Source organism: Amborella trichopoda, chromosome 3 (assembly GCF_054954075.1).
Source record: "Amborella trichopoda isolate Santa Cruz 75 chromosome 3, AtrichopodaSantaCruz75HAP2 v2.0, whole genome shotgun sequence".
Lineage (NCBI taxonomy): Eukaryota > Viridiplantae > Streptophyta > Magnoliopsida > Amborellales > Amborellaceae > Amborella > Amborella trichopoda.
In genome coordinates, this window is record NC_142338.1 from 46,744,486 (window position 1) to 46,886,311 (window position 141,826).

At 34.7% G+C, this 141,826-nt stretch overlaps 3 protein-coding genes and 1 long non-coding RNA gene across 11 annotated transcripts in view; 2 read left to right on the forward strand and 2 right to left on the reverse strand.

The window, feature by feature from the left end:
- LOC18443884 (protein TOPLESS-RELATED PROTEIN 2) overlaps positions 1-11,651 on the reverse strand; it is an 18,562-nt gene extending 6,911 nt beyond the window's left edge. For 2 of the 3 annotated variants that reach the window (XM_020673285.2, XM_020673284.2), the window contains exons 1-15: positions 11,191-11,651; positions 10,242-10,778; positions 9,914-10,093; positions 9,625-9,738; positions 9,360-9,518; positions 9,000-9,177; positions 8,720-8,843; positions 8,368-8,477; positions 8,048-8,186; positions 7,599-7,708; positions 7,018-7,087; positions 6,808-6,881; positions 6,622-6,717; positions 6,268-6,363; positions 5,941-6,068 (exon numbers count right to left, since the gene is read on the reverse strand). In XM_020673285.2, coding sequence (XP_020528944.1) covers positions 5,941-6,068; positions 6,268-6,363; positions 6,622-6,717; positions 6,808-6,881; positions 7,018-7,087; positions 7,599-7,708; positions 8,048-8,186; positions 8,368-8,477; positions 8,720-8,843; positions 9,000-9,177; positions 9,360-9,518; positions 9,625-9,738; positions 9,914-10,093; positions 10,242-10,321 — 1,658 coding nt within the window. In that variant the 5' untranslated portion in view covers positions 10,322-10,778; positions 11,191-11,651. The remainder of the gene's footprint in view (positions 1-5,940; positions 6,069-6,267; positions 6,364-6,621; positions 6,718-6,807; positions 6,882-7,017; positions 7,088-7,598; positions 7,709-8,047; positions 8,187-8,367; positions 8,478-8,719; positions 8,844-8,999; positions 9,178-9,359; positions 9,519-9,624; positions 9,739-9,913; positions 10,094-10,241; positions 10,779-11,190) is intronic. The other variant, XM_011628644.3, reaches the window with a different exon arrangement.
- A 27,717-nt stretch (positions 11,652-39,368) lies between these two features.
- LOC148782910 (uncharacterized) lies at positions 39,369-46,328 on the forward strand. Its single transcript, XR_016051349.1, has 2 exons — positions 39,369-39,801; positions 45,980-46,328. It is a non-coding gene; the product is annotated as an uncharacterized LOC148782910 (long non-coding RNA).
- A 2,849-nt stretch (positions 46,329-49,177) lies between these two features.
- Positions 49,178-96,790, reverse strand: LOC18443882 (uncharacterized). Of its 6 annotated transcripts, none has more exons than XR_016051351.1 (18): positions 96,070-96,789; positions 92,465-92,523; positions 92,195-92,326; positions 91,849-91,989; positions 91,125-91,181; positions 90,588-90,682; positions 89,516-89,648; positions 87,908-88,090; positions 77,902-78,095; positions 77,706-77,772; positions 74,493-74,626; positions 68,680-68,699; positions 67,295-67,357; positions 66,927-67,171; positions 66,709-66,838; positions 52,192-52,284; positions 51,608-51,808; positions 49,178-49,894 (listed from the first exon to the last, which is right to left on the reverse strand). XR_016051351.1 is itself a non-coding variant. In XM_006854063.4 (18 exons), exons 1-18 carry the CDS (start codon positions 96,398-96,400, stop codon positions 49,601-49,603), a joined length of 2,619 nt encoding a protein of 872 aa, XP_006854125.2. In that variant the 5' UTR covers positions 96,401-96,790; the 3' UTR covers positions 49,178-49,600. The 6 variants fall into 6 exon arrangements, 1 of the variants encoding a protein (XP_006854125.2); XR_016051352.1 differs by having other exon boundaries at positions 67,275-67,357; XR_016051350.1 differs by having other exon boundaries at positions 67,275-67,357; positions 68,633-68,699.
- Positions 96,791-103,998: 7,208 nt separating this feature from the next.
- LOC18443881 (uncharacterized) lies at positions 103,999-116,663 on the forward strand. Its single transcript, XM_006854062.4, has 7 exons — positions 103,999-104,422; positions 108,458-108,548; positions 109,853-109,968; positions 113,458-113,517; positions 114,440-114,505; positions 115,256-115,457; positions 116,337-116,663. Exons 1-6 carry the CDS (start codon positions 104,366-104,368, stop codon positions 115,448-115,450), a joined length of 585 nt encoding a protein of 194 aa, XP_006854124.1. The 5' UTR covers positions 103,999-104,365; the 3' UTR covers positions 115,451-115,457; positions 116,337-116,663.
- The last annotated feature ends 25,163 nt before the right edge of the window (positions 116,664-141,826 follow it).

Genomic DNA, 141,826 nt, shown 5'->3' on the forward strand with positions numbered 1-141,826 from the left:
TCTCTTGGAACTTCTTGGAGTGTGGAGTGGAGATCTAGATCACAGATATGGTTTTCGCTTGGAAAAAAAATTGATGGAAACAAAGTTTATTGCATTATGGTGATCAAGAACAGTGTTATTAAATGTGCTTTGGTCAGCCAAAACCTTCAGATTTTAAACTCAAACTGAAGTGAAATCTGAGAACACTTGCTTCAAGTTTATTCGGGTGTTTACGTCCTCTTCCGCTTGCTTCAGACGAAGAAAGGGCATCTTCAGCTTAAGCAAAGGTGTCTTTGGCTGAAGAAAATGTGTCTTCAGCTGAAGTACAATATATCAATTCAATATTTTTTTATATAAGGATAGAAATCTATTCATTCTGAATGCACATGAGGGAACTTAGGGGTAGCTCCAATAGGCAATAAGATGAGGGAAAGTAAACTTCTGTGGACTGGCCATATGCAATGTAAACCTAATACAACACTGGTTAGGAGGGTGATTTGGTTCAAGTGGAAAGCTCTAGAAGGGCAAGGAGAAGGTCCAAAGGATATGGATAAAAGTATTGAGAAAAGATATGGTGACTGATGGTCTGACTAAGGATATGGCCCTTGATAGAGCAGAATAGCAGAGATGATGACATAAAAGGAATAGCAAAGATGATGGCATAAAAGGCAATCTTAATAAAAAAAATAAGGGGAGAACATTGTCCCAAAGAATATAAAAAACATAAAATGGCCACTTTTTCCTAAAACTTAAAAAGTCCCAAAAAGATACAGTCCTTCTCAAAATTTATTTATCATTCTTACATCTAAGAACTTCAAATTCCCAGCCTAAAATAATGGATAGTTGTAAATTTAGCTTTTCATGGTTATGGTGAACATAAAATGATTAATGTGGGATATGATTATGGATTGTGAATGTAACACCTTGATCATAAACATTTCATAGCAATATTTTTATGAAAATTTCAAGTTAGATATCATGCATGTCTTGAAAAAATTCTTTATTTCTATGTTTTTATTTTTAAAAAATCGTTCTTAATTTATTTGGCATATTTTTTATTTAAAGATTAATAAAAAGAATGAAGTCCTCCCCCGAGTCGGCCACAGCACAAAACTCTCCCTGCCAAATAGAAGAAGCCCCTAAGCAAATCTAATTACATTGATCAAGATAATATGGGGATTTTAATAGATTCCAAAAAACAATGCTGGAATCAGGGGGGTGTTACCCTATGTGAAAAGTTCAGCAGATGTTACTGACATCGGGATTCTGGAAAAAGGTAAAAGGCAAAAAGAGGCAACCATGGTGGGGTCGAAAGTCAGGGTTTATATGTTTGATGATGATGAAAAAGGGAGATTGAAGCCGGTTCTTCTTGAGGTAGTAAGAGAGGAACAATTAGGTTTGAGAAAGCACCATATGAAGGGGACTAGTGTCTGTTTTTTTTTTGCCCCAGCCCGGAGCACATGACAAAGAGAAAGGAGAGGAGCAAACTACTATTGAAGACAAGTTTAAGATATAAGATAGGTTGGGTATGTCAATATATTGCTCAATGATGTATCAAGTGGGTATTGCTTTCAATACTGCTCTCCTAAAATGCACTCATACAATATTTGAGGTTATTTGCCAATATGGGCCATGGTTGGGGGGCCAACCACTCATGAGCTTACAAAGCCACAACTAAAAAGGAGCTATAACTCACAAAGGAGTACCTCAAGACCCACAAGATGCATGGGTGCAATATGGGGCTTCAATCATGACAGATTGATGGAGTTTTAAGAGCCGCAGACGTGTAATGAATTTGATGGCTGATTGTCCTTTAAGAGTGTTCTAGAGGTCTGTTGATGCTTGTGCTAGTGTTCACAATGCACAACATGTTTGTTCCTTGTTCACTAGAAGTTTGGAGCAGGTTGGAGAGAAGCATGTTATACAGGTGGTCACAACATGGCACAACCAATAAGATCTACTGCTAATTTATTGTGCCAAAAGCGACCTCGTATTTTTCGGGCATTATAAGCAAGACATTGTGTAGAACTCATGGCTCATGCTTGAGGATATTATTAACAACATGCCAAGGTTAAAGGGGACACTCGATAAAGCTAAGGCCATAAATGTATTCATCTACAGCCACACCCTTCCCCTTAGCACGATGTGAAATGCCACCAATAAGAGAGACACTATTAGGCCAGTTGTTATGAGACTTTCCACCTCTTACTTAGCTTGACATGCAAGTGGTCCAAGCACAAGGGAAGAGGGTATCTGATATTGTTTTCTCAAAGTCGTTTGAGTGTAGGAGAGTGCACTCACTAAAGGTATTTGGCCCTTGGTCAAAGCATTGCGATTAGTGAATAGTGAAGTGGTATAAGCTATATGTATGATGTGCCTTAGAGGGAACCAAAGGAGAGATAGTCAAGGCATTGGGAATGAGAAGAGAATGTGGAAACCAATATGGGAGATTGTAGACACAAAGTGTGATAAGCAGCTTTATGGTCCCTTGAATTCAGCTCAGTACTATTTGATCCCAAAATCCTTTTAGGAAGACTCAGATAGAAAGATGCAATTATGGATGAGTTTAATACAAGTATTGAAATGCTCAATCCTAAAAAGGATATCCACATTATCTTCTGAGAAGTTGACCTTACACGAGTGTGCATGAGATGCTTGGGATGGAAATTGCCATGAGACAAAGGGCTAAATTTTATCCAGTCTTTCTAATGTATTAATTAGCTATGAGGTTTTATAGCTTCAGAAACTCATACATTATAATGCTTTATGTTATATTAATATGTGATTACAATATTTATAGTTCCATATGCTGCATACAGCATACTTGACTTTTATTATTAATATGTGATTACAATATTTATAGTTCCAAATGCTGCATACAGCATACTTAACTTTTATTAGTCATAACTTATACTATGCAATTTTAACATTTAAATAATGCAGGCCAATAGAGGAACCAACATAGGAGTAGTGCCCCCAACTTACAAAAGATGGCCCTCCACATCATGAACTTGAGATGTAGCTCATCTAGTTGAGAGTGCAATTGGGGTTCAGTTGAGATAATAATTTGCAAAGATCACAATACATATTAATAACACTGATAAAAATTTTATTTTCCAATTTATAAGATACAAATATAAGTAAAGATACAAATATAAGTAATAAATTATGATTATAACTTATAAAACTTGTGCTTTAATTTTAACTTTATCGTATATCCATAGTACTCTGAACTGCACACAAAGATAAGGAACAACTTCAGCAAAAGAAACTGCGTGATTTGTCCAGTATAATTAGAGGTTAAAGGAACACTTTAATCAGCCTGACAAAAATGATCACATTGAAGCGAAGGACCTAGATAATGATAGTGAGCGGTTGGTGGCTTGGAGCACAAGAGTCTTCACTAGAGGTTTGATTTGGGATATGGTTGCCTTGGGGCCTGCCTACAACCCTAGGAGGACCACTAGATCGACTACTGCGTCAGGTGCACAGAGGAGAGAGATAATAAAGGCAGAGGCCAATTTTGGAAGAAACGAAGGATGGAGGACCATTATGTTGAAAAGAGTCATGATTTTGATGATAACTTGCAATCGGATGGTGTTGGGGTTGAAGGCGAGGGACTAAACAAAGATTAAAAGTTATACACTTCATTTTGCATTTTGTTTATTACTTGTTTTGGATCATTTTCTCTATAGCGTGAACTTGTGCTTATGTAGTTGATTAAATTGACTTCATGGTCTTGGTCTCTTGGACAAGGAGCCATCAGCCATATGGCATTGAGAATGCTACTGTCATTGACTCTTTGCAGTTGTGTGACATGCGTTAAATGTGATCTAAAATTTTCTAGTTAAGTTTAATGTATAATCAATTGATTATACATATACCCTATGTAAAAAATATGATTTATTAGTATATTACATGCACTGTATGTACAATACGCGCATATATGTGTCACACACACACACACACACACACATTTCTATGGTTAACACCCATAGGAAACCTACGTATTCCATTTAGCAATGGTGTGAACTACTAATTTATTATCCCCTTTCATTATTAAAAGTCTAAATATTGATAAGAGGGTATTTTTGTCTTTTAACCAAATTTGAGTTTGGAGCCAAAAATGTGAGTTCACGATATGGGATGAGGTGTTCTCTCTCCACTCTAGGTATTTGATCCAAACCCCCTTCATTCTCCTTTCTCTCCTCTCCCCCCTTCTCTCTCCCCTCTCTCATCCATTCCATCTTCTACATGTTCAACACACATCTCTCACAATATTTCACTGTCAAAGCAAAAGTATTTTGTTGAAGCCTACTCTCTCTCTCTCTCTCTCTCTCTCTCTCTCTCTCTCTCTCTCTCTCTCTCTCTCTCTCTCTCTCTCTCTCTCTCTCTCTCTCTCTCTCTCTCTCTCTCTCTCTCTCTCTCTCTCTCTCTCTCTCTCTCTCTCTCTCTCTCTCTCTCTCTCTCTCTCTCTCTCTCTCTCTCTCTCTCTCTCTCTCTCTCTCTCTCTCTAGGTTCTAGCACATGATCAAATTGTAACATGAAGTAGCCCCAAGGGGGGAGAAAATACAAGGGTGTTCGGCTGCTCAGTGGTGTCTCTCTTGTCCTCTTCAAGAAGATGAATAGGATAAAGATTCACATAGGCCTTCTTGTAATCAGGCTTAGCATACACTATTCCACCCCTTTGCTTTTTCAGTTGTCCTACCTACCATAACATTGGAGACTTCAAAGCCATATAGTACTTCCAAACCTCTTAATCTCAATCCACATAATAAAATGAAAAAGAACTCCATTTAATGACAAACACTAATTAAGTCCAATAGTATTAATCATAGTATTATATGTGAGGATAATAGGTGCAGTTTATGCATTAATCAAATTTTATGCAAAAGAAACTGGAATAAGCGCATCCAGATAAAACCCATCTTACAGTTAAGAAGTGAGGAGAGAGCTAAATAGAAATTTTGATATCCACTTGATAGGCAGAGAGAGAACATTGAAAGCAATGACTTCCATAGTGAAACACGACATCAAGTTTGAGAATTTTTTTGTGGTGTGGTGGGGAGGGGTTATAAATGTATAAAGAGTACATTTAAAGCAGAAAGAATGTTTTTTTATGACAATCTCTTTGATGGTTTGGAGAGAGGAAGGCATCAAAAGTTTGATGGGAAGGTTCTCAAAGTGTATAACACTTCCCCAATCTCCCGCTCATCTCTTCTTCTCTGACATTTTGTTTATCTCCTCCCTCTACCGATAGCCAAGAAGTAAAACCACACTAACCTCTTCCAACCTATGAGACCAGAATGTGCCTCAATAAACCCTGAGAGATCAAACCTGGGGGGGAATAGGCTTTTGCTTTGACGTGAGAAAGCATGAGAAATGTGGATTGAGCATGGTAGAGCATGGGATGTATGCGAGAGAGAGAGAGAGAGAGAGAGAGAGAGAGAGAGAGAAGTAAGAAGGGAGGGGAGACAAGTGAGAAGGAAGGGGAAGGAGGATTGGAAGAAATGCCTAGGATGAGAGAACATTTCACCCCATACCGTGAATTCAAATTTTTGGCTCCAATCCCAAATTCGGTTAAAAGACAAAACCTCAAAACCAAGGCACTGGTCTAGGGTGCAAGCCCAAGTGCCCGCCTAGCACTTTTTGTTAAATCTGAAATAATATATACTCTTCCATTGTCTTACTACCATATTTTAGGTTATAATGTTCATTCATCTTTAATTCCATAGGATGTAGAGTGGTCTAGGAAAGCCAATGAAGTGCTAAACAATTCCTGATTCCTTCGAATTGCCTCTATAGTTAGAAATCTGTGGGTGATTAATCAATAATTGATGCATCAGAAACAATGATGACTTGATAAAAAAATTGGTGTCAAACCACTTTACGATAAAAGAAGGGAAAAAATTGGTATCAAGACATTGCAGATTATAAGCAAATATTCTCTGTGATGTTCACCTCGTTCCATCAGCACTATATGCCATTGTGGTACACCAAAGCCCAGGAGCATCATAATCAACCCGAGATCCCAAGTAGTCATACAACCAAGCTTTTATTTTCCCATCGATAGCAGTAGAGAAAATAAACTGCATGTGTTCGAAGCATAACGTCAGTACTCTTCTCAAAAACAAAAAATGTCAGGACCATCAATAGGATAAAAATGTTCACTACATTTAGATAGCCTACTTAAAAGGAAGGGTTGGCAATTTCAGGAAAATCTGAACTCATTCCAAAACAAGGAAATATATCACATCTCCAGGTAATGATCAGTGAAATGGGAATCACCTGAATAGCTTCCTTATGGTGAGGACATACAGAATAAACTGGGGCTTCATGGCCCTCAAATATGTATTGCCTGCGTCCAGCTACAGCGTCCCAGACCTGCCATTTTCATGATTGGGAAATACTAATCAAAACCACAGATGCATGCCCTGAGGTAAGTGCAAGCACACAATTGTACATGCACACACACACATGATGTTTCTACAACTTGATAGTACTAAGTGCATGCATGTGCACACATAGACAAGATAAAATGTGCAACATGCAAACAGATCTGAAGGCAAGAGACACCGCATGGTGCTGGGAAGCAAGACATAAAAAGGTCTAGTGCGCATCATGAGGTTATAGAATCATCACCTTGATTGTTTTGTCATCTCCACAAGTAATTATGCTGAGCTGCTTATTGGGGTGAGAAAAAGCAATATCATTTACACCACCCACATGTGCATCAATCTGGAACATAGAATAATCAGTATGCAAATCATGCTATTGTCACAAACAGGTTGTAGGCAAATAAAAAAAAGTTGTTGGGTCTGGTCTAACCTCCAAATGCTGCCTCAGCTCACCAGTCGAGGAGTATGTATATGTTTGAACAATATGCTTGGAAAATGCAACACCTACATGATAAGTGGTTCCAAAGGACAACTATGAGGAACACCATGGTATTTGTTAAGATAGGGATCTATCTAGCACTTAATGAAGGCAAGTTCTTAGTCAGTAGAATCAATTGCATTGAGGATTTATTATCCATACCAAGGATAGATCCATCAGGACCCCATACGCAGCGATTAACAGATATTGTAGCATCTTTCATCAATGCTGTCTGGAATGACAACAAACATCATCAGAACCAAAGTTATCAGGCTCAGAATGGTCACTGAACAGGCGAAGGGACTGCTCTAGTCAAAACCGGTCCGACTGCTAATCGAACCGATTTGACTAGATTTTAAACTATAATAAATTATGAATAAAATTTTAAAAGTATGCAATATATTAAAAAAGGCGCAGCCCAAATTTGTTTGGCCAGTCGAACAGGTCAAAACCGGTTGGTCACATCGGCCAAAACCGGCCAAGCACCAATCTTGACCGATTTTTTACTTAAAGCGGGTTTTTACTTTGGACTAGACTAGCCAAACCACTAGTCGGCGGTCTGACCAATAGGACAACCTATTTGGTCCTGTCGTGATAATTAGGATGAGGACTTAACAAGACTAATATCAGAAAAGAAGTTTAAATTCCTTGCTCTAAAAATTTCTTAAGTGCATTCATAATCCTACACTTATCGTATGAATATCACTACAATGACAGTACATTTATCATCTAGTAGGTAATACCTGTAATGGCATCGAACAAGCTGAGACCTCCCAGACCTTAAATGGCTTATGAGCCAGCCTATCACGTGATCCAACTTCCCATATTGCAATGTCACCAACATTTGTACCAACTAGATATATATACAATGATAGATGTCAACAGGTATTGATCGAACAGGAAACAAGGGGTATATAACTTATAGCAAAAGACTTTGTGCGACAAAATAAAACAAAGGAAATTTAACAAAATGAACCTAACAGAAGAACTAGTTAACATTTTACTAGTTAAAGACTTTACCCATTTTCATATTAATTTCAGAAACCCCAACAAAATATACATGATCATGGGTTGGAATAGTTGAAAATGGATAGAATGTTAAATAGTCGATAATTTAGGTGTATTTTTATAATTTCCCATAAAAACAAAACCACATTGAGAACAATCAGAAAAAAAAAATGTCTGCAACCACCTAGAAGAATAGTTTGTTGTGAAGGGTGGAAGTCCATGCTCATGACATTTGAGCCTTGGTTGAGGGTCCTCACAACAGTTTTTGGAAGATCATCTTGTGAATAGGCATTTGGAGGGTGTGTTGACCCAGAGTATGAAACCTTCATGAAAATAATGGAATAAAGAAATGACCACAAATTAGAAGACTGCATCTCCATTAAAAAACATAAGCTTCTAGAAAGCACCTATCAAGAATTGAGAAAAAACAATCCAAGTACAGTCTATTTGCCAACAAGCTAGAAGACTCTATTTGCTTGAAATTCCACCATGAAATATTTCTACCTCATCAGATGGGCCAGCACGAATTCTCTTCATCAAATGCTCCGAATCAGCTGATTGATAGTCAATCCCTGGGGCGCTAGTAGGAGTCCTCGGGTGCTTCAAAAATGCAGCTGAAGCAATCCAAATGGTGAAATCCCAAGTTCAATAGGTTTCCAAGCAATACAACATCAAAATTGTGTCACAAACACTTAATGTGAACATTCTTAGTTTTATATAATTCAATCAGTAGAAGTGTCCAAACTCATTAAATAATAATAACAATAAATAGACTCATAATTAATCGATAAAATTCAAGCACAAATCATGCTGACATGCACCCCCGACACATAGTCTAAGATATAGATAGGATCACCTGCATTAGGCTGCACAAGACCAGGGGGAGCAGCCGCAACAGCACCATGTGCTAAAGAAGGATTAGGACCTGACATCCACCCTGCAATAGCACTAGGAGAAGGAGAAACCACTGGCTGGAAAGGCTGCATATTGAGAGATGAGAAAATATCAATAATATCAATAAATGAATTTTAACATCACACAACTGAATTGTTTTAACACACATGGCAACACGAATAAAAATGATAACAATTAAATATGTTTCTTTCTATGTGAAGGTTCATGTGCAATTCACTTACACTATGCACACCAATGGGAGGAAAAGCACCAGTTTTTGGCATTGCTCCCACAAGGGGACTATTTGCAGGAGGGGGAGCACGGGCTCCATTAGTAGGAGCACAAGTGTGATCAACAAATAGAGTTTTTATATCTGGGTTGGGGCGTGGATTCTTGCAAAGCTGATGTTGCCAATTAAGGCTGAAAAGAAGAAAATTCATATTTACATCAAAATCCCTTTATAAGTATAGGCAAGATTAAGTCAAAAATCAAGAGGGAGAAGGAATCTATTATGACTAAGTAAACTGCTTTCATATCTCTATATGTTATGTTTACAAAAATGAGTTCCTCTAAAGTCCTAGATAGTAAAAACATCAAACCACCTTTGATTAATCAGAGTGCGAAGCCGAGAGGCTTTAAAGTTTGGGAAGACAAGCTTGTCCCGAAATAGTGGATTAGCCTCTATAAGCTTCTTGAGCTCCAAAAGCATTATAGTACGAGCCGACTTTGTGTCCCCATACTTGGAAAGTTGCTCATTTTGCCTGCTTCCAACAAGTTCAAAACGCTTCTCATTCCACGGTAAGGGTATACAAAAAGAAACACAAGTCAGTATTCAAGTTCAAAAATTCTGGCAGGTATGGCTTGTACCTGAAGTTATCAAGAGTAAGGAGTTGGGTGATCTCCTTGAAAAGCTCCTCATTGAATGAAGCAAAAACTTTCAGATCCTTTACCAGAATCTCAACAGCTTTAGCCCTATCTTGCCTGGACAACCGCAGGAGAGTTGTTTAATAGAAAGACAGACCACGCATTCTTTTCCACCAGAAGTAACCAATGCATTTATATCGATGGAATTAATGGAAACAACAAGATGAATGATGAATCTTAGAATAACAGTTTACCCTACAATACAACCAACAATAATAGAAAGACATACTACCTGTCAAGGGCTTCAAGATATTTCTGCTTTCTGATTTCAAAGAATATTTTCATGGAATAGCGGTTATCTTCAACCTTTGTAAATCCACACAAATAGCGTTCAACTTCTTCCCATTCGCCTGCTTGGACTTGATCCTCAAAGTGTTTCATATTGAAGAAAAACCCTGACTCTTGTTCCAACCTAACCCCATGCACACACCCACAATTTTCATAACCATAAAGAACAAATAAAAAAAAGAATCAACAAAATCCAAACCATACTATTTAACAGGCATGTATAATCTAGCAAATAAAAGCTAAATAAGCAGAAGCATGATTAATTGGATTACTTGTGCACTGTTTCCTTAAATTTCTCCTCATCCAAGAACTGTAAGATAAGAAAAACAAGCTCCCTGCTCAAGGAAGACATAGTTCCAGGTATCCCTAACCGCTCCAGTGCAAAGATAAGACAAGAAACGGCCAAGAAAGCCCACAATAACAAACAAAAGGAACCCAAAATCGAGCGTCCTTGCTCTTATTTGCTCGCTGAACCTCTTCTATATGGTTCTTGACCTTCGTAAAACAATTCCAAACGCTTCAAGTGCTACAGATAAACGCCCTGGCTCCTTTCTTTACTAATATTAGCGTACATAAACATGGTAGGTAAGTTTGTCCTCTGTGCCCTTTTCGATAATTATTCTCCTTATCATGTATTATACTTCTGTCAAACTTAACAAAACACAAAGGAACACTAAGACTAGATAAAAAGCTCCCAACAATCCAACACCATAACGTCAGAGGTGTACAAACAGTAAGAAGCAAACACCCTATGTCTTCCTCTCACTATCAATGCTCTTTCTAGCTTTTCCACCACAATTGCCTCAAACCTGCAATAGCAAAGCAAGGAGAAGCACTCAGAAACTCAAAAAAAGAAAAATAAATGCAATGTCCTCTTCATCTCTTTCTAGTTTAATCCAAAAATTTCCACTTAATATTCATCAAAACCCTTCAAGAATCTAAATCTACAACGCCTAAAGGCATCAAATAAAAGCTCCTTGGACTCTGTTCTTTTGTTCATTCAAGCCCTAATTTCCACTTTATTTCCATCAAATAACTCGAAGATCTATTGCTGAAAATAAGATGAAGTTCTAAAATGCTAACACATAAAGCAAATAAACTCATGTTTCCTTCCAACTCCTTCAATCCAAATATCATTCCCAGTAACTCAAGTCAAAAACAAAGCATAAACAGAGAAGAAACCAGAAAAGAAAAAGGAAAATCAGTCTTCGAAGCTCCTACCTAAGCTTTCTCCATTAAATGCTCCAGAAAACCCTAATTTCCAGGCAAACGGCACGGCCAAAGCAAAGATCTACAAGAAATATCACGATTTATCGCCCTTTTCAATCCATAAACAAACCAAAAACAAGCTTTGTTCATGACAAGTCTCAGAGTTCAAAAACACTTCCTGCGTGCAGGACGCAGAAACAGAGTCACGCGCAGGAGCCCTTACTGTATATGCTCTGTGTCCATGTAAGAGAGGGAGAAAAAATACAGAGGGGCACGAAGAAGCTCTTGTAGGGTTTCTTCCTCCTCTCTCTAGCCGTGTACGACTCGGTGTCTCTCCCTTCTCTGTGTGCCTCTCCTGCAAATGCCTTTCTCTCTCCTCTCTGTCCCTTTCTCTCTCTAGACTCTGCAGGTACTTTCTATTCTAGACTCCCTGCTCCTTTCTCTCTCTAGACTCTCTTCACTGCTCCTTTCTCTCTCTAATTTGGGTTTGCTTCTGCAATATCCTCATGCTTTTATAACCCTATCAATCCTCACCTCTACAAGGACAGTATTTATAGGGGAACCACGATTAGGTCGTCTCCCAAACTTTAGCGTTCACTAACCTGCCCTTAGGGTTAATTTTGAAAACAAATTCGAAAATGCCCTTTCCCACTTTTGGGGTTCCTCAAATGACCACAATGACCTTTGAGGTTCGTTCTCTGAGGCGGTCGTCCGTGTGTTTTCTTGAATGATCGTTGTGCCCTCAATTTCATGTGAATGACCAAAATACCCCTTGGCAGAGTAGGTCGTAAATTGCGAGACGGAGAAATAATTAAAGGTTAGAAATGGATTTTATCGTTGGTTGAAATAACGGTCCAGATTCTGTTTCAAAGGCATGGCGGGTTGTATTGACCGTAGATGTGACAGGAGAAATTTAAGGTTTTTACCCCTTGTTTTTTTTTTTCTGAGAGAAGAGCCTCTTGTTCCAAAAATGCCCCAGTAAGTGCATCCAAATGACCCAAAAGTATTTTTCTTTCGCTCAAGTGGAAGTACTGTTGAAGGCCGGCTTTATCAAAGTGCGGAAAAGGGGCCTGCCATTTCCTTCTTTACGGAAACCAGGAAATGCTTCTAGCTTTCTCCTTATTGCCCAAAAGCACCTCATCCTTTCATTGAATTGTCAATTTTGCCCTTGAGCCATTGGCCCCATATACTTTTCCCATTGACATATGAAAGTTTGGACATTATTTTACTTCAAAAGCGACATACCATGAACTTTATTGATGAAGGATCTTTCGTAATTTCACTAAAGTTCCATCTCTAGATGAATTATGTTGTTCAATACTTCCGATATGGACATACTTCTCTCTTTCCAAAGTTAAAACAAATGCACCATCTCGAAAAAGAATTTTTTTATAGTTATGTATATTATTCAAAAAAATCATGAAAATAGTCGAATACTATCAAGAAAACATAAAATAAGAAACTCTACTCCCCCAAGATATGCATGCATAGGCACATTTGTAATTCTGCGTACTGGGAAGGCTCAACACTTTCCCATTTAGGGGTATTTTCGTCATTTTCAATAGAATCCCGGCCCTCGGACCAATGCGACCTTACAGGGGTAGAACCGTCATTTCATGACTTAAGCGGCGCCCCGTTCGCCTAAAGGCATGCAAAGAAGCAAGGGCATTACAGTCATTTCTCCCACCCAACTGATTCCACGCCGCCACGTCATTCTTCCTCGTACATAATTACTCCCCCCACGAAGAAAAGCTTTTCCCGGTGTTATTATTTCCCCAAAATTAAAAAAATTTCGAATTTGATTTCCAATTTTTTTTTCCAGAATTTAACTTCGCGTTTTTTTACTGCGGATCTTATGGACCAATCAAAGGGTCGCTTTCGTGGGTTAGTGCGCGGTAGCTGTCCAGTCATTGGATAAGTAGCTCTGCGTATCAAAGCTTGGGTCTTATCACCAGTCGAAACGCCAATCTACTTTTTGAGATAAGTACAACGGCCTATCTGACATCGCTGTCCCGGTCCTAATTTTGTATTGGGAGATGGAATAAAAGACGTACGGTACGATCGGGACAGTCTGACTATAAATGCCGGTGAGTGCGACCGCCACGTGGCGGTCTTTGAGCCGTCGCTTTCGGCCAGATGCCTTCCCGCGACGAGGAAGTGGCGGTTGCACCGGTGGCAGTGTCGGCACGTGCGGTGGATGGATTCTCTCTGGCTTTTTTGGGCTCCTTTGCTTTGGCTTTTTTTTGGAGAATGACTAAAAGACATATCGTTACACCAGAAATTACAGTGATGCCCATTAAGGAAATCAAAAGGAATCGAAGACGTGTGCGGAAAGGCATGAAGGTATTTTGACTACTTGTAGTTTCTTTTTTTTTAGCCACTGTAAAGCATTTTTAAGTTGGGCTTTCTAACCTTAATCCGTTAGTCGTTTCGGTTCGATTTTACAAACATTGAATTCGTTCTTTATATGTAACAAATTCATGGTAATAAAGCTTCAAAAATAACTCCTTCCGTGTTTCTTTATACTTTTAGTCTATCACTTAAATAAACATTTTTTAAAAGAATAATAACACGAGATGTATATCTCTAAACTTATGGGGTGGGGCCCTAAAGTGAGAAATTGTTAGGTACTCTCCCAATTATTGTACTTTCTAAAAAAAAAGGTTTTGAACTAGAAGATAAAAAATAACCCTAAATAAGGAAAGCGTGAAGGCAAAGAAAAAACATATCAAAGGAACCTATGTGCATGTGTACAGCACACATACACACACTTTACTTATGAAATCGTGCCTCTTTTCTCTCTCTACGCTTTCGTTTCTCCCTCTACTCCGTACCCGTGTGTATACATTTTTTTATCTTTACATACATCTGCGTATATTACAATATACCCACATTTTTTATCTTTACATACATCTGTGTATATTACAATATACCCACATTTTTTTATCTTTACATACATCTGTGTATATTACAATATACCCACATTTTTTTGTCTTTACATACATCTGTGTATATTGCAATATCTCCAAATGTCACGTTGCCCAAATAAATCGGAAACAGGTATCTTAAACGAAACTAAAGATGTACATAGCCCCCTAAAATCTCTCCCATATCCCTTTTTTTTCTCTTTCCTCTATTGACATGCAACGCTCTCACCATAATTAGTGCATTGAATTGGGATAAGGTTGAGATGATCATGATGGTACTATATATGGGTCATACTATTTTGTGATTATCAATGCATATTTGAATACAGTGTTATAATTAGTGCAGTGAATTGGGATAAGGTTCAGATAATGATGATGATAATATATATGGATCATACTATTTTGTGATTATCAATACATATTTGAATACAGTGTGGTAAAAATTTTTGATAAAGAAGCCAGTGTTATTCCTCACTTAGGGATGTGTGTTAAGGTGTTTTAGTCATTTTACATGCATTATTTTCATGTTTTTTTTTAAAGATTGTATAAAATCAAACTAGTTATCTTTGAAACAAGATGGTAACAATTCCTTACAATCATTTGATGTGAAAATTTGATAGCTTGGATGTATCATAAACTTTCTGTAGTTTGAGCTTGGTCAATGAAATAATTGTGGCTACCTAATTTCACATATAATGATCAAGATTAATGTGAACAACTTGTCTAATTCTATACTTTCCATATATTTGTTATCTTGCAGTATTCGGTTTACTACAAAAACGAATACCTTTTTATATTTGCGCTTTTTCTTTAGAGGAAAAAGGTTGGAGAAAGAAATGTAAAATGACGGTATTGCCAATAATCGTTTGGACACACGAATCCATATCCATACGCTGCCTTTTCCTGCATGGGCTAAAGAGGAAGAAAAGATAGAAAATGACCATATTGCCCCGCTTATTCGCGGGCGTCCATCTCACTTTCACCAAAACACGTGGACTTTGCTGATTGGCAAGAACCACGACTGCAAACATCTGTATGGAGAAGGGCATTGACGAAAATGCCTGTACGAAAGGGGCATTTGACAAATGTCATTCGAGTAAGGGCAATCCTGAAATTCGTACGGTGTGTAGGAGGACTTTTGCAGGGCGTACTGTACGAGCGCCGCAGAGACCCATTAAATGGCTAAAAATGGGTTACTCAAAACCCTAGAAATTTTTTATCTTTTGCTAACCCTTTGGGATCTCCAAATTTTCACGAGAAGCTTGCTAATAAAATAAATGGGTACGAAAAAGCGATGTTAAGGAATTGAATATTGCACGGATCCTGAGGCATTTAATATTCCCCACAAGTAGAAAAAAAATCAGGAGAATTCCTCATCGTGCTCACGAGGAGCCCAATCTTTGTGAACTGGATTTTCAATACCATTCCTTAATGTGGGTTGCCTCTCTCTCTCTCTCTCTCTCTCTAAAAATCTCTCTTCTCTCTCTCTCTAAAAACCTAGTATAGTATATGTATAAATTGTGTATTAACTCTCTATTCACCTAGTGGTAGTTATGTTCCCTATGGGGGAAGTTACCATTAAGAGGGTTATCTAATTTATAAACTCATAAATGATGTATTTTTTGCAAATAACTGACACGATTTTGGTGCATTAATGTTTGATACCCCATATATATCCTACTTTTGAATTTGGTCATCACAAAAGCTTTTTACTAATATGACCAAATTGAGGGATTTGGACTTATTTCATAATAAACCCTAAATGTACGAGGGCGTATATCCAGATTTTCACAATCGAGGGGAAGAAAAAAGTTAACATTTGATCCAAAAAGAGGTTTAAGATTTCCTTGGGTTAGAACCTTCTACTTGTATTTTGGGCTGGATTGAAATTTGGTCTTAGGAAAAATGCTTATTGAAATAAAAAGCAGTCCAAAACATATATATGCCCACAAACTTGCATTGATAAAATCCAAAAACACGTGTACCACAAATAATTTTCACGAGTGGGGTAAAACAGCATTTTAAAGGAGAATCTTGTCTTTTCAAGAAGGCATTACTTTTAAAGGAAAATAGTTTGATAAAGGGAAATAGTTTGATAGGGCTGCAACTCTATCAAAATAAGTAAAGCCTCACCTCATAACTAATCAAAAATTGCAATTCATGCATTGGAAAACCTATACATCGATCATTTTGGCTTGAACGCCATGATTGCTTAACAAAAAAAAAAAAAAGATTTCAAGCTCAAAAAATAGAGTATATTAATTATCTAGACCGTTAAATTTTCCCTAGAAGTAAGTATTCATAGATCCGCAAGATCTATACCGTGTTTTGAATTTTGAATTTCATTGTCGGTATTAAAAATAGATTTTAGAGCCATAATAGAGATGTCCGTTGCCAAAAGTGCTTTCCAAATGAGGATTTTAGGGTAGGCTTTATTTTGTTTTCATAAAGCCTAGGCCATATAGAAACCTCATCCTTCTTTAAAATACCACATTGCCCTCATGAACAAGAGTGCCTACATGTTTTTTTGGGGTAAATACAAGAGTGCCTACATGTCCACTTAACCATATGCATTTTAATTTTTACTTTAGGTGTTAGTCTAAGGAATTGGTGTGGTTTCTTTCCATTATTCCTCTTCTAGGTAAGTAAGCTTGGATACAAATTATTTTACTTTATTTTTTTCAGTACCACAAATGAAAAGATCTTTTTTTTTTTTTTTTTTTTTTTTTTTTTTTTTTGGGAGTTTACCCTCTTGGCTTGATGGGTAGTGGATTAAAGGACTCAGAACATGGTCCAAGGTCCTAATCTTAGCCAACCATGTCAAATAAAAAAAAGGAAAAAAGAAAAGACCCTGGTGCAGCATCCCTTGTGCCAAGAGGCCCAACCCTTTGTTAAAAATTTTTTTAAGGAAAACAATCACATTACATTTTGTCCATGCCAAGCACAGGCAAAAGACAGTTTCACAAATATCTATGGGGTTGGGGGAGTGGCCCATTGCCATCAATAAGGAGAGTCATGTGTCAGAAGAAGAAGTTTATGACTCAAATGTTGCCACAAAGCAAAAAACTAGACACCCCTAAAAGAATATAACTTTCTTTGCAAGGGAACCACTGTGTGTGGTCCTTGTGCTTTCAAGTAGGCCAGGAGGCAATAGAGGCCAAAGGAAATAACCCTAGCAATAAACCCAAAGTATTCAATCAAAGAAGCTTACGAGCATTTTTGTAATTATCTCAATCATTTTGGATGGACAAACCAAAGAGACATGGTCCTTAAATGCTTCCTCTTCTTAGAATGGAAATCCATCTTTATTACCATGTCTTGAGCCGAGTGTTTCCCATTTATGAATGCAATTCTTGCCATCAATTGAATTAGAAAAAGAGGAATGACTTAAGTGGCAAGTATTTTCCATTTTTTGTAAATTTAGAGAAAAATGAAGGGGTTTTTTGGTAAGATTTTTTTCAATGAAATTTTTTTTTTTTTTCCCCTTAGTGGTATTGAGATTTTACTTTCATACCATGGTTGCAAACTACTTGAGCTGGCCCATCATTTCAAAGGCCCCAACCACATGTTATAATGGTACTTGAGCATTTTTCCATCTCTCACTTAACCAACAAATTAGGCCACCAGTTAAATCATACAATGCCCCTTCATAAGATTGGACTCGATCTCAAATCAGCTCTTTACATCAGTACTCTAGTTTTTTGGATTTTTCTGGTTCAAACAAGCTAGGTCTTAATGTAGAGAATTTTCAGGCATCAATTCCTCCATCAATCAATCTAGATAAGTTCTTTCCAAGAGTTCTTTCAATTGTGCATGTAGCCATTCTTTTTTCTTTTCTTTTCTTTTTGGGTGGGGGGTCGCAGTACAGTTTTAGGTTTCAAATTTAGGACAGTGTAGCAATTGTCAACACCTTAACCACTCAAGCCAAACCCAAATACTAATTTAGCCATCGTCCTTAATTGCTCTGCTCATGGACCAAAATTCTGCTTTTGCTGTTCTTGTTGGCTTGATTTAGAATTTCCCTTACCAATTTCTTCCATATAATGGAAACAACTGTTTGGTTTAATTTAGAATTTCCCCAACCAATCTCCTCTTATATAATGAAAATGCATTTCAAGATTCTAGCATGGTATTAGAGCAGCCAACAGTAACCGATATTTTTAGCTTGAATATGTTGTATTTTTTGTTTTAAAAAATACTTTGGTGTATTTCAAAATAACATAATATTTTGTGTGGTTTTTTAAAGTTTTAAATAATGTTGAGAGAGAAATGAGTGGGTTTAGTTTCACATTGAAAAAAAGAGTACGGATTGAGTGGTATTTAAGTGTAAGTATTCTCATACTTTGTGCTCTTAGAACAAAGATGAGAGCATGGATGCTTGTGCAAAGCATCGAGGTGTATAACGGGTTCTATATAATGAATAGTTAATCCGCCACTTGGAGCTCCATATAATGGGCTCTTTTTACATTCCTCTCTTTATCTACTCGATTTTTCTCTAAATTTCTAAATTTGAACTTTCTCTCTCTAGATAACAATACTGTGGAGCTTTACAATAGACTTCTGGTTCAGGTGCATGTAACTTTGGAGCGCAATAAAGAGACCTTCTATTTTCCTGTATCCCAATAATGAATTGGGCTTCTTAGGCACAATATTTATAATATTAAAGGGGTTAAATATCATCTTAAGAAAATACTCCTAAGTACCCAAAAACAAGAAGGAAATTCAATTAATTTTGCCCCTTTTCACCCATATTTGTTCAAGTTCTCTTGCAGTGGCTTAAAACAATACTAGCAAATCAAGAGATCTCAATGATATTAAGATCTCATAACTTTTTCAGTGGCATTTGACCTTAGGTTGTGCTGAAGTTATAGACACCCAAACCATCTAGCTGTGTACTTAAATTCCTGTAAGCCTGTCATGATTGTTTAATTCTCCTGAATATGCACGCTAGTTGCAATATCAAGGGAAAAGCTTATATAAGGTTGCAACTTTAAGATGTAGAATCACAGATGCACCTCAAAAATCTATCAGAAATGTTAATTGAATGTTGAAAAAGTCCTCTAATCAATAATCTCAACATTGAGATATATGAATATGGAAAATAAATAAATTTGGATCTCGGAAATAGTGCATCTTGAACCATATTATCTTAGACCGTTCATTTTCAAGATTTTCATATATTTATAGATCTACTTGATTTTAACCATTTTTGGAAACTAAAATTTTCTAATTAGGTATGAAAATAGATTTTAGGATAATAGTAAGAATTTTTTACAACAAAATTACATGCTATGATAAAAGTTTAAGGTGCGCCTTAATTGGATTGTTTAAGGTTGCAACCTTATAGAAACAACACCCTTTAGAAAAACAATATATGTTTTTATTTTGATGAGTGTTGATGCACTGAGTGATGCACTCAAATAAATGGAGTTGCCTTCAAAGATCCATCTTAGAAATGGATCATTGACCTAAATTTTACAGGTTTATAATCTCGACCACTACAATCATGAATTGACAAAAGAAATGGATTTTGAACCTTAAAAATATACTATTTCAAACTCGTTTTTAGATTGTTCCTTAATATTCATTTTGATTCTTTGTAAATCTTCAAATCATTACAATTTTTTTTTTTTTTTTTGCTATACTTGAACCTAGACTAGAAACACACCTAGAGTGACTTAAGATGTGTTTTACATTCCAAATCCATCATTAAAATGGAATGTTATAAGATAACTGCAGTCAATACGACCTCATAAACTTTTCTCACTTTTAATTTCTTTGCTGGGATGAGTTTTGAAAAGATTAAAAATAATTTACTTACACAAATATTGAACCCGCACTGACCTGGAATGATCTGGAGACAGACATACCTAGATTCAGTCCAGGTTGGATACAGGTCAAAAGGATCAGGATCCAACTAATCTAGTCTAGACCCAGACTGGAGTTAGGTCGACAGGTCAACCTGACTCATTTACCTACCATATTGATTGACATTGGTACCTTCGGTCCCAAAAAGGAAAAAATATCCCTAGTTTTAAATGGCGGATCCCAACGGCTCTATCATTCATTATACTCAAAGTCCAAGAAAAAATTTCTTCGAACACTGTGTCGATCCAACATACCAGATCATACAAGATCCTTTTTAATTTTTTTCAAAATTGCTCATGATAATACATAATGAAAGAGACTATTGACGGCTACAAGCTTAGGATAGATGTCAACTTGATCCTCAGGACTGGCAACAAGCCCGGCCTTGGCCGACTAAGCCTTAGTTCAAGACCGGTCCAGGTACCTATAGGGCTAGCCCAAGTCTTTCATGGTCCAAACTATGCCTAACAAGTCCTAACCGAGGCGTTGGCCCTAGCCCTGTGGACACGCCTAGAAGAGAAAAAACAAGAAAAGAAACATAAGTAAAAACACATGTTTGGAGCACATTAGGTGCTAGTTTTTTTAAATTGAGCCGACCGGGATACGCCGAGCACCCGGCCCATCGCTAGCCTAGTGATCCAATAGTTTGTAGTTAAATACTGCGCAGATGTTGACACATGGATATTGAGACATTTAGTGAAATCGGGTTGAGGGTGTAAGTATAAATTAGAAATGATTATCATTATATTTTTTTGATTTTTATACCATATAAGGACAAGCTCACCCATTAAAATCTAAAGTTAATCTTGAACTATGAAATAACGGAAGACAGAAAAAACCTACTAAAAATAATAATAATAATCTAAAGTTCATTTTATTTGCCTTGTTGTAGTACTATATCGAGTTACTTTCACCTATAATGAGCCCAATTGGAGGTAATTAGAGTTCTATATAAGCGTTTGGATACTTGAAAACCTAAAAATCAACTTATATTTTAAGTTTGGGAATATTGTTTTTTTTTTTTTGGTAATTCAGTGCAAAAGACAAGCCCCTACTCGTCCGCTTCAAATATTTTAGGAATTTAATTTTTTTGTCGGTGTTAGTGGAGTGGTGTTAGTAGGAATGAAAAACACAACATGGTGACTAGGGTGTGGGCGTACTACAACCACCACCCTAGCCAATTTCCCATGGTCAAAACTTCCTAGTCATGGCCAAAACTATATAGCAGGGGTCAAAATGAATAACAGTGGACAAATAATTAACCAAGTCCTAAAAAGCATTCGTAGGGTCTAAAATTACATAACTAAGGTCAAAATAGTCATGACCATCAGAAACAATTGTAGATTTTGAAATAGAGCTCAATACACCACTTCTAGAGTCATCATCAACATCATCCTTAGAGCTTTTTCTCAACTATGTGGGATCTGCCGTATGGATCCTGGTCCGTCATTTTGCTCTATCAAGGGTTATACCCTTATTGAAGCCAGAAGACCCTATATCATTTCTCACTACTTCCAACCATGTCATTTTGGGTCTATATCTTGCCATGTCATACTCTTTCACTTGAACTACCTTATATAAAAATACACTACTAATTTACAAATTTAAGAACCTGAAAACTATGTAAATCTTTTTTGGATCGTTGTTCATAATTACCAAAAAACAATAATAAAACAGTTTATTTACATTACATGATCCACCAATAAAATAAAACAGTTTCTTGTTCAGATCTCTGAATGGGTGGATTGGCCTTCACATCTTTTCTCCTCCAAGCTTATTGGGAAACTTCCTTATGGAGAATGAGTAAGAGATGAGACCATCACCTTATATTTTTTTCTTATTGTGTTTCTTTCCTTTATCCTTACCCATCATAGGTAGTTATCTTTAAGGGAGGTGGGGGAGATAATTATCACTAATTCTTATCTTAATATTGGATAATCAACTCACTTAAATTGTGGATAATATTACCCTTATATAATATCATTAGACAATAACTTGAGGATATTTTCTAACAACATATACATCTTAACAGGTGTTATAATGCGTCTATGTTGTATATGGCTAGCCCACTTATCTATTTTCTCTCATTTTATCGTCTATTGGTGTCATACCTAAGTTCTTTCTGATGTACTCATTTTTAATTTTATCCATTCTTGTCTTGCCACTCATCCATCTCAACATCATCATCTCAGCTACGCTTATTCTATAAGTATATTGCTTCTTGACTGCCCAACATTTGGCCTTATAAAGCAAAGCTGGTCTCACAACTGTCTTATAAAACTTGTCATTTTGCTTCATTGGTATGTAGCAATCACATAAAATTCCAGTTGCACATCTTCACTTTACCCACCCAGCTCTAAGTCTATATGCGACATCTTCTTAGATCTCTTCATTTTTCTAGACTATCAAACCAATATATTGAAAGAAAGTTGGCCACCAAGTTCTCGGTTTTAGAAAAGAAAACTCAAGCTTCACCTAGACAAAATCAACGCTTGTGTTTCGACTATTGGAGATGATCTTCATTGTCTTCGAGGTACTTAATACCCCGGAGATAAAGAACAATCAGGTTATGATAAGAATCCCACTAGGGTATAACCAAGCCTCGTGGATTACTATGTAGATTTGCCCACTCATGATAAGTATTTGAAAAGCAAAAGTCCTTGTGATGGCTTTCCCTTGAACAAACTAGGCATTGATCAAGCTTCATTTGGGTTAGGTTTGAAGAAATTTTATTGGAAAATTTTCATGATACGAGGGTTTTATATTTGGGAAACGTTTTTATATTTCCCTTGTTGTATGGAAGATATATAGTTCGGTCCCCATCCAACCATCCAATTTTGATCAACAGAGTCATTGATCGTTTGATTTAGATCCAACACTTCAAAGAATTTTATTTTTAATTTTATGTACAAATTATATTATATAAAATTTGGAATGTGTCATCATCTCCTTGAGATGCACCTAAAAAACATATTAAAATAATGATTTTGACAAAGTAAAATGATCAAAATACCCCTGAAACTGTTAAAGGCATTTTGGTCATTTTATTTTATTGAGAATATTTGTTTTATATTTTTTACAGGTACGAGTTTAAGATAGGAGTGGACGCCTAATTTTTAGTATCAAAATTTTTTTGTAAAAAAAAATAAAAATAAATAGTGTAAGCACGTGACATTGTGATTACAACAATCTCAGCCGTCTATTCATAATAAACAATTGGATAAGGAGAAGTATATAAATTTTATACATTAGGGAAAGTACACCAAGCTTGCACTTTATATTTAGTCACGAGAAAAAGTCGTTGCTTGTAGCTAAATACAGTAAAAAAATAAAACACTGAGAAGATTTAAAAAATAAAATATTTTCAATAAATATTTATTAAAATATCAAATAAACATGATAAAATAAATTATTATGAAATGATAGAAGACACATGACAATCATGTCACTACACATGGCAAGGCACTTGAGCACAAGGACATATGGTGACATGTCGTGACATAACAAAATTGAGCCTTCACTCAAAAAAGATAAACTCTAGCCTCAACCATAGCCCTAGGTTGGCTAGCTAGCACAAGTATAGGTGTTTTACTCATGCACATAAATTGAAAGGAGTGGTTTCTACAAGGTTGGAACTTTAAACAATCCAATTAAAGTGCACTTTCAAATTTGATCATAATATGTAATTTTGGTGTAAATTTTTTTTAGGATTATTTTAAAATCTATTTTAATCTTTAATTATAAAATTTGAAACTTTAAAAATGGATAAAATCAAGTAGATCTATAAACACATGAAAATATTGAAATGAACGATCTAGATAATGTATTACAAGATGCACTATATTTGGGACTCAAAATCCTTTGTTTTTCATATTCCTACATCTTGATGCCGAGATGATCAATTAAAGATTTTTCAACATTAAAACAATATTTTCCGATGGATTTTTTGAGGTGCATATTCTACATTTTAAGGTTGCAACCTTATATAAACTTTTTCCTTAATTGAAAGCACCAAAAATCCAAAATCTCTCTCTCTCTCTCTCAAGCCCCTTAGGATCAAGAAAATTCTCACTCAAAAAAAAAAGGGGGACCTCTAGGTAACATGGGACGAAACTTTCACTGGTTAAATTTTTTACTTAAGTTTGAAAAATGCACTAACAAATATTTGCGATGTTTTGTTTTGAAGTACCCTTTAAGACACTAACATCATCTGCAGTCCTTTAACTTTTTATTTACAAAAAATATAGTATTTGGATTGTGTTTTATGTAGTTTGATCCCCCAGTTGACATGATCAGGTGCCTATGGACGTGCAGTTCTACATTTTCTAACACTGTTTTTTTTTAATTTGTGAGGAAGAGGAATTAGAATGTGGCCAGGGTGATGAAAAGTCATCCCTAAGTCACTAGTCAACTCAATTTGCAATGGCATCCACACACTAGAAGAGACATGCATTGGTCAAACTAACAAATAAATGCATGAAATGGTCAAATATAATTTGTAGACAAATTTAAAAATAAAATACTTTGAAGTGTTGTTAGATCAAACGGTAAGTAACTCACTTGATTAAAATTTGACGGCTAAATTTGGGGGGACATGGAAGTATATATCTTCCATACAATAAGGGAAGTATAAAAACCTTACCCATTAGTTAAATTCTTTGTCATGAATCATTTTGACTTGAAATTTTAGGGAGGTGTGTGCCTCTGTCGGGAGATATTAGTCATCCTGTGGTTCAATTCGGTTACAGGGCTCACAATGTGATATATAAACACACACACACACAAAAAATGTTGTATGCCCATGATCTAGAAAAATTTTTAATTTTAATATTTTCAAAAATCAAATTAATTTGAAAATTGGGGTGCTCATTCTTCTCAACCGGGCTCAACAAAAAAACGACAACTTTAGTTTAACGAATTGAACAAAACGCATATGATGTTCTTAATGGTATTTTGGTTAATTTAATTTATTCAAATTACTTTTTATATCTTCTCAATGATAAGTGAGGCACACACATCCTCAAATTGTAATATGCTAAATTAAAAAAACTTTCACTCAATCATGGCATCCATTTTCTTCCCTTCTAATCTGAGCCATGAAATGAACACAAGAGAGAGAGAGAGAGAGAGAGAGAGATTTTCAAATAGAAACTAATGTCTTCCTTAATGATTTGGCTTTCTAATGCTCATGCACGCATATATGCACATAGAACTACGATAAGACAAAATACAGAATAAGAGCATTTACCTTTGGTACAAGGTAGTCATATTAAGCATGATCATTGGATGTGAAATTGGGTGGCTGTAATTATTACATCGACCAAGTTCATACTTCAAAAAAAAAAAATTCAAACTTTGCAACACATCCAAGCTATTAAATTTCATATCGGATGATTATAAGTAATTGTGACCAGCTTATATCAAATATAAATGGTCTCATTTTCTACAATCCTCTAATATAATCCTAAATTCACTTATACTATCCAAATTATGACAACATTTAATTGAGGGAAAAATAAGTATTTTCGTGGCTTACATGTGCAAACATGTCCCCTTATCACAATATCATAAGAAAGGGAGATAGGGGGGGCCCAAGGGCCGGCCTTTTTGTAGTGCTTTGTACCTTATATTCCTATCAAGTGGCATAGGACTTTCAATACAGTGAGGTTCACTAGGTTTTGCTTTTGAATTCATTTATGCTGTGTGAGCCTAGTTTTTGTCCATAAAAGGAAACGTACCACCATTTTTAAACACTAGATACTCCATATTTTCTTACAATAAAATATTTTATTTGGTAAATACAATAAAACATTTTTTAATAAGGGTAGTTTTTGTCTTTTATTGGGGAGAAGTCTTATCAATAAAGTGATGAACTATATTTATTCCTTACCCAAGTACTAAGAAAATAACAATGAATACTTAATTTTACCATAAAAGAAATTAGGAAATTTCAAAAGAGTATTAATTAATTTGAAAAAATTTGATACATAATGCCTCCCCTATGCTATGTGGGGTTTGAAATTACGTGGCACGTTACAAATAAAAATGGACAAACCTTGACCATTTGATATTTTCATGGCATACATGTGATGTTCTATGAAATAGGTCGTTGTCCACACAATAAATAACAGCATTTTGTATCGATATTTCATCCAACAATTATTTGCACGAGAAAGTTCTCTGGTAGGGAATACAAGAGTACGGACCAAAATAAATCTTGGCCTTGACGTATCAAAAAATAATGTAGACTTTATAATTTGTACTATCTAGTGTAATTAAATGGTGCAAATTGCATTAAAAAATTAAGATACGTAATTTTCGAAGGTATAAATTTCATTGATATTCCCAATGATATTAAACTGGTAAGAGATTTGGCCTAGTTAAATTTGGTCCAATCACTGGTTGAACTTATCAGATTAGATTTTAAATTTTTTTTAAAATAAAGTATTGATAAAAATCGATTAAAACTCATTGGTCCGACTGGTCAAAATGCCCAAGTTAACCTAATTTTTAACTTGGGTCAGACTCGTGAAGGCACCTACAACAATTTGACTGGTCCAAGTCTATCTGGTTTTAAAAACTATGATGTATATCATTCCTGGTAATTGGATGATGCATATGCATAGTTTCAATACATTTCGCTAAAATTTATCTAAAATAAAAAAAGAAATTTATGCTCATGTTCTCTTGAATATCTATTATTATATGTATATTTCTATTTTTTGGATTTTACTTTTTTTTTTTTTTACTGTCATACTTAATTTTTTTTATTATATATATTCTTTTTTTTTAATCGCATATAGAATTCGAGCTTGATGGATGAAGTGGAGATATACAACCATAGTTTTAATTGATAGCTGCATACCAATGAAACTCAAGAGAAAGTTCTATAGGACAACTATGATACCAGCTTTGTTTTATAAGGCAAAATACTAGTCGGTCAAGAAACAACATACCTATGGGATAAGTGTAGCAAAGATGAAGATATTGAGATGGACGAGTGACAAGAATTCGAAACGAATACATTGGGGAGAACCTAAGTATAGCTTTAATAGACGATAAGATAAGAAAAAGAAAACTTAGTGGGCCGACTATGATTAACGCATGTTAGTACAACAATCAATAAAAAGTACGAGATGGTTTAAGTGAAAAGCTAGAAAAGAACAAAGACATACATAAAATAACATGGCTGGAAGTAATAAAACAATAAATAAAAAGACTTATAACCTCACACAAATTATAATTCTTAGTATAATAAAATGTCGCACTACGATTTATAGAGCAAACCCTAAATTGCGACAAAGACAAGAATGGCATTTTGTTTTTGTTGAAATTTTGCATTTACCGAGTCAAAGCCCCTGGCCACGTTATGTGTCTGCCATTTATTTTATTCCTTTTTTATCATCAATACTTTATCTTCCAAAATTGAAGACAAAGGCACCGATCTACGTCACGTCGTTAAAAGACCCGATTCTCAATTATTTCTCCTTTTTCTCTTAAAAAAAACAATTTTTATTCGATGATTAATCCACATGGAAGGTGGGCCCGCGGACTCCACGTTTGATTAAACTGCGATTAATTTGATGACGTGTTGTGGACGCAGAGTGTCACAAGAGAAGGCGTTGAAGCGTCAAAAATTGCCAACGATTTGACAGTTGACACTTCACTTCTCCCCCTCATTAAAGACAAAGGAAAGCGTGTCAGTCCATGAGCCGACAGGAAGCAACTGTGATTCTCCTATTTCCAGCTGATTTTTCCTCCCTACTTTTTAAAGACCCGCAGCGATACTCCGGATGTGGGATTTGGAGCATCTATTTACGAATGTGATCCGGCGGGAGCAGAATGTACAGTTGTTCACTCGGGGAAAAGACCCACCCTGGTGGATTTTTTTTCTTTTAAAAGAAAACTTGTCAAGTTTAAACGGTGGTTTTAACTTTTTGATATCTTACTTATATATTTGTTGATACGAGGATTTATTATTTCGCCGGATACAACTCTTAATGGAGGAGAATTGTTGATCATAGTTTGTGTAGCTGATACAATTAGTTGAAAAAAAATTGATTAACCTATATTTTTAATCCAATTTCGGATTGCCCATTGATCAAATTTTAAATTTATCAAAATGCCCTTAAGAGAACAACTGTTTAATAGTTTATTCATCTCTTTGGTTTAATTTCAAATTACCAATGAATATTCATGTGACCGTTGCAATAAATGGGTAAACTATTAAATTATTAAAAACTGGGTATATTTTGATAAATTTCACAATTTGAAATAGCCCGTCGAATGACACATCAAATGAATCCTGAACACATCAAAATGAATCCCGAAATTTATCAGAACAAAACAAGGGTAAAATGTTAAATAGTTCAATTATCAAACATACTATGATAAACTTTCTGAATTTTAAATTTGGGGATCCACGTTAAAATCAATAGAGTAGTTTGAAAAGAAAAATAAAGAATGTGTCTCTCCAATCTAATTTTTCACGCAGGTCGCAACACCTAATTTCAATTATATTAGGTTGGTTGCTGCGGTATTCATATGAAAATCTCTCATCCACAGTTTTGTGCGAGGGAGAAGATAACGTACATTTTGATCCCGCTGGAGAATAAAATTATTTTTCATGAAATAAAGTGTTTGGTTTTTTCAAAATTTACGCCTAACATGCTTGAGACTTTTTACATTTTAGACAAGGATGTCATTATTATCGTTGACTGTTAGATTTGAAATCGAGTTATTAAAGATGTGTCATTGTTTGAACACAAAGTCTAAGATAAAATTTTTACAAATATTGTAATATATTGTTATATATATTAAATTTTACATTTAATAACTAAAAGTGACTAAGATATCTGTGTACAAAAAAAAATAATCGGTCTCATAATATATAATAAAAATCAATATATATATCCGCATTCATTTCTCGTGTCCCTCTTATGTAAGTCAATTTAACTCTCTCTCTCTATCTCATGTGGCTAAGTAATATTTCCCTTTGAAGCTCTCTCTTTCTCTCTTTTCATATCCATTGTCATTTATTTTATTTTATTTATTTATAGGTAATTTAATGGTGAAGACACGCCCCTATATGTTTTTTAAAAATAATTTAAGAGTTATTTTTTTTAATATGTTAATGGGGTGGTGTAAGTGGGAATAAAAATCACATCACAACTATGATGTGGGGTGACTATTTGTTGTCCTCTTTGAAGCTCTATGTAGCTGAAGCTCCATGGAACATAGAACAACCACCATCCATTTCCTATCTCTCACTCTCTCTCTCTCTAAAAAGTACATTGGTCTCTCTCTTCTTTTCTGAAAATTAGAACATCTCTATGTGGGGCCTTTTAGGTTGAGTAAATACTAAATAGGGCGTTAGGGTCCACAAGTCCAGGACACATGATATTTCCAAGTTGAAACACTAAATCCCATAACCAAAAAGGAGTTATAGCATTATTAATATTTTGAACATTAAACCCAAAAATCGTGAGTTGGTAGTAAAAACCGGTAATTAATATCACAGAAATTCAGGAAACAGGTATCAAACTACTAAGTTGAATGAAGGCAGTTTAGGGTCAACGTTCTCAACAACTTAATCGGAAACTTCGGTTCTATGCAGGCTATTGGCCTACCACCCCACTTTTTGTTATTTTGCATTATTTTAATTGTATACTATTAAATTTTTTTTTTCGCTACATAAGGTCCTAATTGTTACTATTAGATATCAAATTGGATGGTTTAAGATGTATCTCAGATTTTTAAATTTTTTTATTTTTACTTTTAAATTTTGAGTCTAACCAATGACATACTCATAACTACTTGATTTAAAATGTGATGAACATGTACAATTGTGACTTTGTTAAATAGTTTCTTTTGCATATTTTTTTATATTTTTAACTACAAAAAACAACTTGCTACCAAATCATTAATATTGTATTTTCTAGCTAAAATGGTAAACAACTTGTTCATTATTTTATCTTTATTTCTTGCATAATTGCTTTTAGGAGAGTGATTTATGGCCTCGTTGAGTCCTTTGCTCTAACAAAATGATGGATCTCTTAGTTAGAAAAAGACTTTGACGATAATAATGTCTACCTTTAACAGAATGTGTGCACTCATCACCTCTTTATTTTGATGTCCACACCCACATGGGTGGTAATACGAAGACTACGAATTATGGCCAACAACAGTCCCACGCAGATTATTGAGAAAAGCGTGTGAATTTCGCGATCATGGGTGGAGTATATTAGGTGAAGGAGAGAGTTTATACACGACAAGGATTTATAGAATTTTTATTTTTTTGGGTAAATAAATTTAGAGTAAGCTTTCTATGCTTCTCTTACAGCAAACTTATATACTTTCCCTTTATCCAACCGTCCATTCTGAAAGGAGGGCTAAGATTGTTCCAATCACAATGTAACGTCTCTACACTATTTTATTTTTAATTTTTTTCTATAAACTATTTTGACACCAAATATTGGACGTCCAATCCTCTATTAAACTCGCACTAGCAAAAAATATATAATTTTTTTTTCAATAACATAAAATGATCAAAATACCCCTGATAGTTTCAAGGCGTATTTTGGTCATTATATTTGATTGAATTCTTTTTAATATTTTTTATAGGTGCGCCCCAATGAAAAGATGGCACATACCAAATTTCATATTTATACAATTTGTATAAAAAAAACTAAAAATAAAATACTTTGAGACGTCCGATCTAAGATCAAACGGTGAGTGGCTCTCTTGATCAAAATTGGACTGTTGGATGGTAGGGGAAGCGTAGATCTTCTATGCCGTAGGGAAAGTATAGAAACCTTTCCCATAAATTTATAGAATTAAGATTATTAAGATTGAGACTGAAGTAAATTTACATGTCTATTCAAATTGAATATCATACATTTAATATTATTTTGAAAAAATGTGTGCGCCAAGGGACACACATCTGCTTGTGCGTCCCCTCACGCACGTACATCCATCTCAAAGATGGATGTTAAAGGCGGTGGTTCCACCAACCAAAATTAATAGTCTATTAAGAATAAATCACAAAATATTTTTTATTTTTACTTTGTGTATTTTTTGCATTCATACTCATGATGGTATAGATATCCAATCTCTATAATTTTTTGATCTAAATTGCATCACTAAGATAGAATATCGGAGAGATGGCTCGTATAAATAGATGGGTCAGCCAACTCATAAAAAATTTGTCCATTTTAAAATTTGACACTATATTTAAAAATAGGGTGTGATCCGCATGAGGTTCCAACCTTAAACAATTATAAGAAGGCACACTTCCAAACTTTATCCTGAGGTGCAATTTTGGTACCCAAAATTTTTAGGATGGTTTCATAATATTTTTTTTATATCTAGGATGGTTTCAAAATTTGTCTAAGACGCAACTTTTTTTTATATTTGATTATAAAATTTTAATCAATTAGATAGTTTGCACCTTCATTTTATTCTAAAAAATGCCTTGTACAAACCTTTTTCTCATACGGTAGATCTAATTCACCAATTAAAATATAAGAAAATATAGAATGAGATCATTTACCTTTGATACAAGGTGGTCACATTAATCTTGACCATTCGATAAGAAATTGGGGGGCTACAATTATTCCATTGACCAAGCTTAAATTTCAAATTTTTGTTTTTCAAACTTTGTGGCACATCCAAGCTATCAAATTTCACATCAAATAGTTTTAAGGACATGTGACCACCATGCATTAAAGATAAATAGTTTCATTAGATACAATCCCTTAAAATATAAAAAGGAAAAGTTTATACAAGGTTGCAACCTTAAAATGTAGAAGTATAGACGTACCTCAAAAAACTATCGAAAAATGCTGTTTTAATGTTGAAAGACCTACTAATTGATCATCTCAAGATGTATGAATATGTAAAAAAAAAGATTTTAAGTCGTAAAAATAATGCATCTTGCAACACATTATCTAGACCGTTTATTTTTAAGATTATCAAATATTTATAAATCTACGTGATTTTACCCATTTTTGGAGTTAAAAAATTTTATAATTAAATATGAAAACACTTTTAGGTAATTCTAAAAACTTTTAGATTATAATAAACTTTTGGAGGTGCGCCTTAATAGAAATGATTAAGGTTGCAACCTTATTGAAACCGTACCCATTATAAAATCCTCTACAATAATTCGCGCCAGCCTTTGCATAGGTAAGGTTTTGACCGCTTGTGTAAAATGCAACTGTGGGGTGCGGAAACCCTAATTCCTTTCGTATTGTAGCTCGCAAAGGATATGCCACGTGTAAGTTGGATCTTGGTTGGTGACGTGTGCACTTCGTCTGCCCCAATTAATATAAAAATTGGACACCAAGAAGTCAAGGTGTAAATCACATCAATCTTTGTATAATCTTTACCTCTTGATTCTTCGATAATGACAAAAGTGAGATTTTAATTATCTATTGAAAACGAGCAAAACCTTATAAGACCCGGACCCCAACACATTGAACTTATGCGGAGTATGATTTAGTCTAAAGACGTCTGTCGGTCAAAATGACTTGATTAAATTTAATAATAAAAATAAGGAATAATTATTTAAAAATATCTAATTTATTATACAAAAAGTTTTGTTAAATGAATATTCTCCTAGCAAGTTGAGAGTGGAGTTTGAGATTGTACAATCTAATGCATCGATGCTAAGGCTCCAACCCACTCTTATTATACGAAAAGTTGAATGGTTAAACATCGGTTTTGATCAATTTCAACCAAACTCGATTTTTGTTTGAACTTAGCCAAGACATTGTTTTACGGTCTAACTAACTAATCCATTCTAATCTTGATTACTTCATCAAGGAGACCAATTAGGTTCAAACCGTTTGCCCATTTCACAAAAGAGATAAAAGACCCACGCTTGTTTTGAGAGCACATAGGAGTGGGAAAGGGCTTAGGGTTTAGTCAATAGTCTGGCTTATCTGACCAACCGATTTGATCCAGTATTAAAAGCTCTTAAAAATCACTTATAATAGTGCTCAACACTTAAAAATCACTCATATAATGCTCAACATCACCACATAGTGTAACTCTCTCTCTCACCCCAACCTAAGATACATCGATACATATGGTACAGTCATATGTGTCATAAATATACATTACCCTCATTTCTATTGTCCAATGATGTAATCCTTTGATGTAATTTTTGTTTATTAATAAATTATTGGTCAAAATTCTTTTTGATACACGTGTACCACACAATGGAGTAGTTTTGCTTTTGCGGTGAAATTTGTACACAATGGAGTAGTTTTGCTTTTGCGGTGAAATTCCAACAAGATTGTTATTAATATCCACTACCAAGGAAAAGGTTATTAATGTCTGATTGCTAAAATTTTACAATAAATAAAGAAAAAAAATATTTATCTTTGGTACAAGATGATAACAATTAAACTTGACCATTATATACAAGAGAAGTTTTTTCGACCTTCATGATACACCCAATCTATGAGATTTCACATTAGATAGTTATATAAGTAATTACTGCCCCCTTATACTAGAGGTAAATGGTCTCATTGTATACAATCCCGTATTGATATTTGATAAGGAAAAGGTTTATGTAAGGTTGAGGCCCTCAACAATCAAATTAAGGCTCACCTCAAGAAATTCACTAAAAAGGATTGTTTCGATACCGAAAATCCTCAAATTGAAGATATCAACCTCAAGACTTATGGATGTGAGAAAAAAAAAGATTTCAAGTTTTGGAAATAGCACATTTTGTAACGCACTTTTTGGACTATCAATTTTCAAGATTTTCATAGGTCCGCTCGTTGTACACTAATTTTGAAGTTTTGAACTTTATAATTAGAAATAAAGATAAATTTCTAAGCCATCACAAAACTTTCTAGTACTTAAAACACACCCATTGATAATGCACACATTATATTATATCTCTTTCTTTTCAATCTCAAAAAGAAAAGAAGAAAAGAAAAAGAAAAAGATATAAAGGATAAAAGAATAAACTGACAAATCTGAGGAGAGAGCTTTTGTGTAGCAAGAGTCATGTGCTTCACGGGTTCCATGTACAATAACTCAAAACCGGAAAAGGACAATTTTCTTGTAAATTCAAAAGTAGAAAGAGGGTGATAGCATCATCTTTCCATTGGTTTTTAAATTATCTTAACATATTCTAATATGGAAAAATAGTAGATTGGATTGGGTATCTTTCATGAATGTGAAAGAGGATGGGCATCACATCCCTATCATCAAACCTTTTGAAACTCCAACTCTCTGTTTTTTTCCATACTCTACAACACATATGAGACGGAGACAAAGAGTTTCTTAGAGAGAGAGAGAGAGAGAGACAGGTATTGCCTAGCCACAAGAAAGTCGGCAGAAATAAATAGGAAACCAAGTTCAACATGGACTTCTCCTATCCAAGAGTTGGGCATGTCTTTTCTATTATTATTCTCCTATTATTTCCCAAACCATCCCTAACCATCGGTGAATATGTTCCAAAAAATCCCAATTTAATTTCTTCTATTTCTCTTTTAGGGGGTGTTTGTTTTTCTGAAAGTATTTTTTCATAAAGTATTCTTTTAAATTTTTAAAAAGTTCTTTGTTTGTTGCACATATTCAATCTAAAGTTCGGAAACTAAGCTTTCAATAAAAGTTCCCTTTCCTTTTTAAAAAGTGAAAGAATAAATTCATAAGGGGGTTAGGAACTTAATCTTTTAGAACTTTTTTGTTGATCACTATTCACTATGTATAATATAAAGAAAAATTGTTTCATGCAAGCTAGACCGCATTTCTACCTAATCGGTCCGAAAAGTGTAAAGCATCCATCCTATATATGGATGCAAGTAGGTGTTCTATCTAAAAACAATGGAAACTAACGGTTCAAATGTTTTCTTACTAAAATTATTATTTTTAGTTTTTAAAATTTATTTATTTTTTCATATTCATGATCTCCATGTTAGATATTACATGTCCTTAAAAATTAAGTCTTAAAATCCATCTCAAAAATAGAATTATTTAGAGGCCTACATTTCTACAAATGCGGGCGTGCCCTCATAGAAACAGGGTCTTAGTATAAATATATTATATTAATATTATATATATATATATATATATATATATATATATATATATATATATATATATATATATATATATATATATATATATATATATATATATATAACATAATACAAATATATAGTAACATTATATATTACATATAATATATAATCAATATATACTATATAATATAAATTACATAAATAAATATATAAAATATAATATTTATATTATTATATTAGAAATAATATATAAAAATAATATATTATTATATTATATATAATATAATTATCATATTAAACATATATTACATGTAATATTTATATTATTATACTATATATTATATAAATATATTATAGTATATTATTTATTATTATTATACTATATATTGTATTATTTATTATATATAAATATATTATATTATATTAAATATTATATATATATATACAAGAAAAACAAATGTGCCCTTAGAGGTGGCAATCGGTTTAATTAGATATAGTAAAGCTTTGGTCGACTAGACCCAATAAATTATACACATTGATATTATATACGAAAATTTTTCAAAATACTATAAGAGATGCATTAATTAGCATTTTATAGTTTTGAAAATATTCCAATTCACGATCATGTGTGTTTTTCTGGGTACTCTGAAATTAAATCAGAGAGTATGGTACAATATTAAATACTTGATCTCAGATGGGTAGTTTTATAATTTTCCCTATTATATATGAACTTGTACACCGTGTTGTAGCATTGTTACAACTATTCTGTTGGTTGGAAGACCTACTTGGGTGGATTTTTTCCATCTGGAATTCTCGAAACCACTTAAGAATCACTAGTTGATTATTCTCGTAGAAATTTTTTTGAGTTTTCTCATACTTCGATCTCACCCCTCCAAAAATCGGATGGCCTTTATTTAATATTGAGGCATTATATTTTTCAAATGTATAAAGGGTGCAATTAGAAATTGTTTTTATTAAGGTAAATCTGTCCATTGCAGATGTTACATCACCAAAATTTTGGGTCCTAAAATTAATCCTAGATGAGATTTTACCTGAGGGACTAAATGGACAATATACTCCTTCGTGAACATAGTATCTTTTGACATATTATAAATATCGTTAGTTTACATATACTTTAGAATATTTATACTACATTTTATAGGAATTTTTTTTTGATAAGGCTGCCGCCTATCAATTTTTTTTTAAAAAAAGTAAAACTTCATCCCAAACCTCATAGTTTTGGCATCGGAAAACCTCAAATCGATCAACTTGACATCGACCATTATGATTGTGCTAAAAAAATATATATTTCAAGCTCTAAAAATTGTGCATATTATAACACATTATCTAGACCATAGTGCTCACTGATCTCAAGTTCTGTACCATATTTTGGGCCGCAAATTTATTAATAAGAGGTAAAAATTGATTTTAGAGCTATCATAGAGATTTATCAAGCCCTAAGTGTTTTTCAAACGAGAATTTACGGTGAGGCTTTAGTTATTTTCCATAAGGCCTAAGCTTTATAGAAACTGCATCTTACATTTTTTTGTAGATCCGGATCCCACCCGACCCCACAAATCAGGTCCACATCCAGCTAGGACCTACACAAGTCGAGGTGGACGCAGACCCAAACCAACCCCTCTATAAACCTACTCCCCTTGATAGAAGCAACCCTGGTTTTGGTTCCTTCGACCCAAACCAACCATTTTTTTTTCAAATATTATCCGAGCACTTCCCTCAACCATCCACTGTCAACGTAGGATGGATAACTTGTGCTATCCTCTCCTTGAAGTCCATCAAAAAAACAAAAAAAAATATTAGAGAATTTCCTGTAGACTTTGAGAGGAGAAATGACATCTAAATGATCCCCTTTTTCTTTGACCAATATTTCGAATACCTAGTTATCACGTTGTGGTTTCCAATCATGCTAACACCACCTAATGACATTTTTTTTTTGAAAAAGAGCTAGCTCCCTAATCTATTTAAAAAAAGGAGCATGGGTCTATCTTCCCTACTGAATTATCAAAAAATAAAAATAAAAATGGCATACATTGTAAAGAATATCAAATTACGAATGTTCACCAAAAATTTCTAACACCAAATGAGAAACCCCCTCCTTGGCTAACTAATCAGCCTCCAAGTTAGCTTCTCTATAAATATGATTGAAAGAAACTTGAAAGGGACCTATGAAGTTAATTTTCTCCCCTCGAAATCGACCTTGGTTTCCACGGCAATTTTTTATTTCTAAAGAACCAATTAATAGCATTTTGAGAGTCAGCCTCCAAGTTAGCTTCTCTGTAAATATGATTGAAAGAAACTTCAAAGGGACCTATAAAGTTAATTTTCTCCCCTCGAAATCGACCTTAGTTTCCACGGCAATTTTTTTATTTCTAAAGCACCAACTAATGGCATTTTGAGAGTCCCCTATCATTCATGGTTTCTGATACCTAATCCACTTCCTTTTTTTTTTTTTTTGGTGTGCAAACCTTCTCCCAACCAATCGGATGGTACTTGTTCACATTCTTTGGCCCACCCCAAAGAAAGACTTCATCAGATTTTCTAACTTTCCAGTTACTTAACTTATAAGGACCAACAATGATGTGTAATAAATATGCAAATTGGGATGGGTTGATTTTTCAAAGTATTATGCTTCCCCACCAAAGAAATGTATTACGCCTGTCAAAGATCCAGTTTAAATGTGAATCTTTGTATAACTGGATCCCATAGTGATGTAGGGAAAGAATAATAGACCAAAAAGATCAAAAAATAAAACTATAAGTTGATAGATTGTACCGCAAGGGAGTCTACCCCAAGGTATTTTGATTAGATCAAATTGTTTCTTTATTCTACAACATCTTCATTTTAAATACTAACCAAACAAAAATAAAAAAAACTAAACTATATCTCTCCCTTATCTTTTAAAATAATCTGACATATCCCAACCAACCCAAACATGTTAATCCCTATCAATATCTATCTTAAAAATAAAAAATAAAAAAAAAAAGAAAGAAGAAAAGCTTTAAACTTCCAATTCTATCCTTTAAATCTCTACAACTAAAAAAGGTAAAAATAACCTTAATGAAAACTAAAAATACAAATAACATATTTTCTAAGTCCTAAAAAAATATAAAATAAAAAATTATTTTTTATTTGTATCATTTGATACCAACTAATGCAGAAAAAATAAAAATAAAAATTAAAAGTTTAAAGATTATACTCTCTCTCTGGATCTACAAGGGAGTCCACCCTAAGATCTTTTTACAATATTAAAACACTTTCTTTATTCTACAATCACCATCTTTGCAAATAAATTCTACCCTTTTAATATTTATAACTAAAAAAGACAAGAATAACTCTAAAGAAAACTAAAACTTCAAGTAACATATTTTTTAATGGGTGCAGTTTGCATACATATGCATCCGTAGGTATAGAGATAAAGTGCACCTTCAAATTTTATCATGGTATATAATTTTGATGTAAATTGTTCTTAGGATTATCTCAAAATCTATTTTTATATCTAATTATGAAATTTTAAATTTCAAAAATGGTTAAAATCAAGTAGATCTATAAATATATGAAAATCTTGAAAATTGACGGTATATATAATATGTTGTAAAATGCACTATTTTTGAGATTTAAAATATTTTTATTTTTTATAGTCATACATCTTGATGTTGAGATGATCAATCAAAGGGTTTTTTAACATTAAAACTACCTTTTCCGATGAATTTTTTAGAGGCATCCTTATATAAATTTTTTTTTTTTAAAATACTAATAAAATATAATAAATACTAATAAAATATAAAAATTTTACTTTTTTATTTACATCACCGAAATTGTATGCTCAAATATTTAATAGGAAGCTTTCCAACTTGCATCCAAGCCTGCTTGCCCATACCTCAGTAGTTAAAGAGGGTCCTTGTCTTTCTTTTTTCCCACATTGGACTAATGTCATTCTTCCATTACATCAAATGTCTTTCTAAAATTAAATATTTTAAAATTTGACATTTCACTTAATAAGAAATTAAAGGAATTAAATTTTAATATTTTAAAATTTGACAATTCACTTAGTAAGAAATTAAAGATATGAAATTTATCATTATCAACGACATTGGGTGGAAAAGAAAGAAGGGGATATCATTATATTAAAAATGCAGGCAATGAAAGTCATTTATAGCACAAACCTAGGTAGAATAACAAACGTGGTGTAGCCACTGTTCTATATTTTAAATTTGAAAATGGATGGACCAAATTAAAAGGCCACAACTTCACCATCCCCTCACTCCATTATTGCGTTCTTGCATTATATTGACTTGAGGATGGCGTGTTGTATTGTATGTGCAAAACTTAGAGAGAGAGAGAGAGAGAGATGCCTTCACCTTTGGGAACCACAAGAGACATGGAAAATTTAATGTAAATGTCTACGTGTTGAGAGAGAGAGAGAGAGAGATGTTGCTTTCTTTGCTTCGTTAGAGAGAGAGACATGTTGCCTTCATTGCTTCTTTAGAGAGAGAGAGATGTTGCTTTCGTTTCTTCATTAGAGAGAGAGAGAGAGAGAGAGAGATGTTGCTTTCATGGCTTTGTTAGGGAGCCACTACTGAAAAGTTTGGACCTTGAAGAGAGCCTGGAGAGAGAGAGAGAGATTGATTGGATGTGTCCATCGCACCAGTGAAATGGAAAATTTGAGTTGGAATTGGAATCAATGAAGGCGACGTTTTCGACTGCTCATCCCATCAGTGTGATATTACAGGAAGCCGGACAGCATTTCTACAATATGCGGTTTCAAGGTAAAAAGTATCTATCTTAAATATGAATGTAAATAGATGGCCCATCTCAAAACAATCCAAACTAACGCTCAGAATGTGTTTTTTCATAAAATCATTATTTTTGTTTCTTAAAATTTATTTATTTTTTTATGTTCATGATCTTCGTGTTAGAGATTACATCTCCTTAAAAATTGGATCCGAAAATCCATCCTAAAAATAGATTTTAAAGAGTCCAATCGTTTGTACATGGACTCAAAAAAACCATGTCCTTATTTTAAGGTTGCTAGAAAAGGACTATATTACCGCTATATAAATTTGTTTTTTCTTGATTTGATTTTTCCTTTTTGCATTTTTGGGTGTGGTTTATATAAGGTTGATGTTCTAAATAATCGAAGTAAAGCGCACTTTTGAATAGTGTCGAAAGATGTTGTTTATGTACTGGATATTTTTGTGATGGCCTGAAAATTTATTTTTCATATATAACTATAAAATTTTAAACTTAAAAAATATTGTAGATCGAGTAGATTTATGAACACATAAAAATCAATGGTCTATAAAATGCATTGCAAGATGCAGTACTACCAAGCCCGAAAACTATTTTTTGTCATATCCATAGATCCTGAAGTTGACTTAGTCGTTCCGAAGATATTTTGGATTTTTGAGATGCGTCTTAATTTGATTTTTTAGAGTCTCACCCTTATATAAAAATTTTCCTTATTTTTTGGATGAGTCATTAGGTTGAAGCATCCACCAGTCTAACAACACGTGCTGCAACCAACACTCACCACTTTCTCTCTCTAGTTCTCCTTTGAAACCTGTAGGTTTCTCTCTCTTCCTAAACCACCTGTAAAATCATGTGATTTCTCTTTCTCAGCTGCTTTGCCCCTTTCAACCAATCTCTTGAAATTGAAACCACGTGGTTTTCGGTATTTAAATAAGAACACGGTTTCTATGAGTCCATGTAGAAATGAGTTACTTCTTAAAAATCTATCATCGAGATGGACTTTTAGACTTAATTTTTAAAGACATGTAATATTTAACATGGAGATCTAAAATAAATAAATAAATTTTAAAATTAAAAATAATACTTCTATTAAGAAAACATTTGGACCAATGGTTTAAAAACTGGATCGGTGACCCGGATCGGGCTTTTCAAAAACCGATCCGGATCGGCGAATCGGCGATCCGGATCGGCGAATCGGCGATCCGGATCGGAATCGGGTGAATCGGTCAGAATAAAGCTTCAAAAAAATCCGAAAAAATTATTAAAATTCATTATAAATATTGGTTTTTAGGAATTCAATAAAAAATGAGGGTACTCCATTAAGAATTTTCATGTTTTTGAATGAATATGCAAATATTGATATGTTCTTTCCCTGCATGAACCGCCGTTCAGCATTTAATTTACAGTATTTTGTGCTCATCCCTACACTGTTGCTGTTGGGACTCGATATGTGAATAATATGGTTGGGATAGGGTGGCCTCGGAATCATCATCTCTCTCGTTTTCTCTTTGAATAATATGGATTAAAAAAAAAAAAAAACAAATTTTCAAAAAAATCTATCATGGATTAAAAAAAAAATCACAAATTTTCAAAAAATTCTATCATGGATTACAAAAAAAAACTCGATCATGGATTAAACAAAAAAAATCACAAATTTTCAAAAAATTCAATCATGGATTACATAAAATTCGATCATGGATTACATAAAATTCGATCATGGATTACAAAAAAAAACAAACAAAAAAAACAAAAAATTCAATCGTGGATTACAAAAAAAGAAAAAAATAGTTCGATCATGGATTACAAAAAATTCAATCATGGATTACAAAAAACTCTATCATGGGTTACAAAAAAAGCAAAAAACAAAAAATTCAATCATGGATTAAAAAAAAACAAACAAACATTTCAATCATGGATTACAAAAAAAAAACAAACATTTCGATCATATATTACAAAACATTCGATCATGGATTACAAAAAATTCTATCATGGGTTACAAAAAAAAAAAAAAAAACAAAAAAATCGATCATGGATTACAAGAAAAGAAAACAAACATTTCGATCATGGATTACAAAAAATTCTATTATGGGTTACAAAAAACCAAAAAATTCGATCATGGATTACAAAAAAAATCTATCATGGATTACCAAAAAAAAAAAAAAAAAAAAAAAAAAAAAAAAAACCGTACGGAATCGCCGATTCACTGTTCGGACTCGCCGATTCCGTACAGTGAATCGGCGATTCACTGTACAGAATCGTCCGGTTCTCTCTAGAACCGGACGATTTCCGATTTTCGGGGCGATCCGGTTCCTTTTTCACTATTTCCGAGTCGAACCGGGCGAGTCCGGTTCGACTCGGCATTTTTTAAAACGCTGATTTGGACCATTAGTTTTAATTATTGTTAGATGGGTGCGGTTTGTATAGAGCCTGGCCTCTAAACAATCAAATTAGAGCTTACCTTCAAGTAGTGTCTATAAATATGGTTTTAATATTGAAAATCTTTGTGATGACCTTAAGATATATTTTTATATTTATTTATAAAGTTTGAAGCTTCAAAAATAGTGTAGATTGACAGATCTATGAAAACTTGAAAATCTTAAAAATTGACGGTCCAAAATTGTGTTACAAAATACACTACTTTCAAAACTTGAAATCCATTTTTTTCTCATGTCCATGCATCTTGATGTCGAGATGGCCAATTTGAAGATATTTGAGCATCAAAACAAAATCTTCTAGTGAAAATTTTGGGGTAGGCTCAAATTCAAATGTATAGAACTTCGGCTCTATACAAACTTTTCCTTTTTTAGATTGAGCACCTATTTTCATCCATCTTTAAGATAAATGTTGGGGACGGCAAATGTTCCTCATGAATCAAATTTTCTTTATATATTGGGTACACTATGGTACACATAGATAGCCATCTCCATTCTTATCAATGGACGGTGGAGATGAGTTTTATTATGGGCTGAGAAGCCTGTCAGGAAAAAAACAGCTCATCTCCACTATCGATTGATAAGAAGAATGGTGGATAGCCAGTTTGTGTCTAGAACATACTCTAGGTTTTTGTTCTCTACGCAAAATTAGTATATACTATACACAGGACTGGTGTACAATCACTTTATCTAAGGGAAAAGTTTTCTCACAAATTAAAATGGACGTTTTATAAAGGGTTTCTTCTATAAATAACACATGGACAATGTACAAAAACTACCAAAAAAATTATATTTTTCATGATCACATTGGCCTAGATGATGAATCTATCAAGGAAAAAGTTTATATAAGGATGTAGAACTACGGATGCCCCTCAAAAATCCATCGAAAAAGGTAGTTTTAATGTTAAAAAACCCTTTGATTGATCATCTCGACATCGAGACATATGACTATGAAAAATAAAAAGATTTTAAGTTTGAAAAATAGTGCACTTTACAACATATTATCTACACTGTCCATTTTCAAGATTTTCATATGTTTATAAATCTACTTGATTTTAAAATTTAAAATTTTATAATTAGATACAAAAATATATTTTGAGATAATCCTAAGAACATTTTACATCAAAATTATATATCATGATAAAATTTGAAAATCTACCTTACCTCTACACCTACGGATGCATCCGTATGTAAACTGCACCCATCTATCAAAGCATTAGATAAAAAATCTTTCTTTAAAATGGATTTTAGAATGGGGCCGGCGGACTCATAGAAACCCATCCTTATAAATATGAAGGGTTAGGAAATGACATATGCGGGAAAACTATACTTTCACGTCTTCCGAAATTGAAACTTTGAGCGTTTACACTACACGAGTAAATTCAAATAAAAAAAGGAAAATTGTTTGGTGCGTGCAAGCCAGTGCCTATTACTATGCAGGCTTGGCGATCTACACCGTCCATCAAAACCGAGTCCCATAAATGATGGTCCTTCAAAGAAAAAGTTCTTCAAATATTTTTTCAAAAAATATGATTTTTAGTTTTTAAAATTTATTTATTTATACAAATTAATAATACTCATGGTAAAGATTATATATTTCTTAAAAATTAAGATCAAATTTTATTTCAAAAGTAAATTATTAAAGGACCCGCATTCCGCTCGATGAAATTTGGACGATGATGAGGGTAGGCGAAATTGCTATTCATTTTCGCCTATAGGCGTTAGAAAGACTTTTCCATATATATATATATATAAGATTTTCGGTCCTAAAAAAAGTATATTTTGTTACACATTATTTGGACAATCTATTTTTAAGATTTTCTAAGTGTTTTTGTATATGCTCGATTTATACAATTTTTTCAACTTTAAATTTCATAATTAGGTTTCTGGTATAGAAATTGCATCTTTCATCTGAATTTATTGGTGTACCTTACTTTGATTGTTAAGGTGTGCACCTTATATAAACTACACCCTTTTATCTAATGGAAAATAGTTTGATAGGGTTGCAGCCCTGTCAAATAAAGTAAAACCCCACCTCATGACTTATCGAAAATTGTAACTCAAGCACTAGAAAACCATTACATAGATCATCTCAGCTTGAACATTATGGTTGTAAAAAAATTTAGAATTTCAAGCTCTAAAAATAATGTATATTGGAACTACTTATCTAGACCATCATTTTGCCCTAAAAATAACTGTCATAGATCCGCAAGATCTGTATCATTATTGAAGTTTCAAATTTTATTGTCGGTTTTGGAAAATGATTTAGAGTCATTTTAGAGATTTTGGTTGCCAAAAGTGCTTTTTAGACGAGGATTTGAGATGAGGGTTTATGTTTAAAACCTAAGCTTTGTAAGAACTTCATCCTTATCTAATTTGCATAATATAATTTACATTTAAATTACATAATTTTGGTATATTCCTCATTTATTGAACAAAATAATGGACTCAATCCCACAAATATTTGTTGGTACTCATATGTTATTATTCCAGCTGGGTTTTGAGTGGGATCTTAATACAACCGAGCTGGCAGGCCTAGCCCGGGTTTGGCTTTTATAAAGAGGGTTGCACCTGGGCCTTAATGCTTGGGGCTTGAATCCTAGGCCCAAGCCCGTGTAAGCTTTTCCAAGTCCAGTTTTGGACCCTATGGGCTTGCACCCCTAGGCCCAGGAATGTCTCCTCCCACCCGTTCAGGGAGGATGAATAAGGCAACTCAAGAGTTGAAACCTTAAAGGCAAAAACACATGGAAGGACATGGACTGTAATTGATTCTCCCAAAAAATGCCCCCAAAATCATAGGACCCACAGTTTCTATTTGGTTCACAAATTTCATTTTTTATCCAAAGTTTATATCAAATTAATGGAGGGTGTAGGGGCACAGTGGCGCTACATAGAACACGGATATTACCCGTTTATATCTTCTTTAATCTACTCATCATCATAATTTTTTTGCAACTATTTAAGATCGGTTACACGTATCTGGTCCACCGCTCTATTTTATCAAGGGCCATTTCCATTAATCTATTGCTCACCATGATTTGAGCATTTGCTCTCTCTTTCCCTCTTGAATCTCCTTTAATCTACTGTTCACCAAACGTCGCATTTGACCACTCTCTCTCATGCATCTCCTTTAATCCACTGCTCATCAAATATTGCACTCTCTCTCTTTTGGCCCCTCTCTCACTCATGCATCTCCTAAACTACTGCTCATCAATTATTGCAATTCCCTGCCTCTTGGGTTCAAGATGTTAAGAAAGCAAATCATAACTAAACCTTAGCAATTTGGTTATATAAAATATTGCTTCAACAGTTCAAATAAAAACTCTTCCTTCTTTCTTGTTATTCACACTGAGGGCTACAACCATTGATTATGAAATATTGTTTTATTAAAATTATTGACCAAATTCCTTGTAAAAAATATTTTATTAAAACTATTAAATATGAGTTGAAGTTGTAGACAGTTTCATATAAATATTTCAAAAAATTATATACTATAAAGTTGAGAATAAAACAAGCTTTAACTTGCATATTCATAATCAATTCCTAGCATATTGCTTCCCACATGCCAAGGTTGAGATTTTACAGCTATGTTTAGCATGTGACATGGTTATTCTAAATTCTAATCACTAATTATGCTTTCTGATTAGAAACCAGTTCTTCTTATTATTGTGATAATAAGAGGATGCTTAAAATTTTGATTTGACTAGGATTTTGTTGGCACATTAGAATTTATCATGATGTAATAAAAAAATGAATTTATCAGAGCTGATGGTCACTAAACTGCCAAGAACTAAAAGCTTTGTAGGCCTCGTACATCTTGAATACCTTCAAGAAAGGATAGCATATCATATCCTATATGCAATGATGTATAGTAGCAATCATCTCCATTGTGAATGTTACTGTCCATCTCAAACATTAGATGGTGGAGATTAGCCATCGTCGAGAGCACATTCAGCTGAAAGAGCAGTTCATCTGGACCAACCACTGGAGATGACGATGCGGAGGATCATATATTACACAGGCACTGCATACATTGTTATACTTTCCATTTTCTAAAGAAATGTTATTTGTGTTTTGATCGTTAAATGTTCTAATCTAACTTGTTTTCATTACCACCATGGGCAAAGTACCATTGTGTCCCCATTGTGCTTCCTTGTCCTTTCAGAATTCGCGACAGGCCCATTCAATATCTCCGCTCTTTCGAATTTCCAAATCTCTCCTCTTAAAATATACTACAATAATTTTTACTTTTTACTGATTTTAGGCCCTAGGCAGAGGTAGTCTGGTGGTCAAAATGGTAGGTACTGCAATATGACATCTATCTAGAGTTACTGTAACAAGTCTCAGTTAACATTCACAAAGAAATGCTCACATAACCTTTACCCACTTGCAAGAGAGATGAAGTGTATATATAGAATGAGAATCAGAGATAGCTTCGTCCCACTTCTGCGTTGAATGTTAAACACAAAAAGCTATATTATGCCAGACATGGTTCAAAAACTGCAAAGAAGATCATGAGAAAATGCTTTTAGAAAGATCTTGTTTTACTTTTTTAGAAAGGGACCTTCGTTTCACAACAATAGCAATTTCTCCCTTCTTAAAAATAATGTCTGTAATCGATGGTTACCCCTTAACTAATCCACATGGGTGCCAAAAAGCAAGGAGGAACATTGCTTTTAAAAGACTCCCATAGGAATATTTCTCTCGGATAATGACAACAAAAATAACATCATCGATATTATTGATTCTATGATCTACCAAGCAAATATTTGACTCCTTTATATGAAAGGTGTGGTGATGTAGAATTTCAAAGTATAACTTAAAAGAAAGATTTTTCTTTTCTTTATTAATAATTAGAACTTACTAGTTACCATTGCCACAATACAAGGCAGAAATTTACCTACTACAATCTAAAATCTTTAAATTTTACTGCCAAAAATAAAACTTTATTCAAGAACTGAACTCAAGCTTAATTTAGGAATTCTGAAACAAATATGAATCAAGAACTGAAAATAAAATTAATAAATAAATAAACTGGGAAGACTTGCTGAACCTTTTGCCTAGGGTTACCGCTTAAGACTTGACACACCCCACAGCCGATCACCTATATCATGGCACGCTTAATCCTTTTAGGTCTTGTTGAGTCCGCGCTTAATCCTTTTAGGTCTTGTTGAATCCTCCAAATCAGGAAGCTCCTCTGTAATTCCATTATCAAAAAGCTAGGGGCTCTGAGCATGAGCTACAATTAGGGCTTCTTAATACCCTTCTAAACTTTGACGCATGCCACTGAGTGGCACCTCCCCTAACCCAAACTAAGGCTGGGCATGTCCGCTTCTTCTCTATATTAGGTGGTGCCTCGTACCACTTAGACGAGAGAGAGAGAGCTAGATAGAATAGAGGGTTGGCAGAGAGGAGAGAGAGGTTTGAGAAAAAGCTGTTTGGAGAATGAGGGTTTCCCTCCTTATATAGGCATCAACGGGCCATTGGTATTCCAATCAAATAAAAATTCAATACGACCTTCAGATTGCCAAATAATATGTAAGGTGAGACAAATAAATTTGAGTTATCCATCCCTGAAATCAACCATCCTGATTTAGAGATGAATTTAGAAACTTTATCCCCTAAATCTTTTAACCCGTATCTATTTCTAATCCATCTAGATTTCTTCAACCAATCAAAAACCTATAGCTCCTAGTTTGCCCAAGTCTGAGATTTGGGTGCCCAAATATGGACTTCTTCTTGAACCCAAAATATCTCCTAATTTATTTAGAACTCCTCAAATCCAAAAATCAAAAGGAGTCTTGATCAAAATATTTTCTAGATTCCATAAAATATTCTCACAAAATATTTCCCCAAGTAATTTCCAAATTTTTGGAACTAACAAACTATTTTCCAAAATCCTTTGGACTCCAAGGTTCCCAAAAAATACTGGGAAACATGGGCATCCCACTATGTGGGGTTATGGCTCTTGTGGGCCCCACATCCCACACCAAGTGGATCCTACACATGTAGGGCTGGGCCATTAGACCCCACGTGGGTCCCCTTACATGTAGGACAAACTTAAAAAAACACCCCTAATTAGAAAAATTATAGAAAAAACCTTTTAGGTGTTTTGTTTATTTAAAACAATTCAAAACTCTAAAACATCCAAAAATCACAAGAAGGAAAACAATATTTCTAAAGTTCTTAAAAAAAGAGAAAAAAAAAAAAAAACATTAAAAAATACCTCAAAAAGTGGATTGTTATAAATAGGTCAAGAAAAATTACTGTCAAGGCATTCTACCCATACCAAGATCAATCAAGACCCATAAGCCGCAGTCATTTGTAGGTTCATGATTGTCTCGTCAATGCTGACCACTAAATAGTGGAACCATTGTCCTATAATGTGGATTACAGGTTTCCCCTAAGAGCAACATGTATATATCACAATAGTACAAGGGGACTCTCTCTATGCATATGTATACGTATCCCTCTATAGGGTTGCTACCCAGAATGCAGCCGTCATATACATATGTCATGCGAGTTTGTTGAGGATTCAACCTTCACTCTCACAAGCTAGACTTACAGCATCCCTAGGCATCTCCAGCCTTAACAAAGGCTGACCCTCTAGGAATCGCGCAATAGTAATGCCTATACCCAAAGGAAGGGTTTTGGACATGAACCAGACTATAAACCATCAACCCTGGGCTAGTCAACCAACATAAGCTCCCACTAAAGTACACAAGCCAGTATTATTTATTATATTCATATGCTCCCATGGCCTTTAAAGATTAAAAATACAAACGTTATATAATTAGATAATACTTTTAGTAAGACATGTTCAAAGTATTATCCTATTCTCCCTAAAAAAAAAAAAGGCTTGAGCACCATGCAAACTACGAAGCGATATATAATACATAAACTCACAAAAGTACTCACAAAAGTACTCATTTGCAGTTTGGTACAACGGGAAGAGATTGTGTTTACACAAATAGCTACAAATAGTGCATAGTCTCGCATCAATTGTTATTTGTCCAATGGGGAAAGAAAGATTACATCAAGAATATACTGTACAATGTATACATGGAAGTTACTAAAATGCCAAAACTCAGTGTTACTGGTCATTGGCAAATGGAGAGAGTAACAGATAGCCCCTCTCTCAAACCAACCTTATAATTATTTCATTGTATTTACATGGGGAAGAAGCTTACAGAATAACAATGCCGTAAAGAATACACTAGAAAATGTATACATGGATCTTCTTCCTGTCAGATTAGCCACGACCCATTTCTTAAACTGCTACTTACATAAAGAGAGGACCCCCTTCTCGATCAATTAACATTTCTTGCACTTTTCTTTATTGGAGCTCATTTAGCCCTAATTCGCAGAAGAATCAAGGTTGAAGCTACATTCTAACTTCCACTATATCACCATCTTTTAGCTCAGTATGAGGGAGAGCTAGTTGGCCATTAACAAGCACAAATTTTCCCTCTCTTCCTACCCTTCTTGCAGCATCCGCAGCAGTGCTCCCTGATCTCATTCGCATGATTTCCCCATGGGGCCAGCACACGATGGCCACCTCACCGAGCACTATAGAGTTGGATTGTGCGTTGGGGTATTGGACCCGCTTTGCAACTTCGAAACCCACTTCATGGCGCAATTCCTCCTCCCACTGGAGCATAGTTCTTAACAGATGCACCTTGCAGCATTGATTAAGGCCATTAGAATAACTGTGTGTGTGTGTGTGTGTGTGTTAAACCAGTGAAGGGGTTTGAAAGGGGCAGCCCCTTGCAATTTATACACCACCTCAGTTGTGCTAAACGATTCTTAAAAAGACCAGACTCGATGTTGACGCTAAAATAGCCTAGTCGAGCTGACAAGTTTGCAGTAATCCATCCCACAGCAGTGGAAAGAATTGGGTGGAAAATTAAAATGATGGGTGCCTAGTATTGACCACCCCCTTTCCCCCCCAAACCCACCGACTCACCCACCCACATCAGACTGGATGTCGAGATAGACAAGTTGCATGTGTCATTGCTATTTGCAGGTTTAAACCAGTTGGAACAGCAAAGGCTCACTAGGTCTATAGATATAAAAAGTACAACTAACAAATGAAGGATTTAGGGGACTTCAGAAAACCAGAATTGACATGATGAATACTGTAAGGTATTTCACTTGAATTCAAACTTTTGGAGCTTCCAAATCCTAAAGTGAGAAGACCCACGACCCTACGGTCTCTTACCTGACTGAACAACCTGACACATCCCCTAAACTGCATAGGAAATACCTAGACTCGTGATACCCTATTGTATCTTGCCTGACTGAACAACCTGACACATCCCCTAAACTGCATAGCAAATACCTAGCCTCGTGATAACCCTGTTGTCTCTTGCCTGACTGAACAACCTGACTCATTCCCTAAACTGCATAGGAAATACCTAGCCTTGTGATAGTCAAATGCAAAAATCCAACTACTAGGAACTTGTACAAGAAAATATCAAGGTAAAGTCTCTAATTCTCTTCTATTAGTTAAAATTCAGCTCTGAAGGTGCATCCCGACTTCATCCACAGTAAACCGAGCCTTGCATATGAAATCTCGCATATACTGTGCTCTAATGGAGATGTGAGTGAGTAATCTCAACCCCTAGAAAGCAAGAGAGGTAAACATATTCTTCAATTGGGGCTGTTGACATAAAATATCTAAGCGCCTCCTTGTTAAAATCCATCAATGTTAAATGAAAAGATAACTAGTGAATCAAAATGAAGTCAAACCTTTCCCCCATATCATATGTTGAGAAATTCATCGAGTATAGGACCTACGTTATTGTAACTTTTTTTCTCCTTGGTTAAAATTTCATGTGAGGTTGAGTGTTTATGTTCTGCTCGAAACTAATCTGTTCTGTAAAATATTTTATTCTGGATGCAGTTTGTATAACGTGTCATCATCCTTAAACAACCAAAGCAGGGCGATCCTCTAAATCTTGCTAAATGCAGTTTCAGTGCCGAAAATCCTTACAACAAACGAAAAATATATATTCACTCCTAATTATGAAATTCAAAGTCCAAATGGCATAGATCGAGGGGATCCATAAATACTTAAAATTTGAAAATAGACGGTCTGGATAATATGTTACAATGCACACTATTTTTAGGACTTGAAGTCCCATCTCAAGGTCGAGATGATCAAGCTGTAAGGTCTTTCAATATCTGAACAACCTTTCAAATGGATTTTCACTTGACTTTTATAGCATAAGGTTAACGCCTTATAAAAACCTTTTCATTTTAGTTTTGAAACAATGGAAATAATCAAGGTGAAATCATTTCAGGCACAACCTAAAATACTCTGAAGCATGTGGTTTTTGCTGTAGTATGTAGTTCAAATACATCCATAAACTATTCACAGTGAACCAACCTTGTTATTTATGCTAGCCTCTAGGGGTGCAGCAGGAGACACTTTGCTGAGCTTCTCAGAGTAGTTTGAATCACATGGCGCAGAAGAGATTTGTTTTCCTTCAAAAACATCAGAGACAACTTTCCAATACTCAGCTTCCTCTTGGGCAGTAAATTCAATGATCTGAATGAAGGTTGGTAGTGAGCGTTGGAACTGATCTTGCTACAAAAGTATAAGACAATAATGTTAAAATTTAGTAGACATCAAAACATGCAATTCTCTAAAACTATAATAGCATCTGAACTTAGTTATATTAATGGATTAAAATATTGAGAACAGGGAATTTGGTATGCTATAATACATAGTGAGTGGTGGCCAGAATCAGAGCATGCTTAGAACTCACATAGAACAGTATACAACTTCATTTCTACCCACCCTGATGGCACATAGAAGTGACGTCAACATAATGTAAATGAAATCTGTAACATGAGATGCTAATAGCACTTGCATAAAGCAAGTGCCTGAGTCAATTCTACAGCCTTTTTGTCTGAAATAAATTAAACAACATAGATATTGCTTCAAAAAAATCTCTTGCGTGTCTATACCTTATGATATATTCCATCTCGACATAGGACATACTTTTCTAAGCATGTACACCAGTCTCCATGTCCTGGTGCAAACCACCATTGATCAGATACCTGCAAGCACAACATAGCCAAATTCATATAAATCAGGCAGCCAATGTTCTAAAAAGCGGCCCAGAGCCAAGGGGACCTCAGCAACTTGCCTAGGCCTGGGGGGTCATTCTAGGTAGGGTGTCTTGGACGTCCACCCAGGTACCCTGCTAGGCGGGTTCCCAGTGTTCTACCCCTAGGCCGGTGCCCAGGGACTGTGCCCGCCTAAGGGGAAACGCCCCTCAGGTGGGGGCATTTCCAATAATTTCCCCCCAAAATTAAAAGAAAATAGGAGGGGGGGGGGGGGTTGTTTCTGAACCCCTACTATCATTTTTTCCTCTAAAAACACCAAAAAGAACTCAAAATTTTCTTCAAACCTCAAACTTGGTTGGATTCAACTTCGAATTCGACACTTCCGAAAATTGATCCAAACGTAATCATTTTGTTCTGGATCCAATTTTATCCATTTAAGAAGCTTATTAGAGGGTTATTATAGAGCTTTTGAGATTAGCAAACGTCTTAAACATTGAAGATTGAGTATAAAGGTTAGTAAAAAATCTTCCAATTTGAGATTTTTTTTGTTATTTCGATATCTTGTTCAGGTTGCACTAGATGTGGTGATCCAGGTTGGAAGTATGGTTAGAACCCAAATCCAAATGATAAAAGTTGTATAAGGTATTAATGTGGAAAAGATACTTATGTGTATGGATTATGTGATGATATGGACTATGGATTATGGATTGTGACTGTATCGTATTCTGGTTGTGCTAGTACTTTGGTTTGGATCATGAGATTTTAATATTTTATGACGTGTTAATGTGTTATCGTAATATACTCATATTTGCGTTAAATATGTATAGTATGAAGTAAGCCTATGGAGCGTACGAATTTACTTTGGTTTGGTTACTATGGATTACAGATCATGTGTATGGAAATACAGAATGGAATGGTATGGAACTATGGATTAAGGTTACAGTTATGGATTATGGTTAGGTTGATTGGTTATGGGCTGTGTGTTTTTGATAGTAGCATAGTGCTTTGGTTCGGATTTGGCATGATTCCACATAAAAATGTATAAAAAATGCCTAAATATGCATTTTTCATTCAAATTTTAGACCTAAAATGGGATTCCCTGGACAAGCTCTGCCCCCTTGTTGAACTTGGGCGCCTGCCTAAGCGTTGGGCGGCAACGGCCCCCATGGCCGCCTTGGCAATGCCTAGCGCTTTTTGGAACACTGTATGCAGGTAGTATTGATTTTTAGAGTTCTTAAATAAGATGAAAAAAATCTAGGGCAAATTAAAGAAGAGAAAGGAGAGAAGTAGAAGTAAGATGTTAGAGTAGTAAGAGAGAAAGAGCATAAAGAGAAAGAGAAGAAGAGAGAGAAAGAGATGTTAAAGAGAGAGACTACAATAGTGCCTTTTCTTAATGAAATAGGACATATATGTCCTAAACAAAATAAAAGACAATTATACCCATCAAATACAAGAATACTTAATTATTTCCAGCACTTCCCCACAAGCTGGTGCATAGATATCAATCATGCCCATCTTGCTTGTGACATCTTGTAGTCTATCTCATCCAACAACTTTAGTAAAGATATCTACAAGTTGATCTTAAACTTCCCATGATGATTATGAATGATCTTGGCAGCAGATTCTCTCCAATGATGTGATAATTTGCTTCAATTGTTTTCTCCCTTCATGAAATACAAGAATCTCAGAGATATGAATTGTAACTTCATTGTCACAGTGCAAAGTTATGGGACGCTTAACTTTAAACCCCAAATTAAATAGAACACTTTTGAGTCGCATTACTTCACATGTACCATGAACCATAGCCTTGGATTTTGCTTCAACACTTGATCTTGCCACTACATTTTATTTTTTGCTTTTCAAAGAAACCAGATTTCCTAAAACAAAGGTGCAATAGCCAGTTGTGGATCTCCTTTCAATTTGGCATCCAGCATCAGTGTAAATAGTAACCTCAAAATGCCATTGATCAGAGAAAATATCCCTCCCTAGAGCAGACTTGAGATCTCTCAATATTTGATATACTACATTAAGATGTGGTCTACGTGGTGCATGCATATATTTGTTGACCACAATAACCCCATAAGAGATGCTTGGTCGTGTGATCATGAGGTACATAAACTTGCCCACTCTTTATTGATATAGTTTAGGATCTTCAAGTAACTCTCCCCTTTCTTCATGAAGTTTATGATTAACTTCGAGAGGAGTATCAACTAGTCTAGATCCCAATATCCCAGTTTGTTGTCCAGCACACATTTTCTCTAGGAGGTGGCTATCTCTTTTTTTGATCTTGCCATTTCAATTCCTAAAAAATACTTAAAGTAAACTAAACCTGCGATATCGAACACTTGCTTAGACATGATTTAAGATCCTCATCGTCCTTCACATTGTTCCTTGTCACAACAATATTATCAACATACACTATAAGGGTTGTAATCCCAGCACTATTCTTCTTTACAAAGAGCGTATGATCAGCTTGACTTCTTTTAAACCCAAATTTCAGCAGTGCATTACTAAACCTTTCATACCATGCTCTAAGAGACTATTTACGTCCATAAATCGCATTCTTTAACTTGCACACCTTTCTTGTCTCCTCCGTAATCTAAAAATCTGGATGCATGGCCATATAGATTTTTTCTTGAATATCCCCATGCAAGAATGCATTCTTTACATCTAATTAGTGGAGAGGCCAAGACATATTAGCTGCTAGAGAAAGAATGATCCTCACAATGTTAAACTTGGCTACAGGAGCAAAAGCGTCTTGGTGGTAGTAGTTTATGGCAGGAGTCTGAGTGAAGGTTTTTGCAACCAATCTAACCTTACACCATTCAAGGGCACCATGAGCTTTGTACTTCACAGTGACTACCTACCGACATCCAACAACCTTCTTCCCTTTAGGAAGGCTGGTGATTGCCTCGCATTATTTTGCTCAAGTGGTCGCATCTCATCACCCATGGCAGCCTTCCATTGAGGTTGTGAAAGTGCCTCTACGACATGGGAAGGTATTCAAATAGAAGACAGTGCTGGTATGAAGGCACGATTAGAAGAGGACACTAAATTATAATATACAAAGTTCCCTATAGGATCCTAAGTACAAGAACGCTCACCCATGTATACAACAATCGGCTAGTCCAAATTAGAACTATTTGAGAAGGTGAAAGAATCACCTGAGTCAAGACCAATTCCTGATTCCGGGTTGGCATTCAGGGTATAATTGTTTAGAACTTCAGGTTGTGCCATATTCTTTCTCCTGATATATGTCTTTAGCTCTTTTTTTTGGGTGTACACCATTCTCTTCAAATAAAAGTGGTGTAAGAACAAGAAGGGAAACCACTAATGTGCTATCTTCACTAAGATGGATCTTATTGCTCCCTTGAAGAGAGAACACATGACCAGTAGATGAGAAGTAGGGAACATATTAAAAGGAAATAACATCCATGGAAACATAGTAAACTTTGTTAATAAGATCAGTACACTTGAATCCCTTTTGATGAGATGGACATGCTAGAAAAACACACTTGACACTTAAGCATCAAGCAATGTTCAAAAAGTTGGCTGCCCGGCCGCCTAGGCGGACTTTTTCAAAAAATGCCTAGGCGTGGTCAAGGCGGGCTGTATTAGACAAAAAAAAAGGAGCCCCCCTAAGCGTAAGCGGTGTAAAAGGCTAGCGCCTAGGCACCACCTACGACATTGGCGGGACATTTTTTTCGGGAGAGAGCAAAAAAAGTAATTTTACCTCCTTAAAAGGGGGGATAAGGTTTGGGGAGCCATTCTTGCCCTCAAAAATAATTTTAGTAAACTTTAGAGTGAGAAACATCTTGAAAAAAACCTAGATTTAAAGATTTATTGAGAGGTAGAATTTTTTTTCGAAATCCTCAAATAGTCACGATATTAAAGGATAACCCGATCTTTTTGAGGCTTATAGGAGTTGTAAAAGAGGAGATTTGGGATCTCAAACATTTCGGTTTGACCTGAAATCGAGTACACTTCAAGAAGGTATATTTCAATAGTTTTCATTAAGCTTTGTATTTTTTTCCCTTAATGTCTAATGATGTTATAATTTGCTATTTGTAATTTTTTTTTATACTTTGTGATATACTTTCGATATGTTATTTGTCTATTTGGATTATTATTTTCCCATTTTGATATGTAGTTTGGGTCTTTGGGAAAACAATTAAATAAAAAAGTCCATTGCTCCCAAACCGAATCAATATTGTCTTTTACTTCTTTTTTTAGTTTTATACATGAATTTGGTTGTTTTTTAGTTTCGATTTATGATTCATAAACCATAAGTTTTTTATTAGTTAGTTCAATAATTGCTTAATGCTTATTAATTAATTGCATGTGTAATATGTTTTTTCGACTTAAACCATTAATGCTTAATTGCTTATTAAACAAATTTTTTTATTAGTTAGTTTAATATTTTCTTAATGCTTATTAAATAATTGCATGTGTGATACTTTTTTTTTTATTTTGTGTTATATCATTGTAATTTTGATTTGTATGTTTTACCTAGATTTATTTTTTGGCTTAATAAAAACCCAATATATTAAAGGGTCAATGTCTCTACTATTTTTATGTCATTTCTCATTTGTAATTTTTTAGATGACCATTTCTAATTTTTTCAAGTTTGACCTCGTTTTTGTGTAATTTTCAGGCTTAGGTGTTAAGTTGAGACTTGATTGATAAACGATGTAGGTGAAATGTCTTCCTCGGCTTCAAGTAGACAACCTGATCCAGGTTGAACATATGCATATTGGGACCTAGTGACAAGAATAGAGTAGGTTGCAAGTTTTGCAAAAAAGAATACATTGTTGGCATTAATATAGTGAAAAAGCATTTGGCCGGCATAAAAGTGGAAGTGGCGTCATGTAATCAAGTTCCTACTGAGCTCAGGAAAGAGATGTTGGAGAACGTACAAGGGGTCCAGAAGAAACAACAGGTCAAGAAGGGATTTGAAGACATGAGGAGCGGCATAAACATCAGTGGCATACCGGAATATGATGAAGAAGAAGAGGAAGGACCCTCCATAAGTAGACCTGTTACCATTTGGCATAAGAAATTTCAAAGAAGAGGGCCCCTTGATACATTCTTCCTGCAACCCAATCCCATTGTGGTGGTTCGCGAACCAGTAATGACTACTTTAGATAGCACTCTAAAGAACCAAAAGAGAGAGAAAAGGTGAATCAATATGTTGCTAGACGGTACTTTCAAGCGAGTCTACCATTTAACACTGCCACTTTAAAGAGCTTCATTGCTATGTTTGAGGCAATGGGACATTTCGGCCCGGGATATAGGCCTCCTACACGTTATGAGCTCAAGGGGCCTTTGTTGAGGAAAGAGGTGGAATTAACACATGACTACCTGAAGACACAAGGATACTTGGGGCAAATGTCGAGTGACTAATTATGATAAATATGTGGACTGATAGGAGGTCTAGGAGTGTCATGAACTTATTGGTTAATTGCCCCATGGGAACTGTCCTTTTAAAGTCCATTGATGCATCCAATAAGATTCATGATGCAACCTTCATATATGGTATTGTGAACCAATGCATTGAAGAGGTAGAGGCGGATTACATTGTGTCGGTTGTCACAGATATGGCTAGGGCCAATATGGTAGTTGTTAGAATGTTGGAAACCTCGAAGCCGCACATTTTTTGGACGCCTTGCACGGCTCATTGTATAGATCATTAGATCTCATGCTTGAAAAGATTGGTGAAAAGAAAACGGTGCATGAGATATTAGAAAAACACAAAGCCATAACAGTTTTCATTTATAGCCACACCCATGTTTTGGCGATGATGAGGGAATTTACAAGTGAGACTGACTTGGTGAGGCCGAGGGTCACCAGGATTGCCACATTCTTGTCTCTAGAGTCTTTGAATCAACAAAAGGACAAGCTTCGAACCATGTTTGTATCTAATGCATAGAAGGGGAGCAAGTGGTCTACGAAGGCCAAGGGAAAAAAGGTTATGACATTATTATGTCAACCAAGTTTTGGAGTGGGGTTAACTTTTGCCTTGATATTTTTGAGTCACTTGTGAATGTACTTTGCCTCATTGATAGCAAAAGGGAACCGGCAATGGGGCATATTTTCAAAGCAATGGAGGTTGCTAGAGAAGAAATCAAGCATAACTTAAAGCAAGATGACAAAAGATATGGCCCCAGCTTGAAAATTGTTGATGCCAAGTGGGATATGCAATTGGAGAGACCCCTAAACTTAGCAGGGTATTTTCTCAACCTTGCTTATTTCAATATAGATCCTGAGATAGAGAGAAGGGATTCTATCATGGTCGCATTCAACAAGTGCAATGTGAGGCTCCACCCCAACTTAGATGTCCACGACAAAGTGTCCATGCAACTTGACTTATACCGTTATTCAATTGGGACACTTGGGTTGGACATGGCAGTTAGGAAAAGGACAAAGATATATCCATGTAAGTTGAAGATGTATTTGACATTTCAATTTTCTAAATTCTAAATTTACATAGATATATGTACTCTAGTTATTTTTATTGTTAAATATATTATAGCCTCTTGGTGGGCTAACCATGGACAAACTGCCCCCAACTTGCAAAAGAAGGTGTAACAGATATTGAACTTGACTTGTACATCGTCGGGCGAGCACAACTTCAACACCTTCGAGATGGTGAATATTCTATTTACCCTCAGCCTCATCTCCTATCAAATTATGAAAATAACTATATCGACACTTTTTTAAAAAAATAAAGATTTGTAATATGGAAATGGTATATTATGAAACAAATACATACAAAGAAGAGAAATAGACTCGAGCAAAAGAGACTGAATGACCTTCCTTTCGTTCAGTACAATCAAACGTTGAAGAAGCGTCATCTAAAACGGTTTCAAATTGTAGACCCCATACTTGTGAAAGGGGAAGGGGAAGAAAAAAGCGCAGACGAGGAGGAAGACGACGATCTTGGAGGAAGAGGAGGATGTAGACTCAAAGGAGACAAGAGAAGAAGGTTTCTATGTGGAGGAGGAGGATGACTCTAATGAGGATGGCTTGGCTTCATCATCAGATTCAGGTGGACAGCATGTCGAATGTCGACCTCGTGTTGCTAGTGATGATGAAACTCAAGCTCATAATTGAGTTCATCATATTTGTGGGGTGAAGGAGATTTTTTGTAGTTTATGGACTTCATTGGTCGGATGTGACTTTTTTTTAATGACTTTTGAAACTTTTGGGACTTGTGAGTGACTTGTGATTTGCGAGATTTAAAGGACATCTCGAGTTGATTTTATCATTTAATGTTGCTTTTGAGTTATAATTATTGACAGTCTAATGTCTTTTAAATGTTTATGTTTGGATAAGCCTGATCTGTGTTTTCGGCATCTTAACAATATATCATATATAAAACTTGCTTATTAAATAAAAAAAAAATACAATTTTATATACAATAAATGGGGGGAGGTGTGGGGGGTCCAACTGTTTTTTAAAAAAAAACAGCACTAGTCGCCTTTGGGTCTGAGCGCCCACCATAGCGCCTAGGCTGCCCAGACCCCTCATCGCCTAGGCCTATAACTTCTTGAACATTGGCATCAAGATTGTCCCTCTTTGGACTAAGGATGTAGACAAAACATACACAACCAAACCCTTTGGCAAGTACATGAAACTAGGGAGAGTTACGATAAATAATTTTAGTAGGAGATTTTCCCTAAAAAATACAAGAGGGCATATACAATTTATTAAAAAGACTGCACTGAGAATTGCCTCAAACCAAAAAACTTTGGGACCTTCATTCCAAGCATGTGGGCTCGGGTGACTTCCAATAAGTGCCTATTTTTTTTCCTCTCAGAATACTATTATGTTGAGGTGTGTACTGACACTTTGTTTGGAACTCAATCCCTTGGTCAATCAATTAATCTCTTAGTTGGTTTGACACATACCCCTATTGTCAAAACATAAGACTTTATCATATTGAGTTTTAACCATTCTGTGATAAACTTGAAATAGATTAGCAACTTCATCTTTGTTTTCCATTAGATAAATAGTTGTTAATCTAGAACAATCTTCCACAAATGTAACAAAGAAACGAAAACCAAGCATAGAGGTAAATGGAGAAGGACCCCACACATAAAAGCATATAAGAGAGAAAGGAATATCACTCTTTTTATCAATACTGATTAAAAATGAAGTTCTACAATGTTTTGACAACTCACAAATGTCACACTAAAATTGTAGCTGACTCAGAGACTTGAACATTTTAGGAAATAAAGAATGCAATGTAAAAAACAATGGATGACCTAGATGGGTGTGCCACAAATACACCCTCTCTTAATTATAAATGGAAGATGCGACGGCAATAGCCAAGACTCGATCTGTATTCATTAAAAGGTACAATCCTCCATCCTCAACCACATCTAAATATCTTCCCCCATCATCAAGTCTTGGAAGACACAATGGGAGGGAAAAAAAGGTTATATTGCAGTTTAAAGTCTTGGTGAGATTATTAACTGACAGCAGGTTACTAGAAAGATTGGGGACATGCAAGGTGGAGGACAAGTTAATAGGAGGAGTAACAAATATGATTCCCCTTCCCTTGTTTGGAATAAGAGAACCATCTACGATTTTAACAAATTCTTGATTAGAACAAGGAATATAAGTAGAAAATGGATCACCCATACCAGTTATATATTCAGTAGCTCCAAAGTCAATAACCTAAAGGTTTTAGAAGAATTTATGGAGGCATGATGAGCTGTTACAGATATACTTGATTGGGCAATATGAGATTTAGAGGAAGAAGGGTAACAAATGGAAACTTGCAGCTTGAGATCAAGGAGCTCTCTTTTAGATGGTCACCAATTCTTCTTCATGTCCAAAGGAAGGAGCATCTTGCTGCCCATGCATGGCAAAGCAGCATCTTCACTAATTGTTGCTCAATTTGCTTGAGAAAAGTTACGTCTAGGGCGTCCAACCAGATCCCAAAAGTTACATCTAATTTGTCCTCATCCAATGTGGGGCTTCCACGACCGCGTCCACCACCATGGTCTCCACGCAGACTCCCGACACGTTCTCTACCTCATTACCATTTGATCTTGAGAGTAGAGCAGAACTATTTGTTTCACCTATACACACTACCATTATCTTGTGGTGAGATTCCTCACACTGAAGAAGAGAGAACATAGTTCCAACTGATGGTAAAGTCTCACCACCTAGAACATTTTCCTTCATTAATTCATATTCTGTTTTAACTCCTCTCCAAAGTTCAAAATCATCCTTTGTTCTAATCTCTTTGTTCTTTTGTATAAGCTGAGCATTGTATGTCTGATAATGGCTTATTTAATCCCCAAAACTATGAAAACAAGTATAATAATCTTTCACTGAGAGTGTCATTGTTTAAAATTATTGATTTATTGCTCTAGTTCATAAATCTTTGCAATACTTTTATTTTGGGAATAAGCCTTAGAAACTACATGCCACAATTCGTTAAAGGTATTACAGTTCATAAAAGTTCAACTCAGATTAGGTTGCATAAAATACAATAACCAATTTATAATTTCCATATCATCAACCTCCTAATCTGCATATTTAAGATCCATGAGATTTGGTTTTTTTATCATCATCATAGCCTTTTCCTAACTATTTCAGTCGGCTAGCAGATAACATAGATTCAGGATTCATGAAAATTTTTGGCAAAGTTTTACGCTGGCTGCTTACCTAATACAACCCACCTCCCTTTACCTGGGCTTGATCCTCGCCCTTCTTAGATCTTTGAGAGTCAATTTTTCTATATGACCTTCAATATACCCCAATTTTTTCTTCCAACAAGAAATAATCTAACTGATATGGTCCATTCTAAATAATTTGTGCCATCAAATTTAACTGTGGTAATTAGGAGTCCAGAATCATCTATATTTGACGGTTGTTGAGTCTATTGTGGTTGAGATCTAGTTATAGGTTACACCCTCAGCTCTCTTCCCAAATAAATAAACAAAAGGATTTACAGATCTGGTTACACCCTCAAATCTGATCACACTTCTTTTTCTTATGAAAAATATTAAAAAAAAATACTACCAATGTTCTCTTGATTGGGGTACACAAACTCTAATCTATTTACGATCATTGCTAGGAAAACTAGGTTTCAGGGCATAATGGAAATCCCTAACCATCCATTGTTGATGTCATCTAATCATACATAAGACATCAAGCCTAGATCATATCTGCACACACCTTATCTTCGATTCTTTAGCCTGCTCTAATCATCATCATCATTATCATCAACAGAGCCTTTTCTCAACTGTTTGGGGTCGGCTACACAAATCCTAGTCCGCAATTCTGCTCTATAAAGAGTCGTACCCTCAGTGAGCCCATAAGCCCCCATATTTTTTTCACACTACTTTCAGCCATGTCCTTTTAGGCCTACCGCTAGCCTCTTTTTAGCCTTCCACTTGAATTAACTCATACTTCTTAAAAGGTATTGTATTGGGTATATGCTGCACATGGCCAGCCCACCTAAGTCTATTTTCTCTCATCTTATTGCCTATTGGAGCTACACCTAAGTTCTCCCGAATGTATTCATTTCGATTCTACTCCTTCTTGTATTGTCACTCATCCATCTCAACATCCTCATCTCAGCTATGGGTATGTTATTTCTTGACTGCCTAACATTTAGCCCCATAAAGCAAAATAGGTCTCACAATTGTCTTAAGGGTCGTTTGGATACCTGAAAATACATTGTTTGTGAAATATATTACTGGCGTAATACATTACTGTGTAATACATTATATGCAAATGGATTGTTATTGTTTGGGTACTAGTTAGATTGAACCTGGGATTATTACTGTTTGGGTAGTATTTAGATGCAACCAGGAAAATACATTGCTCTTACTTTACACGATTTAATATGGAATTGTCTACATTACATCTTAAATTTGCTCTTACTGGATATAGCGATTTAATATGGAATTGCATACAAAGAGACCTTTTATCTTTTGTACGCACAATCGTTTTTGTCAATGAATAAATACAAAATTTCAAAAAAAAAATTCACTTCATGATTCACCTCAAGCCATCCAATTTGACATCTAATATTTGAGAATGATTGTGACCTCCATTCACAAAAGATAAATGGTCTCTTTGTAGACATTCCTATTTAATATTGAAATGCATATGTATAGATAGCATGACGTCAAATAATAATAACTAAATAGTGTGAATTGAGTGAACTATTTTAGTCACAACCTTTAAATATCGTTAATTTGTAGTTTAAATAGTAAATGGTGATGTATTTTAAAAAAAAAATTATTGTGAAATGGTAAATTATTTTAAAAATTAGATTGAGATATTAAAGGAGGCCAATGTGAAAAAAGAAAATACAGCTAATATATTGTAAGTAGTTTATCACTTCTTTATCTATATCTAAACCCTAATCCAAAAACATATTTTTTTTCCAAAAGATTAATCATTATAATTTAAATAAAATATAATTTATCACTTTTTTGTCTCAATTTAAACCCTAATCCAAAAAAAAGAATCCTTTTTTTTTCAAAAGATTTAGTAATCAGTATAATTTATCAAATATAATTTATAAAAAAATCATTATAAAATATAATTTATCAAAAAATCCTTTTGTTTTCAAAAGATTTAGCTTAGCTACCACCCAAATTGGGGATAGAGGATGTAGAAATGGATGTGTGTAGGAGAGTGTAAAAATGGATGTGCAACACTTATAAGTGGAGTTTAGAGAGAGAAAGTAGAAATGAATATGCGCAGGAGAGAGGGAGAATGGATGTGCACATGAGAGAGGATGTAGAAATGGATGTACGCAGGAGAGTGTAGAAATGGATGTGCACAAGATGTGCAAACACTTAGAAGTGGAGTTTAGAGAGACAAAGAAATGGATGTACGTAAGAGAGAAGAGAGGGAGAATGGCGGGAGAATGGATGTGCACAAGAGAGAGGGAGAATGGCAGGAGATAGAGGATTTTTTTTTAGTAAGAGATGCACGTAGATAGATTACCCGTTAAGCGTGTAATAGATTTCACAGGCATCCTTGCGTGTAATAGATTTCACGCATTTTGGGAAAATCTTGTGTAATTTATTTCCATTTTCTTACGATTGAAATGTACCCAAACATGGTAAATCTCATATTTCCTTGTAATATGTTTTCCTGTAATAGATTTTCAAGTACTCAAATGGCCCCTTATAAAACTTGCCCTTCAACTTCATTGGTATGCAGCGATCACATAAAACTCTGATTGCACATCTCCACTTCGACCATTCAGCTCTAATTCTATGTGCATCTTTCTCAATCTCTCCATTTTTCTGGATTATCGACCCAAGATATCGAAAGTACAATCTTTTTGGTATTTCTTGGCCGTCAATCTTAACTATTTCTTCGTCTCTATTGCGATTATTACTAAACTTGCACTCTATATACTTTGTCTTAATCCGGCTAAATTTAAAACCCTTAGATTCTAGAGCATCCCTCCAAAGTTCTAATTGTGTGTTGACACCGCTTTGGCTCTCATCAATCAAAACTATGCCATCTACGAACAACATACGCCACAGTACCTCATCTTGTGCATGCCTCGTTAAGTCGTCTATAACTAAGACAAAGAGGTATGGGCTCAACGCTGCCTAATGTAGACCTATTCTCATTTAAAATTCGTCTCTCTACTAGTTGTTTGCACAATGCACGCCCTCGTATATATCTCCCACCAAGTCGATATAGTATCTGGAGACTCATTTCTTTACAACATACCCCGAATTAAATATCGAGGTACTTTGTCATAAGCTTTCTAAGGGCCGTAACCCGGTGCTGGTCCTGCCTAAGCAAGGTCCTAGGAGGGGTGGGCTAGAAACAGTCCTAACCTTTGGCTTATGCATAAAGTGGCCACTCTCAGGACTCGAACCCGCACTCTTTCGCTGGCTACCCGAGCCTTTTATCGTCACACCAAGTGACGGCCCCTTTGTCATAAGCTTTCTCTGAATTAATAAAAATATGTGGAGGTTTTTTCCCTTCACCCTGAACTTCTGAATTAACTGTCTAAGTAGGAAAATAGCCCCAATAGTTGACCTTCCTGGCATAAAATCAAATTGGTTTTCTGATACACTAGCTTCATGCCTTAGTCGTTGCTCGATCACTCTCTCCCACAGCTTCATAGTGTGGAAGCTTGCTCCCTCAATAGTTCGAACAATTATGTATGTCTCATTTGTTCTTGTAAATAGATACTGCAGTACTTTTCCTCTATTCATCTACCATTTTCTTTATTCTCAACACCTTGTTGAACAACTTGGTCAAGTCAACCAGTCAATGTCGATCTCCCCATGCACTTCCAAACCTCTATTGGGATACCATCTGATCTTAATGTCTTTCCTATCTTCATCCTCTTCAAAGCTTCTTTCACTTCCGATTTTAATCCTATGAACGTATCTATGACCTCCGCCCTCATTGATGCCGACGGTTCCTTCTACCACTGTGTTCCTATTGTGTTTGTTGTTTAATAATTTCTAAAAATAAACTCTCCACCCTTATTCTAATATCAAGTTGAAAATAATCTAGGGCAAATTAATGAAGAGAAAAGGAGAGAAGTAGAAATAATATGTTAGACGGTAGTAGGAGAGAGAAGAAAGAAGAAAGAGAAGAGAGAGAAAGAGACATTAGAGAGAGAAAGGGAAGAGAAAAGAAAGAGAGTGGTGTGTTGGTTAAGAAAAACAGGCACAAACCTTTTATTTATGGTAAATTGTTAATATGTTGACCTAATTATAATATTGTCCTTTCTTAATGACATAGGACAATAAGTCCTAAACAAAATAAAAAACAATTATAACCATCAAATACAATAATACTCAAGTATATCTAACAGAATATTCGTAACTACATATATCTCTCGCAAATATTTGCTTTGTCATTTATAGACCAATTTTTCCAAATACCAAAGATAACATACACAAATATATGAATGTGTACATGTATACAAGCGTCTTGCGCGTATGCCCATTCATCACAGACACCATTAGCACATGGATAAGCAAGGGACTGCTGTATGCAAGAATGGAAGCACATCCCCTAAACCTGATTCGAAAGCGAGGGAAAGAGATCTCCCGCTCTTACAAAGTTCAAAGTCACCAGAACCTTGACCATCCAAACTGAACTCTATAATAAAAGCCAGAGTATGGAAGAAAGTAAAGATTCCAATAGAAGGTAATCATCTTAGTAGGCACATTATGCAACCAAAACCACAAATTGTTGTGACAAAATGTGTTGAAAAAAGAATACGTAAAAAGCCAAGACCCATTTGCTATTTGTTTTATGGCAAATTTTGTACCTAAAGAATATCATCCAAACAAAATGGTCACAACCAATTTTCTGAATTGTAACAGTTGTCAGGAAATATGCAACTGAAATGAGGATTACAGAATAGAATAGTAGAACTATAGAAGATTCAACCTTTTTATATAGTTTTGCATATGCCTCCCATCTCTTGTTTTGTGAACTGGATCTTCTATCGGCCACTGCTTCAGAAGCCCCAAGGCCAAAGCTCACAGCCACAAGCAACTCTTTTCCATCCTTATCTACTCTGTAAAACCCAAAATTATCAAATACTAAAGCTCGTGAAAAATGATTGAATGCTTCAAATATGCATGTATAGGGAAGAACCAATTTACCTGACAATAATAGCAGCGAGCAATTGACTACCCTCGACTCTAAGAACTGGATGTCCCACTTTCAAAGAACTGAACTTGAGGTCTTCTTCACCTTGAAACACAGTTCCACGCTCCAAATTTTCCAATTGACTTGAAGATCCATTTGGCAGGGAATCTGGAATAAGATTCGTGCATCTCACCTTTTTCGCAGTTTCCTTGTAAAGCCAGTGAGCGGCCAGTCCAAATTCTGCATACTCATGCATACGCTATCCAAGGAAAGAGCCATAACACATCAGTCCCAAAATCTCAAAAAAGAGCTCCATGATAATATCACCAACTGAAATTAACAAAAAAAAAAGAGAAAATTACATGCTGAAGAGTTTGGTAACCTGTGTTCTGATTTGTACTTCTAAAGGTGCATTATCAGGACCTCGCACAGCAGTGTGGAGAGACTGCACCAACAAAGAGGAGATTCACATAGATATACCTTAACATTTAATTTATTAAGATTATAGATAACCACAAAATGTGATATTGGTGGGAGGCATTATTTCTTCTTTTGACAGAATCACCTACAAAAACATTACTTAAGACATGACATATCCAGATTTAGGAGTAATACATCGCAGGGTAAGCATCTAGAAGCAATCGTGATGGTTGGTACAAAAAAAATAGAGACCAAAATATGCAGAAAATGCATATTATTTTTATGTTGACTTGTTAGCATCATGACCATGTCACGATCCAGTGCTCCAAGCAAAACTCTGATGTCGGTGGCTCTCCTAATATGTTCCCAGCTTTGTCAAGTACGGCTTTTATGCCAGAATGCATTACCCTTTTCCTTTTAACATAAAATTTTTTCCTATTTCATTTACGTTCGAAAGTCTTATATTGTGAATACAAATGTGTACACTACTACAAATTCAAATCCAATATCTTGAAACTTTGTTTTCAGCAATGGCTTTCATGTTTATTAGTGTAGAATTTTTTTCAATTTAAATTTCCTCATGGAGACATGGCAGGAACCTGTAAAGTGACCAATCTTATTTAATGGAACAAGACAATCAGGTGCCACACATGTTAATCCAGAATTTCATGCAGCTTTCAAAACCTCAAATTTGGTAGCCAACATGGTCACCACCAATAGCGAGCTAACTCAGCGAGTTGGACAGTGAACTCTGAAAAACCAGGGAGTTTTTAAAATTTTCATGTGAAGATTTCTGAAATAATGAAATCTGTTGTGGAAGTCAAACCCAGCTCATTACATAATGCAACACAATGGAAACACCATGTACTTAACAAGTTAAGCACATATTTGAAATTTGAAAAGTGAGGTGTGTACAATATATGCACATTCTCTAGGATAATGGTAGAATTCATTCAATCTGAGGAACAGTATTGCAGATTCCCTGGTTATTATTTACAATTAATTTCTCATTCTTTTCACTACATCAGGGGTATGTAGTCTGTTTGTTAGTTTAGAAGTTTCCCGTAAGTTAACAGCCATTGGGTTCAAGTAAGAACGTCATCATATAAGGAGTTACATCTTTCACAGGAGAAAAAGAAATACTTTAGTATGGCGATCTTTGTCAAACATGTCTTCTAAACATGAAAGGAATAGTAAGAACGTCATCATAGAAGGATTTACATCTTTCACAGGAGAAAAAGAAATAATGAAAGGAATAGTTGAAATCATGTCGGTTGTTACAAAACATATAAGCCATCACCTGATAACCGCTGGGCTTTGGATTCACAATATAGTCATCGAACTCACCATCAATTGGAGTCCAAAGCCTGCATGAGTAGTAGCAAACAGATGGCAACATGTAAAATTCAAGTTTCACCAGCTAACAAATGAGTGGCATGCATACATTGGACACTTGATGGATGGATAAATTAGGGAAATTGGTAGCAGCATATTGTATTGCAAATTTGCAATCCATGGATTCAAAAGTAATACATCTATATTCTTCACTTTCACATGCTATGCAAATCCAGGAAAGATGTAAAAATGTGTAAATGATATATCTTATGTGAGTTGCGCATTTCTATGAAGTAATTTTGTAATGATTTTGTCTAGAAGGATATTGCCATATTGTATAGCATTGGAAGTTATGAGTGGCAATGACAAAAGATCCTACTAGGAAATACAATTAGATAACTGCCCTTAAACATTTACATAATTACAGATACAGCATGTAATATGGAACTATCTTGAACCAAAGTGCTAAGGCCCCAAAGCCTTAGCCTTCCTTAAGCCCCCTTGGCTTAACCTAGAGAGATGAGAGAGAGGGAGAGAGAGATCTCGTAGGTGGGGCGTGCCCCCTTCTTCTTTCTATCTATGACAAAGAGAACATTAGAAAGAGAGAGAATTCAGTGGGGCGTGCCCCCTACAGAGAGAAGGAGAGAGTAGAGAGAGATTAGAGAGAGAAGAGAGCAGATAAGAGGCATAGAGATTTAGGGGAGGGGGGACCCCCATTTATGGATTTTCTAATGCTTAGGGTATGTTATCTTTAATGAGATCAAATCTAGACCATTGATCTAGGGAGACTTGTGGGGTGAGAGATGTGAGTCATCCATTCCTTAGATCCACCATCAAGATTCAAAAGAAGTGCAAGAACCTTATCCTCTATTTCCTAAACCTATTCCCATCAAATATTCAAATAAAAAAAGATATAATCATACTTTCTCTTTTTATGGATAATCATTCCATAATTATATAATCTTTAAATAGTCAAATATCTTGATTCACAAACATACCATAATTTATTATCTTGATTCCTAAACCAAAAAGGCTTTAAAACAAAATTAGAAAGCCAACTAAGCATGAAGGGGCTTGGACCAAATGGCAAGCCATCCCTCCTTGTATGGGGCGGGCCACCCTAGGTGGCCTCAAGTGGGCCTCACACTCTCCATGTTATTTATTATTAAATAAATAATAATGAGTCCCCCACCTTTCATGGTGGGTCCCCATATATTAAGTTAATTAATAAATGATTTTTAGATATTTATAAACAAGATTTATTTCTCTTTTATTATTTGAAACATTGAAAATTGATTTTCTCTTGTATTATAAATCCAAATGGTAAAAAAAAAATATCAAGAGAATCAAAAAAAAATTCAAATAATCAAATCTAAAAATCATATAACATCAAAATAATTAAAACTAAATAATTTTGATGAGAGTCGGATTCGAATAGGTCTAGGAATTATGAATATACTGGAGCACTTCACCTTCAACAGTGGACCACGATACACACTAGTTTTCCCAAACTGACCCAGCTATTCCCATGACCCACAGTCCACTGCAAAGGTTCATGACTGGGCCACCAAAGTAAGCCCATAGGCTAGGGGACGTAATCCCAATCTATGGACTACAGGTTCTCCCCTAGAGACGAATCCATAGTCCCGCAGACCATGATGCAACCACAGCTCTATGGTGCACAAGGGTAATCTCTCACACATGTACATGCTTCACCGTTAAAGGTCGATTGCTTTCTCGATACGACTATCTATATACATGTCGTATGATGGTTCAGGGATGAGGCTTTGGCCCAATCTCTAAAAGCCAACCATCACACACAATGGCCACACAATCCCTCGGCTCACTCATCTAGGCAACTCCGACCTCATCAAGTGATGACACACAGAACCCTCATCGGTTTAACTCTATGCCCAGAGACTTTGGGTTTTCCAACTCAACTGGCCTAGCACGTCAAGCCAAGTCCAAGATCAGTAAATAGTATTTGCCTAATATGGTCCACATGAGGACCACATTACCATTAAGTTTATGTTTCACTATATGAAATATTTATACAAGCTCTCATAAGGCCTTTAATGGCCACATAAACCCAACACTGAGTTGGATTCGGGTCGGGTCCAGGTCCAGGTTGACCCAGACCGGACGCACCCCATTGCCACCCCTATATATGGAGCAACTACCAACGTAGTTGCTCAAGGGAGTTAGACAAGGTATGCAAGTTGAAGAAAGTCATTTATGGCATGAAGCACTCCCCACACGCATGGGTTGACAAGTCTAGTGAAATTTTCATGGCGTATGTGTTTCAAGGAAGCCATGTGGATCATTCAGCATTTATTCAGAAATAATTCGCAGGTATAATTGTCTTAGTGGTTTATGTTGATGGCAATGCCATTATAGTGAGTGATCAACAAAGGATTAATAAATTGAGGGGTCTCTGTGACAATAGGTTTAGAAAAAAGAATTTGGGACATGTACGCTATTTTCTTGGAAATATCACCTTTTAAATACAATATAGTCTTTCTCAAAGGAAGTATGTAATAGATTTGTTGTCAGAAACAACGATGCTCAATCGTGAACCTGGGCACTGAGCCAATTGATATGCCTACGAATCCAAGTACTAAATTATTGATGGATCAAGGAGAGTTATTTGGAGTTCTCGGCAAGTTGAAAGAAGCGGTTACGTGAAATTCAAGGGAGTAAAATAAGATAATTTCTCTTTTTTTTATTAATATATCTGAATTCCACTTAGAAGTGCCACAAAACAATATTGTAAACAATAAATAAAACCCTAAATACAACTAAGGATATTCTATTTTTACTGCCAAATAAATATGACCAAATCCAGGATTGAATACAAGCTTTAACTATAAACTCTAATATAAATAATGCTCCTGGAGACTAGCAATAAATTGAATAATTATGACTCAAAATAAACTTAGAACAGCCGGGAAGACGTACTTGTGTTTGCCTAAAGTCAGCCCCTATTACTTGGTACAACCCACACCAGATTACCTGACTGAGGGTGCACTCTGATCCTATTGGCCCTACTGAACTATCTGAATTGGGAAGCTCCTTAAGGAAATATCTTTTTCAGATCAAGGGTTTGAGAGCATAAAACAAACTAGGGATTCTCTTAAACCCTTTTTGACCTTTCTAAGGCAAGCCACAAGTGGCACCCCCCTTGGTCCTTTTAGGTAAGCATGGCCCTCTATCTAATCTATGGGTGGCATGTTGCCCCAAATTCCCTGGGGAGGGGCGTGCCACCCTTTGGGACTAGAGAGGGGAGAGAAGAGAGAGAGAGAGGAATGGAGGAGAGAGAATGAGAGAGAGACGCTAGGAATTTCATGTGGTGAGAATGAGGGATCTACCCTCTATTTATAGCTTTCAAGTGTAACTAGGTAATGCCTAATTAATTTAGAATTCATCTTCGTCACATGACTCCTAGGTAATTTTTGAAGTGTGAGAGAAACAAATCTGACTCATCACATGAATTAGCCATCATGATTTAAGAAGGAATCTAGAAACCTTATCCTCCGAATCTAACCCATATCCACTTCTAGTCAACCTAAGATAAGACCAATCATAAAACCATAGTTTATATTGACTAGAATTTATAAAGATTGTAGGAATTCAATTCAAAATATTTGGTCAAAATAAAAAATTGAGATAATATTTCAAAACATAAATATTCTTTGCTCCCATGAAATAAGGTCACACAATCTTTTCCAAAGATTTCCATAAGGTCTCCCTTCAAAAAAAACATTTCAAATTTAAACTAGAATTTCAAGAAAAGGGAGACGTCCACCTCTGTGTCACATGTGGGCCCCATGGGCTCCACATCCCACACATTTAGGTGTGGTCCACTTGTAAGGATTGGATCCAAGGGCCCCCACATGCGTTCCTCCTAACCCCTCTACAATTCTATAAATTCTAGAACGCCCTTTTAAGGGTTTTTCACTGTTGAAAAGATTTTAAAATTCCAAATAATTTCTAAAATCACAAATATTTGAAAAAAAAATTCTAAAAGTGAATCAGTACCAATGGGTCAAGAAAAGTGACCCAATAACCGTGATCCTTGACTATCTTCTCAAATCAACCCAACAAGACCCGTGACCTACAGTCTCATGCAGGGGCTCATGATTGATTCATCAGAGTTGACCAATAAAAAGTGAGCACACACATTCTCCCAAGACACCACGATAGGAAGCAGGCAAAGAATCTTGAGATATCTTAAGGGGGCTCCAGGTCGAGGGCTCATCTACAAGCAAAATGGCCATTCAGCATTGAAAGCTATTCTGATGCCGATACAACAGGATACAAAAGATAGAAGCTCTAATACAATTTATTGTACTTTAGTTGGATGTAATTTGGTAACATGGAAAAGTAAGAAACAGAATGTTGTAGCTAGTATAGTGTAGAGGTTGAATATAGGGCCGTGGCTCACATTACATGTGAGTTAATGTGGTTGAAGACATTGATAGAAGCGATGGGACTCACAGTTACAAAGCCGATGAAGATGTTATGTAAAAATCAAGCAACCATCTATATAGCTAGAGACTTAGCATTTCATGAGAGAGTAGAACATATTGAAGTGGATTGCCATTTTTTCGACAAAAAGTACTGAGAAAGCAAATATCTACTCCATATGTAAAGTTGAAGGATTAGTTGGCTGATATGTTCACCAAACTCTCATGATCAGATTTAGATGACTTGTTCCAAGCTAGGCATATGCTCTGGCTTGAGGGGAAGTGTTAACAATATATTTCAAATTAGTTCCTTTTGTTACATCTTGTTTGTGGGCCAATAGGGAACTCCTATCCTTTTTACATACACAAGGGCATTAGTGTAATTTATACATAAGAAAGATTAGAGAGGGACATGGAGGCCATCAAACCCTAATGCAACTGCCTCCAGCGTCATCTCTTCAACGTTTCACCTTTTCTCTCATATTCTCTCTCTTCTTCCTCATTCCTATCTTCTTTCTCTTTGGTATTTTACTATTAACACTAACTTTGAAGGAATCAATCCATTATCTTTCTTAGGCTTCTTAGGCCATACAGATTCCACTATGGAGGAGACAACTGCCCTTTTAGAAGGCCTTAAAAACACCCATCAGGCTAACGTCAATATCGCCCAACTCAAAGTTGAGGGTGACTCCAAAATGTAATTGCATGGGAGGTAAACACTGCTCAAAGCCCATGGTGACTAGCACATCTCTTTGACCATATACACATCTTGTGCAGGGCCTTTCAAGTCAGATTCAGCTACATACTAAATGAGGCCAACCACCTAGCGGATGTGTTGGTGAAGGCAGGGGCAGCCAGCGGACCTGAATCCACGTCCCCTCCTCATGATTCAAACCAACTTTTCCTTTCCCCTCTCCTCTTTTCTCCCTTTATCCATTCTCTTTTTGTCTCCGCTCTCTTTTTATCTATTTCATCACAATTATGTCATCTTTGTACAGTACAATATACTTGTTGGCTGTCAATAAGTTTTTTTGTTGTATAAACTATACTACCCTAAGAGATGCCCTTATGCCCCATTTTGTACAGAGCTCCCTACATGTTGGCAACCAACCATGACCATTCTTTTTGTATTAAATGCAGTATGATAGTAATACAGTCGCATATTCCTTCAAAGAAAAAACAAGATAAGGAGGCTTCCCAACTCCTGATCTCAGTAGGAACCAGATATGATCTAAAACATATAATATATAATGAGTCACCGATATGCAACATTTAGGAAACCATAGCAGTATTTCAACAAGTTCAGCGCCAATAAAATCTCTTTGCATAAAAATCTAGCAGTGCGACAACTATATTCACCTGTGTACAATGTTAAGAAGGTTGTAACAGCACTCAACAGCAGCACCATGCAGTGATCCATTCTTATCACCAACCACCACCCTCAATGCACGGGCATCATAAATTTGATCAATCCCAACACTTTTTCTCTTCATCTGATCAAGAAAATACAAAAATTAGCAATTGTAAAGCCCTAAGTGACGGAGATAGGGCCAACGATATATATATATATATATATATATATATATATATATATATATATATATATATATATATATATATATATATATATATATATATATATATATATTGTATATAAAGTACCCTAGTTTTAAGATTGTTGTGTTATATTATTATACAACCGTTGCATGAAATCACTCCCCATATATGTGTGTGTGTGTGTGCATATATATATCGAGAGAGAGAGAGCATTAGCTAGGACTATAAACAAAAAGACCGCATTTAGGCCACAATAAAAGATAACTAGCAACCGCTCGGTATTTAGGAAGAAAATTAATCAAATCCATACAAATTTCTTAGATAAAAGAAAGATAAGTAAATTAACACGATTAAAATTCATGCGCACACATGAAAAACTCTCTCCTCTCTCTCTCTCTCTCTCTCTCTCTCTCTCTCTCTCTCTCTCTCTCTCTCTCTCTCTCTCTCTTTGTAAGCAAGTTTGGAGGAGGATCATTTGTCAGATTTTATCCCCAAAATACCCCTCTTCAAAAATGTTACTTCTATAAATACCCCTATTCAAAAGTACCCTAGTTTTAAGTTTCACATCTTCCGACAAAAAGATTTTATTCTTGAACTACCCATTCAAAAATGTTAACTACAAAAGGACAGCAATTCAAACTTAGAAATTCCATCTTTTGTTAAATCAATATATTAATCTTCATTCTCCATAAATGATACATCCACAAAATTGTAACTTTTATTTCTAAAACAAAAATAATCAAGAAGGATTAGAGTATCTCGCTGTCTCCATTCCTATGCATCATGTGGGTTGCTTGCTTTAAAAATATCTATATAATATTACTATGACAAAAAATGGAGCATGACTTTTGAATTCTCCTCTATGCTCTGTTTCCCCTCCAGTTTTTCTAAAAGCTATCCTTAAACAAGATTACTTGTAAAAAAAATCCTATCAAAAGAAAAATTCGATAGCTCCAATCAAGTTAAGATGGAAATTCCTACTAGAATAATAAAAATCCCGTCATCTTGGAATATAAAAAATAAAAAATTCAATATGACAAATTAAATGACAATTAGATCTTATATAGATAAAATGGTAATACTGAATGGTTTAATAATTGAATAACCACTTTAAAATAATAAATTCTTTTTTCAATTTAAATCAAATAATTTTAAAAGTTCTTTTTCATTTAATTACTTAGTATCATGCATCACATGTGCCATGAGCTTTCTCTCTCTCTCTCTCTCTCTCTCTCTCTCTCTCTCTTTCTGAGAGCGAGAATTTATCTCTTTGTGTGTGTGTGTGTGTGTATATACTGTGAGGCCCACTTAACACCCATACATTAACCCAAAAAATTGTAACTTCTATTTCTAAAACATTAATAATCAAAGAAGTGACTCTTGTTGTCTCCATGCATGTGCATCATATGGGCTGCTTGCTCTAAATATATTTTTGTAATATTACTATGAGCAAAGAAATTGGAGCATGACTTTTAAATTCTCCTCTATATTCAGTCTTCCCTCCAGTTTTTCTTAAATCTCTCTTTAAACAAGATTTCTTATCAAAACAAAACTAAAACCTACTAAAAGAAAAAATCCATATCTCCATTGAAATTAAGATAGATATACCTACAACAATTAAAGCAAAACAAAAATTCCCATCATTAGAATAGGTAAATATGATGAAAAAAAAAAAGAAAAATAGTTATAATTGTAAAACATAAAATTAAATTTGACAAATTAAGTGACAATTATATAAGAAAGCATATGGATACAATGAAAATGCTAAATGGTTTAATAGTTGAATAACCAAAGTTAATATACTAGTTTCATTTAATTAAAAAATTCTAAAAAATCACTAGGTGGTCAAATCAACCAATTTATCAATAAAGTGGCTACTTTAATAAGAAAATTAACTCAAGTTCCTCCTCAAATTTTGTTAAAATCCTCCAAAATGTGCCCCGTTTGGGTTTGAGAACATGAATAAGCAGGGGCGTTTTGGTAATTTAGCCCATCAAACAAGTGGAAACAAATTATCAAAATGGCCAACTTGTTTGGATTCAAAACCCAGAACAAAATATTTTAATAAAAGAACACATGCTTCCATTTGGAAACTGGAACAAGGTTTCATCATCTGGCTAGATCATAAAAATGGAGCTAAATTACCAAAATACCTTTGCTTGTTCATGATTCTAAATCAAGAATAGGGGCACTTTTATTTTTTAACAAAATAATTGAGCAGATACTTGAGTGAAATGCTCTTTTTAAGTAACCAATTTGTTAACAAACTGGTTGATTTGACCATCTTTATGAATTTTTGAGGTGGTTTGACCATTTTAATGATAGTTTCTCAAACTTTGTCTCCAAAGAAAATTAGATTATAATTTCCCACACCTCAAAAGCCACTTTAGAAATGGGTGAGGAGCCATAAAAGTTCCATATCAGTCTCCTCCCATTAACAATCTCCCAAAAGAAATTTATTTGAAGTAACAATCTCCCAAAAGAAATTTATTTGAAGTCCAAAAATTCTCCAACTCTATTGCCACTACGCATATCAATAGAAAATTCCATTCACAACGTTCCTTCTATCATCACCAAAAGTTTTAGGTTTCACAAATGGATTAATGAGTTCATTGTAGCATGAACACTCAGGATTCAAATAACCAAGCTCAACAAGAAAACAACCACATAGTATAGTCCACCTTCCTTAGCGTCTTACTAGCAATTTACAAGATCTACTCATGAAACTTTTTTTTATTGTTACCGCACTAATCAATACTTTTCCACTCAATTTGAGCAATTAAGTGGGACTTTGCAATAGATTTCATATTCATCAAGCCATCAGAATCATCTTCACACTACTTTCAATCAAATGTGTTAGTGTTCAAGAAATGGTCTTATCCATTGATAGGTGAATACAGTTCGCAACTTATAAGATTAATTTCTACTGCCAGAACATAAAAAATCAAGTACATTTCATACAGTATAAAGTATTTGAAGTTATGATAGGGGTTATGCTATAATTTTGGATAATACCTTGCAATAGACACTGTAGAGGCTTTTTAAGCGGCTAGATAGAGTTACTTCCATTCCAGGAACATATCTGCAAAATCAAACACTACTGATAGTATATGAAGTACAACTCCAGCATATTAAGGTCTAGGATCGATTAAATAATGCAGAAACATGGGTAACAAACTAGGGCTGGTCACAAATGATGAGACAAACATACGAGGTTGATATGAGTAACTCTTGCTCAAGTCCCTCCTCACAAACAGCAAGAGATGCAAGTGCAATTCCAGTATCAGAAACAATTTTTGGTATTCCTTTAGGTGAATCCGAGCATCTTCTGAGGTTATCCAGAAAAAAAGAGCGCTTTCCTCTGTCAAGCAACAGATCAAATGGAAGTACAGCTTCTAAAAGATCCTGCAAATAAGGAATAATGTGACGGATATGCCTCTTCTGATTAAAGAGCGAATGAAATGGACCGACATAAGTACAAAATGAAATATACGAAACAAATTCAGGTGTCATCATATTTTTCTTTGATAGGTATAAGGATGGGGAGAGAGAAAATAAGATGTCCTCTATTACATGAATAGACAATTATGTAGCAAATTAAATATCAATTAGGACCATTAAGTGATTGAAGACTTCATTTCTTATTCTGTAACTTCGGCTATCAAAAATATTTTGTGGAAAATTAGAGTTAGAGACTCAGAATGTATCCTCATGCATTCCAGCATTCTCTGCAGGTACTTAATATATGCTTTTCAATTTTATGCACATATTTTCATGACTAGCAAATCTTCATAAGACTGCAAAAAGCAACAGAACTGAAACTTCCATCCATTCTTTCCTTGTACTACTTGTTCCTTCAGACAGAATGATCCATTTATGATGATAATCTGCCTTCAATTGCTATACAACTAAACATGGGGCCCAGAATCCTATACGTACCAAGATTTCCACTCATTCTCACCTTCATTCAACAAATATATTTTGGGTAGGAGCCGTTTTGAAATTTTGATCTGCCTGTTAGTTATTCCTTTTTTCAGTATTTTTCACAAGTAGCATATGTTTCCAGATTGCAAAGTGAAATAAAACCATATTATACCAAATCCTTCTTGGTGATATATGTCCCTTCAAAGTTCAAACAACAAATTATATAACAATATTGCATTCCTGTCTACATATCAGACGTAGAAGATACTAGAACTTGTCAGCGCTTCCCATCAGTTAAAGTAGAGAAGAAAACAGTTTGGTAGGATCTAGAGACAGAGAGAGAGAGAAAGGAAAGAAAATAAAGATGAAGAAGAAGAAGGGAGAGAGAGACAAAGACGTGTGACAGATAAAGAGAAAGAGAGGGCAAGTGAGTGGATCAGAGGTTACTAGTGACCTTTACCCCTCTTATAACATTAAGTACTAACCCTAATTACAACTTATAGACAATACTGCCTTTATTTAGAGATACAAGACAAATAAGGACTAAAAAAAAGATAAATGACAATTTTGTCCATCAAATACAATAATCCTTTTATTTCCAATACTCCCCCTCAAGTTGGTGCATAGATATCAATCATGCCCAACTTGTTTGTGATATCATATAATTATCCCGTCCAACGGCTTTTGGGATATGATCTTGGCAGCAACCTTCTCTCTGATAAAGTGACAATCTACTTCAATGTATTAAGTTTTTCATGAAAAACAGGATTTTCTGCGATATTAATGCTTGCTTCATTGTCCCAATATAGAGTGATGGGAAGCATAACTCTAACACCCAAATCAAAAAGAACACTTTTGATCCACATTACTTCGCATGTACCACGAGCCATTGCTTTGTATTCTGCTTTAACACTTGATCTTGGCACCACATTTTGTTTCTTACTTTTCTAAGTAACCAGGTTTCCCAAAACGAAGGTACAATAGCCAGTTGTGGATCTTCTATCAGTTTGGCAACTAACCCCAGTTAGCATCTGTGTAAACTACAACAGTAGGATGTCCTCGATTTGAGAAAAATATCCCTTTCCCTGGTGCAAACTTGAGATATCTTAATATTTTGTACATAGCATCGAGGTGGGGTTTACGTGGTGCATGCATAAATTGGCTGACCACACTAGCCTCCTAGGAAATGTCTGGTCAAGTGATTGTCAGATATATAAGCTTGCCCACTATTCGTTGATACTGATTAGGATCTCTGAGTAGTTTTCTCCTTTCTCCATGAAGTTTATGATTAACTTCTATAGGAGTATCTATAGGTCTATATCCCAACATCCCCATTTTTGTAACAAGGCCAACACATATTTTCTCTGGGAGATGACTATCCCTTTTTTTTTAATCTCACCACTTCAATTCCTAAAAAATACTTAAGGGTCCTGAAATCTTTGATATCAAACACCTTGCTTAAATAAGATTTAAGATCCTCCATGCTCTTCACATTATCCCTTGTCACAACAATATCATCAACATACACAATAAGGGCAGTAATTCCAACAGCATCCTTCTTCACAAAGAGTGTATGATCAGCTTGACTCCTTTTGAACCCAAATTTCAATAGTGCCTCACTGAATTATTTAAAACATGCTCTAGGAGGTGTGGCCATATAGATTTCTTCTGGGATGTCTCCACGTAATAATGCCTTCTTAATATTTAGCAGATGGAGTGGTTACAATTTATTTACAGCTAGTGAAAGAATGATCCTCAAAATGTTGAACTTCACCACAAGCACGAAAGCGTCTTGGTAATTTATACCAGCAGTCTAGGTGAAACCTTTTGCAACCAATCTTGCTTTATAACTTTCAATGGTACCATCAGCTTTGTATTTTATAGTGTTTTTCATGTATTATTCTGCTCAAGTGCTCACATCTCATCACCCATGGCAGCTTTCCATTGAGGTTGTGAAAGTCCTTCTCCAACATTGGAAGGTATTCTAAACGAAGACAAAGCAGAAATAAAGGCACGGTTGTTAGGGTTATGTGGCAATTTAAAGGCCTTACGAGAGCATGCACTGAAATTATTTATATGAGCTTTGACGAGCAATGGCTCAGGTTGATGTCTAAAACCCGTAGCCTTGACCATTTGTACACAACCGATAAAGGTTTCGATGTGGGGTCATCTCTTAATGAGGTCAAAGTTGTGCTTAGGGTTGTTGGCTAGGGGATTGGGTATGACCCATGTGAGCGATTGTTGGCTAGAGAGGACAAGAGCCAAATTCTAATCATTACCGTCATACAGCATGCATACTAGATAGTCATCTTGGAAGCAGCCCTCTGCGTAAGGGTTTACGTCGTGTACATGGCCTGAAGAGATGACTCCATGCAACACTAGATTGTGTTGGAAGGACCCATGAGGTATAGAGCTAGAATGGGTCATGGACTAGTCCTTGGGGAGGAATCTGTAATCCAAGGGCTAGGATCGTGTCTCCTTTATTTATAAACTAACTTTGATAGTCCAAACATGAACACTTGCAAAGGGCTGTTGGTCATGGGAACGATTGGTCAGTTTGAGAAGATGCGATGCAATGCGATGCGATGCAATTTCTAAAAAAGATGGAGTCCTCAGTATATTTGTTATATTCCTAATTCTTTTGATTCAATTCCCATCAAATCTTCTTAAATATGTTTAATTATGTTTTAATTATATTTTAGATAATTAAAATGAATTTTTAGACCTCTCTGAATATTTTATTTTATTGAAAAATAATTTTGAATAAGAAAAAAATCAAATTTTTAGATTTTTTATATTCAAAGAGAGAAAAATAATTATTGGTTTTATAACATTCCTTTTATTAATATAAAATATCATTTTGGGTGTGGGGGCCCATTAGAACTTTAAGCCCAACACATATGAGCCCCCACTAGTGGGCGTGGGGCCCACATGGCCCTCCATGAGTGGGCCGCCTGACTTCCTCTTCTGTCCATATTAGTGTGGCTTGTGAGGGAAGCCACCTATTTGAGAATCAATGAAAAGTGTTATGAAAAGGACTTGATTGATTTCAAATAAGTAACTATAGAGATTGATTGGAATTAGATTTGTAAAAACATAGTATTTTATCTACACAATTATTTGATGGGAATAGAGTTATGGAAACTGAGGTATGATGGTTCCACCTCATTCCTTTAATTATGATGGCTAATCTAAAGAATGAATAGTTAAGATCTCTTTACCCCACAGGTCTCCATGATCAAAGGTCAAGATGAAGTCTCATAATGATGGCAAAACCTTAGACCCTATAACCCTAGCCTCTATTTTATAAATACTCTCTATGGAGATCTATTCTTTACACACTTGTGACTAAGTGGCCTCTCTTTAACCCTAAAGGCAGGTATGCCCCTCTCTCTCTCTCTTATTTTCTAAGTTAGGGTTTCAATTTCATTAGAAGGTATAACCCTACAGGACACCCCCAAGCCTATGTGCATTATGTTTTGATTTGTATTGAGCCTTGGTCAAGTCCTATCCTACGTCATGCTCTCAAGAGGTTTTGACTAAGCTTCCAAAGTTATGAGACAAAGTTATACCAAGATCCTGTGTGCCATTGGTGGAGGAGACCTGGTGTGAGGCGTACGAAGTTCTTGAGGATAACGTGAGGCAAGGTATACGGTATTGATTTATTTCATGCTTTCTTGAATACATTCAAAGCGTTATGTAATTTTCATATTTATGTATTGAATGAGAATGTGTTTTGATGGTAAGAAAGTAAGAGTCCTTGGCATATTTTGTGGTTTTATTGGTTTATATATTGTATTTGGATACTTCTAAGTGATCCGGGTGGTAAAATAAAAAAATAAAAAAAAATTGTAATTAGTATATACTTGCCCAGGTCACATAGTCCTACTTTCAACGATGAGAGGGAGACAGAGAATTGTAGGATATGAAGTTTCCCATTGGATGTTGAGTACAAGAACGTGTACCCTTGCGAATAGCAATAGGTAAGTCTAAATTAGGATTCTCTGAGAGGGTGAAAGAATTACCTAGTTTAGGAATAGTTTCTGATTCCGAGTTAGCATTCGAGGTATAGTCGCTTAGAACTTCAGGTTATACCATTTCTTCCTCCTGGTATATGTTTTCAACTCCTTCTCTGAATGTGTACCATTCTTTAGAGATAAACCACTCTCTTTAGATAAAGGTGCTGTGGGAATAAGAAGGGGAACAGCTGATGCACTCTCTTCACTAAATTTTATCTTATTCTCTCCCAGAAGAGAGCACTCATGACCTACAGAGGAGAAGTATGGAACAGATTCAAAGAAAGTAACATCCATGGAGACATAGCGGACCTTGGTAATATGATCATAACACTTGAATCCATTTTGATGAGATGGATACCCCAAAAAATACATTTGGCAGCTTTAGCACCGAGATTGTCCCTCTTACCAAAGATGTGCATAAAACATATACAACCAAACCCCTTGGGAGGTACAAGGAACATCGGTTAGTTGGGATGAACAATTTCAGCGGGAGATTTTCCCTCAACAACATAAGAGGGCATGCGGCTTATTAAAAACGCAGCAGTGAGAACTACTTCAGACCAAAAAAAATTTGGAAATTTCATTCCCAATAAAAGAGCCCGGTGACTTCCAATAAGTGTATGTTTTTTCTCTTAACTATACCATTCTGCTTAGGTGTGTATGTTTGGAACTCAATCCCTTGATCAAGAAGATAATCTCTGAGTTTTTTTGACAATTCTCAGCCCCATTGTCAGACCGCAAGACTTTAATATGTGCATCATATTGACTTTTAACCATTTTGTGACAGATTTTGAATAGATTAGCAACTTCATCTTTGTGTTTCATTAGATAAATAGTTGCAAATCTAGAACAATCATCCACAAGTAACAAAGAAACGAACCAAACGCAGATGCAACAAGTGAAGGACCCCACGCATCAGAGTGTACAAGAGAGAAAGGACCATAACTCTTTTTATTGATACTGATAGGAAATGAAGTTCTACAATGTTTTCACAACTCACAAATTTCACATTGCAATTGAACTTGACCCAGAGACTCGAACAATTTAGGAACCAAAGAACGCAAAGTAAAAGACGAAGCATGACCAAGTCGGGTGTGCCACAAATACATCCTTTCTTTATTAGTAATTGATAATGTGGCTGCTGTAGTCAAGGAACAATCAAGAGTCTCCAAAAAGTACAACCCTCCATTTTCACGGCCATGCCCAAATGTCTTCCCAATCCTCAAGTCCTAGAATATATAGTCAGAAGAGAAAAAGGTTATACTGCAGTTTAAGGTCTTTGTGAGATTACTAACTGACACGAGGTTACTAGGAACATTGGGAACATGCAAGGTGGATGACAAGTTAACATAAGGAGTAACATGTATGGTTCCCTTTCCCTTGATTGGAATAAGAGAACCATCTGCTATTTTAATTGATTAATGACTAGAACAAGGGATATAAGAAAAGAAAAAATCAGTCGTACCCATCACATGCTCAATTGCTCCATAATCAATAATCCAAGGGGTTTCAGAGCTATTTGCAAAGATATGATACACTAATGCAGATATACCTAATTGTGCAATGTGAAACTTGAGGAGGAAGGGTCTCAAATGGAAGTCTGCTGCTTGAGATCTAGGAGCTCTCTTTTAGGAATAGTCACCAACTCTTCTTAAGGTTCAAAGGAGATGGTATCTTGTTGCCCTTGAGTAACTAGGGCAGTACTTTCACTAATTGTTACTGAATTTGCCTTTGGAAAATTTAGCCTTGGGGGTCCAACCAAATCCCAATATGTTTCCCTTGTGTGTCGAGTCTTCTCACAGTGGGTGCACTTTAATTTGTCCTTTTCATCAATGTAGGGTTTCCACGGCCACGTCCACCACCTCGGCCTCTACCACGGCTCCCAAAAATTCTCCACCTCGCTTACCATTAAAATTTTGAATAGGGCGGATATTAGTTTTACCCATAGACACTGCCATTATCTTACATCGAGTTTCTTCACACTGAAGATGGAAACACTACCAAGTGATGGCAAATTCTCGCCACCGAGAACATTTGCCCTAGTTGTTTCATATTCCATGAACTCCCCTCTAAAGATCAAAAATATTCCTTTGTTTCAGTCTCTCTTTGTTCCTTTGCACAAGAAGAAGACTGCTTGGGCTGATGCTGACTTAATTCATCCCAAAAACCACGTAGATGGGCATAATAGTCTCTCAGTGACAAATCACCATGTTTAAAATAACTGATTTGCTGCTCCAATTCATAAACCCTTGCAATATTTTTCTTTTGGGAATAAGACTCAGAAACTGCCTCCCATAATTCTTTAAGAGGTATTGTAATTCATAAAGGATCGACTCATATTAGGCTGTAAATAGTATCCAATTCATAATAGCCATATCTTCAGCTTCCTAGTATGCATATTTAGCATCCTTCAGATCAAGTTTTCCTACATGTCCATCAATGTATCCTAGTTTTTCTTTCTACCCAAAATAGCCTCACCTACTTGGCCCATTCTAAATAGTTGGTTCCATCAACCTGACTGTGATGATTTGGGGTCTAGATGACTCCATATTTGATGCATGTAGAGGCATTATCTACTGTAGTTAAGATCTGGTTACACCTCATATCTTGATCAACAATTGAGATCATCTTACACCCTTTGGCCTCTTCAAATAAAAGGTTTTACAAATCTAATTACACCCTCAGATCTGAGCACACACCCTTTTTTCTAGAAAAATATCAAAAAAAGCACTAACATTACTACTTTGATTGAGGCATACAAACTCCAATCCATCCAACAACTAGGTTTCTAAACAAATACTTGATAGACATCCAGCATCATGATAAAAAAAAAAACTCACCTACATTGGTACATATACTGCTGAAAAGAAAAAGTTAGGGTTATAGGGCATATGATGATGTCATCGAACCCCAAAGGATGATTTCAGCCCTAAACACAGTTCATGTGCACCTCTTTGAAGATCGACCCCCTGCTATAGTATAGTCCTAGAGTACAGCGCTACAATACCATCCTTACTGATCGTCTGACTCTAATACCAAGTTGAAACTAAAGTAGAGAAGAAAATAGTTTGGTCAGATCTAGAGAGAGAAAGAGAGGAAAGAAAATAAAGATGAAGAAAAAGAAGGGAGAGAGAGAGACATGTGAGATAGAGAGGGTAAGTGAATGGCTTAGAGGTCAACTGTGACCTACACCCATCTTATAACATTAAGTAATAACCCTAATTACAACCTATGGACAATATTGCTTTTATTTACAGACAAAGGTCAAATAAGGACTAAACAAAAGATAAATGACAGTTATGCCTCCCAAATACAATAAAGTTTATTCCTTTTATTTCCAATACCACTGATGTCTCTATCGTTAACATTAAGACCTCCATCTATTCTAAACATATTTTAGCATGACAAATATGCAAAACATTCCAATAAATATGTAACCTTCTAATGGTTTACTTTTGCAGGTTTTAGGTTTACACTATTGGATGAATAGATGGACCCAAAACAGGAAGCAAAATAGAACATGGAAATAGAGGTCACCTCTATCTAATTTGAAAAGAGATTTTTACTTAGCAGCTGCAGAAAGCTCTCAACAAGGCCTCAAGAAAAATTTGGCATGAGCAACTTGGTCATCTAGTTATCACGGCCATTTAAGAGTCACCATTTAATATTTCTTTTAAAGAATATTTATAAAGTTTTGCCATGCATAAAACAGAGCTACCAAATGGGGAAGCACTACCACTTTAAAATTTAATAGTAATTTTTTATTAGTAAAGAAAGTTTTATTTTTAAGAACATCTAATGAAGTGCATGATGCGGTCATGATGTCAAGGAGATGTCAAGGTGGCATCAAGTTGACTTGAAAAATCAGCCTCGACCAATACACATCACATTCTAAAATTTCATAATATATCTTTCGTTAGATGGTGGTGCTCTCAGATGTGGAGAACTTCACTCACTCTCTATTCCTGAATATATGATTTTCATGGGCAAATTCATCAGGCATATTTTTTTCTCCTCTTAGAAACACCAAAGTGCTCGACAGATTTACATTTTCAGTTTAAAATGGAGTTTTAGTCCAATGAATTTTAGGATTTTAGCCCCCCAAAACTCTTTGTGCTCATTTTCTCCATGAAAAAAAAACGTCAATACAAGATTTTTGAGATTTTTCTGAAGATCAAAAAATTTGCATGGCGGCCAGGGGACCAAGGCGGCCAGGGAACCAATCCAAAGGGAGGGCCTAGGCAGGGCCCTATTCAGAAAAGTATCGGGGCTACCGCCTAGGAGCCCTAGGGCTGCCTAGGTGGCTCAATTATATAGGCCCTCTGCCAGTGGCAAAATCCAAAATTTTTGCCCCCCAAAAAGGGGGAAACAGGGTATTAGGGGGGGATTTTAGCCCCCCCAAAACTCTTTGTGCTCATTTTCTCCATGAAAATATCCTCAATACAAAATTTTTTAGATTTTTTAGACTTGAGGTGGTTGCAAGAAAGGTCTATCAACAACCAAAGGTCACCAATTCAAGCCAATTTTGATTGGATTTTGAGAGGTAAGTGTAATTCATTTCTTGGTTTAAGGTTTGATGATATTTATAAATTGTAAATATTGGGTTTTTATTTGTTTCTTTTTTGTTCCGGATTATTGCTACTGTTTTTTTTTTTTTTTTCCTTTTTCTTTTTGGCTTTGGATTTCGCCTCATTGAAGTGCAGTTTCATTTTGAGTTTTTCGACATTTTATTGGGATGGATTAACTCAATCCTAAAAGAATGTCAATAAACTCAAGCATACCACATTTTTCTATACTTTTATTAGTCCTTAGATTTCCAAAGATTGGAAATGGAAATTTTTTTTTTTTTTTCTATTTTATGCCTCTTCTTAATTTTTGGATGATTTTGTTTTTAATATAATGTGGCATTAGTGACTTCTGCAATTTTCACTTATTCAAGCTCATTCAATTTCAAATTTCAAAATCTTGTATGCCTAAATTTGAACTACACAAGTAAATAGCACGCACAGAAAACTGTGAAAAAATGTTAATTAATAAAGATAAATGTTCTATTCACTCAATGAGGGGGTTTTAGTAACCAACAAGCCCACCAAATATAATCTTCACAAGCCTAGAGCCCTCCCCCTCTTTTATGTGCAGGTCACCAAGGTATCTGGGCACCCACCTATGTGTCTGAAATCGCCTTCTTGAACACAGTGTTTCATTAACCTTGAGATAATTTCGCAACATGAAAAGTAATGCTATCCAGAACTTGAAGATATAAAAGTTGATTACCTTCATATTTACCATATTGTCATCAGAATCAGCAGATTGATCTTGAGGAGCAAGAATCAAATTATTATAATGCACACTCACAAGAGAAGCATCTTTGGGTGTGATTCTCCTCAAATTTCTTGGCCTCTTGCTGGGGCTCCACATGGAAGCAAGCTCTGCTTGCATTCGGCGAAAAGTATATGGCTGAAACAGAAACCAAGGCATTAAGCATGACATCCTAGTCACTTAAATCACTTGAAGAAACAACATATGCTATAGCAACAATACAAGTGCATCTACATGCAGCCATGTATTAAGGCACCACAAAATCGACGTAACATGGTTCACACATCGTCAGTTTAATCATTATAGAAACACGTACTATGTTCAGATATAACAAAAGGCATATGCTACTAGCATCACACATGGGTGCTAAATTTATTTATGAAAAGAAAAGTTGGTTTTGTTGCGTTTGCAAATATATGCATTCAAGAATCATGTAAGACGTATGCGGTATGCATGTCTATATGTCACATACTACATGAAACAGTATATGTCGTGTACTACATCTCATTTAATGAGCATATAGAAGAATATCATTTTATTTTAAACAGCATGCTATGAGCTATGCACTAAATTATTAGCATATGCAAATGTAGGCATTACAGGCATACATATATGTAGATAATATACTATCAAAAAGTTAAGGATATGTTTGGGAAAAGCTCAGCGTCCATTAATTGGTCCAAATGGTTAAGAAAATGTTGGTGGTCAATGTACCACTACTGCCATTGGCTTTTGTGAATGGTCGGCTATTGAAAACACCGCTTCTTTTCCATGTTTTACAACTGGAAACAACAGACTTCGTGAGGCCCTCTGGTCCTTATCGTACTATATACAAAACAGACCCTGCTGGCAATCGAAGCCCAACAACTAGTATGCATTTTATTATGTATGCAATGGAGATATGAGTCATGTAGTTTTTCTTTTTATTTCCTGTTTTTGGAATTCCAAGGGAAAAAAAGAACTTGTTGGGTTGTAGTAATTCAATTTCCTTGTGCTTGGGATCAGGCCCAAATAAAGTTCAAATTTTTATATGTTGCACAATCAGTTATTTTTACCCATTGGGCCAAATATTCATCGAGAGTAGGAGCAATCTTAAAACAACAAAAGACAAGAATATGCAAAGAAATTTTCAAGATTATACCCCATTGACCTCTTTACAACAGCAAACAAGGACCTGAATGAACCTCCTCACGCAATACAAGAAATCCAGAGAATAGTGATCCAAAATAGTCTTACCCAAAGGATAAATAATGGAAAAAAATATATATTAAAATATTAATCTTTCCCTGTTGCAGTGAATATATCACATGATTTTTTTAGAGAAAAAGAAATCTAGGAACAAACTACTAAATCCAAAATACACAAATGTTTCCATAAACGAGAAAAACAGAAAATAGAAGTCATGGAAGGAAGTCCATCGAAAATTCTTTCTCAGCATTAAGAAATCAAGCATTAGATCTATGCTTAGTTTCATTAGAGCTCAAGTATTTTAAATGCACTCAACATTCGATAATCTGCCCAAATAAGTTGCAGTAAACATAATTGAGTACAACATCAACAGACCTTAAGGACAGCAAAACAAAGATCTTCCAGCTCAGCTTTTACAGCCCAAACCCCCAATCTAGAAGCAAGTGAGCACCATATGGCCAAAGTCTCATGTGCAACAGCCTGAGCCTTTGGAGGTGGCAGAGCATAGCTACAACATAAGACCACAAAATAGTGAACCGACAATTTAATTATTCCAATCAGCATTTCCAACAGCTCTGAGTAAGCAATTTGCATTCTACAAATACTACGAAAGATTAACAAATATCAATCATTTTACCTGGCTATAAAATAGAACATGTCCATGCAGATTACCAAGGAACTATGGAAAGCAATAGAAAAGGATATGAACTTCTATCAGTTAAAACATTAACTAGATATTGGACATGCATAAGTGAATACATCTCCATGGAGACCACATCAATTACTAAGTCCAATAAAACACTCTTTAAATACATATCTATGGAGACCACGTCAATTACTCAGTTCAATAAACCACTGCTTGGAGAGTAAAGTGAAGTCTCTGATTATTGTAATATGGAAAAGAGGGTTCTATATTTTGCTTTTATAAATATGGCCTAAAAATATTGTTCAGAATAACCAGAAGAAGTCAACAAAATACAAGCTATTCAAGCATGAAACAATTTCATGAACTAAGAAATGTGGCAACAAACCAAGTCCAATTACAAAAGGATTAGTCTTCTAAATATAACATCACTAGGCTTTCATTAGATTTAATAGTCAATTACAAACTAAGAGAGAAAGAGAATCTGCAAGAAAAAATATATACGAAAACTTCAAATCCACTTTTACCTGACCATGAAGCTTATAAAAGAATCACATGAAAGTAAAAACTAGCAACAAAAAGGTGCAAAACATTGGCAAAATTGAAAGAACATGTAAAATTTAGGTCTTTAAAGAGAGTGAAATTCTCATCAATAACATTTTCCCTTTGATCATTATGACAAATGGAGCACATATCTTTACAAGTGCCATTCCATTCTTTTCTTTTGGATGATAAATATAAGATTGAGTTGTTTGATCAAGACAATATGGCAAAGAGAATGACAACTATGTGGGTGGTCATTACATGGTCCGCATGTTATGCAAACGATCTGCAAGCTTGATGAGAACCACACGAAGGTCATCAACCATGCCCAAGAGCATCACCCGTAGACTATTTGCCTAAGAAAATTGGAAAAAAAGAATATATAAGCTACAAATGAAAAACTCATGTCAACATTTTGAACTACAGCAAGTACTAATAAAACAACAACACAACATAACAGCTTCTTCTATCAATCAAAGAGCACTCGTTTAATAGAGAGAGCACGAAAGCAGTTAATTAGATGAAATTTATATAATCAAATAGTTACAAATATTTGCAGCCTTACGTTTAGTGCTAATCCTTTGGGATGTACATGTAATGTAAAATAACAACCCAGGCTGGATGGAAAATTCCAGGAGGAAGGGGAAGAACCATTTAACTGACCTTCTTGTTTAGATAAAGTTTGACAACGTTAAATTTGCCACCACAAGAATGATCATATTCAACCACAGGCATCTTCAATAAAGTAAATACCAAGAAAATCCACTAACGTAATTGCTTAGGTAAGACAAGTAATACCTCTTCAGGACCCAAAGAATCACAGTTTACATTTGTCCTCCGATGCCTTCGCAACAACTGCAAGACAAAGATTTAGAATTGTATAGAAACTAGTACGCGAGCTTGGTAACTATATGCAAAGTACCAAATGACAGGATCATTCCTTAAAGTTCACAATTATTCATTAAAAATATAAACGGCACCATAACCCAATCAACTATGATAGGAGTCCACCTCAGCAACTTTATATCTTATAATCCTTAAAGGAAATGGTCAACAACACAAATTAATGTAAACTAATTGAAAGTTTGAACTTGAAAGGCCACACCAGTAAACGCAACATGAAAATAATAATATGTACATAGATATCTGCCAATAATTGTAATTTGGTTATGGGAATTAGTTACCAGTCAAAAAAGAAAACTATTCGCCTCGACACCATCTCAAAGCAATGCTACGTGACTCAAAACCAAGGTAGGAAGAGGAAATTGTTGTGATCCACAAAGTCATTAAACACTCCAGAAATTTAAGACAGGTAGCACTTTTGACTTTTCTTTATGGTCAGAGACAACATGTACTGCCCAATATGTTGTATGCAGGCATGTAAGCATGAGAATGCATACGTACGAGTGAATCTATGTATGACTCCATGTGCAAATGGCTGTGAGGCAAGGATGCATGTCCATATATACGCATGGATAAAGATATCCTTTCCTAACTAGTGAATAATTATGGTCAACCTAACCTGATTTATGTAACTTAATCTTGAAACACCAGCAACTAGCTTAGCAATATCATCACCAAATTCTTCTTCTACATTCCTAATGTTTTCTCCTGCATCATCTATGACATCATGGAGAATCCCCGCCACAACTGTATTCACAGCCTGTAAATATGAAGTCGTAATATTAGAGGTACAAGAATATAAAGGGACATCCCCCAGCAATGGCAGCAATTAAGGATTTCATCGCTGATAAATATATATTTAACTTTCATGCTTATCGTACGCGCTTCAAAAAAGCAAAACAGGCATAAAACAGAAGGACAAGGAAATAAAAAATCCAAATAATATTTTGAACAGGAGTACATACTCTATCTCCGCTTGCTGGAACCAAAGCTGCTAAAATTTTTCCAGTATGTATACAATGAGTCAGATAAGGCTCTCCCGTCTTCCTCATTTGACCATGATGTGCCTTCCTTGCAAAAGCAATAGCCTTTTGTACCTAGTTCAGTAAAAAGAATTGTTGTATTAAGATCAGCAATGACCTTAAAAGCCCAAAAAAATGTCACTAAAGCAAGGAAGATAAGCAAGGACAATAAAAGCCCAAAAAAATGTAACTAAAGCAAGGAAGAACATGAACCTTAGCATCATTAAAGATCAGATACCCCGTGACATCCACTCCATCCAATACAAGAGAATCTGCAAGTAGTTTACAAATCACTAAAATCCGGCCATGCCAGTTAAACACCAAAAAAGCAAGGTTCTGGATATGTCATTTAAACTATAGCATATCAAAACTATAGTCCAAGTATCAAAGCTAGATCCAACAAAAGCATTTTCTGATTAAAACCGACATAACAAAGCATGAAAACAGAAAAAACCTCCTCGTCATTTAAATTCATTTTTCAAGAGCAATTACCACAGAATTCGACAAGCATTCCATGTTAAGTAAAATTATAAACAAGAAAATATAAAAGGATAAGAAACATGAAAATGACATTGACTAGTGGATCAGGTGACATGTATTGAAGCAGGATCGACTGTACTGTAGAATGCACACGGAATACCAAAGCCAGCAAAACAGTTTGCCCCTTTACTAAACTCCTTGAGGACACATCGAGTATCTACTCGAAAGACATCAACAACATTTAGACACCAACTTGAGGTCAAAAGAAGAAGAATCAACATGATCACCTCGAGTGATGAAAGCATTCACCTCAACAAACAAAGCATCTGCATGATGAGCAATAACCAATATAAGCCAAAATCTAGACCCATCAACCTTATCCACTCTACATATATCAAGCCATAGTTAAGCTTCAATCCAAAGAAACTTTAGGACAGTTACCTATCGAGGTGGCCCTACAATGTGGCAGTTTAGGGTAACCTAACTCGTAAACCAATTTAATATCTGTCTCTTCCTAAAATCATCATCTGAGCAGCCATATTCCAAGTATTAGGGGTCGGCTTGTCTCTTCCTAAAATAAATACCTTTACTGGTAATGTTCATCCAAACTTGAATATTTTGGATGTACATAAAGAGAGATCCTTTCCTATTTTGAGGATTATTAATTTCAATGGAAAACGGCATCAGACATCATACCACTTCCATGCTAGCTTGGCCTGTCAAGTTACTCCTCTGGTACTTGACTCCACAGGGGTGGACAGGAAGCTAGGTGGAGTGGTAGCCTAGTCCCTAATCTAAAAAATTTAGAGTCTCATTTTTTGAAAAATATTATGCATTGTTTTCAAAAAAAAAAATATTATGCATTTTTACCATCTTGATATTTTAATTACTATGATGAAAAGGTTGTGCATGCCTCTTGCCATGTATCTAAATCTTCTTCACCTATGCTAAATGGCATCGGCAGAAGCATCAAAGCCAAAACAGTGAAGATTGAGAAAACTAAGAAATGGCATGAATGTCAAAATTACAAAACTCAAGTAGAGGTGAAAAAACAATTTACCATGCATGAACATCATCCAGCAGCTCATAGGAAATGGTTTTAATACTGATTTTATATTTGATCCTTGGCAAAAATGAGGGGTCGCTCTATGAGATATTTGGGAGTGATATTATAAGGGAGTTAGAACTTCGAAGGTGTTGACCATTTTTTCCATTGGATGGGAACTCATGGAGACTCCCTGAGAAAATTGACAGCTTGGAGACTAATATTTGAAAAGATTTCACTCCAGCTAAGCGAAGATAGACACTCATGGGTGTCTAATGGTTGTTATCCACATCAAAAACTGCTCATGAATTTATTAGAGAACACGAGGCCAAAGAACATACTTGATGTTATATGGAACAATGAAATACACCCTAGGGCCTTGTGGTTTACATGGATAGCTCCCAACCACCAATCGAGTACAAAATTGGGGATTCCATGGGTGCAATAGGTACTTCCTATGTAAGTCCGACTTTGAAGATCACAACAATCTGTTCATATGCCTTTGTTGGGGAGATTCGGCAGATTTAACACCAAGACCATAGTGGATGCAAGCATACAAAGTCCCCTAACTAAATGGATCGAAAAGAAATTTCATAACAAGACCATAGACAAGCTTTGGATGGCCTCTCCCCCCACTCTAATTTGGGTCATATGGCAAGAAAGATATTTGTCCGAAAATAGTATCCAAACGAAAACATAGCAACCCTGGGAGATGAAAAAGAAAGCCTAAGATATGAAAGATGGAGAATACAAATTCCCCAATTGTCGTTGAGAGATAGAACATACGTAGTGTGGTCTAAATGTATATACAAAGATAGAGGGAGACTTGAAATGAAGACCTTTGTAAACATTATGTATCACACAATGTCTACCTCACCTCTTGAAAATTTCTTCCATAATAATCCAACAAGTGGGGTAACGGCACAAACCACCTCTTGTGTAGCGAAAACAAAAAGAACGTCATCAATTGAATAGTCATGTATTACTCCTCAAACTCCACAGTTCAGAGCCAAAAGAACACTTTCTAAACCATACCTCAAGAGTGCTTCCCTTACCCCCACACCAGACCTCAAGGCAATTTAGCTATCCATAATTTTAAGACCTAATCAACATTTTGAATGTGCCTTCACCCTCTGAACCATTTGAATTTATAAAAATCTACCTCAAAGCTCAACAAACAAAGGCCTAAATAATCACTAAATTGGAACCCAAATATCCTGAGTTCCTAATAATTTCAGAATCCTGCAGCTCATCAATCAGAATTTGTCAATGATCGAATCAGAGACTTGACAAATTAAAACCAATATTGCCAAAATAAGCAAATACAACAGAAGAAATCAATGTTTTGGAAATCCCCTTGGTACTCAGGCCTTGGCCGAGGCAAGTAACTCGACCGAGTCCGAGTGGACTTGGGCCGAATAATGTACAACAAATAAAATAGGAAAAAAAATAAAAAATTACAAATAGTTAAAAATAAGAAAAACAAAATAAAAGAGGTAAAGCATTAGAAGACTAAAAAGATGAAAAAAATCTATAAAAGATGGATTACTAAAAAATTTGATTTAGATCTTGAATATTTCATAAAAATCTAAAAAAGGGAAAAATATGAAAGTTCCTAAATCATCTTGAAAACTACCACAATATCTAAAAACTTAATTCCAACTAATATAATGGTGTTTTCCCTTCCTTTGCATTTTTTTTCTGTCGTTTTATATTTTTTTACCTCTTTTATAAGGCTGGGGTGAGTTGCCATGGAACTCGACCCAACTCAGCCTTGGCCAGCAGAGTTATTCGGCTGAGTCCAAGCCTCGTAGCACTGTAAGAAAGCATTTCATTTCTCTTTTATTGCTCTGAAACTCATCAATAAACCCAATAAAAATCAGCTATCCATAATTGAAAAAATAGTCAACATTGTGAATGCACCCTCACCCTCTGAACCAGTTGAATTATCAAAAACAACCAGCGTTTCAAGACTTACAGACAAGAAGGCCCCAACATTGGAACCCACCAACATTGGAACCCAATTATCCTTGATTGTAATCGACGAAACCATGCACTCAACAATTAAACACCAACAACAACACATGAACAAACCCAACCACCTCAATCATTCGATTTTTCGTGAATTGCATCTAAAACTCAACACTCCAACGCATATTTAAAAAAATAAAACATGAGTAGTTGATCCTCCAATTTAGGCATTAAACATCAACAAAAACCCGAAGAAAAAAAAGAAAAAATGGCAATTGAATTACGAATAAGAACAAAGAGAACAGTAATCAATCTATGATACCTGGTTTCTCCTCAACTCTCGGCCACAAGAAATCAACTTTGGTTGAAAGACAGGCCCCTGATGCTATGGCAACAGCTGTGACTGCAACATGAGCAAGTGCTGACGCCACAGCCGAGTGAGCTGAGCCAGAAGCAACTGCAATCGCATTGCCAGTCGTCAAAACACATCTTGGAGCACCCCTCCTCTCCATTATGCTCCTTCGAAACCTTAACTGAGCTATAGTTTCCATCAAGGGATTGAAGAACAGCGCAGAGATAGGGTTCCCAAACCGTAATTGAGATTTGGAAGTCATTCCTATGGACCCTGAAACAGTTTCTGATAAAAAATTCATATTGTGTGGAGGCTTGAGAAACCTTAATTGAGATATTCACAGGGGAATCTTATGGTTCGCGGACCATTTTCTGAGAAGAAATTTATAGTTTTGAGAAGCTTGGATTGACGCATTGCTTTGCAGAGGTTTGATTGATACCCTAATTAAGATTTGCAGAGGATTATTCTCATATTATTGGATTGACTGGTGTCTGTTAAGAAATTCATGGCGTTTTCTTTTTTTTTTCAGATCCTCTGTTTCTACTCACATGTTTTATTACCATGGGATGATGCCTCTCATACCGAGGATGTATTCATATGATGCAATTTTTTGGAAATAAATAATTTGGGAGTATTTATGCTGTCTGTATTGCTTTTAGCGTCCAACTTTCAATTTTTATATTTACCCAAAAAAATAAAACTTTCAATTTTTATATTGTTTGATTCCTCATTTATTCTGTGCGTCTTCCCATTCCACGTGGTCCACCAGTTCCAAATCATCTAGCAAACTCGAAAATGGTCTTTTCTCTCTTCCCCTCCCGGTAGAACATCCACCACCGATTAGGGGTGGCAATGGATCGGCTATGGGTCGGATCCGGCTGGGCCCAAACTCATACTTTGGACCTGGATCCAACCCGTTGGATCCAAAAATTGAACCTATATTTGTACCCATTAGGCCTTGGGTCTACTCCATCCAATCTCGGGTCCATTGTTATCTTTACTGTGAGTTTTTTTTTTTTTCGCCTTTTTTTTACTTTCATGTACCTATATTATTGACAACAAGGTCATAATCAACCGCTATTAAATTTCAAACCATGTGATTTGTCATTTAATAGCTAAAAATAACTATTAGTTCTAATTATATACAATCCTTAATACACCCAAATGAATAGGGTTTAAAGTAAAGTATTTTCTCTCTAACAATTTACGGTTACAAGTTTAGCTGGACTCAGACCCAAACCCGTTTAGTGTTCGAGTCCAAATTTTGGATCTAGACCAGATCCACTAGGTCTGAATACTAGACCTATACCCAACCCATGTCGGGTATACTTGGGTTGGGTTCGTGTCCAATGCCATCCCTACTACCAATACTGCATTTACACTCCTTTCTCTCACATGAGAAAGGGGAAAATACATATGTCCCTTTCTTGTAATCATAATACCAAATAGGCTAGTAGTTTGGATACCTGGAAATATATTGTCTGTGAAATACATTATTAGCATAATACATTACCTGCAAATTGATTGTTACTGCTTGGGTAGTATTTAGATATAACTTGGTAAATATATTGCTATTGTTTGACTATGTATGGAATAAATATGAGAAATGCAGTATCAACATTTTACCAACACTTGCCTATAAACTATCATTTCTTTTTTTTTTGTCACAAAAATCCACTCTAATGCAAAATTAAAGTCATCAACCACACCATTCCAAAAAAAAATTATAATAATAACATTATCACTATTCCAAAAATATTTTATAATAATATCTTGTACCCTTCTAAAGTCATCATGACACAATTTCTTACTTATTTTGTATGCATTTGGCACTTACATAAGATCACATGTCTTTTAACGTGATTAGACTTTGGTTTCAACATAATAAGTCATTAGAATAATATGATTGGAATAATATGATTTTATTGTGATAAGCCTTATTTTTATTTATTTTTTATAGAAGTCTTTCAAATGTCTCTCTATATAATTTCAAATAAACAATAAATTTATGATACCACTTATAACAGGATCACTCTAATTTAAAATACATCTAATATAAAAGCATTACAAATTTCATACATGTTATTCACTTTTCCCATCACACACTTTTTTTTAGATAGAGGTTATTACAACAAAAATTACTACAATAACTACTTACTTACAACAATAACTACTCATTTACAACAATAATTACTAACAATCTATTGATTCCATAACTTCTCATTATACAATTACACATAGAACCTCACTACAACGCTCAAAATAAAATAAAAAACATAGCAAGTATGATTTCTAGATAATACATTTAAATAAAAAAAAAGTTTATATAGAGCGGAGGCTCTAAACAATCAAATGAGAGCCCACCTCAAAAGTTTCACTATAAGGGGTTGTTTTGATGCTCAAATATCCTCAAATTGATCATTTCAACATCAAGATGCATGGACATGAAAAAAAAATAGATTTTAGTTTTAGAAATAATGCATATTTAGACTGCCAATTTTTAAGATTCTCATGTTTTCATAGATTTGCTCGATCTACACAATTTAAATTAAACCAAGGTTTCAACTTTTTCTTGGTTGATTTTTGTTGACTGCAAACAATGTTCGACCAGGTAAACTATTAAGAAGAGTTTAAGTGATATTATTTTTATTTTTATTTGTTTTGGTTGATTATTACATTTTCCTATTAAACTTATATAGATCATAATCATGCTCCATGCTGACAATTCATATCGAACCAATGAGACAATTCATATCGAACCAATGAAAATCATTTCTACATGATTCTGTGAGTGGTTTTTTTATTCAATCCAACTCAATCACCTTACCCATTGATTTATGGTGTTTATTAATAAAAAATAACTCAATCACCTTACCCATTGATTTATGGTGTTTATTAATAAAAAATAACTCAATCACCTTACCCATGATTTATGGTGTTTATTAATAAAAAATGGACTAGCTAAATTGCACCCTAGTAACACTTTATTTTATAACATTAAAATATTAAATATAAAATGCGGACTAGCTAAATTGCACCCTAGTAACACTTTATTTTATAACATTAAAATACTAAATATAAAATGCGGAACGAAATGAAATAGGTTTTACGAGTGTAACCAAAGTTTGGAATGTGGCGTTCGCTGGGATTCAACCCCAGGTCGGTCACTAAATGGAATTCTAACCACTAAACTACAGCCACCAACTATACTTTGTCAAACTTGTTGAATTTAGTTAGCATTAAAACATATTTATTTTTCAATATTGTCTCCTAAATCTTGATTCTCTTGACCTTTTGATACGAGTGCCTTGGTTTTATGCACTATCATTTCATGTATGATGACCTTTAGACAATTATTGCAGCATGTATTCTATCTAGAGCTAAAACACTCGGCTTGATCTCAAGACTCTGTCCCTATCCAAGATGAGTAATTCAAGAGATTGCAAGTGGAGTCGCCGAGTAGTATATGGACATAAAATATGCTCAGCATTAGCAAAAAATTACAAAATTTTCTCTACAGGATGTCCAAGACGATTTTGTAGAAATTAAGGGTTATATAAACCCCGTCTTTTTATAATATCAATATTAATAAATCACTAACCACGAATCAATCTTGTATAAATGTAAATCTATATAATTCTTCTTAAATTTTCATTTTTGATCTTTTTTGAATTTGTATGAATTGTTTCAAGCTATAAATCAAATTCACCCTACAGAGGCCGACTTACTCGGCAGAGTCATACTCAGCCGAGTATTCCAACATGGACCCAGTTTCTATGCGGCCAAGGCCGCATATGTAGAAATACAATTTATTTTTGCGATGGATTTTTTGACTTAATTTTTAAGGATATTTAATCTCTAACATGGAGATGATGAATATGAAAAAATAAATAAATTTAAAAAATTAGAAATAATAATTTAATAAATAAACATTTGGACCATTAGTTTCCATTGTTTTTAAATAAAACACCTACTTGCATCCATCTTAAAGATGGATGCTTTACACTTTTTGACCGTATATATAGTCATGCAGTCCAACCTGCATGAAACAATTTTCCTTCCAACATTGTTCTCAACATTTTTAGCATAATACTGATAATAAATTAACAATCACCATTGCTCAATTGAAAGGGGTTTTATCATCTTATGCACTCAATGAAGGCTGATTATATCCTTTATTCAGTTATTGGCATTTCATTGAGAATAAGCTGGACCACGTATATTAAAGGGATTTCCTATGCACCTTACCCGCAACCAACTTTGTTTCTCACTTTTTACCCTAAAATAGCTTTCCTAACAAATACCCCCCATCCAAAAAATAAAAATAAAAGAAAGACTATACCCTTCATTTACTTTTTAACCACACCTCTCTCTCCTTTGGACAAAAGTGCTGTCTGATAGATATACATGGCAGTTTGGCACTATTCTTTTTGGATAACATGTAGTCCAACAAATGTACATTGCGGTCTGGAAAATCTATATGGCAGTTCGGCACTTTTATATACATGGTCCGGTAGATCTATATATGCGTTCCGGTAGATAATGAAGGCGGTCTGATATTTTTTTTAGTTTAATGGGGGGTAATGGCGGTCCAGCAGCCATGTAGTTTTTGGTACTGTGGGTAAGACCACGTGAATGTGTGGCCAAAATTAAATTGTTATGTACGAAAAAGTGATTTTTCATAAAAAAAAAATGTATTTTTTTTTCTCTAGGGGTTATTTGGTAAGAAAGTATATTTTAGGGTAAAAAGCGGGAAAAAAAAGTTTGTTTGGGCGTAAGTTGAATACGAAGTCTATTATTAGAGGATTTTTGTAAATTTCCTTACATTGAACTAGCTAATAGCACATGCTTTCTACTAAATTAAATGAAAGAAATTGTGAGAATTATTCAGTTTTTATTAAAGAATAGTAATAATTTTACCTTATTATTTAAGCTAACATCTTTAATTTTTTATGTAATGCAGTATAGTATGTCTAAGGCTGAGGCCCTGAACAACCAAAGACACAACTTTAAATAGTGTCCAAATATGTTGTTTGAGTGCTGAAAATCTTTGGGATGTCCTAAATTTTTTTTTTCATCTTTAATTATGAAATCTAAAGCTTCGAAAAATAGTGTAGATCAAGTAGATCCATGAACACTTAAAAATTTAAAAAATTTGACGGTCCATAAAATACATTTGAAATATTTGAAATCCATATTTTCCCATGTCCATACATCTTAAGGTCTAGATGATCAATTTGATGATTTTTGGGCATCGAGACAACATCTTCTAATGAAATTTTGAGGTGCACCTTAATTTGAATGTTTAGGGCCTCACCCTTATATAAACCTTTTCCATATATAATTATTATTTACTTTTTGCTAAATTTAATTTTTAGGAAAAATGTTATTTGAGGTTGCAACCTAGTATTATAGAAGTAAGATGCACCCTCAAAAATCCAGTAGAAAAGAGTACTTTGAAGTTGAAATTGAGATGCATGGATCATCAGAGCCTTGTCCCAACAATTTAGAGTTGGCTACATGAATCCCTTTCCGTCACTCTATCAATGGGTCATCGATTTTCAAATGTTTATAGATCTGTTTGATTTGTATTTTTTTTAATTTTAATTTTCATAATTATGGTTAAACATGGATTTTCAAGATATGGAAAGGTTTCCGACACGAGAATGACATCTACCAACAAAATTAAGTGATGCACCTTACTTGTATAGTATAAGGTGGGTACCTTATACAAACTTCACCCCTTTTTTTTTTTTTCCTTTTGACTATTTCATCTGTAGGATTTGAGCTTCAGGGTGTGGTTCTGTTATTCCTAATAAAACGCTTCCTTGTAAGATGTAAATGTGGACAGATAGAAGTGCATGTACTATGATTGCATAGGACCATATTGTGCACCTACTCCCTTAGGTAGAAGACCTACTAAGAAGAGATTTTTGGAGCCACCGAAGAATTAGAAGATGATTATTTTCAAAGAGAAAAAATATGAACTATAATTTTTCAACACTTAGATCTCACACTCAGGAAATTGAATGGTTCATGTTCAATCTTGAGACATTATTTTTTTTTACGTACATCCCAATTTGAATGTGAGTCTACAGGTTGTAGAGGTTACATCTTTGGGGTCCTAAAATTAGTCTTAGGTTGGGTTTTAGCAGATGGAGTAAATGGACATGTTTTCTTTAGAGCATGAACGATTTTGATTACAAGTATATTGCAGGAACATACTATACAGATACTCCCTCACGTAGAAGACCTTGGAATATTTATTTTAATTTAAAATTTTGAGAACCACTTGGCATGAAATCTCTTGCCTACTCATAAATTGATATCCGTGGTCTTGCCTATTAGTTGGCGATTTATTGTTTCACTGAGTGTATGATCATTGATAGAGCAAAAAAAGTGGATGGATCAGGATCCATGTAGTTGATTTGAAATAGTTGAAAAAAAAAGAAATGAAGATGACGGTCTTCGGTGGCTATTACGTAGGACTAGTTTTTGCTTTTCATATTGTTACTTTATCTAACTACATTTAATGGAAAATGGTTTATTCATAACATTCATAAAACATCAAGGAGAATTTTCGCAACCTTTTTAGGTGAGACACACTTAGCTCTTCAAATTGTTCCTAGCGTGAGTATGACGCCGATTTTATAACATGGTGACCTTTGAGCGAAAACCCGAGAATGCCCCTTGCACGAGAGCGAGAGAGGAGATTATTTCCACCTTACTTACAAGTAATTTCAAATCATTCTAGCTAGTGTTTTAAAGTTGAGGGATCTTCGATTCGGATTGTTGATCTATATGAGAATCGGTCAAGCAATCAAAGAAATAGATTTTTTGATGCTGTGGGTCTCGGCCGGGTTGCCCTTAAAAATGCTATATATATATATATATATATATATATATATTATTTTTATGTTTTTATTTTCTTTAAAAAATTATCTAATATTTTTATAGGTCTCTCTAAATCTCTATCCCTGTAAGCTCTTATTTTAATTTTTATTTATTTTTAACGATCTAATATGAACGAGCGCCCCACCAATCAAAGTTTTGAAACGCTCGTAACAAACAGTAAGTAGTTCAAAATCAATGCTCAACCAAAAATTATTAGAGAGAGAGGGATCTGGCCAACCAAAAAATATTAGAGAGAGAGGGATTTCAAAACGCAAATGTCCTTCGTGTGTTAGCGGATGCAAAAGAGCAATACCAACGTCTATTTTTAATTTGTACATTGTAGAAAACTTTGTATTGTGTAGAAATTTTTCTAAAATAATCATATTTTATATATCAATTTTTATATTGTTTTTCATGTTCATGATCATCTTAACCTCGATCATGAATCTCTAAAGCTTTAAATTAAAAATCCATTTGCAAGCTTTAAATTAAAAATCCATTTGCAAGATGTAGTATGAGTTGGCTGACTCAACACGAAAATACCCTTTCCAAATTGGGTGAGGTTTGTATAAGGTGTCAACCTTATACTATGCAGTTTTTGTGCTCCAAAGCCTTGAAAAGATATGAAAAACTATCGACTCTCCCAATTATGAAATTTAAAGTTCCAAAATTAGTGATGATCAAACACATTTATAAATATTTGAAAAATCTTGAAAATAGACAGTCCATATAATGTATTGGAAGAGGAATCACTTATAGGACTAAAAATCCCCGGTATGTGAATCATGAGGTCAAGATGGCCGATTTGAAGGTTTTTCAGCATAAGAACAACTTTCTCTAATGGATTTATGGGTGCACCTTACATGTACAGTATAAGGTTGACGCCTTACATAAACTTTTTCCAAAATTATACAGCAAACAGCGAAATGGCAGTCAATACAGGGCGAAAGTTTTGTAGAAAACTTGACATCGTTTATTAACAATTTTCATCATGAAGCATATGCCATGGACAGGGTTACCAGGTCAAGGGAAGTTACCCAAGGAAACTTTCCGCTCTCTCTCTCTTTCTCTCTCTCTCTCTCTCTATAAGTTGCCCCCGTCTCCTATCTCTCTTCCCTCTGTCCTGGACTGAAAGCTAAAACATCGCTCCATTTGAGCATTCCATCTCTTCCTCTTTCTGTATCACGACAGCAAGCCCTCATTGTCTCCTTTTCTCTTACACTTTCTCTCTCTAGGACTTTCAGGCTTATTAAGAACCCGTGAATTCTGTAAATTTGGATCGATTGCCATAATAAAAGTGTTTAATTATCCCAAAGCTATCTGAGACAATCTCTATATACATGTGATCGTGGCTGTGTTGGTTTCAGCAAACATGGGGCAGGCTATTCGCAAGCTTTTCGATAGCTTTTTTGGCAACCAAGAAATGAGGGTACCTTGCATTCTCGCTCTCTCTACTCTATCTATGCTCTGTAGCTGTCCATGATTTCGTTTCTTGATTTGATTTAGGGTATTTGGATTCTTCGTTGCCTTGTTTTTCTCTGCGCACTCTTGATCAGATGGTTCGAAAAAGTTATACTGTTTTTGATTCATTGTTTATCATGTGCTGTAACAATTTCTATTTTATAACGAAAGTAAAGAATTATATAAATAAAAGAAAAATTATTACTCTGAATTTTTTGGCTCGGAGCTTATGCATAGTAGCATGGCACTTGGACGGTCTGTTTATCTTCTAGGGTCGGGGGCTATTGTGACCAAATTCAGCCTTAAATTTAAGGCCGGGAAGCATTGTTTGAGTTGGCAGCATGTTTTTGAGGCTGGTTTTATGGATTTTGCTCTCTTTCATTTTATTTTATTTTTTTTGTTTTTTTTGTTGTTTTTGATTTATACTCATGGATTGTCTGAGGAAGTGCAGTGGTTTTATACTCATGGATTGTCTGAGGAAGTGCAGTGGTTTTATACTCATGGATTGTCGTACAAAGTGCAGTGATTTTGGATTCGGGTTTGGCATTGAGCCAGATCATCAATGATGATTAAGAAAAGAGAATGAATGTATGGAATGCAATTTTGATTGATATTAGTGGTTCACTAAACCTTGTTGGGTACAATATATTTTCATTGTTTGGATCTTTACCCTGGCAACCATACAACAATCACGTTGTCACAATGGTTTAATCCAAAGAGGAGGAAATATTGAATCCATTCAGAGAATGGAGTTGGAAAACCTACAGTTCCTTTTGTTGTTGTGGTAGTTAATGGGTCTGCGATGACTAGCTTCTAGGTTTCATGTGAATATGATGAGTAAATGTCATATCTTTATGTACTTTCCTTTTGTGTTAAGTTCCTCATTTCCTGACGATAATAACTGGAAAAGATCCTCATAAGCTTTAAGAAACAATATTGATTGAATATGGCCATGTAATTTTTCATATTGTCCAAGCATGCATAGACGATTCTGCAGCATCAATTGTGGTTCAAACGATGGGCAAAGAGAGCTAAATCCTTTTAGAGCTGGGAAGAGAAATTCTATTAGCATGTGTGGGTATTTTCTATTTAGTTTGGAGTTTCATAATCGTAGAAATGTTTTTGGAGTTACCTTGATACGCACTTGGACTTCAGCTAGCATTAAAGAATAATGTAACAACTGAATAAAAAAAGAAGAAGAATAAAAGAACAATTTATGCCGTAGTGAACATATAAAGTCTCTTATACATTGTTGTTTAGACATTGATGAACCATTTGCATTTTATTTGCATGGATTTGCAAGGTTGACATCTCTATGCATGTTCCCTTTATGTTTCCCCCGCCAAGCTTGTCCTCTAGGCATTCTCAATAACTAAAATGAGCATATGCATATTTCAAGCATTCGGGTTATTCACGGTGACTGTTATATTTAGATTTTAGAAACTCTATGTTAGGGACATGTAGTGGGCCTATGAATATGTGCTTGCCTGAAGTCAAAGGGTGAGGAGATGAGTGGATGAGGGAGGATTTATCCCAAATTCTGAGTACTTGTTTGCTACATGGTAAGACAAGAGACGAGTGAGACTGTTACTTATCAGAATGAGCTTGATACAAGCAGAGAGAGACTATTATTTATCACACAAGAAGACAGTGGGACGGTTACTTATCAAAATGGGCTTGAGGTGAAAAGAGAGGGAGACTATTACTTTATCAAAACATAAAAAAAACTGGGCTGTTTTTTTGGTGAGCATAAATGGGGTTTCTGACAACTGGGTTCTTGATGGGCTTTGGGTTGCCATTGTTTAATCCATCTGGATTTATGTGGACATAAGTATAATCCCTGCATTTGTGAGGTTTAATGATTCAGCCAAGATGTTGCCCTATAAAATCAATGACTCAAGACCACGGTTCCTTTTATAACTCTGGGAAAGAAACTGTCCGTTCCTTTTTATAGCCTAAAAGTTGCACAAAATCATTCCTGGCCAATCCATGGTTTGTTACATTTACATACTGTAAATATTTAGACTGATGCATTATTGCATTTCACTGTTCATAGTTATAGACTTATAGTCAATCTTTTAACTATTATTTAATTCTCTCACCTTTTTTAATGTTAACTACTATTTTATTCTCTTGGTCTCACGCTTGTGAAACTCGTCACTACTATTTATGAAATTACACTTAAAAACGCCTCTTTGCTGTTAATGAAATGACACTTAAATAGTGAGCAATGAAGCAAATTTTATTTTATTCAAAGTATCTCTCTATGAATAGCTGTTTTCACCAAAAAACATTCTCACTTTGCTCAGTCATCACTAAATTGACAGAAGAAGAATCAGTTACTAGGATGAAATGATAGGCTGGCAATGCAGTTGCGGTAGTTCTATTGGACAAAATCCTGGGCGAAGATGTAATTTAAATGTTGAATGTAGTTGTAAATGGTATTTGAATCCCATTCTGGTATGATCTGTAAAAGCTTCCGATCAGTTTATACATCTATGTATAAGTTGCCTGAATGGAATCTTTAGTAGTTTTGTGCCCATTATGGCATACAGTTTATTCGGTCTTGGTCAGGAAATTCATGGTTGTGGTTCATAGAAATGGTTTTGAGGAATCTTACTGGAACAACCCTGGATATCTCTACTTGGTGTATCAGTCAATGATCCTTGTGAAATTTGTTAAAGCAATGTATTGTATAATTGCTGTTCTGAGGTGTCAATTTTATACGTTATTGATAAAAAAAGCTTTCAATATTATATATCGCAAAAAGATGCATTTCTTTTGGGTGGTGGTGTATTAGGAAGGTGAACAATTGTTGTCATGCACACTGTATTAATGTTTTAGGATATGGGAGATGTTTCAAACTAACATATTCTTTACTTTGGAACTATTTATCCATGATTGGATGTCCTTCATGATTCAAAGGAGGCAAGTCTATTAAGATGCTTGAATACGGCAATAGTCTCTGGCAGTCACAGGTGTACCGAACATGTTGGCTGTGAACATCGCAAATAAGTGTTCCCCTGATTTTGATGCTCTCTGCAATTATAGGGATTTTCATGCTTCCTTCATCCAGTGGCATGGTATCTTCTCAAGCATTCTGATGATCATATTAGGGTGCTGAGACTTCTAAGCAGCTTATGCTTACAGCCTTTATACTTGACGCATAAAGCAATTGTTGAATTGATATAAATACACGATATTGTACCCGGGAAACAGATCTTTTCCATGCTACAGGATTTAGCGTTAAGAAAAGTTGGGTATTCTTCCTTTTATCCACTTTTTATGATACAACCGTCTTTGGTTAGTTAGTTTGTTAGGGTGTCTTATGGACCCCCTGCAAATGTTGCTCTCTTGGAAGCTAGTTAGTTGGAGATGGAAGATGGATGCATGTAGAGTAGTGCTATTTTGTTGTAGTTGGGTTTCCTTAAAAGAAAAGCATTCGTGTGTTCAGTTCTAAATTCGTAATCAATTGTGTTTTTGGTCTTTATGATAAAAGAATGGTGTGAACGTATTTGTAGTCCAAATTCTGTGTATTTAGACTAATACAAATAGTCAATTTCTTAACTACTGTATATTTTGATCTTTATTGACAATTGAAATTGGAAAAGGTTAGTTTCATAGTGTTGTTTTGTGGATTATATGCTGCTAACAAGCTTATCACCATAAGTAGTTATTGTTGTGCATGCATATTTTTGCATCAAATGCAGAATCTGGCTTTTCTATATATATGTCCTGTCACACTTTTCTAAATCTTCGCTAAGTATGGCTCGTCATCTGGAGCATCCATTTTTACTTACCATTTTCTGTAAGTACTGCACATATTGGTTGAATCACATTTTGTTATTAATAATATTTAAGTTGGACGTCATTTGCATCTTAGCATGTATGGTCCAGGTGCATGTGCACATGTGCATGTGGCTCCGTTTGGGGTTTTGAAGGCTCTTGTTCATAATTGCACTCCAATTCTTAATAATCATCTTAACTTGTTGTTCTTACTTAGGTTGTGATGCTTGGCTTGGATGCTGCTGGTAAAACAACTATACTGTACAAACTACACATTGGGGAAGTTCTATCAACTGTCCCGACAATTGGTAGGTGTTTACAGTTGTCATTAATCTGTTGCAATCCATCTTTCTACTGCAATTTGATAATGTCACTTTTTTAATTGGGAAATTAACATAAAAATCCTTTTATTTTTTGGGAATTAAAAAATAATGCCCCCTTTTTCATATTTTATGCCGGGGTCCTTTTTTTGTTAGTTTTCTCTTTCTTTTTCCAAAATACCTTCAGAAACCTTTTATTTTTCTGTAGAAGCCAGTTTGGCATTTGAAGTAGGGGTGGCAATGAACCCGGACCCAACCTGGGACCTGATGACCGGACCTGACCCTGGTCTGGGTATGGGTCCGAATAGTGTTATTATTTAAATAATATTTAATATATAATATTTTAATGATATTTAATTAATATTTAAATAAATATAACTATAATTTCAGTTATAATATTTAAATGATACATGTATATAGATCAACATAATGTTAAATATATTTAAATATATATCTTTTCTTTTTGGGTCGGGTCCAATGGGTTCGGGACCGGGAACCATATTATTTTCGGTTTGGGTCCGGTCCGACCTGACCTGTTGCGACCCCTAACTTGAAGTACCGGACCGACTTCTTGAACCTTTGGTAACTTTTTGAATGTTGGACTGTCTTCTTGTCGGTTTGGCACTTCAAATGCCGGGCTGGCTCAAAACATGAAATTGATGTGACAAAAGTTTTACCGTGGTTGCCAGCCTAATAGAACCCCCTTGCTTTCTACAGGCTTGGGACCGGCATGACCGGGGCGACTCAAGACAAAAAAGTAAATAAATAAATAAATAAATCGAAAGAAGGCATTTGAAGGCAGTCCGACACTTCAAGTGCCGGACCAATGCAACATTTTTTTTAATTAGTTTTGATTCTTTTCTATATTTTGAGTCGGTTCGGCACTTCAAGTGTACGACTGACAAGAAAACAGTCTGGCCAATGGGATAGTTGGTCCGGTACTTCAAGTGTCAGACCGACTACTTGAAAAAAAAAAAAAAAAAAAAACAAGTCGTAGATGCATTCCGATACTTGGGCTATTTAGGACAAAAACAAAAAACTGACAACAAGAAGGGAACTCAGCATAAAATTTGAAAAAAAAGAACGAGAAGAATTGTTGGTATTTCTTGAATAAGAAAACGGGACTTTTATGTTAATTACGCTTGTTAATTAGACATTGTTTCTATAGTTTGCAAATGCCATACATTTCTTTTTGGTTGGTACAGTCATTATTCCTTATTTCAAAATTGTTTATTTACCTGTTTGTTAAGGACCAAGTCTATGGTTCTAAGTTTGTTTTATGTTCAATTCAGGTTTCAATGTAGAGAAAGTCCAGTACAAAAATGTGGTCTTCACAGTTTGGGATGTTGGTGGGCAAGAGAAATTGAGACCTCTATGGAGGCATTATTTTAACAATACAGATGGGCTGGTGAGCATCAATTTCTCCCATGTCTGAGTGGATTCTAAAACATGTTGGGTTTTGTATAAGATTCAAGTCATTGCTATTTATGTCATGCTATTTTCTGCTCTGAATTTTTAGAAGTCTGAAGATTCTGCGTAGGTCACAAAGCAATGGGCTGTACTTTATTTTGTTAGCTTTCAAACAACTTTTCCTACTTCTGTTTGGTAATTGGCTTTTCATTGGATCAATGCAAAATTTAGGCTTCCCATATTCAATTGCCTATGAAAGATATATTGTAGTGACGTAGTCTTTTAAAGGGAAAAGAAAGACACAACGTAATTGTGATAACTTCTACATATAAACCATAAAAAAGAGCTTTTCTTTATGTATTCAAACTAGTGTTTAAAAAATCGCAGATCCGATCCGAAATTGGGCGATCCGGATTGGGTATCGGTGATACCGCTCCAAATCCAATATCGGTAAATCTGGGCGGTTCCAACTTTTTTTTTTTTTAAATCCAGCTTTCTTTTTGCACACCTGGCTTTTTTGAAGTGTGATTGACATTCTTAACACGTGAAGTGCTTCCCTCCTCTCTACATGTCCGCCGCCGTCCTTCATGCCAGCTGGCATTGCCAGCTTAAAAGCTTTGCACATGCAAGTGACAACCAATATCAGCCTTCAGCGTGCATTACGCTTCACGTGGCCAAGGCAACATTTAATTTAGCAAGATCGTTGGGTTCTTTTATAACATTCGTTCTTTTCACATCGCTTCGATGTGGGACATATCTGTGAGTTGAAAAAAGGCTGGCAAATATTATTGGCTTGGGATAAATTGCAGTGAGATGGTGTACGTGCGACGGTGTATGCCCGTAATGAATAAGCAAGTTGTATGTCCGATTGTGGCAATTAAATTTGACTATAAAAAAAGAAAAAAATTTATTAAAAATAATAATTGGGTGCCCATTACCCCTATCTTTCACCAAAAAAATTTAAATTTACTTACCAAAAAATATAAAAACTCTATTAAGCTATTATATCATGGGATTATTTCATTATATGAGTAATAATTAATTAGTTTGTTAATTAGGATTAAAAAATTAGTACTAGCTCATAGGATAATAAAAATAAATATAATAAGAATACCATTTCTAGTCTATTGGATATTAAAAAAAAAAAAGTTTAGAGGATATTTTAAGAGAGAAAAATAACACTAACTCATACCACTTTAGAATTTATTTCAAGTTGCTCTATCAATTATCCCACATTGCAAATATAATTTTTTTAATTTATTAATGACCAAATCTTTTATATTATTTATTAATTTATTTATATTATAAAATTTATAATATATTATTTTTTCTTATAATTGTAAATAAGATTTTGTAAATTAGATAATATATAAGACATTTTATATTTTTATTTGTATGGTAAAATAATTATAAAATATAAAGTTACAAAGTAACAACCTCAATTTCCATATATATTATTATAGTTAGTTAAGTTGTAATAATTTTGGATAAGTAAAACAAATTAATAAATGTTTGATACTTTGATGTGATACTAGTTTATGTGGGAAATTAATTTTTTTAATCTTCTAATATGGAAGTGTTTGTAACTAGTTACCTCACATTGCAAGTATGAATTTATTTATTTACTTTTTAATTTTATTAAAATATTATTGTAAATTTATATTTCTAAATTCTATATTTCTATCCAAACTAATTGTTATATAGTAGATTTATTTATTTGTGAGGGTCATACCCTTGTTTTTTATTAGATTTATTTATTTGTGAGGGTCATACCCTTGTTATACATTAGAGATTTATAGTGATTTTTGAAAGATTTTTTGAGACAAAAATTGCCGATTCCACCCGATTCCCGATCAGAAACGCCGATTCACCGGTCCAGATGGGTTTTTGGGGTGCCCGATCCGGGGCACCGATCTGTTTTTCAAACCACTCATTCAAACATTTCATTTCATATGATTATGGTGGTGAAATGCTTGATGCACCACATACGAAAAATTAACATTGAAGAAAGTGATAAACTGGGCATAGTATTTAAACATGTTGGAGATTTGGCCATTGTGGGAGGGGAGGTTTTTAATGCTAGAAAGGACTATTTGAAAGTCCAATATGTAGGAAGATTGACCCCTGATTATAGTCATTATTTAGAGTTCAATCATGGTTGAACGTGCACGGGAGCAACATCTTCATTCTATGAGCGAAGCTGGAAAGGCCTTAGGCTGGAGTATGCTTCTGTTGGAAAGGAAGAGCTTCCAAATTTTCCTGGTAGTCCTTGTTCTCTAGACCAATGGGTGGTGCATTTAAAAGATTTCACAGTCTATAGGACTCCTGGAGGATAAGAGGTATCCATCTAGAGGAGGATTTGGTTCAGAACATATTGAACTGCCTTCCATGTTTGGAATGTATCAGTTCTTTCTTCAATTGAGGATGCTTCAGGAAATTTAAGTCCATGGACGTTAAAGGTCACTTTTTTGTTGGGCAATGGTTAAATATTTGGGTCATTCTACTTCCAATGGACCAATAGGTGCAACATGTTTCATTCTTCTACCTGCACAAAAGACATAATTGATCATGTTAAGGCCCCAAGGGTAAATATGATCAACAACGAGAACTTTAGTCTTTAAGACTATCCTTAAAAATGCAAAGACCATGCTTCTTCCTCCAGAATCAATATACTGGGAAAGCAAACTCTGCATTTTCATACAATGCTTTGTTACAATTTGTTTAATAGGTAATAGATTACATCAAATAGAAATGTCTATCGAGGTACATCATGGATAGGGTTCAAGGTTCTAGAACCCAATCCAATGCTTATTCAAATCCATATATCCTAAACCATCTAGCATGTCGTTCCTTTTCTTTTATTTTTCCTTAAAAAAGGAATATTGTTTCTTATTTTATGTATGGATTGCATGCATCAACTATCCAATATAAGCCAATGATTAAAGATATAATCAATTCTCCTTGGAAGGTTGGTCTCCTTAACCATCGGATAAATTTTGTTGAATACCCTTTATTGTTTAGAGGAACACCCGATGACAATTTAAATTGTCTTAAATGCATCTATGGCATGCCAGATTTCCAGTACAATTTCCTTTACATGGACTTCATCTTAGAAAATTATTACATTATTTTTTATCAAGCTGATAACACTATTTAGATTGTAGTAGTGAGCTTTGAAATGGGTTTCAGTTTTGAATTTCCTGTAGGCTTTGTTGTTCTCTTAAACGATTGTAGGTACCAAAATACTTAAATTTTAGTTTTCCTTTACATAGACTTCATCTTAGAAAGTTATTACATTATTTTGTATCAAGCTGGTAACACTATTAGATTGTAGTAGTGAGCTTTGAAATGGGTTTCAGCTTTGAATTTTTGAATTTCCTGTAGGCTTTTTTGTTCTCTTAAAGGATTGTAGGTACCAAAATACTCAGATGTCATAATTGAAAGCTAACATTCTAGATTTTTGAGCAGCAGAATTTTGTCTGTGCAGATTTATGTTGTTGACTCCTTGGACAGGGAGCGAATTGGAAAAGCAAAGCAGGAGTTTCAGGTTACGTAATTTTCTTTACATGCGGCTTCACTGTTTGATTTAAGAGTCGTTATTTGAGGGAGTTCGGTTGGAACTATCCCCAGAAATAAAATAATAATTATTTATCCTTGAAATTTAAATAGAAACATTCCTTTCATAATCTAATGGACTGTCCAAAAACTATGATTCATTGGATCATCACCATCCATTGAAATGGTGGACAATGTTGGGGAGAGAGGGGGACCCATCGTTGAGGTCATTTCCTGTTCTGGTGGTTCCCATTCTCTTGACAAATGGAAGTTGTTTTTTTCAGTCTATTGGATAATAGTATGCTTTCTCATTCATATATCCAGGAACGTCTTTCATATCTGGTCTTTCAGAAAATGGTTATAGTTAGTGCTCCTGCACCATGCATGAGAGAGAGAGAGAGAGAGAGAGAGAGAGAGAGAGAGAGAGAGAGAGAGAGATGGCCACTGCCATCTTTCTCCCCATTGGGTCATTGTTGCGTAGTTCTGTGACGACGCTCTCTTGGCTGGTAGTTGGGAATGCTAGTGTTATCAAAACGATTGGACCGGACCAGCCAGTCCGACCGGTCAATCCTGATTGGCGCCTTAGTTGGTTTGTCCAGAGGAAAAATAGGGTTTGGCTAAAAATTGGCCAAAACTAATGTCTGACCAATTTTGGCTGGTAATATATTTCATATTCTCAACTTCATACTTTTCTTTATTTTTAAAAATCCAGTCCAACTTGTTCGATTGGCTGTTGAACCCGTTTTGACTAGACCTGACCAGCTCCGTAGCTGGTCCAATTCTGATGATCAATAGGAATACCATGGCTACATAGTTTTCGGATATACTGGTATTGTTTTGTTTATGAGAATATGTCCATCATTAATCCCTTAGTTGCTGATGATGCATTATCTCTAATGTTGTTTCTCTTTCAGGCCATCATAAGAGATCCCTTCATGCAAAACAGTGTTATCTTGGTATTTGCAAATAAACAGGATATGGTATGTTGAACTTCTATGCAGAAAGTGGTGCATGCACTTAGAAACGTACTTGCACATATTTTCGCATTAAAAAATTCATTATCATGCATACTTGGTCAGGTATGCTGGCATCTATTTAAATGTATGGACAGATCATATCTGTTTTCCAAATTGTGTTTTAGTGTGTGAATATATGTATACAGATGTACCAGTTAACGTGTCCAATCTACATTTATCTTGAATTTATTGGCTGCATAAGATGTACATGCACATACATACTTCCACTCATGCAAATGCCCCATACATGTGACATGAGCATGTCAGAGTGTGCGCCACATCCATGCATATTTATGTGTTTCACATGTTATATAGGGAAAAAGATCAGGAAAGAGAAAAAGAAAAGTATATGATCTATATATGGTCATGACAACTTTACCAGGTAGATTATCACCATCCAATCAAATGGATTGGACAGTGGGATGTACATATGAATTAATGACATGTTTGGTGGGAATCAATTCCTTCATCATCATCCAACCCATTGATGGGGTGGTGATAAAATCATGTTCATGTTGCTATCACGACCATATGGATCAATATTATATGGATCCAAGAAAAAACATTGATAAAGGAAAAAGTATAACATAAGATAAGTATATATAGGTTTTTGGTCATACTCTTTCTTGCATGCATCCACACACTGAGAGAGAGAGAGAGAGAGAGAGAGAGAGAGAGGCGCCTGGTTGATTGTTTGACCTCTTTCTCATGCAGAAAGGTGCCATGACACCAATGGAAGTGTGTGAAGGGCTTGGGCTCTATGATTTGAAGAACAGGAGATGGCATATTCAAGGCACTTGTGCCATTCGAGGAGATGGCCTTTATGAGGGGTTAGACTGGTTAGCTGGAACTCTCAAAGAATTACGTGCCTCTGGTTTTTCCACGTCTGTGGGCACTTCCTCTTTCTAACATTCAGGTTCCCTTCTCCACTCTTATCTCCAAGGGACTGTAAAATATATGATAATATGATGGTCAGTGATGGGAGAGTAGAACCTGCAAGAACAGGACCACTCCTTATCCTGCATATCCATCATTTTATTGGATGGTGATGGCCCAATTTTACTATGAATTTCCATTACCAAGGGCTACATTCCCTTTCCGGAACTGCTATGTCCATTGGTTTTTAGGCGTGAAGCTTGGAAGTTAACTGGCAAGCACTCGAGTCACAAACCTCCTGATAAAAATTTTGGAAGGTTAATATACCATAATCCTGTTGTGTCTTTACTCAAAAAGAGTTTGATACAAGGGCATTCAATGTCCATTCTTGGTGAGGGATGGTGAAGATTAACTTTGCCTGGGTGTATGTCCTGGTGGACCTCACTAGTGTTAATCTTTACTGCCTTTTGTCAGGAATGTGTGGTGGATGCGCCACTGAGTAATGTTTATCATACTCCATTAAATTATGGTATCCATTTTCCCACCTTAAATGGTAGTCAGGAAAGAGAAAGGGTACACTGTGGTCTAAAGCTTTGTTTTATCCTACAAAGTCAAATCCATCATCCATTCCATTGACAGATGATGGAGATTTTCTGTTCCTTGATGAGTGTCCTTTCTGCCCCACTCCAGTTTAATGTCCAATCTTCAACCATTGGGAACAGATGTGGTGCAGCCATTGAGTAGTACATACTACATGGTCCATTGGCCCATTGTTTACTTTTCCATGCAACTATTGTTATTTCAATAAGAATTGGAAAAAGTTTATATGAGGTCACAACCTTAAAATGTAGGATTAAGGTGTACCTCAAAAATCCATAATAATTATAGTGAGAAAAACATGATGTTCTTTTCGTGGCAGGCTGAGTTGATATGGACTACAATTGATGGCACTGTGGGTCATGACTGTGGCTCCTAGCTGACGAATGGGAAAAGATAAGCACAATTAAATTCTTGTATATTGATGGTTGTACCTTACCCATCTTGTCACAATTCCTTAGCAGCATTAATCTAGTGTCACTGCTGTGTACTCTTACTATACATGGAAAATCAGTGGATCTGAAGATGGGCCATTTCATGGTTAGTTCATATGCTAGAAATATTTCTTTAACAAACACATTGTATAGATTTATTATTTTTCTGTTCTGTTTACCATTGTAGTTGCTTTTTAATGTGGATTAGTTCTATATACTGGTTCACTCTTATCCGTTCTTCCTTATCCCTTGTTTTACATATTTATTGGTTGGGAATTTGGCGGTGACATGTTTGCTTGCTCCCCCCATGCCGTCGGATGGAAATGCATAGTGCAAGGTGCGCTGACACAACATGGTCTCAGCTTATCTTTCATGTCAGTTTTTATCAGATGTAGCAGGTGGCTGCAGATGCATGCAACCGCAGCTGCATGAATTCATTTCCATATTTAGCGACTTGTTATTATGTTTATTTGTGTTTATATTTGTTTTAACTTTTGAATACTTTCTTTTAGGATAGCAGGAAATAAAATCTCCGCTACCTATTAGAACACCCGTAAATTTGTAGTGAAGTTGCTTATCTTTGTAGTTTTCTTTACTTTTTTTATTTTTTTGGTTAATTTGATTTTGGGTATAGCTTAAATGTGTTCAGGCCCTAAACCATTAGGTCAAGGAAGCCGAAACTGAGGCCAAAAGTTTCTTGATTCCGAGTCATTTTAGAAAACTAGTTGAAAGCTAGTCATCCTGCACACATAACGTTTATCTGGAGTGCTGCACCTTAGCCGTCCATTAAAAACTGGTCAAGCAACTTCTTGTGTTACTTCAGTGAAATAGGAAATGTTGCATGAGTCCGGGGTTAAGTTTTGTGATGCTTTTAGTTCAAGGTGAATCTACCCATAAGATATGGTTCCTCAAAATAAAACCCTTGATTTGGCGAATGTCAGATCCTTTACGTGATTACTCGTTTTTGATGGCAGAGCTGTAGTTCTTGATCTCCTTGAGGCTGCCCTGAAAAATTGTGGGACTTCGGATGTCTATTAAAGTACGAAGTGATTTTATGTTCTATTAAAAGAGCATTAAGCCTTACATTATTCAGGCCTTGAGATATTTGGTCATTTGGGATCTCTTTGAGATCGTTCTAAATGCTTTAGGAAAAGATGGTTCTTTTTTTTTTAGGTAAGGGCTAGTTTGTGGTGGTAGCACCCCCATACCTAGCTATTACGTCGTGGTCACCTTCAAAAAAGGTAACTCGCTAATCTATGTTGTGGTTTGTCTTTCCCATTGAATTACCTAAAAAACAAAGGATGGTTATTTTTTTTGGTTAAATCAAAATAAAAGGGGAAAAAAATAAAATGAAAGATATATGTTTAGAGAAATATAGTGTAATTTAAGATTGCTAGAGATATTGATAGAGATACAGTAGAAACCATTGAAGACCGCTGCTGTTAGATGAAAGGAGAAAATCAAAGGATGCATTGATAGAAGGAAAAAGTTCGAGGTGGCCTTACATCGTAGAGTAAGGCGCATCTCAAAAATCATTGTAACATATTTTTCTATCGTTAAAAGACCCTCCAATTGATCATCTCAACGTTATGATATATGGATATGGTTACAGAAGAAGAAAATTTCCAGTTTTGAAAATAGTATATCTTGTAATATATTATCTGGACCATTCATTTTCAAGATTTTTTAATGTTTGTAAATTTTTAAGATTTTATGGTGCTTGTAAATTTGCTCATCGAGCACCAATTTTAAATTCTACTAGTGAGATGCACCTCATTCACAGGTCTCATTGAAATGTTTTATTACTGATGAGTTAATTGATATTGTGAGATAGTATATTAAATTAGGAATATGATTATGCCTCTCTTATTGTAGATGTAGTTAGATAGTATATATAAGATTAGCAAATTGAGTAAATTAAAATATATAAAAATTAATGTAACAAATTATGTAAGGGTGTGGTTTCTTTAAACAATCGAATTAAGGTGCACCTCTAAATTTTATCATAACATGTAATTTTGGTGTAAAGAATTCTTAGGAATATCTGAAAATCTATTTTTATTTTTAATTATAAAATTTTAAACATAAAAAATGGTTAAAATCAAGTAGATCTATAAACATATGAAAATCTTAAAAAATGGATGGTCTAGATAATGTATTTCAAGATGCATTATTTTTGAGGCTCAAAATCTTTTTATTTTCATATTCATACAGCTCGTTGTTGACGTGATCAATTAGAGGGTTTTTCAATATTAAAACAACATTTTCCGATAGATTTTTGAGGTGCATCTTTAGTTCTACATTTTAAGGTTGCAATCTTATATAAATTTTTTCCATTAAAGTACTGTAGAGATGATATTATTATGATTATACTCAAAGTACTGTAGAGATGATATTATTATGATTATACTCAATTACAAGTATATTTATTAATTGTAAAACGCATAATGTGTTAATTGCTACAAATATTAAGAGATAATATATTAAATTATAAATATGACCATGACTCTCTCTATATATACTATGCAATTAAATATTATATATAAGATTAGCAAATTGAGCAAATTATTTATAGGATATTTGAAAATACCATATAAAATTTAATAAAACAAATTAAGTACCTGAGAGATATTATTATGATTATACTTCAATTACATAAATATTTATTAATTGTAAACTAAATTAATTAATATAAATTAATAAATTTCATAAATAAAATATAGATAATTTTACTATTAATAAATAGTTACATAATTATAAGATAATCATAATATTTAACTAGCAGTTTAATTATTTTTGTGATTATTATAATATTTATTTAAATTATATTATTAATATAATTAATAAGATTTATATGTATCACAAATTTTAACATTGTAACAATTACTATTACTCAGCTATAGAAACTAATTAATTATAATAATTTAAATATTTTTTAAATGCTTTAAGTAGAGTTATTATTCTTTTCTTTTTTTTTTTGGGTAATTCAGTGGGGATGACGAGCCCCTACCCGTTTTTGAAATCGTTAGTGGTTTTTTAATGTGCTAGGTGAGAATGGAAGCCTAGATTTTAGTTGGGGCACCATGATTCCAACTTCATTCTTAATAGAATTATTAATTCTACATATGCACATACTACATTTATGATATCAACAAAAAAATCCCAAAATAAGAAAATAGGTCATGTATAGATAATTATATTTTTAATATTGAGTACATGTTTATACTCATATGGATATAATATCCAATTAAACTTATAGGTTTGTCATATTTCTACTATATTCAAATATTATTCTATTTATTTGCGTAATTAATGTAATATTCAAAGTTTCTATTCTATGTATAAATTATCATTGTATTTATGCATATTTAATTCAAGTCATTTATGTTTTTATTATATGATTTGATTTTTACATATGTAATATGTGATATTTTTTGTTTTTTTGGAATGTTAATTTTATGACTATCTTTACCACTCTATCGATGGAATAGTATGTTTAATTAATGATGAATCATCTTTGGGTGATGTGAGAGATGCGTATCCCACTTGAGAGACACACACCTGAAATAAGTGTGTGAATCCCCATCCATAGGGGAAAGAGATGAAAAGATAGATTTATGGAGAAATTAAATGATCGATACAAAATAGATTAAAATCGAGAGCGTAAATTGGGAATTTGAAAAGACACGTCAAAATAATAAAGGTGACCTCTGGCTTAATATATAATAGATAGATAATTATGAACGCGAATAGATTTTCACGTCATTATAAGGTTTCTCACGTTGGAATTGCATGTTCGCAAAGTTCGGTGCATATGTCTTATATAAATCGCATCGTTGTCAAAAATATATGGTAAAAAAATGAAGATTGGATAAAAGTTTTTATAAGGCCTAGGCTTTATGAAAACAAAATAAAGGCTCACCCCAAATCCTGTCTGGAAAGCACTTTCGGTAATGAAAATCTTTATGATGGCTCTAAAATAAATTTTCAATACCGACAATAACATTTGAAACTAAAAAAATAGTACAGATCTTGCGGATCTATGAATACTTATTTTTATTGCGAAATATATGGTCTAAATAATTTGTTACAATATACACTATTTTTATAGCTTCAGGTCTTAATTTTTTTTCACAACCATAGTGTTCAAGCCAAGATGATCGAGTTAAAGGGTTTTCAATGCTTGAATTGCAACATTGGATGAGTTATGAGGTGAGGCTTTATTTATTTTTATAGGGCTGCAGCCCTATCAAAATATTTTTCATAAAGATTACATGTCACCCGATAGAGGGCCTTCTGTACTACGGATAACAAAGTTTGGTTTGTATAAGGCAGAAGCCCTAAACAATCAAAGTAAGGTGCACCTTCAAATAGTACTAAAATATGTTGTTTTAGTATCATATATCTTTATGATGGCCTGATAAATTATTTTCATATTTAATTATAAAATTTAAAAATTGAAAAATAGAGTAGATTGAGAACATTTATGAATGCTTGAAAATATTGAAAATTGACAGTCAAAATAACATGTTACAGGATGCATTGTTTTCAAAACTTAAATTCTATTTTTTCTATGTCCATTTATCTTGAGTCGAAATCATCAAATTGAAGGTTGTTCAACATCGAAACCTTCCCTTCTACTGAATTTTTGAAGTGCACCTTAATTTGATTGTTTAAGGCTTTATTCTTATATAAACTTTTTCCTAACAAAAATAGTAGATTTACCCCTTTGTTTTGATAATTTTTGAAAGAATAGTGATTGAAGAATCATAGCAAGTGCTATCTTTAAAATGCACTTTCGTTGAAAATTACTCCTAGCTCGATAAATGTCCCATCTCAGTTTTGTTGCTGCATCAAATCTAAGCATGTCGCACATGGACCATGTGTCAGACATTTCTACGTCCGAAAGGAAAATTGTTTCATATGGCCGTACTACATTTCTATATTTGTGATCCCCAAGGTACAAAACATTTATTTTAAAGATATATAAATAAGTGATCCATCCAGAAAAAAAAAAAAAAAAAAAAAAAAAAAAAAAAAAATAATAATAATAATAATAATAATGAGAGAAAAGGTTTTTATGCTTCCCATACATCCTTAAAAAAACTATCGTCCCCTTCTTTTTCAACCGTTCATTTGAAATGGGCGGTTGAGATCACTCCACTAAAAATGTCACAAAAAAGAGTCATGGGTTGAATCGGTTGGCCAAAAACTTTCCCGATAAAAGAGGGAGAGAGGGCATGCCAGAGTAAAGAGAGAGCACGAGTAGAAGAGAAGAGAAACCAGCAAGAGAGAGAGAGAGAGAGAGCAGGGGAGAAGTAACCAAGGATAGAGAGATGATAGTTCTTCTACGTTGTAGGAAAAGCCCCCCTCTATTTGCCAAAAACCCTCTGTCTCCTCTATCTCTCTCGTTTTCTCTCCCTACCTCACCCTTTCTCTCTCTCTTCAAACCAGGGAGAATTTGGGTAGTCTTTGAATCTCTTTCTCTCTCACATTCATTTAGAGCTCCAAGCTAGAAACCCCAAAGATGTTCCAAACCACCAAAAAAAAAAAACTTTGTTGTATCTCCATTGAAGCCAATCAGTAAAAAAAACTCTATTGAAGCCAAAAGACCCTGTTATTGTGCTTTTCATGGATTTGGGGTTCGCTGGAGCTAATTAGGCTTAAAATTTTTAACATTAAAGTTCCTGCAAACACGAAAGTTGGAAAAATCAGATTGAATCCTCAAAACCTACAGTACTTTTTTTAAACCTTTTTGAGCTCTAAAATGGGGGGAATGTTCTATAATCCATCTCTTATAGACTCCGCCTTCTTCTTTAGTTTGCTGGCTATCTCCTCTTCTCTGCACTTTTTTTCTTCATCAATGGCTTCCCCTTCTCCCACGCTTTCTCGCTCTCTGGCTTCCCCTTTTCTCCAGCGCTCTCTATCTAAAATGGAAAATGGGTTACCCGTCATCTCTCTTCTACATGCTATTTAGATAAGGTTAATGGGTTAACTCTTTATCTCTCTCTTCTATGGGCTATTTAGATAGGGTTACTGGTTGAGCCCGTGCCCATAGAAAGCTTTTATGCTGTAGGGAAGATAAAACTTTTATGTTGTTGTAGGTGAAGCATAGAAAGCTTTATCTAAAGATAGACCCTACCAAAATAAAAAAATGAAGTATAAAATAATTTTAAAAAATATCACTTTTAAAAAAAAATTAAAAAATATTTACTTTAATATTCACGATGCATGTGGTTGATATTGTCGATCCCAAAAAAATGATCCAAAAATAGTTAGATCAGTGGACTTACAAAAACCTGATCATTCTGCGCCTCATTTTTACTTCAACATCATGTGTTGATATGTATTGGCACTTTGACACCATTTTGACCCTTCCAAACATGAAAATACTCTTAACATTAAAAAGATGTATACAAAATATTAGAGTGCACATGAGACTTACACTAATTGAATTTAAGTAACAAATATGAGCTATTTATAATAAAAAATTCAAACTTCAAAATTTTATTATAATTAAAATAATCATATAGACTTGATTCACTGAAGTACTAATGCGTCAGTAACATAAGTCGATATTATTTACTTGCATTGAATGCTGGAATCCTTTGTTTTTCTCGAAAGCTAATTATGTTCCCATGTAAATATACAAACACACAAAATTACATTCATTTCTCTACTCTTTTTTTGGGAGATCCAAAATTTGCAATAAATCCTTTTCGACCTCCATTTTCTTTGGCCCGTTCTTTTGCTTTCAAATTTTTCTTTTGCCAAAACCAAATTACTATTGACCTCTTACTTTTTTGAATGTTTGAATAATGTGGACCATTTTTTTATTTTTATTTTTTAACTTTAACAATTACTTCCATTAATAAAGGCACTAAGCTCCATAAGTTGCAATAGATACAAGAGGAAGAAATAGAGAGTTACATGTCTCTACTTCCAAAGATGACGAATCTGAGCTTTACAAAACACAAACATCTGTTACCCACAAAGGTCCCTAAATTAAAACCCCAAATATCCTAATCGAAGCAGCTTCTTCAGACCTCGAGCTCTTTGACCTCCTCCACTTGCTCCAAGCCTCACACTATGGCCCTCAATAAGCTCCGTCCCATCCACATTAATCTCTCGGGCCGGGGTTGGGACTGTGCACGAGCTTGGACAAAATTTTTTACTTATATATTGCTAATCATGGGGAGAAGATAGTGAGTACCCGGGATTGAGATTCCATTATTTTCATATATCAATGCTCAAATATGGATCGAAATACTTTGCATGTTTTGATAGTTGAAAATGAAAAGCCAACATCATTAGTGAAACAATTGAGAGTAATAGTTCCCGGAATTGGAAAACAACTATGGAAGAAGAGATATTGACAACAAACCTTGATGTGAACAATTAAAAAAAAACAAACTTGAAAAGTAAAAGGCAAGATTAGTGGTAAAGATTTTTCACAGAAGCATGACATTGACTTTAACAAAAATTTTGCATCAGTAGACAGGTAGGTCTCAACTCGATTGGTGCCTAGGTTGATTGCTCTGTATAATTTAGAACTCAAGCAAATGAATGTGACGATGGCATTTTTGCATAGAGAACTCGAAGAGAAGGTGTATATACAACAACATGAAGGCTCTATAAAGAAAGGCTAAAGAAAGATATGTGTGTAAATTAAAGAAATCATTGCATTGGCTCACACAAGCATCAAGACAATAGTATAAAACGTTCGAAATGTTTGTAATGAGCCTTGGGTACTCTAGAGGTATGACTATTGCAATTGTTTAAAGTTCTTTGATGATGGTACATATTTGATTTTAGTGTTATGTTGTGAATGACATGCTTTTATTGTCTAAAGTTAAAGCTAGGATTGATGAACACAATACATCTTTGAGCAAAATATTTGAGATGAAGGATTTTGGTATGGCAAAGCAAATCCTTCGGATTGAAATTGAAAGGGATAAACAAAATGAAATCTTGTTACTATCTCAAAGAGGTTACTTAAAAAGGGTGTTTGACGAATTTGGAATGAGAAATACAGAACCAGATAATACACCCCCAGCACCTCACTTCAAATTATATTGAATGTAAAGTCTAAAGATGGTAGAAGAAAGAAGTATAGCTAAGATAACCTATGCAAATACAATTGGAAGCCTAATGTTCACAATGGTATGTACTAGACTGGGTAATGCTCATATGGTTGGTGTTCTAAGTCGATTTATGGAGAACCCCATAAAGATTCATGGGGAAGAACCAAAATGGGTACTTCGGTATTTAAAAGGCACTATTAGTTGTACAGTCTAACAATGGCTTCAATTCAAGACAATATTTTGTGGATGCAAATTTTGCTGATGATGTTGATATAGGTAGGTTAACTATAACGTTTATTTTTCAACTGACACATGGACAAGTGAGTTGGATGTCAAAGCTCTAAGACACAGTCACACTATCAACTACTAAAGCTGAATATATAGCGGCAACAAAAGCATCAAAAGAAGCATTGTGGCTTTAAAGAGTGATGGGTGAGATAGGTATTATGTGCAAGCTCATAGAACTATTTTGTGATAATACGAATCTTATTCACTTGGTCAAGAATTTGGTTCACCACAAGAGCTAAAGGCACATATTAGTTCAATATCGCTATAGTCGACAAGTTGTTGAAGAAGAAAGGATTCGATCAGTCAAAATCAAGACTGAAGATAACCTTACAGATAAGCCTACAAAACCCATTCAAATAGAAAAGTTAGTATAAAGCCTAATTTCTCTTGGATTCAAGAAAGGAAATGAGTAAGAGTTTGACAAGGTAAAGGTGTGATTTTGCATCAGGGTGTATATTGGGATGGTGATGCAAATCACTCCCATTTGATATTCCCTATTTTATTAATGGTATTTTTATCATATAAAAATGACTTTTTATGGAGGCCCATAAAAGTTCATTGTAGAGAGAGACAGAGAGAGGACAATGTAAGAAAGTGAAGAGATGTTTGAGAGAAATAGAGATTGGGGGTTTTGCACAAACCCTAGCATTTTTGGTCCCTTATGTTGGGCTAGATTTCATTAGCATTTAGTTATAGTGACAGAGTTCATCGACATTGATAAAGAAATGAGTCGACTAATAGTAATATTGTGACACGAAAAAATCAATTGGAGCTTTCTTCGCAAGGTAATTTCTATACCAAAATACTTATAAATGTCCTTAGTTGATAATAAATACATCCCTACCCCTTGCTCGTAAATGTAGCCTATTTAGGATGAACTACATAAATTGGTATATGCCTTTTACTTGTATTATGGTTTAGTGATTTCTCATTTTACTTGTTTTTGATTTTTTATATTTTTCTCAATCTATTATAAATATTATTGTTCTTAAGCATTTTATTTTTTTGAAATAGGTTTGTCGATGATTGGCAAAGTCCATTTTGACGAGTTGGATTTGTTGTTTTGGGAAACTCAACACCTCAAGCAGGGATTTGGATTATCCCAATTTGCCAACACATTCTAAAAGACATGCATTGCAGACAACATGCTTCATTTTGGAAAAAATGGCATAGGTAGAGTAGTAGACCTATATGGTTGACGAATGGATGGTCGAACTTATGGGTGGAGACAAAGAATGATAGCAGCCTTGAGAGAGAGATGCTAAAATGAAGTATCCTTAGAAGGGGTTTTTTTTTTATTGTGCATGTGGCACCGGTATGATTTAGTCCAAGTGAAAGACTTTAAAAGGGCAAAAAAATGTAAAAAATGATATGAATGAAAGTAGTGAGAAATGACAAAAGATATGATGACATGATTTTACTGAGGATATGGCCTTTGATACACCAGAATGACATGACATAATTCATATTGCCGACTCCAAATAATTTGGGTAAAACTTGGATGACGATGACTTAGAACTCTTTACAACTTTTTTTTTTTTTTTTGATAGTTGCAAAGATGTTATTGGAGGATTGGGGTCGCAATTCTTCCGCTAACCTAACCAAAACTGCTTTCCTCAATACAACCTCTTCTTCCACTTCAGTTCAAACTCCATAGGTTCATCATCGTTACAATTCCTTTTCATTTTCCCTCTCTAAATCCTAAATTTCTACTCACCCTTCTATTTTTATTTTCTCACTTCAAGTATGAAACTCAGCTTTGTGAAAAAATTTGCTTTGTGGCAGATCAAGTGGTCAGTTGTTTTACTTTGGGGGCGCTCAATTGCGGCTGCCTTTGTACCAGATACAGATAATCTCACATTATTATGTTCTAATAGATGTTAGGGTTTGAAAATTGTGCTTTCCTCGAAGGTGCATAAATCGGGATTGTATACAATAAAGCCATTCACTTTTGTCACAAGGTGATCATGATCACCCGATGTGAAATGGGATGGGTTGAAGTGTAGTATAGTTACACAAATTTTATTTTGGACTTCGTGCCCAATCAATAAGACAACCTTGACAACTTGATTTCGACTACCTTATATCAAAAGTAAATAGTCTTATTGTATGCATTTTTTCAGTTTCTAAAGTTTCACTAAAACGAATTTGGTTTTCTATGTTTAAATTGTCGAGTACTAGTTGGATGATGAGAAGAATGTTAATTTGGCAGATAGAAGAAATAATTTAATTTGGTCTAGAAAAAATGGATAAAAAGAGGAAACTAGGTAAAATAAGTGGTATTAGGATCGGATCGGCCATGGACCTATTGAGGGGTTTGGTCCAATAAAAACGTTTCGGCCAAACTGTTTGAGTTGGATTTTCAAAAAAAAAAAAAAAAAAAAAGAATAATAATTTAAAATATAAAATATATTACAAAAACAAAACCAAACTTTGCTTAACTAGTCCGATCGGGATGGTTTGGCCGGCCAAAACTAATCGAAAAATTGGTTTTGACTATTGCCCATTGAATCCAATTTTTTACTTTGGACCGGGCTTGCCAAGGAATGGTAGGCAATCTTGTCCACTCTTGATAACTATGGCTAAAATAGGTACTAAAAGTTGGAGAATTAGATGTATTAGGAATAAAATGCATGCAATTCAATTGCTAATTGAGTTAAATTCATGCACAGAGTGTACACTAAATTAAATGCACTGCTAGTAGCTGGGGCACCCATCATTTGAATCTCATAGAATCTACACATTCAGATAATTGATAAAATTACGATGCTACAACTATGAGTTCATAAATGAAAATATACTGAAATGGAGTAATGCACATGTAGTGAGTACCTAAGGAAGAGTCATGAATAGTATTGTATTATCTTAGAGCGCCTGCTTCGTTTGTGATTCCACAATGTTGTCAGTATCAATCAATATATGGTCTCTTGATTTTGGTTTCTTTTCTTTTTCTTTGACAAGATTCCAAAATACAAAACATTTTTTTTCAAATTCTTGAATACTAAACCCTAAACCCACAAAGTATAATCCCAAAATTAATCTCAGCAATGATTTTGAACAATATAAATTAGGGATGATTGAGTTCAGGTTATAGTGAACTTGCCGTAGGCTCTGTACTAAAAGCAAGGTTGTGAAGCTACCTGGAAACAAAAAAAACACAGCCATATTAGCCATCTACAGGAGTTCCCCTCTCTCTCTCGAGCCCGACGAACCAAGCTTGTGAAGTCATATGGCATGATTACACTTCTTCCGAAGAAATTGCGGTAACAAGGTTGAGCTCCATCAAATATCAAATGAATAGCTTCATGTTCAGGGACTGGCCTAACAAGTTCCCATGTATGAGGCGAAGGTCTCTCTTTTTCTGTCTTACCCTTTTTAGTTCTCCTATTGTGGTGGGAAGATCGACATTTACACTAAAATGCCCAACAAACCTATCTACGAGGTGATCATATGTGATATGAGTGTCAAGCAATTGCTGACAGTACCACACTAGAGCACGCCCCTCGAGGCTTTGTCCAAGCAAGCGCATAAGCTGTCTTCCATGGCCTCTAATCCATAGAGGCGAAAATGAGTCGAAAAGGAAAATGTGTGGTTCAGGATCTTCACCCCTCCCTGAAAATTTATGCTTATGAGGGTAAATTGGGGGATTACATCCTATTGGATATGGCGCGTGATGAATACTGTACCGTTCTCTGAGGGTAAAACGATTAGAAATACGTTTATCCACTTCACCTTGCAGAATAAGTTTCTCTATCTCTTCTCTAAGCATACGAAGCTCGTTGTTTGAATCGTGCAACCGAGACTTCTCTGGAGTTTGCATGCGGAGCTCAACACTATTGTGATTCCTCCTCTCTAGCCAATTCTGAAACCGGACCCCCAACTTAACCAAGGATTTGAAGTCATTAGGTGTGTCATCACAGCTAAAGAAATCACGATAATGGGGTTCGGCTTCCTCAATTATCATTTCAATGGCTTCATTTGTAGGGAGTGGCCCAGCAAACTTCAAATACACTGCCCTCCATCGTGAAAAGTACAATGAGAAGGCCTCATTTTCCCTCTGCTTTACCCTCAAAAGGTCTACTACTGTGGCAGGACATTCCACAATGCTTCAATATTGATTTACAAACCGGTCGAACAGTTGATCGCATGCGATGTTAGCACCATTCTTCTCAAACCGTCCGGTACCATTCACCTGACGAAAGTACCAGAGTGCTGCTCCTGCGAGGCTCTCTCCAAATAGAGAGCATTAGTTGGCTTGGGTTGTCTTGAAGTTCTGATGCCTGTATCATAAAAAATGCTATGTGGTGTCTGGGGTTGGTCTTCGATGAGAACTTGGGGTTGAAGAAAGGGGGAACATATCCTTGGGGATACGGTTCATCGAGACGACTGTATTGCTCCACAGTGGTAAGTGGGAGAAGGCCCGCAAGTTTGTCTAGCCGAATACGAAGTTCTTCGATTCTGTCATAGAGAGGACTGCATTGCTCTATAGAGGTAAGTGGGAAAAAGCCAGCAAATTTGTCTAGCAGAATACGAAGCCTTTTGATTCTGTCATCTTCAGGGAATTTTTTATTCTGGTAGATTACTCGCACCAAATTTGGCCAGGCCCTGTCTAGCTCAATACAAAACACTCTGATTGTTATGTCAAGATCTAGAGCCTTTTCATGGAAATTCTCATTCTTGTTGAGTCCTTCGCACCAAATTTGGCCAGGCCCAGTTTTGAACTTGGTTCACTCCCGGTGAAAAATTTGGTGTGGCAGGAGTAGGTTGGACCTGATCGTGACAGGCCTGATCCGGTCCTGGCTCAAAAATTGGCTTAGAAGGCTGGGGTCTTTGCGCAAGATTAGGAGCGGGCATAGGAGACTGGGCTCAATTTTAATTAGTCTGATTGGGTCCTGGTGCGGAATTTGGCAAAGCAAACTGAGCTCAATTTTGATCAGTGTTACTAGGGCCTGGTGCAAAATTTGGTATAGAAGGTTGGGCCCTTTCTGGAGGGGCCTGAGTACTCTTACTGGTTCGGTGGAGCAGGCGAACTTTGCAAGCTTCGGCTCCCCATGACTTCTCTCCGTTTCTTTCTTCCATTGATGTTTCTCCCTGCAATAACTTACCCCCTCCCTCCACCTAGGCATGCCTGTCCCAGAAAATAAATCAGATAAAAACAAACAAATCATCAAGACCGCAAAGTGCAACAAATAGCATGTACATATTTAGTGATCATCATGTACACTTCTAAAATTCCATGGGAAGATGCACATATACAATAAGATAAACCAAAAGAGATTTAGAATAAAAAAATTTGGCATCACAAAAATTTGGGATTGGCATTAAGAAACTATGACAAACCTATAGCACAACATTCGGAAAAAACAAATTATACTCGGATGGATGTCAAAAACTGAAAATAAATCTACACAGATGTATATCCAAATTTCCATAATAAACCTCGTAATGAATTTATAGCTATAGTCGAAGCAATCAAACACAACGTAGTGAAAGTAAGAACTATGTCATCTTTTATTGGGAAATAAATTCTTTTCTTTTTTACCCTTTTTGTTTTAGCAAAAGATAAGTGGTCTTATTACAATAAGATATACTTCAAACTAAAATCAACAAAATGATAAAACCAAGATCTTGAAACTTGATGCCATTAAAATAACTATGCACTATGCTTGAGAATATAAATATAAGATTACAAGAAATACAAAATGAATAGTATCGGAGACTACCTCAACTGGGCTTATTACACCCCACACCGAGCCTCCATCATCCGATAGCGCGTGATCGACGATCCAGCTTTAATCTCAACCGGGAAAATAAATTTAGCCTAAACTATTTTTATAGAACCTTTTCAGAAATCTTAACTCCAAGACTTATTTTGGCATATTCCATACTACCCAACTCTTAGGATTAATGATATGAGAGAGAGTGGGCTAGACCTTTAGGTTGGGGCGTGCCCCTTCTATGGGCTAGGAGAGATTACGATTAATGAGATTAGAGAGAGTGGGGTAGACCCTTGGATTGGGGTGTGCCCCTTCTATAGGCTAGGAGAGACAATGGCAAGAGAGGGAGGAAAGAGAGTGGGGCGTGCCCGTTAGAAAAAGAGAGACGAGAGAGAAAAGAGAGATATGTAGAGAATAAGGGTTACACCCCTATTTATAGTGGAAAATTGGGTTTAGGGTTCATCATAATTTGCCTATTAAGTGAGATTGAACATGGCCCGTCGATCAATGGTGACTTGTGGGGTGATAGATCTAAACCATCTAATCAATATAAAATTAAATAAATTAAATCTAATAACATATTGTGTATACCATAAATTAGCATAAGTCTACTCAATATTTCCACAAAATCTTTCAAAGATATATCAAGTCTATTCAATCTTTCTACAAAATCTTTCAAATATACATCAAGTCAATATTAAGATAATATCTTCTACAAAATCTTTCAGAAATATATCAAGTCAATATTAAGACAATATCTTCTAACCATATGGCCACATGTCATATCACTAAAAAATAAGAAAGAGAATAAAGGGTGGGCCGTGCCACCCAAGGGAGGCACTTATGGGCTTTCCCTTCTAGAAATATGGTAGGCCCATTTGCACAATGGGCCCCATGATATTTTATATACATTTAAAATTAATAAAGTGATTCTAGAATATTATTAAAATATTTAAATCATTGTAAAATCAATATCTTTAATTTTATAAATCCAAAAATTATAAATAAAATATCCAGGGATTCTTAAAAATTCAAATAACTTCTAAAATAATTTTCATCATAAAACAAACACAATTAAATTAATTTGATGGGAAAAATATCTATATTGTTTAGGAATTAAATCAACAATCATGAGGCACTCTACCTTCAACTGTGGACTATAGACCATATTTTATTTATCAGATCGACCTAGTATTTCTCATGACCCACAATTAATGCTGGGGCTCATTAGCGGTCACCAAAGTTTGGCTGATAAGCCAATGGGTCGGAATCCTAGTCTATGAATTATAGGTCCTCCCCTACAAACCAGTCAAGGTCAACTAGACTGGATGCGACCACACTCCTATGGTGCATAAGGGTATCTCTCGCACGTGCATGCTCTTCACTTTGAAAGTGGTTTGCTTTCCCGAAACGGACTATCAATATCCATGCCGTTTGATGGTACAAGGATGATGCTTTGGCCCCGCCTTTGCAGGCCACCATCACATACAAGGGTCACACAGTCCCTCGGCTCAGTCATCTGAATATACTCCGACATCATCAATTGATGACACATTAGAACCCTTATCAGTTCATATTCTATACCTTGGTAACATGGATTTTTTCCAACCAACTAGCCTAGACCGTCAAGCACATATGGGTATCTATAAATACTATTTGCATAGTATGGTTCATGAGGGACCACGTTCTTATTGAGTTTATGTTCCACTATATCAAATGTTTTTATTACAATCACTCGTAAGGCCTTTAATGGGCACATAAACCCAATATGTAGCTAAAAAAAGCCATATGCACTCCATGAAACAATACCAATTTTAAGAATAAGCCAATAAAACCCAAATCTAGCAAAAAAAAAAGGGTAATAACATAGAGAATAAGGGAAAAGACACTAAAAAAAGACAAAAAAACACAAAAAACCCAACAAATCAGGCCATCACCATTATTAAAGAAAGCAGATGGAGAGAGAGATCACGTTGCTCAAACTTGTAGAAAACACAGGAAAAGAGATATTTGTTGGAGAAAGAAAGAGTATAAAATCAAAGGGGGAGAGGGTTTCGTGGGTTTTCACATGGGTATTTTGTAAAGTGCTATGTCCTTTTTTTTTTTTTTAGGGTTACCAGAACGATAGATACAAATGGTTGCTGCTAGAGAGAAAGAAACTACCTTGCAATGAGATTTTACATTTGCAGTGACCTGTGCTATAAAGACTGGGGCAAGCTTTCTAGGCTTCTCCTACAACATAAAACTTACATATTTATTCTTTGACCAAACGTCCATTATGAAGGAGTGTCGTGTCTCTAAATCATTTTATTTTTAATTTTTTTTATAAAATATTTTAACACCAAATTTTGTATGTTCAATCCTTTATTAAACTCGCACTAGCAAAAAATATAAAAAAAATATTTTCAATAAAAAAAATAACTAAAATACCCTTGAAAATTTAAGGGGTATTTTGACTTTCAAGGGTATTTTCATCATTATATTTTATCGAATAAGTATTTTTATTATTTTTTGTAGGTGCGCTCTTATTGAAAGATAGCACGTACCAAATTTCATATTCATACAATTTTTATAGAAAAAATTAAAAATAAAATACTTTGAGATATTGGATCTAAGATCAAAAGGTGAGGGCACTTTGGATCAAAATTGAACGGCTGGATGGTAGGGGATCTTCTATACTGTATAGGAAGTATAGAAACCTTTCCCAACAGGCTATTTGACAGTTCAGGTTATGAAACTAAGAATTGGGATTTATATCTCTCACGAACAAATCAAGCGTTAATTTCACTCCCCATAAAATTCATTTGCTAATCCTCATTATACAAGAATACCGTGAAAATCTGTTATCCAAATTTTAAGTTTTGAATGAGGCTTAAATCTTACTCAATTTTTCATTTGGAATTCTAAAGTGTGTCGCAACCTTAAACAATCAAATTAAGGTGAACCCCTAAATTTTGTCATGAGATGTAATTTTAGTGTGGAAATTTTTTTTGTGTAAAAATCTATTTTTATCTTTTAAGTATAAAACTTTTAAGGAAGAATTATAGATATCTCCTAATTTTAACTTTTCACACATCTTATCCCTTACAGCTTTTTGTATTATACTCTAAACCTCAACATTATTTTTCTTATATTTACCCCCAAATCAAATAGTCAATAAGTTTTAAGACCAAAACGCTATTTGTTCTCTCTCTTCCTTTTTAAAAAGATCAGGCACATGCTACCAATTTATCTCAAAATGCACTTTTACTCTACCTCTTTCTCTACTCTCTTCCATTCTCTCTCTTCATCTGCCTACTCTCTCACATTCTCTCTCTATCCATTCTCTCTTTCTCTCTCTACCCACTGTCACTCCCACTCTCTCTTTATACCGAATGATACAAGGCTTGAAAATACGGTCCGCCACGATTGGTGTCGGACCGAAATTTGTTTTGCGGTCTAGTACAAAAATGTGTCGGGCCACAAAAAAAATTACGCTCCGGCATACTAGCATTTTTTAGACATAAAACTTCTAGAAAGTTACTGATCCAACACACTTTGTGCCGAACTGAAATTTTTTTTTGTAGTCCAGCACATTTTATGCTGGACCGCAAAAAAAAAAAAGATTCCAAAAGTTTTATGGCTAAAAAATGCAGTCTGACATAAAATGTGCTAAATCGCAAAATTGTTTTTCGATCTGACATAAAATGTGCTAGACCGTAAACTAGAGAGAGAATACGAATGAGAGAGAGTTGTTTTGGTTGAGTAAGTAGAGAGAGATAGAACACCAATGAGAGAGAGTTTTTGTTTCGGCTTTTAGGTAAGTATAGAGAGACAGAGAGAAAAAGTTTGTTTTAGCTTGTAGGTAAGTATAGAGTGAGAGTTTGAGAGCGAGAATATAAAAAATAAGTTAAAAATGCGAGAGAGAGAAAAAAAGGCATTTTGGTTAGAAAATGGTTTGATTATTTAATTCAGGTACGTACAAGAATAAATAGTGTTGGGGTTTAGGGTACAATATAAAAAGTTGTGGCGGTAGGATGTGTAGAAAGTTAAAATTGAGGGTATTTATAATTTCCCTAACTTTTAAATCTAAAAATAGTTTAAATCAAACATATCATAAAAATATGGGAGATGGACAGTTTGGATTATGTATTGCAAAATGTATTATTTTTAGAACTTGAAACATCTTTTTTCATATCTATATATTTGGATATCGGGATGTTGAGCTCGATGTTTTTTCAACATCCAACCAACTTTTATCGAAGGATTCTAGATGTGCACCTTAATTCTAAATTTTAATTTAAATTTTAAGGTGCGATAATATCAGCTGAAGATGATTGTCACTGTGCACATTAGATACATTTTTACTTTAGATCAGTGGATTTGCAGCAAATAACTCAGATTTGATGGCTTGTAAATACTTATAATGAAAAGTGATTAATAGTCCAAAATAGTGATTAAAGTAGTTTACTTTTGAGATAAAAATCCATTTTTTTTATAGATTCATAAACATAGTGGTTGAGATTATTGTGAAATATTTATAGATTCATGAACTAGTGGTTGAGATTAGCCTGAAATTTAAGTTCAAAATCCATCTCTATGTTTACATTTGCATATGCTACTACAACAAAGCTCATCATCCTTCATCATATATTCTTCATGACCACAATGAGATACGTAGTCGCGATGCTCATCACCATTCAACAAAAAGAATAGACATACCATTCAGAAAGAACGGTGATAACCCTTAAAAGGCAAGATATATAGTTTGATCAAAGAGGACTACCACATCCTTCCCTTCATTTATGGTGTACCCGCCCAATAAGACCTTGCTGTAGAATAATACTTCCCATTTAAGAATGCCAAGCAAACATTTAGTGGCTGATGAACAAAGTCAGATCATCAAACATTCTTTTGAAAATGTTTTTATTTTAAAATGTCATAAATTATGTTTTACACAAAAAGTGCGATGTAAAATATTGGTATTCAACCAATATTTGTGAGACACGGTTTCTATGCAACCAACCCGCATTATGTAGAAATGCAGGCTTGGCAATAAATATATTTTTTAAATATAATTTGATCTTAATTTTTAGATAATATATAATCACTAATATGGAGATCACAAATATGCAAATATATATATATATATAAAAGAAAACATTTGGACCGTTAGTTACAATTGTTTTTAGATGGACCACCTATTTGCATTTATCTTTAAGATGGATGATTTATACCTCTCGACCACATATTGTAGAAATGAGGTCCAGCCCGCATGCAAAATTTTTTATATATGTGAAGATATTTTTTGCGTAGTTTAGCAAAAAGGGGTTCCCCACCCTATATTTTATTATATATTATATTATATTTATATAATAGATATTTATAATATTATATAATTAAAATATATACAATGTACAATATATTATATTATTTTATATAAATATATATATATTATATAATAAAAATAAAGATTAATAAATTAATTCACTATATAATATATCTTATATAATACAAATATATATATCAATATATGTATATATTTTATTGTATAATATATAATATACTTTTTTGCATAATATATAATATATTTTATTATCTATTATATTTTATTTATATAATATATATTTATAACATTATATAATAAAAATATCCATTAATAGAATAAATATAAAATACAATGTATAATATACTATATTATTTTATATAAATATATATTATATAATAAAATAAATAATAAATACAATATATCATATATTATAGTATGTTATAAATATTATATCTTTATATTTAAATTATTATCAATGTAAATATAAATATAAGATATTTACTATATATTCCAAGAGTTATCAAACACAGAAACTCTGAACTTCTTAACTTCCCCAGGAAATGATCGAACACAGAAACCATGAACTTTTTAAGTAACTTCTAATTTACAGTTCTTCAGGAACTTCCAACTTACAGTTCATGAACTTGCTTCCAGTTATCAAACTGGCCCTCATGACTAATAATTATCTTAAGAAAACATTTGGACCGTTAGTTACAATTGTTTTTAGATGGACCACCTATTTGCATCAATCTTTAAGATGGATGCTTTATACCTCTCGACCACATATTGTAGAAATGCGGTCCAACCCACACGAAGCAATTTTTATATATGTGAAGATATTTTTTTGTGTAGTTTAGCAAGAAGGGGTCCCCTACCCTAGGGTAGGAACGGAACTCAAGACATCAGACACTCTGCCCCGTTGACTATCTAGCCTTGAGCCCCTTCCCATGTATGTAAAGATACTTTATTTTTGTCTTATATATGCATGAAATATGTTATTTATTAGGATTTATTTTTTCCTAATTGTTTTGAAATTTTTACTTATAATAAATTTCTATGGTCGATAAAATAATTTATGTAAATCAACATCATGCGATTTGAAAAATAAATATAATCTTGGCAACATACAATATTTAAATCTGCCCTTTATTTCTTCGTTTTTGTATTGCTATGGAGGCATGACATAATCACTTTTTTAATGCATTGCCAAAGATTTTTACAATTTTTGTTGCTTCGCTATAATGCTATAAGGACGCAATTTTTATGAGTCTTAGGCCTGGTAGGTAGAAATGCATTCCCTATTTGTAATCCATTTTGAGATGGGTTTTTTACCTTATTCTTTTTGTATATATAATCTCTAACATGTAGACATGAATGTGTAAAAATAATAAATTAAAAAAACTAAAAATAATATTATTTAAAAAAAAAAAAATTAAACCATTGATTGCACCTTTTATTGAAGAGACCACAATTCTATGTCCACATTCAAGATGGATATAAGATGCCTTGGGGGTTGCAAATGTCAATATGCATCCCCCGGCATATAAACCACTTTACCATGATATAATCGTTTAAAACATCATGGCTAAAACAAGCTACAACAACAAATAATTACAAAATTGTAATATGTAACAAATATTTTATCCTCATGTAGACAAGGGATTCTACTTTTTTTGAATTCTTAAATTTCTGATTTTGCTATATCATGGACAAAGTACACTTCTTATACTGTAGATTTCCCATAAGTAACTTTTATTTCATGGGTGAGGTTTGTGGAAGGTTGCCTCCTTATTCGGTGGAAGTAAGGTACACCTATAAAATTTACTTAGGGATGTCGTTTCGGCTTTGAAAACCTTACGATGGATTTAAAATCTCTTTTTATCTTCAATTATAAACTTTCAATTTTTTAAAATGGTACAGATTGAACAGATCAAGAAGCACTTAAAAATCTTAAAAATAGACGGTTAAGATAACTTGTTACAATATGTATTATTTTTTGGACTTGAGATTCTGTTTTTTTCTTCATATCCATTCATTTCAAGGTCGAGATAATCAGTTGGAGGGTTCTCCTATGCCAGAACACTCTCCATTCTAGGATTTTTGAGGTGCACCGTACTTCAACAGTATAAGGTTGCAACCTTATATAAACTTTTTCCTTATTGCATATATATATATATATATATATATATATATATATATATATATATGACTAAGATCAAGAAAATATAATGTAAATTGTTATAAACCTATAGCACAAGTGTGAAATATGGGGGGCTTAGGTTGTAATTAGTTACGCTCAAAGTCTAAGAAAAATTGTCTTTGCATATGGAATAGAGAGCACCCTTAAATTTTACTAATTTTTATCTTTTTACATAGAATAGTAGAATACCCCTAGATTTTACTTACGACTGCAAGGGGTGATTGTGACTCTTCTTGTATAAAACGTAAATGATGCAATCTCATCATATTATTTTTAGAAATTTTAGGTTGGTTTTATGCTTATTTTTCAATAAAAGTGAAAGAAAAAAAAAAGAAAAATAATCAAACACTTTGTTTTTTGGATTGTTTAGTTATGTATTTTTATAGTTTTATTATTTAAGATGTTTTGATGCCAATGTGGAATAAGGAAATTGAAGTTTTTCATTTGTGAATTTATAACTACTATTATGCTTATTATCAATTAATACGATTTTTAAGTCGAGAAACTTGTTTCTTGGAGGTTAACATAATTACGTGTCTTCCAATACAAATACACATATTTACAATTTTTGTTTTTTAAATGGGATTTACAACATGAGACTATTTATTTTGGAACAAAGAGGTCACGATCACTTTTAACATAATTACGTGTCTTCTCATAACATGCATACAACTATACGTATTTACACATTTTTTTTAAATGAGATTGTATACTATGAGACCATTTTTTATTATACAAGGATGTCATGATCACTTTTAGCTATTGGATGTGAAATCTGATAGATGAAAATATGTTACAACATTTGAAAAATTCTATATTGGATTTGATGGCTAAACAATGACACGTCCTCAGCCACCCGATTTCAAATGTAACGACAATAATTGAACCTCCTCGTATCAAAAAGTAAAAAGTCTCATTATATATATTTTATTTTTATTTATTTATTTATTGGTTATGTTAAGGTGTTCACACTATAGAGTAATTTATCATTGTATTCAACAATTTTGGACACTTATATATCTTTATTTTGTACATGGAGAATTTTTTTTATAAGAATATTTTTTGTCATTAGGAGGGATATGGCATCATCCACATGGAGTATGACATCACTTACATGGAACATGTCATTGATGTCTTCATGTAGATCACATCACACCCTACGTAGATGATGTCCACCCACCAAAATTATCTTTATTAAAAAAATATTCCATGCATAAAATATAAATATAGAAGTGTCCAAAATTATTGAGTATAATAATAACTTACTCCTTAGTGTAAGCACCCTAACCTAGCCCCTTATTTTTTATCTCAATGAGAGTTGGCATGGGAAGGTAAAACCTATGACCGGCAATGCCCCGCTATAATGCGGTAGCATCCATTGATTGCTTTCTAAAGTGAATTTTACATTCTGAATTAATTGTTATTGAAATAAAAGATCATCCTTTCCTCATCCAATCATGTAGGAACTTAGGAAGAAGGCAGGGCTCAACACTTGCAAAAGGAGAAAAATGTGATGAGTGTCAAGTGAATTTTACATTCTGAATTAATTGTTATTGAAATAAAAGATCATCCTTTCCTCATCCAATCATGTAGGAACTTAGGAAGAAGGCAGGGCTCAACACTTGCAAAAGGAGAAAAATGTGATGAGTGTGGGTGCATGAAGCCTAAGTTTTATGCTGAAAAAGTAAAGTTGCACCACAAAATAATATTGAAAAATGGATTTCTGATGCTATAGAACTCTATTACAGTTGGGTAATTTATTTTTTTCATTGATTATCAAATTTGACATTTTAAAAATAATTTAGATTTGATGGATCTGTAAATAACTAAATACTTTATAATAAATAGTTTAGATGAAGCGTTACAAGATATATGATTGGACTTAGTATCCAATTTTTTTTTTGGGAAATTATAAAAAAATATACTTTAATTTTTTGAATTACTGGAAATAAACCCCAAACTTTTAAAAACATCATCCATAGCACTTTTTTTCACTTTTTGTTTTTTTTAATCAAAAAATCGTTCACGGTAGTTTTAGGACCGTGAAGACATCACGGTAGACTCACTACTGTGATGGTCGTTAAAAGGCATCACGATACTTAAAAATCCACATGGTCATGAAGGGTTCTTACGCCCGATGACGAAGGTATATCAATAAAATTAGAACTATGATAGTCCAATAAACCATCACTGTCCTTTAAGTATTATGATGCTTCAAAACTACATTTGACATACAACTTGCCGTGACCATCACGGTTTTCAATAGACCGTGATGCCTTCACAGTTATAAAACTATCGTGAAGGCTAGTTTCATCTATTCACCCAAAAAAAAGATATAAATGAGATTTTGAAAAATTTGGGGTTTATTTACAATAATCCAAAAATTAATATATACATATATATATATATATATATATATATATATATATATATATATATATATATATATATATATATATATATATATATATATATATATATATATATATATATATGTATATTAAGACACTAATTGTCGAGGTTAGATGAGTACTTTGAGGACCTTCAGCACCGCACCTTTTTTTTTTTTTGTTTAGTAGAGTATTTTGAGGCTGTGATTGTAATCTTTTTGCATACAAAAATAAATGATCTAATTGTATACTTTGCCTTAAACTAGGGTCCTCAATGAAATATTCAAACTAAGTCACTTTTTATGGGAAATTTATCAAAACGCCCACCATAGTTGTACTACTTAATATTTTATATTTTTTTGCAAATATTCAGAGTCATGATCATGCTTTATTTGATGGGTATTTTGAAATTTAAATCATAGGTAGATTGTTAAATGAGTGAGGTTTATATAAGGCGCCCTCCTGATAATGTAGATGTAAGGCACCCTCCTTATGCTAAATATGTAAGGCGCACCTCTAAATTTTGTCTGAAAATGTAGCTCTGGTGTCGTAAATCTTATAATAGCTTGAAAGTTTATTTTCACCTATCGATATGCAATTTTAAAATTAAAAATAATATAAAATCTATAAACACTTGAAAATCTTAAAAATAGGTGGTCAAAAAACTTGTTGTAAGATCTACTATTTTTAAAATTTGAAATTTTTTCTTTTTTATATCCACTGTCAATATCATCAGTTGGAGGGTTTTCCAACATCAAAACATTATCTTTTAAAATTTTTTTGAGGTGCATCTTATGTCAATAGTACAACGACAACACTTTATCTGAAGGGAAAATCATAGATACCCAACCATATGTCACTTTCTAGGAATACGTGCTCCCCCCAATTAAAAAATGATTCTATATCACACTATTAACCCAACCCCAAGTAAAAAAGAAATAGTTTTTTACTAAAATAGCTTCATTTTAATGTTTTTATTTAATTATTTTCACGCTCCTACATTTTTCTCCCTAAAATAGTATGAAACAAAATGTGCTTGACGGACACAATTTTAGTATCAACCAGGCCACCACAATTTTAATGTAAAAAAGCAGTATGATATATAAAATGTATCAATTGATACATTTTTTTTAGAAGCTAAATCGATACATTTTGAAGATCAGAAATCAGTTTGGACCAAAAAAAAAAAAAAAAAAAAAAAAAACAAAACAGTTCAGCATAAAAATGTGTGAAGTGATATATTTTAAAAATCAAAATTTAAAACTACATATTATTTATACCAGACTAAACCACATGCACCACATTGGGGAGAGAAACTGGATGTGTTCTTCCTTCTTAAATGGTTCAAAAGAACCCGATCTTAATTGGTTAGTATTTGATGATTTATAAAG

Bases quoted from the DNA above. Each gene is read 5' to 3' on its own strand.
- LOC18443881 (XM_006854062.4), top strand. From the start codon at position 104,366: ATGGGGCAGGCTATTCGCAAGCTTTTCGATAGCTTTTTTGGCAACCAA. The intron at 104,423-108,457 runs GTACCTTGCATT...GTTCTTACTTAG, and splicing joins TTGGCAACCAAGAAATGAGG to GTTGTGATGCTTGGCTTGGA. The intron at 108,549-109,852 runs GTAGGTGTTTAC...TGTTCAATTCAG, and splicing joins ATCAACTGTCCCGACAATTG to GTTTCAATGTAGAGAAAGTC.
- LOC18443882 (XM_006854063.4), bottom strand. From the start codon at position 96,400: ATGAATTTTTTATCAGAAACTGTTTCAGGGTCCATAGGAATGACTTCC. The intron at 91,990-92,194 runs GTATGTACTCCT...TCATATTTACAG, and splicing joins TTCCAGCAAGCGGAGATAGA to GCTGTGAATACAGTTGTGGC. The intron at 51,809-52,191 runs GTATAGACACGC...ATACTTTTGTAG, and splicing joins GAGATGGAATATATCATAAG to CAAGATCAGTTCCAACGCTC.